We start from the raw sequence: 144,179 nt of genomic DNA, 5'->3' as shown, positions 1-144,179 counted from the left end.
GCTGGGGGGGGGGGAAATCTGATTGTTAAGATATGTGAATTGGAATCGTTTCCGATTCCAAGTCACATCGCTAATTTTTTTTTTAGGGAGGCCCGCGCCGCTAAAAAAAACAACACCCGACCCTTTAAATCGACACCCCCCCCTGCCGACCCCCCCCAAAACCTTTTAAAATTACCTGGTGGTCCAGGGGGTCTCGGGGAGAGATCCAGGGGGGCCTCGGGGAAAGATTTCCCATTCCCAGGCATCAGCTGTTCTAAAAAAAAAATGGCGCCGATGCCCCTTTACCCTTACCATGTGACAGGGTATCCGTGCATTTGGCCGGCCCCTGTCACATGGTAGGAGCACTGGATGGCCGGCGCCATCTTTAAAGATGGCGCTGGCCATCTTTACTCATCAGCCCCTAGGGGGGGGGTCAATTTAAAGGGTCGGGTGGGTTGTTTTTTTTGGGCGGCGCGGGCCTCCCTAAAAAAAAGGGTCGGGAGGGTTTTTTTTTTTATCGGGTCATCGGCGCCATTTTAATTAGTGGCAGCCAAAATGGCGCCGATGGCCCGAGAGCGGGAGATCGCGCCGGGACCCCCCCCCCCCCCCACTGGACCACCAGGTAACTTAACATTTTGGGGGGGTTCGGGAGGCTGGGGGAGGGTAAGGAATTGGTTTTAAAGAGTCGGGTGGGTTTAGGGATGAACCTACTCCAAACAATGCACAACGTTTATGTGGTAACGGAAGCACATTTGAAATTCAAAAGCTATGTTCATAATTGCTGACTCTGCCCCCTCCCCCCCCCCCCAACTCAGCTCCATTCCTGAAACATCTCTGCTGGGTGTATATAATATTGTTTTCATGCACTCAGGCTCCTGATTTTCAAAAGTGGATTTACCCCGTAAAATCTACAGATCCACACATGTCCATTTTGATTGGGTGCAGTGGGTGTGGCCCATTTTTGAATGCAGTAATGGTTCTAGTATATCTTGTGCTTGGAGATGCTCGACTCCACCTCAGTCTTAAACCAGGGTGCAAAAGGCACATTCCTGGATTTAAGGTAAATGGGTGCAATAGCTGGATGACACTGCCAATCCATTATAAGCTCCCAGCTCCTCAGAGAATATCTTAAGGAAATGTATCAATGATCTTCTGGAGATGCCCGTCAGTGATTATATGGACCCATTGGACAGTGATTCCTAAAGGTATGAACCAGTTACTACTATTACTTATCTGTTCCATAGTGCAACTCGTCTTACAGTACATATAAGAGAGTGTCACTATTCAGTAGAGCTTACTGTCTAATCAAGACAAACATACAGGGCAAAAGAGGTATTGGGCATTTCATTTCATCTTTTAAGAAAATGGGTTTTTAGACTGGATTAGAATAAGGCAAGAGAGGGAGCCTGGCACACCAATTCATGAAATCTATTGCAAGCATATGATGCAACCCGGTGGAATGTACAGTCAGGATTGGAGGAGGGAGTAGAGGAGAAAGACATAGATAGGAGGGACTTGCCTGATGAACGGACTTCATGAGGAGGGGCATAAGGAAAGATAAGAGGACAGGTAGTGAGGAGCTGCAAAGTAAAGGAGTTTGAACTGTATGTGGAAATGGATAGGGGGGTCAATGCAATGACTTGAGAAGAGAGATATTATGGGTGTAGTAATGTGGAAAAAGATAAATACGTGCAGTTCGATTTTGGAGAGATTATAGAGGAGAGAGATGGTTTACGAGCTGCAGCTGAGGGTGGGCCTGCTTTCTTAACTCTTTCTTTAGTGTATGCAGGCTTGGAAGGAGCAGAAAAGGTTCAGAATAAAGGCAGAAACACTCTGCCTGCCCAGGACTGGAAATTCCTGCAAGCCTCAAATCTTTTTCCTCCATAAAGAGGAAAATCTCCCAACTGATTACATCACTGCAGCTGCTGAAAATGGAGGGAAATCCTGGCTGGCTTTCTGATCAGGTAAGAGATTCTCTTAAAGCTCCACGGTCAGTGAATTTGTCTAGCAGAGTTTAGAATTTAGCTGGACAAACCGCAAAGTGTTAAAATTGTGGGCCAAAGAATGGTCAACTTACCTGGATAAAACAGAAGTTCTTCGTGTGGGGTAGCCCTGATATTGAGTGTATCCTGGCTACCCTGAGCTGGGGAAGTCTGTTAGCAGTGGAAGTAGCCCTGAAGTTAGCTACATAAACTTACTCCACTGTCTTTGGGTCTATCCAGCAGAAACTCACCCTGGGTAAATCCAGTTAACTTCCCACCGCTGCAAGGACCTCTTAGTTTATAGATATGAATGAATAAACAGGAATTTCATAATTGTTATGCAGTGATTTCACATTGTTATGCAGTGATTTCTCAGACACGAGGAGTCTCTCAGAGTTCAGGGAACTATCTGCCCTCCATATTTATTCCAGGACCTTGGAGAAATGGGGAAGAAGAAGGTTTTTTTCCCCCCTTTCCCCACCCTCCTTCAGAGGCTTGCTTCCATTTTATCTCCTGACTCCCAACCCTACTCAGGACAAGATGCTTCTTTCCCCTCATCTTCTTACTCCATATCTACCCAGGGTATTCTCAGGCTTCTCAGACCAAACCCAGGACTACATCACTGTGGCCACTCCTAGAGAAATGAACCATAGCAAATGGTTTAATCCATTCGCTACACTAAACTATGCCCTCCTCTGGGAGGAGCTTAGACCTTAGAAAAGGGATTATGGGCCCTTTACCCAAGAAACGTCAAAACAGTAAATATGTGACAATTGAGGAATCACTAAATAGCAATCAAATGTTTATTTATTAGCACAATCTGTGGTTAGAAGACCTCCTCACTGATTGAGATGCTGGTTGATGCTCCAGCTCTGACTGACTCAAAAACCCTGAAAGAATTGTGCGTCACTTGGTGCAGGACCCTGCTGACACCTGGCTCTCAATTCACTTACCTGAGTCACTAATCATTCACAGAAACTGTGCTTAATAAATTAAAGTTTAATATTATATATAAGTAGAGGACTTACAGTTAACTCAAAAGGCTTGAAAACCTGGAAACAGCAAAGAGGGAAAAAGAAAAGGAATTTACAAAGTAACACTAACTGCTGGGACTTAACAATTTGTCTGCAGAGTGAACTGCTGCATCCTTCCAAATCAGATATTAGGGTCCTGCGCAACCTTTTCCTGTCAATCCACAGCTGTACTTGCCACCTGAAACAGGTTTCTCTCTCTCAGTTATTTGCAATTATTATTCTCTCAGACAGTTCTATCTAACACTCTAATAGATCCTTAGCAGCAGCTCGATGTCATAGAAACATAGAAATGACAGCAGAAAAAGACCAAACGGCCCATCTAGTCTGCCCAGCAAGCTCCCACACTTAGTTTCCCATACTTATCTGTTTCATCAACCACCATGTTCAGGGTCCTACTTGGACTCTGTTTGATACAAATTTCCTGCCATCCCCGGTCCTTGATGCAGAGAGTAATGTTGGAGTTGCATCAAAGGTGAGCATGAGGCTTAATGGTCAAGGGAAGCAACCGCCGTATGAAGCAAGTTACCCTGATGCTTGTTTACCCAGACTGGACAGATCAATGCCTTGTTGTCTGAATGTAAATCCTGTTTTCCACATTTCCCCCTGCTGTAGAACCAGAGAACAACGCTGTACATGCATTTAAAATGATGTATCAGGCTTAATTGGTTTAGGGTAGTAACCGCCGTAATAAGCAAGCTACAATCACGCTTATTTGTTTACCCAGATTGTGAAGTTCAGTCCTTGTTGGTTGTTATCTGAATGCAAACCCTCTTTTCCACATTCTCCCTTGCTGTTGAAGCAGAGAGCAATGTTGGAGTTGCATTAATCATGTGAAGGCCTATCGAGTAAGGGTAGTAATCAACAGGTACTAGCCTCCACTCCAGTAATCCACACCCATGGCTCTTCTCTTCATTCCTATCCTCTCGCCTTTTTGGATCCTCAGTGTTTATCCCATGCCCCTTTGAAATCCTTCACACCTTTAGTCTTCAACACTTCCAGGCATCCAGTTTGTCTTTACCATTCCAGGCATCCACCACTCTCTCCGTGAAGAAATACTTCCTGACATTGGTTCTGAGTCTTCCTCCCTGGAGCTTCAAATCGTAGCCCATAGTTCTACTGATTTTTTCCAACATAAAAGTTTTGTTGTTGACCATGGATCATTAAAACCTTTCAAGTATCTGAAAGTCTGTATCATATCACCCCTGCTCCTCCTCAACTCTTCAATCTCTCCTCATAAGTCATTTTATGTAGACTATCCACCTTTTGGTCGCCCTTCTCTGGACCGCCTCCATCCTGTCTCTGTCCCTTTGGAGATACGGTCTCCAGAACTGAACACAGTACTTCAGGTGGGGCCTCACCAAGGTCCTGAACAAGGGGTTCATCATTTCCTTTCTCTTACTAGTTATTCCTCTCTCTATGCAGCCCAGCATTCTTCTGGCTTTAGCTATTCCCTTCTCACATTGTTTTGCCGAATTTAGATCGTTAGACACTATCACCCCAAGGTCTCTCTCCTGCTCTGTGCACATCAGCCCTTCACCCCCCATTAAATATAGTTCTTTCGGATTTCCACACCCAGTATGCATGACTATAACTTCTTGGCATTGAATCTCAGCTGACATATCTTCGACCACTCTTCCAGCTTCCTTAAATCCCATCTCATTCTCTCCACTCCTTCTGGCGTGTCCACTCTTTTGCAGATCTTAATATCATCTGCAAAAAGACAAACATTACATTCTATCCTGTCCGCAATGTCACTCACAAAGATATTGAACACCGATCCTTGCGGCACTCAGCTTAACACCATTTTCTCTTCAGAGTAAGTTCCATTTACCATCACACATTGTCTTCTGTCCGTCAACCGGTTTGCAATCCAGGCCACCACCGTGGCACTCATTCCTAAGCTTCTCATTTTATTCACAAGCCTCCTGTGCGAGACCATATCAAAAGCTTTGCTGAAATCCAAGTAAATGATATCGAGCGCTCTTTCTCGATCTAATCCCTAGTCACCCAGTCAAAAAATTCAATCAGATTTGTCTGACAGGACCTTCCCCCGGGGAATCCATGCTGCCTCTGGTCCAGCAATTCTGAGTGTAGATAGTTCACTATTCTTTCTTTCAGTAGCGACTCCATTACTTTTCCCACCACCGAGGTGAGGCTAACCGGCCTGTAGTTTCCAGCCCCCTCTCTGCTCCCACTCTTGTGAAGCAGCATTTTTCTCTCTCACTTTTAAATAGTCTTTCTCTCTCTCTCTCTCTTAGAGCCTCAGCAGCAGAATGATGACATCAATTCATTCTTACACTTGGATTCACTCCATCAGCTCCATCTGCTGGTACAAGAGGAGCCCTGTTCTTATATTGCTGCCTGCTGACCAGCTGATAATCAATCGAATAAAAAAAAACCATTCTCTCAATATACCAGACAAATAATGCTAACATTAAAACTCCTGCTCATTACCAAGAGTAGTTTTCCAAGTGCATTGAGGAAATGTCTTCCTGTACATTGTACACACAGACTATTCTGAGGATTTTCAAAGGGATTTATATGCACAAATTTGCTTTCAAAATCATTGAGTAATGATTAGCAGAACAGGTATATGAATTGCCTTACATAAAGACGAACCTACTCCAAACAATGTGCAACTTTTGTGTGGTAATGGAAGCACATTTGAAATTCAATAGCTATGTTCATAATTGTTGCTTCTGTCCCACTCCCACCCCCAACTCAGCTCCATCCCTGAAACACCTCTGCTCGGTGTCTGTAAAATTATTTTCATGCACTCAGGCTCCTGATTTTCAAAAGTGGATTTACCCTGTAAAATCTACAAATCCACACATGTCCATTTTGATTAAGAACTGGTGCAGTGGATGTGGCCCATTTTTGAATGCAATAATGGTTCTAGTATATCTTGTGCTTGGAGAAGCTCGACTCCACCTCAGTTTTAAGCCAGGGTGCAAAAGGCACATTCCTGGATTTCAGGTAAATGGGTGCAATAGCTGGCTCCAGGCAGAATGACACTGCCAATCCATTATAAGCTCCCAGCTCCTCAGAGAAAATCTTAAGGCTATTTATCCATGATGTTCTGGAGATGCCCTTAGTGATGATATGGACCATTGGACAGTGATTCCTAAAGGTATGAACCAATTACTACTACTACTTATCTGTTCCATAGTGCAACTCGACATACAGTACATATAAGATATAGTACCTATTCAGTAGAGCTTACAGTCTAATCAAGACAAACATACAGGGCAAATGAGGTATTGGGCATTTCATTTCATCTTTTAAGAAAAAGGGTTTTTAGACTGGATTAGAATAAGGCAATAGAGGGAGCCTGGCACACCAATTCAGGAAATCTATTGCAAGCATGTGATGCAATTCGGTGGAATGTACAGAGTTGGGATTGGGGGAGGGGGTAGAGGAGAAAGACATAGATAGGAGGGACTTGCCTGATGAATGGACTTCATGAGGAGGTGCATAAGGAAAGATAAGAGGACAGGTAGTGGGGTGCTGCAAAGTAAAGGAGTTTGAACTGTATGTGGAAATGGATAGGGGGGTCAATGCAATGACTTGAGAAGAGGCATTATATGGGTGAAGTAATGTGGAAAAAGATAAATTCGTGCAGCTCGATTTTGGAGAGATTATAGAGGAGAGAGATGGTTTACGAGCTGCAGATGGGGGTGGGCCTGCTTTCTTAACTCTTTCTCTAGTGTATGCCCAGGACTGGAAATTCCTGAAAGCCTCAAATCTGTTTCCTCCATAAAGAGGGAAATCTCCCAACTGATTACATCACTGCAGCTGATGAAAATGGAGGGAAATCATAGCCGGGTTTCTGATCAGGTAAGAGATTCTTTTAAAAGTCCACAGTCAGTGAATTTGTCTAGCAGAGTTTAGAATTTAGATGGACAAACCGCAAAGTGTTAAAATTGTGGGCCAAAGAATGGTCAACTTACCTGGATAAAACAGAAGTTTTTGGTGTGGGTTAGTCCTGATACTGAGTGTATCCTGGCTATCCTGAGCTGGGGAAGTCTGTTAGCAGTGGAAGTAGCCCTGAATTTAGCTTCATAAACTTACTCCACTGTCTTTGGGGCTATCCAGCAGGAACTCACCCTGGGTAAATTCAGTTATCTTCCCACCGCTGCATGGACCTCTTAGTTTATAGATATGAATGAATAAACAGGGATTTCACAATGCTAACCAGTAATCATTTGATTGTTATTCAGGGAACTATCTGCCCTCCATATTTACTCCAGGACCTTGGAGAAATGGGGCAAAAAGACGGTTTTTTTGCTCCTTCCCCCACCTTCCTTTAGAGGCTTGCTTCCATTTTACCTCGACTCCCAACCCTTCTCAGGACAAGATGCTTGCTTTCCCCTCAACTTCTTACTTCATATCTACCCAGGGTATTCTCAGGCTTCTCAGGCCAAACCCAAGGCTGCATCACTGTGGCCACTACTAGAGAAATGAACCATAGCAAATGGTTTAATCCATTCACTACACTAAACTATGCCCTCCTCTGGGAGGAGCTTAGACCTTAGAAAAGGGATTATGGGCCCTTTACCCAAGAAAAGTCAAAACAGTATATATGTGACAATTGAGGACTCACTAAATAGCAATCAAATGTTTATTTTTTAGTACAAACTGTGGTTAGAAGACCTCCTCACTGATTGAGATGCTGGTTGATTGCTCCAGCTCTAATTGATGCAAAAACCCTGAATGAATTGTGTATGACTTGGTGCAGGACCCTGCTGACACCTGGCCCTCAATTCACTTACCTGAGTCACTAATCATTCACAGAAACAGTGCTAATACATTAAAGTTTAATATTATATATAAGAATAGGACTTACAGTTAATTCAAAAGGCTTGAAAACCTGGAAACAGCAAAGAGGGAAAAAGAAAAGGAATTTTCACAGTAACACTAACTGCTGGTATTTAATTTCTCTGTAGAGTGAACTGCTGTATTCTTTCCAGTCAGAAATGAGAGTCCTGTGCAACCTTTTTATCTCAACCCACAGCTGTACTTGCCAGCTGAAACAGTTCTCTCTCTCTCAGCTATTTCCAACAAAAATTCTCTCAGACAGTTCTATCTAACACTCTAACAGATCCTTAGCAGCAGCTGCATGTCATGTGCTGAAATGGGCATTTCTCTCTCAGTTTTAAACAGTCTCACTTTCAGAGCATCAGCAGCAGAATGATGCCATCACCTCATTCTTACCCTTGGATTCACCTCGTCAGCTTCAGCTGCTGGTGCTAGAGGAGCACTGTTCATTTAAACACCTCCGCTCAGTGTATATAATATTATATTCACGCGCCCAGGCTCCTGGTTTTGAAAAGTGGATTTACCACGTAAAATCTACAGATCCACACATGTCCATTTTGCTTAAGTACTAGTGCATTGAGTGTGGGCCATTTTTTAATACAGTAATGGTTCTAGTATATCTTGTGCTTATAGTTGCTCGACTTCACCTCAATCTTAAACCAGGGTGCAAAAGGCACATTCCTGGATTTCAGGTAAATGGGTGCAATAGCTGGCTCCAGGCAGGATGACTCTGCCAATCCATTATAAGCTCCCAGCTCCTCACAGAAAACCTTAAGGCTATTTATCCATGATGTTCTGGAGATGACCTTAGTGATGATATGGACCCATTGGACAATGATTCCTAAAGGTATGAACCAGTTATTACTACTACTACTTATCTGTTCCATAGTGCAACTCGACATACAGTACATATAAGATATAATCCCTATTCAGTAGAGCTTACAGTCTAATCAAGCAAACATACAAGGTAAAATAGGTATTGGGCATTTCATTTCATCTTTTAAGAAAATGGTTTTTTAGACTGGATTAGAAAAAGGCAAGAGAGAGCCTGGCACACCAATTCAGGAAATCTATTGCAAGCATGTGATGCAACCCGGTGGAATGCACAGAGTCGGGATTGGGGGAGGGGGATAGAGGAGAAAGACATAGATAGGAGGGACTTGCCTGATGAACGGACTTCATGAGGAGGTGCATAAGGAAAGATAAGAGGACAGGTAGTGGGGTGCTGCAAAGTAAAGGAGTTTGAACTGTATGTGGAAATGGATAGGGGGGTCAATGCAATGACTTGAGAAGATAGATATTATGGGTGTAGTAATGTGGCAAAAGATAAATACGTGCAGCTCAATTTTGGAGAGATTATAGAGGAGAGAGATGGTTTACGAGCTGCAGCTGGGGGTTGGCCTACTTTCTTAACTCTTTCTCTAGTGTATGCAGGCTTGGAAGCAGCAGAAAAGGTTCAGAATAAAGGTAGAAACATTCTAACTCACCAGGACTGGAAATTCCTGCAAGCCTCAAATCTGTTTCCTCCAGTAAGAGGGAAATCTCCCAACTGAATCTATAACTGCAGCTGCTGAAAACGGAAGGAAATGTTGGCCTGGGCTTCTGATCAGGTAAGAGATTGATCTCTGTCCTCTTGTACACAAGGCACCAACACTCAAAGGAAAGTTTATCCCAGCACAGTTCAAAGATCTTTGTATACCTGGAAGGTTTGAGATCTGGTCAAAAGAATATAACTGGTTACATGGAAATGTAATCTTAAGAAAAAGGTATCTTATGGGCCTAATGTCCCAAATGATATCCTGCCATCCCCATCATACACACTGTAGCTGTAACCATTCCCCCTATTGGGTCAAGTGGCCTCACCTCCCAAATCCCTCCTAAAAGGATTTAAAAATTAAAAATGGAAGGAGTCAGGGCCAGCCTCCCCCTATCTGCCTGCTCCCCATTGCAACTTAATAGTGCCACAAATAGCCCTCCTCTAACTCCCTCCCACCCTCCCAGTACCTTTGCCAGTCTCATTATGGTAAGCTTCTACAATGATCCCAGCTGGCGCTCTCTGCATTGCTCACACAGCAACAAATAAAGCACTAGCCAGGATTATGGTAACAGCATGTCACAATCCTAGCAGAAGACTGACCTAACCCTTTTCTGAGGGACTTTACTGTTTCCGGAGGGTACACAAAAGAATTTATAGCTAGACCTACTTCTTCCATCTCTTTCGCATTTCCCCTTATCCCAAGGCAAGCATTCTTTTCTCGTGGAGGAAAGGATAACCTTTTAGGCACAGGCAGTGAAACGGAACAAGTATGGTTCTCTGTTATTGTCCTATTTAGTGTTACTACAGCTGCAGGAAGAGGCACTAGTGAGATCTGTTCTCCATGCCGATAGATTGAAATGCGCTGAAATGCACTAGCAATTCAGGAGTTTGCCTGCCACTCCATCGATATACTGGGACCCACTCTGACACCTTGAAGCAGTGGGCCTTTACAATAGCAACAGTGCATGAAAATGTGTTCAGGGCATTGGTTGGCCCAGCAGTCTGGACACATTACCACCAGTACAGTCCCTGTTCCTGCAAAGAGCATCTACAAACCTTCTCGGTATTATATGGGTGATGCCACTGTCATCAGGCCTAAAACATGCCCTGCCCCAGAACAGGCACCACCATATCACTCACCCATTGACCTCTCAGCTTTTGCACAGCATACGACTACTCATGAGCCATTTCCAACAGCCTACACTCACGGGAAAGGGGTGGTTCAGCTCTGGCTTTATTGGCCATGATGTTCTGGTCAAGCTTCACTGTACCATTACAGATGAGACATTCAAAGATTTTATCAATAAGATGTAGTTTGATATTTGGACATGACTTGCTAAACTAGCCCCTACCCCTCAAAGTGATGGATCAATCCCTGGTGGTTCTCAGTCCTTTGCGAAAAGATAACAATCTGTACAAGGTCTCCCATGGACAGAGGATTGTGGAGAACAAAGTACAAGGGATTTTTGGACTTCAGACCCCCTACATGCCAGTCTACATAATGAATTACTGAGAATCCTAGCAGAGCATGTTGATCAAACAATGGTCAAAGATTCCACAAACTCAAGAAAAGTAGAGGGAGAGATCCAAGATGGCTGCCTGAGAGATGCTGCTCTGATTCCTGGATTTCTTTTTTGGAATAAAAGTTGCCTTTTCAATTGTATTATGCCTCATAAAAGGAAGGGGAAGATTCAAATCTTTCCTCCAGAGTCAGACATCCCGTCAGGTCAGCCGTTTATATAGGAATTTGCTGTTCCTAACCCAGAAAATAAGGTGTCAAGCTCTGCTGGTGATTTGGCAAGAGGAGTGCCATTTTCACCTGGGGAATTGTCTCCAAGCCTGCCGGATCCTCGGACACCGCTGCGAGCTTCTCCCCTGCATGTCATCGATGGGGCTGGGTCACTGGCAGACTCAAACGGGAGGACACGTCGGTGTTGGTTCAGTTGGGGAAATGGCTCCCTTCCAGGCTGTGGGCCCCAAAGCCCAGGAGAGTGGAGGACTGGGCGAGGGAGTTGGCCCTCCAAGACCATTGGAGGAGGATGGAAGCACAACGGAGTTGGGAGCCTAACATTTTTGCCCCCATGGAGATAAGAAAACCGGTGGTGGTTACCCTGGAGTCCCTATGGGATCTTGTTGCAGGTATTGCTCTAAAATTTAATGAACAATCCCAATCCTTAGAAACAGTGTCTCATAGGTTACATTCAATTGAGAGTGATCATCAGCATTTACTTCAAGAGCATACTGTTGAGAAGTTAACGAAAGATATTCAAGATTTACAGGATTTAAATGCTGTTTGGACAGGACCTGATTTCTTCATCAAGAAGATTGGAATGAGTGGAGAACTATTTGCAGCACCTAAATATGAGACTCCTGAATTTTCCAAGATATTGGGGGAATTACCCTTATTGACCTTTAAGACGTATATGCAAGAGGTTCTCAAGATTCCTGTGGAGATGGCACCAACAGTTAAAAGAAAAAGAATTTGAATGATTCTTACCATGGAGGTTTAGTGCGTATTTACTCAGATCTTTCGAGAACAACACAGATGCGCAAGAAAGCTTTTCTTTCTATGCGGTCGGAATTACTAGCTTTAGGGGCTAGTTTTTTATTATGTTTCCCCTGTAAATGTGTAATTATGCTATCTGGAAATACATACATTTTCTTTAGTCCTGAACAATTACGGGAGTTCATAAATGGCAGAATGCAATAACCTGGCATATAAGGGAGGGATGATCCACAGAGTAAACTGAGGTATCATGCAGTCTAGCTGAAATGTTTGTTTTGATTTCTTGTATGATCTCCTCTGATTTTCCTATGAAAATATAAGAGAGAATTACTTTTATATGTTAATGTTTCATGGATCATATTGTACCATGATTTGAAAGTCTCAAGTTTTTCCTTGCAAAGATGTTCTTTGTAAAATTTTGAAAAATTCTGATAAATAAAAAAAAAAGATTCCACAAACCCTCAAGGCTTAAAGGGAGCACCCTGAGTACAGGAGGGCCCTCGACTGCAAGATAGCAGTAATGCGACTGCAAAGGAAAATCTACAAACATACAGTAGTTTACCATCTGCGAATTGAAGAGCACAGGCCTCATTCCATTAATTGCCTCTTTTCCAAAAGGAATTACAACTAAAGAAAACAAAGAACAGTCCTGATGATTAAGATCTGGCAAATTCCATCAAAAAGGATGAAGGAGATGCAGAGATCTTGATTTCCTTACAATTTGAGATGAAGAATGGACTGTTCCTGATTATTCAGAAGGGACTTAATCTGTTTTCTCTCTTATGTCTAAGTTGATTGTGTTTTCTTACAGACCCTGTTTCCAGTTTGCCTTTGGGCTGAAGTTCAAAAAGACTTTTGCTGTCCCTCTTAGGGAGGGTGGACTGCACTCTGTGTGAGGACTCTTCTATCAAGAAGACCTGGTGGCCTGCACCAGAGGCCACGAAGAACTGAAGATCCTCAGAGTTTCTAGATATTTCTACCCATATGGGAAGGGTGCATTAATTATCCTCATCAGGGGTTAAATGTTGACTTTGGGGGAATAACATTTCCTTATATGACATTTTATGTTTGAAAATATTCCTTAAAACAGTTTATAAAAAGTTCAAAACTTTATAAAAGTGGTGTTCTTGATTTATTTATTGTATTATTAATTCATTAATCAATTTTCTTATAGGTGAAATCTTCTCCAAAAATTCATTATTTATTTGCTGTGAGATCCACACTTAGGAAAGCAGTTACTGTGCTCCTGGTCCTTAATAATGAGCATTTCCTTTCACAGGCTATGTGTAAGAATGGTCAAAGAAGAAGGTATAATGGGAAGGATTTCCATCTGAGAATAATGAAATGTATAATGTGAACTATGGTTGCTGGGTTAAATGTATTCAGTATTACCCTGCCGGAAGTACCATGGAGTGGATAAGAAAGAGATTTTTGGCTATTATTCCTCACCTGGGACGGACCAAGGAACTTGGGTGCATAATGTACTGTGGTGAAGGTTATGTTTCATGGATGGTGAGAGCATCACCTTCATGCTAGGGTTGTGAGGGGACCCGCTGACTGCCAGTAGTGACAGTACTAGCCACTTACCGTGTTTCTCCAAAAATAAGACAGGTCTTATATTATTTTTTCGCTCCAAAAAAATGATTAGGGCCTATTTTCAGGGGATGTCTTAATTTTTTTCCATGATTGGTGAATGAGGACAAGGCTAAGCCCACCTCCTCTTTCATTCACCAATCAGATTCAATTTTCGGCTGAAGCTTTTGTTTTGGCCTTCGCTATCGGTCCGCCACAGGAAATTTCGTTTTCCAGCGGTTTGGGCCGATTTTATTTCGACTGCCCCCCCCCTTGAAATGATGCCCAAAACCCGGGGGGGGGGGGGGGGTTGTAAAAAAGAAAACCCAAACCCAATCCAACCCTTCAAATTTAATTCATTGCAACCCCTCCCGACCCCCTCAAGACTTACCGAAAGTCCCTGGGGGGGAGGCCCGAAACCCGGGAGGGGACAGACAGGGGGGTGCAAAAAAAAAAAAATGCAAACCCACCCCAACCATTCAAATTTAATTCATTGCAACCCCTCCCCACCCTCCCGACCCCTCCCCCCCTCCCCAAATCTTGACAAAATTCTCTGGTGGTCCAGCAGGGGGCCCGGGAGCGATCTCCCGCTCTCAGGCCGTCGGCTGTCTAATCAAAATCTAATCTTAATTTCCTGGGTTCCCTTATAGACTTATCCTGTTTGCCATTGCAAAAAGTACCTGATGGTCTTAAATATTTAGGAGTTCGATTCTATATGGATATCTCCACCACTGTCGGCCATTGTGAATCAACTAAACTTACCCAAATTCATAACTCTGTGCTTAAATGGTCTCCCCTGCACCTTTCCTGGTGGGGACGCTTAGATACTATAAAGATGGTTCTAGCTCCCAGGATAACTTATTCCCTAGCCAAGATCCCTACCTTTTTTTCTAAGGATTTCTATAAGCATGTAGATTACTTACTGACACGATTTTTATGGCATAATAAACCTCCTCGCATAGCTTTATCAAAATTGAAAAGGACTAAGCAGCAAGGAGGGGTGAATTTTCCAGATTTTTATTCCTATCACCGAGCATATATGCTACATCAAGGCTATTTCTATTTTGCCCCCCTCCCCCCTACCCTGACATTGACCCTCCCAGATGGCAAGCTATTGAACGTCATTTATTACACCCGGTCCCAGTTCATTTTTTTCCCGGGGGCTCCCTTACACTGGCGGTCAGCTCTCAATCCTATAATACGCTCACTCCATCGTGCACTTCTGGAGTTGGATGCCATTCGCCCACCCAGGAAACCTCCCTGGCGACTATCTATATATGCTCCTTTATGGCACAATCCTCTCCTACAGATTAATGGTCGCTCCCTTAATTGGCCAATTTGGCAACAACATGGTATTTGGTACCTGAGTTCAGTAGTGCAGGATAACATACTTTTATCCTTTGAGCGTCTCAAAGAGCGGTATGCATTTCCAACTTCCCAATTTCTTGCTTGGCTACAATTACGTAGTTTATTCCACATTCTATGCATTTCAGATTTATCTAACTCTGAGGAACCATATGTGACATCCATTTATAATACCTATGGTACTCAAGGACATTTAGCCTCCCGCTTTTATAAACTCTTTAAGCAATCTATGTCCTCTAATTCCATTGCTGCACTTCATGCTCTTTGGTCCGCGGATTTACATGTACCTTCCGATTCTATCAATTGGACATGCCTATGGTCTGTGTCAGTTCGCATATCACTCTCTTCTAAACTCAGTCGTCCCTCTTTGTTTTACATAGGGCCGTCTGGACCCCTTGGAAACTGCATTGTGCTGGCTTACAAGCCTCTCATGAATGTTGGTCCTGTCATACTAACAAGGGCACCTTATCGCATATGCTGTTCTACTGCCCATTTGTATCCTTATTTTGGAGCCAAATCTGGGATACCATCTCTACAATCTTAGGACTATCCCAGTCTATTACATACTCCATTGTAATCTTGAGAGGCGCTGATCCAACAATACATCTCCCCAGTGCCTCCCGGAAACTATTTGATTTTCTTTTGTTGGTAGCGTTACATAACATTCTAGCCAACTGGAAGCAAAGTGATATGCTCTCTGCACATCTATGGTGGAACTCAATTTGTTTGTTTGGTAAGTATGAGAAAGCAATGGCAATTAAATTGAATAGATTATCCTCCTGGTGTCAGGTGTGGAGGCCGCTTGACGACTATGTAACTTCGTTGACTCACTGATTGGGATGGTTACCTATTTATGCCTCACTGCCTCTACATTGCATTATTTCATTGCTTTCACCTAAATGCACAGCGTGCATTCTCTTACTCCTCTGGCTGCATCTCTCCCCTCTTCCCTTTTCTCCTTTCCTTTCTCTTTCTTTTTCTGGTCTCCTTTCCTTCCCTTTCTCCTCCTTCCTGCCTATCTTCTCTTTCTCTTATCCTTGGTTTCTTTCTTTCCTCTTCCTTATTTCCTTTTTTCTCTTTCAAATAGAGGTATTTGCATACTGCTGATTAGCATGTATTTTCATTTTACTTGACAGTTGTTATATTGCCTTTTTTTCTGTATGTTCATTATACCTCTTAATAAACAAATTTAAACATAAAAAATATATAATTCAATGCTATATTTGTAAACCATTGTGATCTACCGATGGAACAACAGTTTACAAAAAGCATAAATCAATCAATCAATCGCCCAAGCACCCAAAAGAGAAACATCAAATACAAACACAGTAGCCTTGTCAAAAAACATACCTTCTCTCCTATCTGTGTCACATCCATAGGGTGCATCTACCCCATCCACAACTTCAGGGTGCAGAGTGAACAGGATGAGTTCCTCTAGAGGGTCAAAACAATAATGCATTCAGGACCACCCTTAGTCCTGTGCTGTGACGCCTCTATTTTTGCCACCTTCTCCTTTACCTCCCTGTGGGTGTCACGCCAAAGGTGCTGTATTTGTTTGACATCACGTGTCTTCACTGCAAGGGAGCTGACATCAACAGCAATCTGCAACCAAATTCTTTTCTTAGTTCACGTGGGAGCCTTAGATGGAAAGAACACAGTATAGTGCTCACACACGCACCGGCACAGCAGGCGCGTGTGTGATCCTTCTCTGCATCAGAGGAGAGCACATCTCGCCAACTTTTTTTCCTCCGGGTCTTTTCTCATGCTCCTTCTGCACCCTCTCTAGCATCTCCTTTCCAGTACCATTTGCATGGTCTTCCACCATCTCCATTTTGATGCCTGGTGCAGCTCGTCGGAACTGGGATGGGAAAAACTAAACATTGCATACCTCAGAATTTCAGTTGAAAACCAACTTAGAGATTCATCCAGACACTATTAAGTAATTCCCACTAATGATTTCAAAAACCTTAACTACAAACAATTCTGACAAACCTACTACTAACAACTGGCAAAAAAAAAGTGGAGTGGATACACGACCAGCACTCACCTGCAGCGCTTAGGAATGGCCGCATGAACAGAAAAAAACACAGTTACTGGAAGGACAGGAGAGAGAGCACAGAACACTATGTACCTGGGTCAAGCCACATGGTAACATGAACAGATGGAAATACAAGCAGAGACTGGGAGGACAGAGAGAAAGAGAGCTGGAAGAACAAACAAGGAAAAGAAAAGAAAAGAAAGCTACAACAAAATTACTGAACCAAACAACTATCAAAAAAAAGCTGTGATAGTGAAGGCAATTGCTAACCCAACCAATGAATAATAAATTAAAACAAAGAAAAATCTAAAACAAATGTAAGTAAATACCAGCAACCTTCAAATAAATTTGTGAATTAAAAGGTAATTGCAAGTACTGTAAACTTAACAATTTACAACCGCCCACCCCCAAAAAAAACCAACAAATTTAAAAATGAAAACATTTATCAAGCAGTGCCAATTGGAAAAATGAACAAAAATTAAATAATCAATTACCTTACTCGTGGAAAATCCAGCAATGTGGAACTCTAGAAACTCCAGGAATGTAGAATACCAGGAAACAAAGCACCAGTCCACACCAGCCAGCATAGAGCACAGGACCAGTCTGCAGCTATTTATGTACCCTTCAGGCTTATGACTTCAATTTATGACGTCAGGTTAAGAGTGCACCTTTGATTTTCAAAATAATAATTTTCAATATAAATTTCTGTATTCCATTGACAGAATGGATGCGTGTCCATAACGCATGTACATTGTGGACATCCGATGCAAAACGGACGCCCAATGCAATAAACTGTGGAGCACTACAGATGCACTTTTTTCAACAACGAGTGCATTTTTGGCACCCTTTTCATTTCAGTTTGATTTGAATACTGCATCAGGTGCTCAAGGGAAATGGTGGCACGCGCGTTAAAAAACTGGGCATCCATTCTTAACACATGTTTTAACACTCGATTTACTGCATCGGCCTCATTGCCTTTTTGGTTTTAACCATTTTCTTAATAAATGAAATATTCATAGTCTTTTTTGACTTGATTATATTTTAAGTGTGATAGAGCAGGTACTGTCTCTTATGTGTATTTGCTGCATACATCGAGTAGCACAATAGAAGTGATTAGTAATAGTAGAGTTAAGCCGTCAGGGCTTTACCGCACATTTATTTTTAGATTTTTTTTATATTCTACTTTTTAGCACATCAAAGCAATTACATTCAGGTACTGTAGGTATTTCTCTATCCCCAGAGGGCTTACAATCTAACTGGTAGATTTTAAAACCCCTATGTGTGTCAAATTTGGGAGATACATACGTGACTCGGCACGGCGGGTGCCACACGTATTTTAAAACCTATGCGGGTATGCTTGTATATCCCACTACATGCACAAATCATAAAAAGCAAAAATGGGGCAGGGCGTGGATGGGGTCTGGGTGGAGCATGGGCGGGCAAAGTCTGTAGAATGAAGTCATCGCATATGCAGTTATGTGCACAAGTGCTCGCCAGGGTTCTCTACCATGGAATGTTATCTCTGCTATGGACAGTGTGTAAGTCATGTAACAAAAAATAGGCTAATCAGTGGAGTTTTAAGAGTCGGGGGTAATAGGGTAAAAGGGAGGCTAGTTAGCTAGGTGGATTAGGAAATCCTCTCCTATACTGGGGTGAACTGGGAGTGGTCTGGGAAAAAGGGCTATTGCGTCATTGCACGTGGATACTAAAATTCCCTCCATTTACGTGTGAGGTGGCATTTGCGCACATATATGTGCATCAATATAAAATTGTGTGCACATGTACATGCATATAGCTGATTTTATAACACGTGCGCGTACACGCCACATTTACACATGTATGTTAAAGACCTGCGCGCCCAGCAAACGCACGCACATGTGCGCCTGCGCGCAGGTCTTTAAAATTTACCTTTAAGTTTGTACCTGAGGCAATGGATGGTAAAGTGACTTGCCCTAGATCACAAGGAGGGAATTGGGGTAATAATAGCTAATGCTAATTACTACCAACCTCATCACTACCCACTGTCTGATTCAAACATACCAATACACTTCCCGCATCTACCCGCCTCCGCATCACCCTCTTCCTACTTCCCTGTCCCCATCGGCCCACCCTACCTCTCCGCCACCCCCTTCATCCCCAAACCTTTACTGTTTACCTTATTTTCCCATGTTATCAATCAACTTTGACTCCATCCTCCCTTGTATATAGTTATTTATCAGTCTATTGTATATAGTTACAATCAGAGAATAACCTATTGTAAAGCCTGTTACTATATCATTTTATAGTGTGAACCATTATTTATATTCATTGTAAAGCTAGTTGCTAAGTTATGTTACACTGTGAACCGAGGTGATGTTTTTGTTACGTGCCCCGGTATATAAAAAAAATTCTTTAAATAAATAAAATAAATTAAATAAATAAATAAATGCTGTCATTAACATGGAGATCGATATTCAAAGCCATTTACCTGGCTAAATTGCAAGTTTATCCAGCTAAATGGCAACTTTCCATCTAACTTTTAGCTGGATAAATAATGAGGTTTCCGGGGCATTCTGAGTGGGGATGAGTTAGCTGGAAACTTATCCAGCTCCAATATTAGAAGTTAGTCAAATAAGTTTTTCAGCTAACTATAGCTGTGTCCTGGAGCAGGTCGAAAGTTATCTGGTCTTATTTGGCTGGAAACTTACTACTTAACTGGATATGTTCAAAAGACATCCAAATAAGTATCACTGTTAAAAAAAAAAAAAAAAAGGTAAACTGTGGGCCTGGGTCCTGATTTCCCTTCCTTCCTAATATTAAATAAATAGCCCTGCTGGGCTGAGACCCTCCCACCCACTCCAATGTACCTAAAATCTCTGACGTGTGGGCCCAACTGTATTATGCAATGCAACAATGGAAAAACAGAAGCATCATCATTCCTCCCAAAACATCAAGCAATAAAATCAAGACATAAACATTCATAATATTAAAATAAAAATAATAATAAAAAACTAATAATAAAGAATAAATTTTAAAACAGCCAATAACCATCCAATAATTTTAAAAATCTTGTTATAAATTTCCCAAAACACCAATAAAATATTTCAAAACAGCAGAAACAACCACCAACCAATAATTAAAAGAAAAAGGATTTTTAAAACTCCTGCTCTCCATACCTGGGATATTTTGATTTCCAGTCATCCAGAGATTGTTGTGACTTGGGGAAGGAGGGCCACACAAACCTTATCTTCTCTCTCTTACACATAACACACAATAATACATTCATTCTCATACACACTCGCTCTTTCTCACATACATAAGCTCTCTCCCTCACAGACACATTATGGCTGTGAGCACTGAGTGATTGTATGTGACACATAAACTTTCACAGGCACGCACACTCACACAACCACATAAACACATGCTCTCATACAGGCACACAAACAAGCAGCTCCTAATCTCTCTCTCTTTCTTTCTTTCTCATAGGCACACACATATAGGCTCTCACACAAGCAGGCTCCCAATCTCTCTCTCTCACCCACACAGGCACATACATAAGCAGGTTCCCAATTTCTCTTCACAGGCACACATACAAGTAGGCTCCCAGTCTCTCTCTCTCTCAGGCACACACATACACAAGCAGGCTCCCAATTTTTCTCTCTCTCTCTCACAGGCACATACACACAAGCAGGCTCCCAATCTCTCTCTCTCTCTCTCTCTCACAGGCACATACACACAAGCAGGCTCCCACCTCTCTCTCTCTCTCACAGGCATACACCTACAAGAAGGCTTCAAATCTCTCTCACAGGCACACACACAAGCAGGCTCCCAATCTCTCTCTTTAACACAGGCACATACACACAAACAGGCTCCCAATCTCTCTCTCTCTCTCTCACAGGCACATACACACAAGCAGGCTCCCAATCTCTCTCTCTCTCTCTCACAGGCACATACACACAAACAGGCTCCCAATCTCTCTCTCTCTCTCTTTCACAGGCACACACACAAACAACTTTCCAAGGACCGCTGGGTCTTTTTTCTTCTTTGGCCTCGAGTGTGATGGGTTCTGTTCACAGTCTCTCTGAGTCTTTTTCTTTCTCTTAGGCCATGAGCGGGATGTGCTCTGCTCATGACCCCACCAGTCTTTTTCTTCTTCTTTGACCACAAGTGAGTGGGCTCTGCTTGTGGCCTCTCCGGACTTTTTTCTTTGGCCTTGAATGGGTGAGTTCTGCTTCCAGCGCTGCCGGGTCTTTTTTTTTTCTCCTTTGGCTGTGAGCTGGATTAACTCTGCTCATGGCTCCTGCAGGCCTTTTTCTTCTTTGGCCGTGAGCGGGATGGGCTCCGCCTGAGGCCTCTCTGGACCTTTTCTTCGGCCTTGAGCAGGTGGACTCCACTTGCGGTGCAGCCATGCCTTTTTCTTCTTCTTCGGCTGTGAATGTGATGGATCCACTCACAGCCCTGCCGGTGTGTGAGAAGGATGACAGCAGGAGTCGCATTTAGCCAAATGTCATCTCCTATTGCTGCCAGACTTGTCTCATGATAAGAGCTGTGTGACTGGCCCCACGGTAGCAGGAGATGACGTTTGGTTAAATGCGACTCCTGCTGCTGGGGGATGGGGATTAGGATAGGGAGGTGTGTAACCACTGATCAGTGTTGTGTTTTTGACATGGAGTTGTGGACCCCTGGTCACTGCAAGAGATGGGACCTCCCACAAGGCGGAACTTGTGGGGCCTTGCAGAGATAGGCTGGTTCACAGTAGTAAAGAGTACAGCGGATTGTAAATCTTTATTGTACAGCAGTGATGGGCAAGCCGGGGCATGGGTCATGATCCAGGCCAGAGGAGAGAGACTCTGATGGTCTGTATACTGCAGTCTGTAGTCCAGTCTGTATACTGCAGAGAAATGGGTCCGGTAGTGGTCCGCAGAGCAGGGTAGGCCGAGAACCTGGGTACTCACTCAGGGCTGAAGATGCTGTAGAGAAGGGCCCCTGAGAGCGGCGGTCCGGGATGGCAAGGTCCCCGAGGAGCGGGTATCTAGGAGTCCTGGCTAGAAGCTGGTACCCCGAAGGGTAGGCAGGCAGAAGCGAGGCAAGGCCATTGAGGACTGGGTACCTTAAGAGTCCTTGCTGGATATAGAAGGCCCCGAAGTGTAGGCAGGAGCGAGGCAAGGCCCCCGAGGAGTGGGTATCTATCTAAGTCGTTCTGGAGTGAGAGTACACAGAGCGGAGACATCTGGTAGCAGGCAGAGATCAGGGAGAATCCTTGCTAACTCGTAGCTGGAATGGAGAACAGAGCTTACATACCCGGAGGTAGTGACGTCATGCTGTGGGGGGCGCCCCCGAGGTTCCCACCATGACATATTCAAAAGGAGAGGAGACGCACGTGCGCGTGCCCTAGGTGACCTCAGAGGGAAAATGACGAACGCAATCACCCATGCCGGACCTGGGACACCGGAGAGGTTGGCGAGGAGAGGCGGGGGCAGCCATCTTGCCCAGAGGAGAGGAAAAAGAGAGGTGAGACAGGTCGGTCGCAGCCGTCTGCGATCGACGGGCACAACAATCAGATCGAGCAGGGGTTTGGTTTATCCTTGCTGAATTTGATGTTTATAGTTGGGGTGGCCCTTGCCACCCTCTAGCGACGTCTATGGGCTGGGGATTCACTGAATCCCTTGAAGGCCCTGACCGTACGCACTGAAAGCAAAGTAGCAACACTACAATGGTAAAAAGGAGGGGGAAGGGAGACCACCACGGCACAGTAGGGATCTTGCCTCGGCTCACCAGTGTGCCACAGCACAGTTGAGAATCTCTGCCTTAAACCATGAGATCAGATCAGGTTAGGTTACAAGTAAGGGAAAGTTAAGATGGCTGCACAGGAAACTGCATGTCCCAGGTACTCCTGTCTAGTATTTAGCAGGAGTTGGTGGCATCTCTAGCACCTCACTGATAGCATATCCAGATATATAAGAGAGACTTCTGCAGTAGGATGGGGATACATTTTGGGGAGTCAGCTGGGCAGACCGCCATGGGAGCAAAATGGTGATGAGGAGGAACCTGAAGCAGCCTTTTCTCTCAGCCACTAAGATAAGTGAATTTTTCTAGATTTGTAAAAAAGAATCTCTGGACTGCTAATTTTGAGTGAATGGAAATAAAAAGTTTTGCAGAGGTGTTTAAGAAAAACTCACAAGTGAGAGAGATGAAAAGGAAATTAGTAGGGCTACACAGTGTTGGAGTTTGATGTGTTTCGTACCACTCAGAACTGCACAATTAGTGCTGCTACACCAATACTCTAAATTAAACAGAAAGAAATAGAAGGGAAACATCTAACTGCAGCCATGTAAATTTACTTGTGATTAGCCAGCTAATCTCTGAACTTTCACTGTTTATTTTAACCAGCAATAAAGAAATCTTGAGGTTTACAGAGCAGGAAGCTTAGATAAAGTAGCTAACAATATTGTGGAATTAAAAAAAGGTTGGCTTGGCTTGATAAATCCCTACCCTAAATTGTATAGAGGGGAAGTTTGTCATCCAATGGCAAAATATTTGAGGCAATATTCAAACAAAGAGAGGAAACAATTCATTTGTTGTCAACCAGTGTTTGGAACGCTACAGTAGGAGCTAAGTATTTTTATTTAAAAAATATTCAGTTTAATAAAAATAAAAAAATTTTTGGTATGAGAAAATTGGGTCTGGTGAAACAGGTAAATGGGTGGTTAAAAATGAGGTACAATGTCAAGGGATTACATTACAGTGCTAATAAACGGCCGATGCTGTTTGCGGCCCATTGCGTGGCGAGAGACAGTGGATTAAAAAATTGCTGCACTAAGGTCTGATGACGTTGTTCTCTATGTTAAAAAATTATTATAAAGACGGTTGACAACAAATGAATTGTTTCCTCTCTTTGTTTGAATATTGTTAGTAGTGAGGGGATTTTGGCTTCTGTACCGTGATAAAATATTTGAGGCTATAGGTCCAGTGTAGACCATGCAAGCCCCTAAATAGGAGCTGTATTTGAATAGACGGAAATTACCTGGGAGCAATGCTAGAAAAATCAGAGGTGCTGTCTGGCTGTATCATTACAGATGTTCTGAACATGTTACGCCCACTCTTGTACAGCTACATTGGTTACCACTGTGACAAAGTATTGCACATAAAATTGGAATAATTGTGTTCAAACTCATTAATTTAGAATCCTGTCCATGGCTTAATGCATTTTTTAAATTGTATCAGCCTTCACTTCAGTTAAGATCTTCACAATGAGACTGCATCTCTAAAAAGTGCTTGCTTATGCTTTATAAGGGAATCTGCTTTCTCTATTACAGCTCCAGTTCTATGGAATTCCTTTTCCATGGAACTAAGACTGCGTTTGTTTAAAAACATTCAGAAGTCTGTTAAAAACCTTCCTGTTTAAAAAAGCTTATTACTGAATGGGGTTAGGTTTATTTTTTAAAGCTTCCTCACTATCACAGGATTGTTCAGTAAGCTACCTTTCTTATGTCTTTGTTTATGTTTGGTTTTCATTATATGTTTGGATTTTATGAATGTTATTCTGTACGTCGCCTAGGCCTTTATTGTGTTAGGCGAGTAGTAAATGTAATCTGAGAAGCTGCAATGTTTTGGTTTTTTTTTTTAATTGGAGTCCCAGAGTTTGGACTGTAATTGTTTTACTGAAGAATTATTTTATTTTGTTACATGCAGTTTAAAGTTGCCCTACACTCTGGATGAAAGTGCACATGTGCATTTGTGCCTGGAGTAAAAGATCCACCAACCCTGGCCAACTGAAGTTAGCCAGCACATAGAGCAAGGATTAAGAGACTGTTATCCTGACAAATGTATGTATGTATGTATGTATGTATTTATTTATTTATTTATTTATTAATTAGCTTTTATATATCGACATTCGTGGGTACATCATGCCGGTTTACAATATAACTGAAGGAGGAAATTACAAAAAACCAGGGTGGGGGAGAGGGAGCAGACAGGAAGAGAGAAGGGGCGAGAGAAGAGAGGGAAAAACAGGAAGAGGAGAAAAAGAACAGTACCTGATGGAAAACAACAGAAGAACATAATAAGTAGCATTGCAAATGATACACTCAGTAAGGGACTGTGTATAACCTTATACACTGTGGATAATCTTATATAAATTATACCCTCCAAAAAGTATTATGTACAATAATAACAAAAAGTATTATATACAATAATATACAGTATCTTTAACTAGTACATACAGGAGACACTATATATGACATTACAAATTATGCGTTCAGAAAGGCAACTATATATAGACTAGCAGGGTTGCTATAGGTAAAAATAAGGCTTAAAAGATAGCAGAGGGGGTAAATAAAAGGGGTATAAAAGGGTTACAAAAATGAAAAAGGTAGGGTTTAATGACAGGGAAGGGGGAAAGGGGTAGAAATGGCGGTATATAAGGAGGTGCAGAGAAATGGGAGACAAAACAGAGAATAAAGGAGAAGGCTATGAGTACGTTAATGACAAGGGCTCTTTCTCTGAAGGAGTAGAGGGAGCAGGGCGACTACTTAGGATCTGGATCAGGGTAGGCCATTTTAAAGAGCCATGTTTTAACCCCTGTTTTGAATTTCCGAATGCATGGTTCTAGTCGGAGCTCAAGGGGCATAGGGTTTCCAGAGGGAGGGGCCTGTTACAGGCCCCTCCCTCTGGAAGGTTACAATTACAGTCCAAACTCTGGGACTCTGGTGGAAGTGTGGTCCCTCTGGAGGGTTACAATTACAGTCCAAACTCTGGGACTCTGGTGGAAGTGTGGTGAGCACATTTAAGGGAAGGGGTGTAGAGGGTTCCTGAAAGTGCGGTTCTAATAGGAGGACTGAGGAGCGGAATCGAAGAGCATCCTCAAGCCAGGAGTGATTGTGGTTGTGCAGGGAGTTGTGAATAATGGTGAGGGTTTTGAATCTGATACGGGAGGAGATGGGAAGCCAATGGAGTTCCTTAAGAATAGGGGTGATGTGGTCGGCTTTGCGTGTATTTGTAAGGATTCTTACCATAGCATTCTGTAATATTTGCAGGGGTCTAATAGTAGAGTAGGGAAGGCCTAGAAGTAAGGAATTGCAGTAATCCATTTTTGATAACAATGTCGCTTGCAGGACTGTGCGGAAGTCTTGCGAATGGAGTAGTGGGTTTAAGTTTTTTGAGGATATGGAGCTTGAAAAATCCTCCCTTTATGATTGTGTTAATGTGGTTTTTGAAGTTTAGTTGGTGGTCTAGGGAGACACGGAGATTTCGCACGAAGTAGGGAAAAGCATTTGAGGGAAGGGTGAGGTCACAAGCAGATGATGGCGTCTGGTCAGGGTGATTTGAAATGATGAGGAGTTCAGTTTTGGAGGAGTTTAAAGCAAGGTGGAGGTTAGAGAGTAGGGAGTTAATGGAGGCAAGGCAAGTTTCCCAAAACAAGAGATTTGGTGAGGGATTCTTGGAAAGGGATAAGGATTTGGACATCGTCTGCATATAAGAAAAACTTAAGACCAAGGTCGGAGAGGAGGTGGCAGAGTGGTAACAGGTATATATTAAAGAGCGTGGAGGATAGTGAAGAGCCCTGTGGGACGCCTTGGGTAAGGGGGATGTGTGATGATTCGGAATTTGCAATTTTTACAGCGTAGCCTCTATTATTGAGGTAGGAAGAGAACCAGTGGATGGCTGTGCCTGAGATGCCAATCTCAGTTAGGCGGGTGAGGAGGATTTTGTGACTGATAGTGTCAAAGGCAGATGAAATGGCTGGGAGGTCAATGCCATAGGCACAGACTGATTTTAAGGGGTGGTTTATGAGTATTGGAATTTTGTTATGGGATACTGCTGAGGCTAACATAAGGGAAACCACCTGGTGTTAGAGGGTGGCGGATCAGCTCCCAGCCAAAAGGGGGTTCTACAAATATTGGATAAGACATCGCTTGATGTGCCTTCTGCTTTGAGGAGAATTGTCCTGTGCCACACTGACCCTGTAAGCCCTCTGGTTTGTTAGATTACCTTGTTACAGATTGGCCTGCACCCAAACCAATGACAGTCACAAGCCACAGCCCAGTGTACCTGAATGCCTTGTACCTTTTACTGGAATTATTTTGTAATGTATTCCCTCCCTTTTATTTTAATCATTCTGTATATTGGCAACACATGTTAAATCATCATGCCAATAAAGTTATCGGAATCTAGTGCTGATGTGAAAGAGGGTTAAATGTTGGGGATGGATAAGAAGGGGACTTGAATGCTGGGGAGGGGGAGGGAATAGAATATTAATAAAGCTGGACTGGATTGGTTGAAAGGGGCAGATTTGTCCAGGAGGGAGAGTGCTGAAATTTAGTTTGAGTAGAGGGACAGTGGGAAGAACAGTATGCTGGGGTCAGGTTTGGGGAGGGGAGAATGTGCCGGGGTCATCTTCCTGGAGTGGGTGGTGGTGGCCTGAAGAGAGAAAGATAACATAGACATCATTGTTCCCTCTCCTCTTCCCTGCTAATCCACTACAGGGGTCACAGCTGTGGTCTGGGGCTGTTTCTGCTCCATCCTCCCCTCTCTCCCTCATGTCCTGAAGTGACAAGATAGCAGGGGCTGGTATATGAAACAGAGTGGTAATAAGGACCACTGGGACACTCCTTGATATTGTACTTTGGGTAATTTATAGCATTATTTTAGCTATTTGGTAATCTTTTATTTTTCTTCTAGTTATTATCTGTATTATTTTGGCAACAGCTAAAATTGCCATGCCAATAAAGTGCTCCATCTTCTCTCTCCCCCCCCCCCCCCCAACTTTCCCTGAGTGACAGCAGGGGAGGAGCTGGATTACAGAGTTCAGTGGTGTTTTCTGTTTTTTCTCTTCTCTGTCTGCTCCAGTCACACCTTCTCCCGCCCACCCTGCTCTCTGTACCCTGCCCACGAGGGGAGGAGCTGAACCAGGAACCAGAGCGATGAGAGAGCGTGCAGCATCCAATAGACTTCTGCCTGTCCCTGTCCCTGCCTTGCTGTAGTTTAGCTCTCGGCTACCGAGGGGTGAGAGAGCACAGTAGAGGACACTGGAGGTGCGGAAGCACCCGTAGAGCTGACCCCCCCCCCCCCTCCCTATGCCCGCAGCCTTCTTCTGGGGTGACTGCGAGCGCAGCGGAGGGCACGGGCGCAGCATGGTGGGCTCAGCGATCGTAACCGCGCTGGTGCTGCTGAGCTCCCAGTGGCTCTACAGCGGCGTCAGCGCCCGGGAGCTCAACACCAGACCCATCGTAGGTAAGAGGGGGACCTGGGGCGGCGGGAGCGAGTCGGCTGTCATATGATGTCCACGGCTCCGGGTGTGTTATGGCTACTGCGTGCATATGAGAGGCTCTGTTTATAACAGGTGCATGTGTCTTAATGGATCTTGGGTAGGTTTGACAGTTTCTGTTGGAGGTAGTAGGTGCAGTCCGTTTTACGCATATGACAGGTGCTACAGCTACATACGAGGGCCAGTGTGGAATGTACCCAAAACATTGTTTCCCTGTAATAGATATAGTGTGGGTGGAATAGTAATGCATGTCTAGAATACGTGGTTTATAATAGGTACAGTTTAACTAAAATAAATTCTGTTTCGAGCTGGGGCAATGTGTTTTAATAGGTGCCGGGCAGTGGGATTATAACGTCCAGTAGTTTGCTTCACTCTCTCCTGGATTGCAGGTTCCAGTGAGGGTTGAAACAACAACAAAAAAAGGCAGCAGCAACGAGAACACGAGCAGTGATTTAGGAAAGGCAGGCAGTTGCCTTTTCCTGGTTTTCCTTTTTTTTTTTTTTTTAAGAGATCTGAGCCCGACCTGATGCAATCGGTGGGTAATTTTATTGCAGGTTCATTTCGGAGGGTGTTGGAAAAGGATGGCGCAGCGTCTCCTCCGTAAAGATAGTCCAGTCAGTGAAGTCTTTTTTTTTTTTTGGGGGGGGGGGGGGGGGGGCTGGAAGGCCGCAGAAGAACAGCAGAGCCGTTCTACCAGGCACCTGAATCCGGCTCCGCATCACGGGCCAATCGGGCTGCCGGGATTTGCATAACCTGAAGGAGCTGTGGCGGAGGGGAAGAGCAGGAAATCCAGGCGGAAATGGAGAGCCTCAGCGTCTTTTATTTTGGGTTTTAACTATATTTCGAAAGGTTTTGTCTCATTTTCTCGGTAGCAGAGCACAGCTTTCACTGCAGAGGGAGGCTGCTCTGTTTTCCGTCCTTCTAAGGCAGAAAGACCTCCTCCTGCCTGCAGCAGGAAGGCAAAGCAAGGCGAGAAAAACCTCTTCCTCCCTGCTCCTTTCTTTTCAGTTGTTTTTCTTCCCATTTCTAGTTTTGGTTCAAGTTGCCTTACTCCTTTTATGTTTGCTTCCCAGCCCAACTTTAAGTAGCTGGAGAGGCTGCTTTCTTTTTTCCCCTTTCTTCTCTACACTCCTTCATACAGAGGCAAGTGGAACACCCCCCCCCCCTTTTTTTTCTCCCGTTCCCCGGGAGAAGTAAATTTTTTGAATGGCTGCAAAATTAGCCCAGCTGAGGCCTCCATTATGGAGAATTTCATCGCCAACCAAGACTGCTCCTTCTCCCCCACGGTGAGAGGGACAAAAAAAAAAAGCCATCTCTGGCTGGAGCTGTTGTAGAACAGGGCCCCCTGACCATGCTGCCCCACCCCCAATACTGGAAGGGGCAGCTCCCCCGCCCTGCGTGACGGCCACCGCCTGCCGGGAAGAGGAAAAGGAAGTGAAACTCCTCTCCTCAGGGACCACGATGGTCCCTTCCACCCCCTTCCTTTTCATGCCCCCTACCAGGGACACCACTACTGAAAGAGTGTCATCATCACCTTCCCTCCCCTTCCGCAGAGGAAGGGGCCTGTGAGGCCGCTGGGGGTGCCACCACTGTGGACACCTCTACAGGTGGCACTGCTACCAACATCCGCTGCTGCCGCTGTCCCTACCGCATCTACCAGCACCACCACAGTCATCATTGGGGTCCTCACTCCCCTTGCCACTTCCCCTTTCGTCCTCGCCGCCAGGCCGTAACATGCGGACGGGGTTGGAGCTTGAAAGGGACACGCGTCGTCATTGGGTCTCTATTTGTTGGCAGCAGGGTCCTCCAGCCTCAACCTGAAGCACTGGCTGCGCTGCCACATGCTGGCCTCGCCCATCCCCTTTCCACTACAGCGCCGCCCCGGCCAAACTGGTCAGGCCTAAACAGGACTTAGCAGTGGGGAGTTTGAGCAACAAGGTCGTAATGTTGTTTGTCTGGTTCCTCCAGGCAGTCAGTAAGGCCATCAAGGAAGGACTGGTAGTGGAGGGTGTATTCCACCAGGTGGAGCCCATTGTAGGGCAAGGGACCTGGGTGGTTTTTTAGCAATATCCCACCTCACCTCCCGGATGCCCTGATTTGACGCCACCTCAGTGACCTAGGGACCTTTATGACCCCCATCAAGGCTATCCTGGCTCAGTCACCAAAAGATGGAGCTGCGGCACATGGATACGCCTGCCCGAGGATGGAGGAGAGCCCCAAGAGTGGAGGATGATACCCTTCCAGGCGGGATTATTTTGGATCTGTTGGTCAATAGAGGAGGCTTGATGCTTCTTCTACCACAGACTGGGGCACTCCCACTGACTCCAGCCTCCTCTCCCAGTCCATCCAGCAGAGGGCAGTAAACCTCCTCCAGACAGGACCTGGCCCCTCCACCCTGACCACAGGGCTTGCGGCGACTCCCTTGTCCCAAAACAATATACAAGACATTTAGGTCATGGGGAGTGGCCTCATTCCTGGATTTTATTAAATCAGGTGCCAGAAAAATTGACAAACAGGCAGCTTGCGCCCATAATACATCTTCAGTTTCTGACCTTTATACCATTCTTTTTCTTGAATTCATTTGTAATCTTTCTGGCGAGCCCTGGGTAAGAAAAAAAATATTCCAGCTGCTGCAAACCAAAATTCAGATACTAGAGAATTGAATATTCTTTACATAAATGCCACATTTTGGTGCCAGACCCTGATGATGGTCTTGTTTTGGAAAACAAAAGCCTACAAATTGCATTCAATGTGCTGAGCAGGGGAGTCCCGTTATGTAATATCAGAAGTCGTTTACGAGCTCCTGTATTAAACTGAGGTTAAAGACAGCGATCTTCACCTCACGTCCGGATTCAGGGCCCTTGATTTCAGCGCTCAGGAAGGTGCACGGCTCTTGGTTGAGGACTATCACTATACTGACCAGGTTAGGTACATTGGTGTGGACTGGGGTGCAAGGGTGTTTATAAAATAGAGGAAAAATTGCCCGGTATATATGCATGTGTGAATCTATTTATTTATAAACTATTTAGAAAGCACCATCAAAAATTTGTGGCAGTTTACAAACAGAAACAAACATAATAAAAACAAAATGTATAAACGATAAAAAAAAATGTAATAAAATTACCTCTTCCACTTTATCCAGCTCGCAACTTGAAAGCTCCTACAGTCAAGAGGGAAAGGAATCTCTTTTGACGAACCTGACGTTTTGCCCTAGTATTTCTCAGAGATCATATACCTCTAAGTAACTAAATAAGCCTTCAGGTTTTTCCTGCAGGTGGGAGCCCAACAGAACTAGGAAACTACTGGGGGGGGGGGGGGGGGGGTGGGAGGAAGTCTGTGGCCCTTGTCTACAGCTTGCAGTAATTCTTCCGTACGCTTTCAATAGAGGGAGTAGGGAACACAATGAACTGTCCACGCTCGCGTATCCTTAACTCAGCCTCTGTTGGGCTAAAGCAACCATGAACCTTCATTTACAAGTAATTGGGGCTCCTTGCCTCGTCCCTGGCTTTCAACTCAGCACAGCCATTGAAGCGACGGTCAAGGGCCAAGCACCTGTTTGATAAGAATACAGTTTTAAGGTATTGATTTTAGTTTTCCGTGCATTGCATAACATTGGCCCGGATTATCTAAGCTCTCACCTAATAAGATGAGCTATGTGCCAGACTGTAGTTTACGTTCAGGAACTGAGGGCTCACTTGAAATTCCCGCCTGTGAAGTTGGTCTGCTTGTCTAGGAATAGAAAACACGGTTTCTTAGTTAGGGGACCAACTTTGTAGAATGCATTTCCTAGGAAACTGTGGTCTGTGACTACGCTTAAGTCAATTTAAGAAAAAATTAAAACTTGGTTTTTGCAAGATTTTCCTGCTTAGTTTTAATAGGGAGAAATAGGGTGATGATATTTTTATGACCAATAGATTTTAAGGGGCGGGAGGGGGGGGGTTAAGTTGATTTGCTTTTAAATTGAATTGTTTAATTGGGTTTCTAATTAAGATATAATGTTATGGAGGGTGGGTGCTTTGGGGAAATGTTTTATTATTTGTAAAACATTTTGTTTTGCTGTAAGTCGCCTTGGGTGTAATCATGGTAAGGTGGTTGATAAATGATGATGATAATGATGAATCGCCAAGTTTCCCTGTGGAACCCTGCAGTCATGAGCCCAAAGTCTGGCCATTAGGAATGTATTAACTGAGTTCATATTTTTGGCACTATAGGTGTATTGGCACAGGAGACTCACTTTCACAAACTCTCACAGCTGGGAAAATCCTACATTGCTGCTTCTTATGTGAAGAATCTGGAAGCTGCTGGGGCAAGAGTGGTGCCCATAAGGTGACCTCTAATTCCTTTTATTTTGTATGTCTTAGTAGCAGAGCTCCAGTGGAAATGCCCAGGTGTGTATCCATGCCCTTCATAATTAGCTGGACAAGTCCATGTTATGTGTTAAAGTGCACAAAAAAGTAGTCCCCACAACTCAACCAAAGTGAGTGGATAACAAGTGTTGTAAGGATATACTCCTCCTCAGTTTAAGGTGAAAAGGCCCCAAATTAATTTGCTTTCTTCTGTGCATGTACCACAGAAATGTGGAAGAAATATCACTGGGAGCGGTATAAAAGGGATCATTACTTTGGTAATTAATCCAAGGAGTGGAAGAAATTTTAGTACTAGAGATGGACAGCAAAAGCAAGATGCAGGATCTTAGTCCAGCCCCAGCCTGTGCTAACATAGGGACACATGTAATTGCCATACTGGGTCAGACCAAGTGTCCATCAAGCCCAGCATCCTGTTTCCAACAGTGGCCAATCCAGGCTACAAGTACCTGGCAAGTACCCAATCACGAAGTAGGTGCCATGCTATTGATGTCAGTACTAGCAGTGGCTATTCCCTAAGTTAGCTTATCAATAGCAGTTAATGGACTTCTCCAAGAACTTCTCCAAACCTTTTTTAAACTCAGTTACACTAACTGCACTAACCACATCCTCTGGCAACAAATTCCAGACCTTAATTGTGCATTGAGTGTGAGAATTTTCTCCAATTAGTTTTAAAGGTGCTACATGGTAACTTCATGGAGTGCCCCCTAGCCCTTCTATTATCTGAAAGAGTAAATAACTGATGCACATTTACCTGTTCTAGACCTCTCATGATTTTAAAGACCTCTATCATATCCCCTCTCAGCCTTCTCTTCTCCAAGCTGAACAGCCCTAACTTATTTAGCCTTTCCTCATAGGGGAGCTGTTCCATCCTCTTTATCATTTTGGTTGCCCTTCTCCGTAACTTCTCCAGTGCAACTGTATATTTTTTGAGATGTGCGACGACCAGAATTGTACACAGTACTGGAGGTGCCGTCTCACCATGGAGTGTTACAGAAGCATGATGAAATTTTCTGTTTTATTCATCATTCCTTTCCTAATAATATACTATGACACCTAGATCTTTTTCCTTGGTGGCAGCTCCTAATATTGGCACCTAATATCCTGTAAACAGCATTGGTTATTTTTTCCTATATGCATCATCTTGCACTTGTCCACATTAAATTTCATCTGCCATTTGGAATCCAGTCTTCCAATCTCGCAAGGTCCTCCTGGAATTTATCACAATTCGCTTGTGATTTAACTACTCTGACTAATTTTATATCATCTGCAAATTTGATTACCTCACTCATTATATTCCTTTCTAGATCATCTATAAATATAATGAAAAGCACTGGTCCAAGTACAGATCTCTGAGGCACTCCACTGTTTACCCATTTCCACTGAGAAAAATTGACCATTTAATCCTACTCTCTGTTTCCTGTTTTTTAACCAATTTGTAATCCACGAAAGGACATCGCTTCCTATCCCATGACTTTTTAGTTTTCTTAGAAGCCTCTCATTAGGGACTTTGTCAAACGCCTTCTGAAAATCCAATTACACTGCATCTACCAGTTCACCTTTATCCACATTTATTAACGCCTTCAAAAAAATGAATCAGATTTGTGAGGCAAGACTTGGGTAAATCCATGCTGACTGTTCCATTAAACCATGTCTTTCAATATTCTCTGTGATTTTGATCTTTAGAATAGTTTCCACTACTTTTTCTGGCACTGAAGGACTGACTCGTCTATAGTTTCCCGGATCGTCCCTGGAGCACTTTTTAAATATTGGGGTTATATTGGCCACTCTCCAGTCTTCAGGTACCATGGATGATTTCAATGATAGGTTACAAATTTTAACTGATAGATCTGAAATTTCATTTTTTAGTTCCTTCAGAACTCTGGGGTGCATACCTTCTAGTCCAGGTGATTTGGTACTCCTTAGTTTGTCAGTCTGGCCTACTACATCTTCCAGGTTCACAGTGATTTGGTTCAGTTCCTCTGAATCATTACCCTTGAAAACCATCTCTGGAACCAATATCTCCCCAAAATCCTTATTAGTAAAGATGTCATTTAGTCTTTCTGCAATGGCCTTATATTCCCATCTGTCATCTAATGGTCCAACCGACTCCCTCATAGGTTTTTGCATCGGATATATTTTAAAAAGTTTTTATTATGAGTTTTTGCCTCTACGGATAACTTCATTTCAAATTCTCAGTTAGCCTGCCTTATCAATGTTTTACACTTAACTTGTCAGTGCTTATGCTTTTTCCTGTTTTCTTTAGATGGATCCTTCTTCCAAGTTTTGAAGGATGTTTTTTGGCTAAAATAGCCTCTTTCACTTCACTTTTTAACCATGTCAGTAATTGTTTTGCCTTCCTTCCACCTTTCTTCATGCGTAGATTACATCTGGACTGTGCTTCTAAGATTGTATTTTTAAATCATGTCCATGCTTGTTGTACACTTAACTTTTGCAGCTGCACTTTTCAATTTTTTCTAAATATTTTCCTCATTTTATCAAAGTTTCTCTTTTGAAAATGTAATGTTAGAGCTGTAGATTTATATATTGTACCCCTTCGGTCATCAGTTCAAATTTGATCATGTTATGATCACTGTTGCCAAGTGGCCTCAGCACAGTTACCTCTCTCACCAAATCCTGTTTTCCACTAAGAATTAAATCTAACATCCCTCTCTTTTTTGTTTCCTGAACCAATTGCTCCATGCAGCAGTCGTTTATTCTATCCAGGAACTTTGTCTCTAGCATGTCCTGATATTACATTTACCCAGTCAATATTGCAGTAATTGAAATCTCCCATTATTACTGCACTGCCAAATTGGTTAACTTCCCTGATTTCCCTCAGCATTTCTTCATCTGTCTGATCATTTTGGCCAGGTGGACGGTAGTGTACTCTTATCACTATACTCTTACCCAACACACAAGGAATTTCTACCCATATAGATTCTACGTCATTTTATCATCTTTATCCTGTTGGAACCTATACCCTCCCGGACATAAAGTGCTACACCCCCACCATGTTGATCCTCCCTATCAATGCAGTATAATTTGTACCCTGATATAGCACTGTCTCATTGATTATCCTCCTTCCACCAGGTCTCTGAGATGCCAATTATGTCTATCTCATCATTCACTGCTATACACTCTAATTCTTCCATCTTCTTAGACTTCTGGCATTGGCATTCAGACATTTCAAAGTGTGTTTTTTGTTTGTATTAACAACCTGCTTTTCAATTGATAGGGATAATTCGTAATTCTTTAGCTCAGGTGATTCATTACTTATAGGCACTTGGACAACTTTTGCTTTTATTGGAACCATGAACTGCTGAGAGACTGTCAGCTTCCCCCCTTGTTCTAGTTGTTCTAATTGTTACATATTTGTCCCTTTGTCTTTTGTTAGCACCAGCCACTAGATGGAAGGCAAATTTATTCTAGCTAATAGGGCAAAGGCTGGGCACAGCTGGCCAGCGCTATTTTGAAAAATGGCTGCTGCTGGGCCCAAAGTCTTGGTGGTGCTCTGGGCCCCTATTGGACCACTGTGACTAGAATTGTAAGTAAGGGGGGGATTTGGAAGGAGGAGTAGGGTAGACGTTGGGGTCCTTGGCTTTGGGGACTAGATTTTTTTTTTATTTTTATTGAAGAGTTTAGGGATGGGGCTTGCGCTGGGCTGTAATATTGCCCAAAATGTATTTTTATATTTTCAGCTGCCTCCACGGGTGGTGACAGGGGTCTCTCTGCAAATCCCTGGGGATTTCTCATTATTTTGGGGCTGGTTGACTTGCAGCCCCTTTAGGACAAGGCCCCAGGACAATTAGGATGTGTGTTAACATCCCGTTCCCTGTAGGTACCCGAATCAGTCCAGACCATGGGTTATATCCCCATTCCAGCAGATGGAGACAGAAGAAAAACTTGTGAGGCGCTCGGAATTACCCATGAGCACCCTCTGCGTCCCATCAGTATTCTTCTGTCTCCAGCAGATGAAGGCAGTTTGAACCTGCGGTTCTCACTTAAATTTTCAAATCTTTAAGGAAAATTTGTAGAATATTTTTTGTTTATTCCCTTTCCTCTCATAGTGTTTTTTTTCTTTGAATGGATCAAGTTTAAAAAAAAAATAAAATTGTAAGTTTTTAGTCTGTCAGGAAACTGAGAAGAGGGTCTTAAGTTTGCCTGCCTTGCAGCTTGCATGTATTGCTGCCTTGAGAATAAGCTTGTATTCTTTCTAAGGTAGGTTTTTGTTTTCTTTTAAGGTTATTTTTTCCTTCATTCCTGGCTCTAGAGGTGTAAGCTGGTGGTCCAGCCACTTCCCCTACCCTAAGGCTGACTGACCTGAGAGGCGCCATTCCTCGGGGTTCTGTGTGCTAAGAGGCGCCATTCCTCAGCCCTATGTAAAAAAAAAAAAGAAACTGAGCCAGGGCTTTTGTGTCTGGCGGCTTCTCACATAGCGGGACTAGACAATGTTCAAGCGGATTTCTTAAGCTGGCAGACGGATCCCGGAGAGTGGGAACTATCCGGAGAAGCAATGTCACTTCTAATCGGGAGGTGGGGGTCTCCCCACCTCGACTTGATGGCCACTCTAAGGAATGCAAAGGCACCCCGCGTTTTCAGTCGCAGACGGGAACACGGAGCAGAAGGGGTGGATGCTCTGGTACTGTCCTGGCCTCACTACGTTCTGCTGTACGTGTTTCCCCCATGGTCTCTGGTGGGAAAGGTTCTACGGAGAATAGAAGTTCACTGCGGAGAGTTGATTCTGGTGGCCAAGAAGGCCGTGGTTTGCAGATCTGGTGAATCTAGTGGTGGACGGTCCTCTTCGTCTGGGACATCTTCCTCGTCTCCTTCATCAGGGTCCCATATTTTTCGACCAGACATTGCTTCTGTTTTGCGGCCTAGCTTTTGAGAGGAGAAGGCTGAAAAAAAAGAGACTATCCAGAGGAAGTCATATTCACGCTTTTGCAGGCCAGGAAGACTTCCACCTCCATTTCTTATATACGAATATGGAAGGTTTTTGATTCCTGGTGTGTCTCCAGGGCAATTGCTCCTCATTGTGCGTCTGTGGCTCAGATTCTCTCTTTCCTGCAGAGTTGGCTCGGCAAGGGTTTGGCCTACAATACTCTTCGGGTTCAGGTAGCAGCCCTTGGTTCACTCATTGGGCGTTTCAATGGAATACCTCTAGCATCACATCCGGACATTGCCTGCTTTTTGAAAGGTGTCAAACACCTGAGACCTCCTGTCCGTGCCCTGTGTCCTTTGTGGAATTTGAATTTGGTACTACGGGCTTTGGGTGGTCCACCTTTTGAGCCGCTGAAGCATTCTACGCTCAAGGATTTAACTCTGAAGACTGTGTTCCTCGTGTCCATTTCTTCAGCTCACAGAATATCGGAACTGAAAGCTTTGTCTTGTAGGGAACCCTATCTGTGCTTCACAGATTCGGGTGTCACTCTGACCACAGTCCCATCTTTCCTCCCGAAGGTGGTATCCTCGTTTCACCTCAGTCAGTCGGTGGAGCTTCCAACCTTTCAAGAGGAGGACTCCAGGGAACTGCGGCGGCTCGATGTTAAGTGAGCGCTCCTTCGTTACCTGGATGTCACTAACGATTTCCGTCTTTCAGGCCATTTGTTTGTTCTCTGGAGTGGCCCCAAGAAAGGTCAACAGGCCTCAGACTACTATTGCTCACTGGTTGAAGGAAGCCATTGTTGCCTCGTATATCGGATCAGGTAATCCCCCCTCCAGATGGTATTAAAGCGCATTCTCTCCTTCTCAGGCGACTTCTTGGGCGGAATGTCAGTCAGTATCTCCTCAAGAAATTTGCAGTGCGGCTACATGGAAGTCACTACATACTTTTGCGTGTCATTATCTTAATCTAAGACCTCCGGGGTTGGGTTCGTTTGGTGACCAAGTCATTCGAGCAGGGCTATCGAGGACCCACCCTATGTAGGGAAGCTTTGGTACATCCCATGGTCTGGACTGATCCAGGTACGTACAGGGAAAAGAAAATTATTCATTACCTGCTAATTTTCGTTCCTGTAGTACCACGGATCAGTCCAGACACCCACCCACGCTCTTCGATAGCACATTTCTGTCCAATATCTTGCTTTTCCTCAGCACAGTTAGCCTGCTCTTTGGTGGTATATAGAGGTTGCAAGATTTTTCTCGAAGGCTTCGAGATTTGCATTTGCAAGTTTTGGGCTACAGACACTATATGCCTTATCGGCAACTTGTATATAGTTCCCTATTTGGTTGGGAGTTTTTTGCTTGATCTATTCATCAGTTAGTTCTGAGTTTTTTGTTCTGCTTTGATATTCTTAATACTGATGGGACGCAGAAGGTGCTCATGGGTAATTCCGAGCGCCTCACAAGTTTTTCTTATGTCTCCATCTGCTGGAATGGGGATATAACCCATGGTCTGCACTGATCCGTGGTTCTACAGGAACGAAAATTAGCAGGTAAGGAATAATTTTCTTATGCTCCTGGGGGAAGATAGCTACAGCTCTTGAGTTGTAGCTAACTTCAAATCAAGTAACAGTTTGCAATTTTTTCGGCTGGCTGCATTATTTGATTTTCATTGTTTAGGAGCTATTGGCATGTATTTGCATGCTAATAATCTCATTTAAATATGGTTGGTATTTGGGGCCAGATTAACACATATTTGAACTATCTCACATTATCCCCACATTAAGCTGTTTGGTATGTGGTAAATGGCCTGAAGCGGCTTTGCGAATGAACCACTAACATTGACAGGGGACAGGGAAATACCTATAGTACCTGAATACACTACGCTTTGAAGTGTCTGAATGGGGGAATATGAATTAAAATACTAAATTAGCAAGAAAGGATACATTGGAATAAATACTGGATGGTTTTAGTTGCCACTATTATTCTTTGTTCTTTGCAGCACACAGTGATACTTGCTATCAATAAAACATTTGGTCCTTTAACTCCAAAAGATAATTGTATTATCTCTGTAGCTCACAGCCTCTGTGCCACAAAGTAAGCATTTCACGTGTATGTTTCATGGATGCAGTCTTTTTGCATTTTATTTTTCAGATTAAACCTTCCTGATGAGGAGTATGAAAAGACTTTCTATTCCATTAATGGGTAAGTTTTTGGGCACACAGTACTTACATTGTCTGAACTTTCTATTACTGACCTAATACCCGTGGTATCTTCTGATCAGTTTTTGCACCTTTTTGCATTTGTCTGGAACCCAGCTTCCCAGGGCAGTTTTTAATGTGAGTGGTGCTAAACCTGTTGGTCTCAGGTTTTTTGCAGGTAGGTGACGAGTTGTTGAAGCCTGCTGCAAAAAAAGAAAAAAAATCCCCCAATTAAATATGGCCTAGCTTGGCCCTGGAGTGTAGAGGTTTCACAAACTTATGGAACTCAAATAGTTTTAAAGATCTAAAAGTGAAAGAGTTTTGCAATATTTCCAGCATACCCAGCCCTGGCTTCCCAAGGAACATCAGCCAGGCTTGGGAATTGAATCCCCCGTCCTGGGTGGCAGAATTTCAGTACAGCCACTGATCTGTTGAGTCAGCTGAGTTTGAGGTGCTTTTTTTTTTTTTTTTTAGGAGGTTCCAAGCCCAGATTTGTAAAGTTTATACAAATGCCAGAAACATTAAAAGGCAAAGCAAATGTTTTTGGTATGGGTGAGCCCGTTGCCTTTTCTTGAGCAAGAAGCAATCTTTTTGTTAGTATCTTTTTATTTGTGAGGTGGTGATGCCTTTTTCATGTGGTGATCTCAGGAACAGTGTCCATGAAGTTCCAGCTGCCTGCATTTTGATTAAAGTCCACGAGCACGTTTCTGCCTGCGGCCTTTCTCTCAAAATTGTCACGGGAACAAAGTGTCTGCAGACCTTTGTGTCTGCTTCCTCTCAGGATACATTTTGCATGGAAATAACACACACAAATTTGAAAATGCGATCTCCGTGCATAATTTTCCGCCCCCCCAATGTGGCTAAAGATGTGCATGTTGTGGAACCCCAGGCGTGCTTGGAGCTGATGACTGGCATTTCCATAAAATCCTAGAAATGTCTGGAGTGCAGGATACCGATGATTCCGGCTTTGCTTTTAGAGCCTTGGCATGAAGCAGATATGAAACATGTGTCAGGTTTTGTAGCTCTTTGATGGCCGAATGCTTGGTCTGGCGCCTTGAACCCCCCTCCCCCCTTCATTTTTCTTGTTGAAGCCTCCATAAAGATGTAGTTTTTGTCCTCTACTGCCCACAGTGTTCCTGGCAGTGGTCTTCCTGGCTTTCTCTTCATTGCAGCTGAATGAATCTGTTGCACTCTTTTTAAAAGGTTTATCTCCAGGGCTTCTTTGCAAAATGGAAGTTCCTTTGAAATTCATCAATTTGAACTCACTTTTTGGCAAGGACAGCCAGCATAGGGAAGGATTTTTTTTTATTTTTCTTTTTATGAAATCAACAGCCCTCTAAAATGTTGATATATGAGACTGTCTCAGCTATGATGCCAGCGGCATGAAACTGCCACAGTTTGTTTGGCCCATGGTTTTGCTATGAATTGTCATACCTGCTATGACTCCTTTTCAGGAGGAGCAAATTGCATGTTCCTTCTTTGCAGAGGGATTTTATACGTAGATGGGAGATTGAAATTATTGACACTTCTGTACGGATAAAGAAGAAACTATAGGGATAGTAGAAGTATTTTGTCTAAAGAAGGTGTAATTTTCTGCATTTAAGGCTGCATGCTGAATGGCCCAGATCTGTGCCCATAGATCTCCTTTAAAATCTGGTCTAAAGTCATCTGTAGGATATGAGGTCTCTGCAGACTTTAGACCTACGGAGGCTGTTGGAAAATGAGCCACTGTATTGTTAGGATGCACTTTATGGGGGCACGTTTTTCAAAACTGTGTAAACAGGTTAAAAGTCTGCCAATACTCTTACCACAGGTTTTGCACCTTTTCTCCAAGACGGTTTTATGTGCCTGCTTTCCCTTTGAAAATTGGCTGGGGGGAGGGGGAGAAGCATCCACAGAAATTTGTGCCTACCTTTTTGTGCAGATACTTTTTTTTTCTGGCCAAACCTACGTGCCTGGTTGTGAAATTCTGAACTATATGCATAGTTTTCTCTCCCTTAGCGCACCCCCCCCCCCCCCCGCCCTAACCCTGCCCCGGAAATGCCTCCACTACAATGTTGATAAAAAGAGGTGCATGGTGGCATTACTTGTGTACTTTCACCTGTATACAAGTTGGGCAGGTTTCAAAAAGACCTTTTATCCAGGTAAATGGCTTTTGAAGACGGCCTCCTATATTGTAAGGATATGACTGTGTAAGCCTGTTACAATACTGTAAGTGCATCTATTCATTCACCTCATATGACCTTCCTTTGTGTAAAAAGCTGGCTGAGTTTCCTAAAACCACCTACACTCAGGCTCACAATTTCCACTTATTGCTCAGCACCTCCCTTTCCTTGCAAGTTGCTTGGGATCATCCAGTTGTGTTGGTCTCTCACTGGACATCATCTGTCCCATGTGACTGCTGGTTTCATGAACTCAACATGCCAGTGACAGGTTTTGTTGGTATTTAACTGAAATTCTAGCTAAGATAGTTTGCGCTATCGGGGCTTTACAATTAATATTACAATACTTCTGAATAGTTCTATAGACTATAGGTGGGTTTTTGTTTTTTTTTATACTCTCCCCATCATCCCAATGTTTCGGGCTTTTCTGTTACCCTATGATGCCTGTTTATTACCCTAATGTTTTGCAAGAGAAGCAGTTAGTAATCATGTTATGTTTCATTAATATCTAACTATTCCTTGCATAAGTTACCATGTTAAAATCAGATGCAATAAATGTCTCCAGCCATCAGGAGGTTTAAGTTAAAGAAACATTCATTTATTTTAAATCAAGATTTCTTAGCATTCATACAGGTTAATCCACAATCAGTGGGTTATGTACTCTACAAGCAGATGGAAATGGAGCAAAGCTGATGTCAAGGTATATATACTCCCACTCTGACATCAGCTGTTCAGTATTCTCCGTCTCCAGCAAATAGTGGACATGCATCTCCTTACTGGGGTTTCCTTGTTTAACAATAAATAAATAAATAAATAAATAAATAAATAAATAAAGGAAAAAGAGAGAGAAGGAAAAAAGAATGAGATTAATCACGCACTGCTTCTCTGAGGTGATACCTTATAGTTCCGCCCTCAGTTCAGTTCTCCTGAGGTGATAATCTCATGATCCCTCCCTCAGTCGAGTTCTTTGGTCCAGTAGCCGTTTTTTTGGCATGGACTTAGCTGCCAGGAAAGAATCGGCTGAGAAGCTAGAGGGTGCAGGAAGCCAAACCCGGTGGAGAAGGCATTAATCCTCTCTTGTCCCCCTCCCCCCTGTAGCCGGAGACCAACTCTGTACTCAGCGGCTGGAATGGGCTGAGCTCAGCTAAGGGGATATTAAAAATAATAATAATAATAAATAGTATTTTCATAAGTGAAAGGGATGGTCTGGTCTCTGAGCCTCGGTGTGTCAATCTGACATTTGTTCCTGCCTCTGTGAGAGGCTTGGGATTTGCGGCAGTTTTGGTGGGTTGAGCAGTCTTTTGGCTAGACCCTGCTGTCGGACAGTTCTGAGATGCCTCGTGGTAGGCCATGGCGGCATTCGTGTACCTGCTTATGCGTAGGTCTGCCACAAAACAGTGACTGTTTGCGCCAGCACATCTAGGTTGGGCATCCTTCTGGACCGCTTGGTTTGGGTATCCACATTTTGAGCATCCGTAGTTCGTGTGTTCCTTGGATCCTAGCAGCTAAGCTCTTCTTTACTAGAGATGTATGCGCTTAAGGATCATCCTACCTTAAATATAGGCGTCCCAAACTTGGGCGCCTTAAGTTTTTGGGCGACCTTTTTTGGACGTCCTGTCCAGGCTTGCCTAATACAGGATGCACAGTTGGACACACATTTATCAGACATTTTATAAGTGTACTACTAGTGGACGTCTTATCCTTGGCACCGGTAGCAAGAATCCTAAGCGCCTTGTGATTTGCACTGCTTGCCATATTCAGGCATAGTAGGGTGTCCCCTCTAATCTTATCAGCGCTGCTTGAAGGTTCAGGGAGAGCTGTCTCCCACAAATTTGACTGAGCCATGACCTTCCCAGCAGGATGCAGCATACAGGGGAAGATTTCTCAGTGGATGCCTCTCCGATACCCCCTGGTTTTGGAAGTTTTTCAAAGGCTGCAGTCCCTCTTAATGTTTGGTGGAACCGGCTAAACCTAGAAGTCTGGTGCCGCAGATAAGCATCAGAGTATGTCCTGGCCTGCTGCAGGTTCCACTGATGGAGACTCCTCTGGTCCTGATGACAAGGGTGACCCTTACTCCCTGGAAGATAGAGAACTTCTTCTAGGTTTGGAGTTATATAGATGGGTCACTGTTTATTACATGTCTGAGCCAAAGAAGATTCCTGTTTTAGTGCCTTGATTGGCCTTGAATGGGGCACTCTGGAAACTAATGTGAAAGGGGGATGAGCCTTGGTAGGAATTACCCTCTGGATCTGGCAGTGAGAGAGAGCTTTTGTGTCTTCCAAAAGTGGATGCATGGGGGTGTGCAGTCTCCCAAGTGGATGATCTTCCTGCAGAACGGGGAGCAGCATCAGAGATGTGCAGGATAGGAGAGTTGAGGCTATCCTTATGCAGGCCTTGAGGCAGCGGCGATGAATTGCAGTTAGCCTCTTGCTGCTCCTGTTTGGTGGTGGCTCGCGCTTGTTTGCTTCTATCTCAGGAAGTCGATGAGATTGGTTAGAATACCAGGGCAGTGATAGAACCGGCTGCTGCCTTTTTGCCGGATGCGGGCTGCGCCTTGGTCTCTGTCTCTCTGCCAGAGAGGTAGCTTTGATGTTAGTGGCCACATGTCAGCTGTGGCTGATTGGTTGGCTGCTACAATTTCAAAGTATAATCGTATGAAATTGTCCTTAAAGGATCACTCTTTGTTCTGGGAGTGAGTTAGATTAAATGCCATTAGGCAGGGTGAGGCCACAGTTCCTCGTTTACCAGAGGATTTAAAGCAGGCGCTGTGCTCTTTCGGTGCGAGGGGTCATGCTAGTGGTTTCTAACATTTTCGAACCTATAAAGAAATACCTTCTTAAAGAGTAAACATGTCAGCTGTACGGCACATGCTTCCAGATGATTGATGTTCCAGAGAGAGTAGGGCTCGACTTCTGAATAGGTCTCCTTTCAGCTCAGGTAGCCCAGACGGAGCATAGGCTAGGGTGAAGATGCTTCCTTACCTTCTCAATGAAGGTGTGCCGACCCACCTCCTAAAACTGGAGATAGAGGTTTGCCAGTCTTCTCTTATCGGGGGTGGGTCAAGATCACATCAGACCAGTGGGTTCTGCAGGTGATAAGGAAAATCCATTCTCTGGAGTTCTGCGTCTCGGGATGACTTCATGGCGTCTCCCTGAGACCCTTCGTAAAGGAGGCTGGCAGTGGAGGTCACATTGTCGAAGTCCCTCAGCTGGGCGGCGTGGTTCCAGTGCTTAAGTCACAAGAAAGTTCGGGCTGTTATTTAATTTATTTCATTGTGCTCAAGAAGGAGGTTTCCTTGCTCGTTTACACATGGAAACCTTATGCTCAGTGATAATGGCAATACAGTCTGGGGAGTTTCTTGTATCTCTGGCTTATCAGAGGTATATCTACATATTTCCATTTGGCTGGAGCATAATCGCCTTGGCAGTTCGATGTTTTGGGGTGACATTATCAGTGGTCGAGCGCTACCTTTAGGATGGGCCTCCGCACTCAGGACTTTCTCCAAGGTCCTGGTGGTGGTAGCAACAGTGTCGAGACAAGATAGTATTCTGGTCACCCCTACCTAGATATTTGGATAATTTTGGCCAAGGGCATGGAGAGAGTCTTCAAGCCGTGCAAGAGGTGGTTTCCTTGCTGCAATTTCTAGGTTGTGTGGTGAACTTGACCAAGAGCAAGTTACAGCCATCTCAGATGCTGGAGTGTCTTGGTATTCGTTTCGACATGAAGCTAGGCAAGGTGTTCCTGCCTGAGGCCACATTCAGAAATGGATAGTGCAGGTGCGGCTATTGACAGAAGCAATTCGCCTGGCGGTATGGTCTTACCTGCAGGTGTTCAGTTGATGCTAACCATCCTAGAAGTGGTTCCGGGTGCTAGGGTGCATATGCGTCCTCTTCAGCATACACTGCTGGCATGATGGAGTCCACAGTCAGGATTTCTCGATGTGGCTTCAGTTACTGGTGAAGACTAGCATCTAAATTGTGATAGTGGATGAAAGCAAATGATCTAAGGAAGTACATTTCCCTACAAACATCAGAATGACTGGTACTCATGATGGATGTTAGCTTCCAGTGATGGGAGACTCACTGTTAGGAGTTGATGGCGCAGAGGTGCTGGACTGCAGAGAAGTCTCTCTGGAGTATCAATCATCTGGAAGCATGTGCTGTACAGTTGGCATGCTTGTGATTCATTGACTTCTGGCAGGGTCAAGCGCTCTGAGGAATGTAATAAGCTGCAATGATAGTGGCATGCATCAATAGCCAAGAAGGCACCAGGAGCCAGTAAGTATCGCAGGAAATAGTCCATCTTTTGAAATGGGCGGAAGTACATCTTCAGGAAAATTATGCCTCCCATCACACCCTGCTACTGCCACCTTCCCTCCCCACAGGAAACCCCTGCCGGAGAACCTCTTCCCAGCAGGGCTGCTCCTGATTGGTCCTTTTCATTGATAGCCTTCTGAAAAGGGACTGTCCGTTCATTGACAGGGGAGGGACCAATCAGCAGTAACCGAAGGAGTGAATCAATATTAAATGTTGGTAAAAAAAAAAGACCAATTGGGAATAGCCCTGTTGGGAGAAGTTCTCCAGCAGGGATTCCCCATGGGGAGGGAGGGGTTTTGCAAGCTTGGGAAGATAAAGGCAATGGCACGTAAAACCTGCAGTAAGCTTAGCCCTGCTTATTACAACAGCCTGTGAGCTCTACTCACAGACACTACGAGAAGAAGCTACCAGCATGATTCAGAGATCTGAGATCTACAGATGCATATAGACAGAAACCAAGACCGGCAGTGGGGCTCTACAGAGCATGGAAAAGAAAACTTACTGGCTAGAACAAAATGTGCTTGTGGGGGTACTTCAGGATGTGTGTGTACATATGTGTGTGATTGTGTTTTTATTGGAGAGAGATTTAATGTGCAAAACATTTTTGGAAGATATGTTGTACATTTTTATATGAATACATATGAAAAAATTTTATACTATGATATATGCTTGTTAGCCTGTATTGGCGTCTTATACATGTGTTTTTAGCTTTTGAATACATCTTTATTCTAAGTGGTAAGACTTAATTGAAATTTATCATGTGCTCCACAGAGCATCACAGACCTCCAACACAGAAAAATTCTTGTTCTTAGTAAGTTTAGATTTGAAAGTAATGTATTAGAAAATATTGCTCTCTCGTTAGCACATTTTCCCTAAACGATTCTGAAGGAGAAGTTGCAAGTATTTAAGTAGTAAAAGTGTTCCTCTTATATAAAAAAAACTGTGATACTTAAAATTGTTAATGTGGTTGTTGCAGCAATTATCATTGCTAATGGAACAGTTAACAATAAATCTTCTAGAAATAAAATGAGAAATTACTACTTACCTGGTAATTTCCTTTTCTCTAATGAAGACAAGTTAATCCACAACCAGTGGTTATGCATCTCTACCAGCAGATGGAGACGGAACAAAGCTGATGACATGGAATATATACCGCTGCTCTGACATCAGCCCGCCAGTACTCTCTGCAAAAGCCAACTGTGGACAAACTAACAATACTTGATTATAAGCATTAACAGCTACTCAGGCACTTAGCAACAGGAAACACTGAGCTTAGCTAGGGACTAAAACTGACAATTATACATAGAAACATAGAAGTGACAGCAGAAAAGGAAATCATGGCCCATCCAGTCTGCCCAGCAAGCTCTCAGACAGGCCGATTCAGTACGGTGCGCTCAGGCCGAGCACACCATTAGCTCCCGTTTGGCCGCGCGTTTTCCACACGCTATTATTACCGTAATAGCGTGTGGAAAACGTGTGTCCACCCCCCCCCCCCCCCCGAAACTAATAGCTCCCTCAAATTGCAAATGCATGTTGATGAGCCTATTAGTTAGTCCCGCGCGATACAGAAAGTAAAATGTGCTGCCAAGCTTCAGATTTTACTCTCAGAAATTAACGCCTGCTCAAAGGCAGGAGTTAATTTCGGCTGGCACTGGGCAAGTGTACAGAAAAGCAGAAAAAACTGCTTTTCTCTACACCTTCTGACTTAATATCATAGCGATATTAAGTCGGAGGCCCCCCCGCAAAAAAAAAAAATCTTAAAAAAAAAAAAAAAAAAAATCTGCCCGCAGGTTGGTGTTATGGTTAAGCGGTGTTTGGGTGGATCCTTGGTTACTGTGGCAGATGACCACGCCCACAGGGAGGAGCCCCGTGAGGAGCCACAGTACTAGGCTAGACTCAGAACGTACAAACACAGTTCTTTATTATACAGCTTGAAGTATACCACCAGAGGTGGCAGTAGTGAGGCAGTCTGGTAGTAGCAATCTCAGGAACCTTGGCAGAGGGAGCCCTTCTCACCCCATTGGTATAGGAAGGTTCCAAAGCAGGTTTCCCAGCAAGGTAGTACTGTGGATGAGATAGACTGAGAGAGTACTCACTAGGTGTTTGCTGTAGGCATGCGATTCCACCAGGTTGAAGAAGATAGTGCAGGCACCGAGGCAGGGAGAGCAGGCCCTCGAGGAGTGAGTACCTGTTACCTGTAAGGCACCTGAAATAAAGCAGAGGGCCCCCGAGGAGCGGGTACCCAGGTTAGCAGTTACCCCGAAGGGCAGAGAGAGAGAGCTTCCAGTAGCAGCACAGAAGCGGCAGAGTAGGGTAGACAGGAACAGATACGAGTCCTTGCTAACTCAACGAGCTAGCAAATTAGAATAGGTTATATACCTGAATGATGTGACATCAGCAAGGGGGAATGCCCCCGAGGTTCGCGCCAAGGTTGGAATAAAGACGTGGGTGACATGGGTACCTGGGAGGAGCATGGCGGGAGGCTGCACCATAGCCGTTATGGGGACGTCGGAGAGGTCGGCTTGTAGACGTGGCAGTAGCCATCTTTCCTAGGTAAGCGGGAGGAGCCGTGAACAAGGTGAGGCAAACAGGGCGAAGCTGTCTAGCACCGACGGACACAAGAGTTGGAAGATGGACGCTCAATTTTGCCGGCTCCGTTTTCCGAACCCATTGGCTATCAGCGGGTTCGACAACCAACGCCGGTAAAATTAAGCATCGGCTATCAAACCCGCTGACAGCTGTTGCTTCTGCCAATAAGGAGGCACTAGGGATGCGTTAGTGTTCCTAGCGCCTCCTTTTTACCGCAGGCCCTCATTTGCATAGAGAATTGCGCGCCCCGGAGAGTGGCCTGGGCATGCGTCGGGAGAGCAGGCGCTTGCCTCAGAGCATCGGCTCTCCTGCACATTTTACTGAATCGGCCCGATAGTTACCAGTTTTCCATACTTATCAGTTACTCAGTCCGCCAGTTCCCCCCCCCCCCCCCCCCCCCCCCCCCCCGCCGTTGATGGAGAGAGCAATGTTGGAGTTGCATCAGAAGGGTAGTATCAGGCTCTTTAGTTAAGGTTAGTAACTGCTACAGCAAGCAAGTTACCCCATGCTTATTTGTTTTCCCAGACTGTACAGTTCAATGTCCTTGTTGGTTGTTGACTGATTCCAATTCCTATTTTCTCCTGCCATTGAAGCAGCAAGCAGTGATGGAGTAGCATCACAGTATGAAGGCTTATTTGTTAAGAGTAGTATCCGCTACACCAGCAAATTACTCCCAGGCCTCTTTACCAGTTATCTCCGGAACGAGGCTACTTAGGAAGACAATAGAACCATAAACTGGCAGCCAAGGGCAGGAAGGTGGATTAACATGTCTTCATTAGAGAAAAGGAAATTATCAGGTAAGTAATAATTTCTCATTTCTCAGCATTCAGACAGGTTAATCCACAACCTGTGGGATGTACCAAAAGAAGTAAGATGGGAGAATTAGAATGTATAGCAGTGAATGATGACATAGACTTAATTGGCATCTCAGAGACATGGTGGAAAGAGGATAACCAATGGGACAGTGCTATACCGGGGTACAAATTATATCGCAATGACAGAGAGGAGCACCCGGGAGGAGATGTGGCGCTTTATGTCCGGGATGGCATAGAGTCCAACAGGATAAACATCCTGCATGAGACTAAATACAAAATTGAATCTTTATGGGTAGAAATCCATTGTGTGTCGGGGAAGACTATAGTGATAGGGTATACTACCGTCCACCTGGTCAAGATGGTGAGACGGACAGTGAAATGCTAAGAGAAATTAGGGAAGCTAACCAAATTGGTAGTGCAGTAATAATGGGAGACTTCAATTACCCCAATATTGACTGGGTAAATGTATCATCAGGACACGCTAGAGAGAGAACGTTCCTGGATGGAATAAATGATAGCTTTATGGAGCAATTGGTTCAGGAACTGATGAGAGAGGGAGCAATTTTAGATCTAATTCTCAGAGGAGCACAGGACTTGGTGAGAGAGGTAATGGTGGTGGGGCCGCTTGGCAATAGTGATCATAATATGATCAAATTTGATTTAATGACTGGAAGAGGAACAGTGTGCAAATCCAAGGCTCTCGTGCTAAACTTTCAAAAGGGAAACTTTGATAAAATGACAAAAATTGTTAGAAAAAAACTGAAAGGAGCAGCTACAAAAGTAAAAAATGTCCAAGAGGCGTGGTCATTGTTAAAAAATACCATTCTAGAAGCACAGTCTAGATGTATTCCACATATTAAGAAAGGTGGAAAGAAGGCAAAACGATTGCTGGCATGATTAAAAGGGGAGGTGAAAGAAGCTATTTTAGCCAAAAGATCTTCATTCAAAAATTGGAAGAAGGATCCAACAGAAGAAAATAGGATAAAGCATAAACGTTGGCAAGCTAAATGTAAGACATTGATAAGACAGGCTAAGAGAGAATTTGAAAAGAAGTTGGCTGTAGAGACAAAAACTAACAGTAAAAAGTTTTTGAAATATATCCGAAGCAGAAAGCCTGTGAGGGAGTCAGTTGGACCGTTAGATCGAGGGGTTAAAGGGGCCATCGCAGAAAGATTAAATGATTTCTTTGCTTCGTTGTTTACTGAAGAGGATGTTGGGGAGGTACCCGTAATGGAGAAGGTTTTCATGGGTAATGATTCAGATGGACTGAATCAAATCACAGTGAACCTAGAAGATGTGGTAGGCCTGATTGACAAACTGAAGAGTAGTAAATCACCTGGACCGGATGGTATACACCCCAGAGTTCTGAAGGAACTAAAAAATGAAATTTCAGACCTATTAGTAAAAATTTGTAACCTATCATTAAAATCATCCATTATACCTGAAGGCTGGAGGATAGCAAATGTAACCCCAATATTTCAAAAGGGCTCCAGGGGCGATCCGGGAAACTACAGACCGGTTAGCCTGACTTCAGTGCCAGGAAAAATAGTGGAAAGTGTTCTAAATATCAAAATCACAGAACATATAGAAAGACATGGTTTAATGGAACAAAGTCAGCATGGCTTTACCCAGGGCAAGTCTTGCCTCACAAATCTGCTTCACCTTTTTGAAGGAGTTAATAAACACGTGGATAAAGGTGAACCGGTAGATGTAGTATACTTGGATTTTCAGAAGGCTTCATGAGGAAGACAAAGTTCCTCATGAGAGGCTTCTAGGAAAAGTAAAAAGTCATGGGATAGGTGGCGATGTCCTTTCGTGGATTGCAAACTGGCTAAAAGACAGGAAACAGAGAGTAGGATTAAATGGACAATTTTCTCAGTGGAAGGGAGTGGACAGTGGAGTGCCTCAGGGATCTGTATTGGGACCCTTACTTTTCAATATATTTATAAATGATCTGGAAAGAAATACGACGAGTGAGATAATCAAATTTGCAGATGACACAAAACTGTTCAGAGTAGTTAAATCACAAGCAAATAAGACAGTTGTTAAAAAGAAAAGAAAAAAATAATGTTAATGAGGATAAAAGCAGACAATCTGGGCTAAGATTTAAAAGCAGCCTCAAAAAAGGTGGGTCTTTAGATGGGATTTAAAGATGGTGAGGGAGGGAGCTTGACACACCAGTGCAGGAAGTCTATTCTAAGTACACAGCAGAGCCAGGTGGAGATGTTTGTTTGTTTGTTTATTTAAAAACAATTTCATGTTTGCATATCTCCAGTAGTTCATAGTAGATTACAGTTGCACATACATATTAAAAACAGGAAATATCTTTAATAAGATTTCATGCTTCTTACAGAAGCAGTGGTTTGTCATTAAAAATGTGGCTCTGAGCATGCAAGGACTAGCCGTTAAGCCCGTTAAAAAGGGGTGAGATTCCATCGGTCAGACCGGCACGTTTAGACCTGCTCTGTTCTCCACAACTTCCCTTTTCCTTCCATCCCCTCTCATCTTTCCTTTCCTTCCCCTCTCACCTCATCTACAACCCCTTCCCTCTCCCAGCCCTCCTCCACTCTTTTCTCTCTGCTCCAGAACTTCTTACCCTTCTCACTTGTTCAGTCATATCCTCTTCCCTCCCCTCTCACCTTCCCTTTCCTTCCCCTTCTCCCTCAGCCCTCCTCCACTCTCTCTTTTTCTCTACTCCACTTTACCCTCCCCACTTACTCACATCCTCTTCCTTCCCCTCCCACCTCCTCCACAACCCCGTCCCTCTCCCCTCAGCCCTCCTCCACTCCTTCTTCTTCTCTTATCCGGGACGCGCGTCTCACCACCGGGGGTCTCTCGCGCGCGCCTCTCCACCGGGCTCGTTGCTGGCCCACCCGATGCTCAGTGATGAGGTGCGTGCGCGCACGCGCGAGAGAGATACTCACTCATTTTCAATTGATGTTTGTGAAGCAGATGCATCTCAACAAAGCATCACTGACAAAACTGCTTGCTATTCTGTTTCAGGGTTTTTTTACCTGGAGGAGGAGTTGATCTGAGGACATCACAGTATGCCAGGATAGCCAGGATATTTTACAAACTGGCACTGCAGGTAAGTCTGGCTGCAGGTTGGATGTTCCTTCTCTTCAGGGCTGTCCTCAAAGGGTGCAAATAGAGGTGACTGCCCAGGGCCCTGTGCTGCCATGATAGTCCCAACTGAGAACTAAAATTTCCTGCCTGCTTGGAGGTGGAGCCATGCTCATCAGCATTCTGGGGCTAGGCTGAAGATATTCTATCAAGGGGAATATAAGTTCTTCACTTTGGCCCAGGAGAGAAAAGCATTTTTGGACTCTCTGACAGATTAGTGTGTGGATTCCTTCTACCATGCTTGTTTTCATACCTCAGTGATTCTGAGGGTCTGCCTCTGTAGGTGCACTCCTACTTTTGGCCTACACATGGAGGGAGGCTCGCCTCACCTTCTGTTGTTCTATTTGTGTTCACAGCTTTTTTATTAGCAAGAGATACAGGCAGTCTAGAGTCATTTGCATCTGTGTACTCTTCCATCTGGGCTACTTCAGCCTCAGCTACAGCCTCTTTACTAGGATATTCTTTGTTTTGTGAAAATCCTTGGAAGATAACTCCTCTGAATCATGTGCTTCTGAGTGACTATCTGCTTTCCTTTATGGCCACGTGCCCAAGAGAGATGTTAGGACTGTTATAGTAGGTGATTCAATCATTAGGAATGTAGATAGCTGAGTGGCTAATGGGCATGAGGATCATTTGGTAACTTGCCTGCCTGATGTGAATGTAGTAGTCCTCATGCGTCACCTAGATATGATTTTAGAGAATGCTGGGGAGGAGCTGACTGTTGTGGTACCAATAATATAGTAAGGTGCAGGAGGGAGGTCCTGGAGGATAAATTTCAGCTTTTAGATAGGAAATTGAAATCCAGAACTTCCATGGTTACATTCTCAGAAATGCTTCCCATTTATGCACAGGATCCAGAGGCCGGCTGAACTCCAGAGTCTCAGTGCATGGATGCTACAGGGAAGAGGGCTTTTGATTTGCTTTGATCTAAGAAACATTCTAGGGAAGGGGAAGCCTTTTCTGATGGGATGGGCTCCATCTTAACCAGGATGGAACACTGCTGCTGGCACCAGCAGTGTTCCATCCTGGAGATAGTGTAACTTTTAAAGTAGTCTCAGGACTTCAACTACATGTTCCAGTGTATCAAGTGGTGCTATCCTTTGATGTTTCCACCAGATGGGGGTGAGGGAGGGAGTGTGCTTTGTGAACCCAAGGATGCGTTCCTAAAGGAAGAGTAACCTGCATATCAACATTCTGGAGCTGTGGGCCATCTAGTAAGTGTTAAAAGCTTTTTCCCACCAGCTAGTGGTTAAGAGAATCTTGGACTAGATGGATAATCAGGTGGAGACATGGGTTCTTAAATTCTCTGTGAAGAGGCCTTGCAGAACTGGTCATGGGCCTCTCATTGCAACTCTTGCTTGCAGTTGACCTGTCTTAAAATACACTGGCAGACCGGCTCAGCAGAATCCTGCAGCCTTATTTATTTATTTATCTGTTTTTATATACCGGCGTTCACCTATGGGTATCACATCTGTTTACATTATAGCTTTTTTGATAATGTGACAGTGGTCATATTATCAATACATTGTAATATTGTAGCATTGTAAGATTACATTACATCTATGGGTTGCTTTAACAGTTATAGCATTATGACATTGAATAATATATGCTATTTACATTATCGTTAAAATAGCTAATGTTAAAGAGGTCTTATGTATTTTGTTGGAGATGTTATGAGTTCTCTTGGTGTGGTAATAGTGCTGGTTGTTTGGTACTGGATCCCAGTGGGGTGGGTTAATTGTTGTCCGGATAGGCTTTTCGGAAAAGCCAGGTTTTTAGAGCTTTCTTGAAATTTTGTGATGAGGGGTCCGTTCGGAATTCTGTTGGTAGTTTGTTCCACAGTGTGGGGCCTGCTATTGAAATTGCGCGTTCTCGTGTTGAGGTGAGGTGGGCCTGTTTGATGGAGGGGATTGTAAATAGTCCAGTGTTTTTAGAAAGCAGGTTTCTTTGAGAGGTGTAAGGATGAAGGGTGTCCTTTAGCCAGTCAGCCTTTTCATTGTTGATGGATTTGTGCATGAGGGTAATGGCTTTATATTGAATTCTGTGGGATATGGGGAGCCAGTGGAGTTCTTTCAGTATTGGGGTGATGTGTGTGGAGCGCTTGCTGTTTGTGAGGGATCTAGCTGTCGCATTTTGCAGTAGCTGGAGTGGCTTGAGGGTATAGGCTGGGAGTCCGAGGAGCATGGAGTTGCAATAGTCGAGTTCAGATAGGATGAGGGCCTGGAGTATTGAGCAATAGTCTTGAGTGAGTAGCAGGGGTTTGATTTTTTTTGAGAACTTGAAGTTTGAAATAGCCCTCTTTTATGAAGGTTTTCAGATTGAGCTCGGAGTCTAGTGTGATGCCTAGGTCTCTTACAGTTGCAAAAATGTGGCTTTTGTTTTGAGTGGAAGAATGGTCTTGGATATTCCATGTGGGGGGATTATTAGAGATGTGTAGGATTTCAGTTTTCGAGTGGTTGAGGGTGAGTGATATTTGTGATAGGAGTTTTTCTATTCGAGCCAGGGTGGAGTTCCATTGTAGGGGGGTGTTCTGTAAGCCTTATGAGTGGTCCCTAGATCAGAGCATCATGGATGACCTATTCCTCCATTGGGAGCCCCAACAATGGACCTGTTCATGTGAGAGTGACAACTGGAATGTCACTCTGTTCTATTTCATGAGATTGAATAGCTACAGATCATTTTCTGATGCTTGCACATTAAATTGGAGTGTCTGTCTGCTCTACATATACCCTCCAATTCCACTTAACACCAAGGTTATCTAAAAGATTCTACAGGACAAGTTATTCTCACAGCCCCAGCTGGGCCACATCAAGTGTGGTATCCTTATCTCCTCTGTCTGTTGGTTCAGCCACCAATTCACTTGGTGGTATCTCATATTCTTACCTAGGAAGGTGGAAAACTTTACCACCCAAATCTTTCGTCCTAGGCCTTCACAGCATGGCCATTGCACACACTGTAGTATTCTTGTTCCATCCCAGGGTTGTGAAGGACCTTCTCATCTCGGCTAGAAAACCTTCCACCAGGAAGTCCTACAACTTCAAATGGAAGAGGTTATCTTCATGTTATTGCACTCATCTCTGCCCCTTCTCTTATGGTCCAAGAGACTTCCTTCAATATCTCCTCTTCTTCTCATCATAAGGCCTCAATACTTCTTCAGTCAAGGTATACCTCTGTGCCATTGCAGCTTATCACCGATGAGTGAACAAAGTTCCTATCTCTCGCCACCTTGCAGTGTCAAAATTCATAAAGGGACTGTTGTGTACCAAGCCTCCAGTGAGTAAAAAACACCAGTGCTGTGGAACCTAATTGTGATCCTGACTTAACTCATGAAATCTCCTTTCAGCCTTTTGAGTCAGGAGACCTGAAGTTTCTAACCTCGAAGGTGTTCCTTGTGGCTGTCACTTCCGCATGCAGAGTGAGTGAACTACGGGTTCTGGTCTCTTATTTTCAATACATTCAACTCTTTCATAGAGTTGTTCTATGCACTCATCTTAAGTTTTCTTCTGAAAGTGGTATCTGTATTTCACATCAACCAAACAATTGTGCTGCCTTGGTTCTTTCGGAAATCTCATATACACCTAGGAGAACAGACTCTTCGCTCCTTGAACTGTAAAAGAGCCCTAACGTATTACTTACTTAGGACTCAACCTTACTGTCAAATTTCTCAGCAATTAGTGTCCATCAATTCTCAGCAATTAGTGGGAGTCCAGATTGTCTGTCTATTTCTTGCTCCGCAAGGCAACCCACAGCTTGGTACCCCCCACTGGCTCCAGTGAGTATGGCTGATCTAATCCTGTTTGTCAATGGACAAAGCAAAGTTGCTTACCTATAACTAGAGTTCTCCATAGCCAACAGGGTAAGTCAGCCATGTGTTTATTACCTGCCCACTTTCTGAGCTCTGAGAAATGGGTCCATGTTAGTACCGTTGGATGATGTCACCCACTTTGTTATGGCCGATTATATCCTACTGTCTACAGAGGACCCTGGTTACAGATAAGCACTTTTGCTTTATAGAGCTAATGAGTCAGGATGATTGGATACAAATGTGGGAGGAGGGGAAGAGGTTTTAGTGCCATCTATTGATGTGAAGCAGAAGAAAGTTCATCCAAGAAAAGTCTGTCCATGTTAAAAAGGCTCACCTGTACAATGCTGGCCTGATATAAACAAACAACAAATTCTGTATGGAAAAAATGAATGTTTTAAATTTGTAAATCAGATGGGATAATGTGATAAAACATGCTAGATGTTTTAATGTCTTAGCCACAACTGTAATCACAGCCACATCTAAGCTTAGCTGTAATCACAGCTAAGACAGCCACAGCCATGACAATGAAACAGTGACCGATGATTAAACTAGCCATAGTGCTTTAAAGCTTGATTAATAAGCCATCAGCACCCAGAGACACCAGGTTCTCGGGCTCTAAAGGCTTTATCAAATAAGTCTAGTAGCACCAGAGACACTATATGATGGTCACTTTAAATCTTTATTAAATGATATGACAAGAGCCGTTTTCACAGCAGAATATATATTTTAATGCGATATTTTCAGAAGGCATAGAATTAAAAATTAGTGTTCTTTAGATATTTGTATTGTTGTGTAATTTCTTTGCAATGCAGTTGAATTTTATGCCCTTAATTGCATATTAATCAACATTCTTGCATTAGAACGTTCTCAGGTATTTTGGTGAGTAAAATCGTGCTCTAGATTGATTTGCCATACAAGTTTCTGTGTGGGGTGTGTACATAGAGGATCTCAGGCGGTATGGGTGTATGCTGTTTATCTCTGACCTATTGTTGACCCAATTAAATAAAAGAATGTTGGCTTAGTGAGGCAGAGAAACTAGTACATTATAAACTCTTTCAATGACGAGAAGTAGTAAATCCTGTTTTCTTTATTAGCCTGTGTGATATTGTCTATATATAATGCAAGCTAGTATCAGAGCTAGAAATACTGAGTAAAAAATGATGATGCTGATGCAGGCTGTGCACAGAAAGTATTCTGACTGATAAATCAGTTGTAGGAACAGGAAAAAGTAGACTATGATTGCCAGGTGAAGTGGTTAATTTTTCTTCTCCGAGGACAAACAGGATGACAGTACTTACATATAGGTGACATCATCCAATGGAATCTGGCCTGGAACTTTTTTTTTATGTTTAAGTTTCTAGAACCTTGTGTCTCACTGGGCAGGCTAAGTATGCCACTGTATTATCCATCCACACAGGGGCCCCTTCAATCTCGTCTTTTCCTTGGAACCTACCAGTCACAGTTTCTCACTCTCTTGTTCCTTGTGTCTTTTCATGAAGTTAATCATTGTAGGATCGTTCATCGTGGGATTCCACAGTCTTGTTTCATCTCTCTTCTAGTTTCCTAGGTATATTTTTAAAATGGAAACTTAGAAAGATGATCTATCTTCCATACCCAGTCAGTACCTGGCAGGCATTAATTGCTTCCCAGCTATCAAATTTGATTTTCTTTTCCTTGTTTTCATGCTGGCCATGGATAAGCAGACCAACGGCTTCCAACAGTGCCCTTAATGTGCCAGAGTTATGTCTATTATGGATCCCTATGATAGATGTATCCTGTGCGTGGTGGTATCTCATGACGTCCAAAAGTGTCAACTTGTGCTCGACCATCTCAAAAGGACAATGGTCCCAGCTGGAACTGATGAAGAAGCACTTCAGGTGCTGAAAGACCGATCCATCAGCATCAATGGACCCAGGAGCTGGATCAGACAGTGGTGATGCCTCAGCATCGAGGAGGCATTCCACTCCTTTGACATCGGGCATCAGTAGGGTCCAGAGAGTCAAGCCATTGCTTGCCTCTTCCCATTCAAAGAAAACCACTTCTTCGATACCAGCATTAAAGAGTTTTGATGCCAGTTACTGAGGAAAGGCAAAGAAGCACCAGCATCAGTTTCCATCTGAGTGCATCCCCAGGAGTGGGGATGATCTGGTGGTGACTGATTCCTTCAAAACGGTCCCATGGAGCAGAGAGCTCATTTTCATCGGTCCACAAATTGTACCAGGATCCAGGGGTGTCAGCCACCAATATAACTCTAGATTCTCAGGAAGATTTGGCCACTGCTTCTGCCTCTCACTCCACGTTGACATCAACTATTTTTGAGAAGGAGCTGGACAAAAATATATAGCAGGTCTTGGTTAAGGCACCATGAAGCCTCAGTATTCTGGCATTGAGGGCATCAGGACCAGCACGAGCCAAAGTCGAGCCGCTGCCTGGTGGCCTTGAAACAGTACTGGTTTTTCTAGGGGAATCTGCGTCGAAGGTGGCCACCCCAGTGGGGGATCTCCAGTTCATTGAGGGAGAAAGCTTCCCGCGGGTTCCAGGTCTAAGTTAATTAGTGCATCCTTCTCTTCCAAATGGGCACACTCTAGGTCTTCACTATCAGCCTACAAGTTAGGGTCTGATTCTGAACTTTCTTGGGGGTTTGACTATATATCTGGTGATGACTTTGATGAAGAAGGATTGATGGGTCTTTTTATCTGACCATTCTCCTCCCCCCAGAGTGAAAAAAGTCCCCTCCTGAGTATCTCCTTCACTGATTTCATTAAACAAATGGTGGAGGCCATTCCCTTTACTTTGCTAACAGAGGATGAAATCAGAAATAAGATGCTAGATATCCTCCAGTTCATGGAATCCCCTAAGGAGGTCAATCCCAATTCACAAAATTATTCAGGAGGTGCAGATGAGGATGTGGGAAAACCTTTTCTCCTGTCACATGGTTGGGGCAAGGTCAGGTCGATGTGCACCTGACCATGAAATGGGATTTGTGCACCTGGCCATGAAATGGGATCTGTTTTAAGGTACAGGAGGTGGGGCCCGGGACCTTTTTTTTTTTTTTTTTAAATCGAAGGGGCTGTGAATGTCACTTGGGGGAGTGGAAGAGAGGGCTTGTCAGTATCACATGGGGGGGGGGATGGAAAGGGGTAGGGGGCCAGAGTCTTTATTTTATTGGTGGGGTGGGGGGTGGTAATTTTTTTTGGCTTTCTTGAGACAATTTTAGTGGTCGACCATCTCCAAATTCCATAAAACCTTGTTGGGAGTCTTGCCCCCATGTCCTTTGAACCCAGCTTTCGCTTTGACTTAATTTTTCGGCAATCCACTTTTTCGTAATACAGGTTGCTTTAGCATAGCACACCTCATGAAACGCAATATACTTAATATGGTCAATCTAATGCTATTTTTTTGCTATCGTACATACTGGCTATAAATAATAAATTTAAGTAATGTGTAAGGTACTGTTAAATTCCAAATTGAATGGCCTACAAAATAGTTACATATATAGAAACACAGAAAATTATGGCAGAAAAGGACCAAACAGTCCATCCAGTCTGCCCAACAAGCTTATGGTAGTATCTGCTACGCCATATAAATCACCCCCTTACCTATTATCCCAAGCCGTCAAAGTCAGGGCCCTTGTTAGTTGCTGTCTGAATCTAATTCCCCTTTTACTCTTTTCCCCCTGCCGTTAAAGCAGAGAGCAATGATGGAGTTGCATCAACAGTATGGTTGAGGGTAGTGACCGCCACACCAGCAAGTTACACCCTTGCATTCTTTTCTTCATTTTCATCTTCTAGCCTTTAGGGATCCACAGATTATTTTAGTGGGATGATCCAGTGGGGCACAAGTTGGGGAGGCAAAGGTTATGCAACACCTGGTACACACAAACATTATTGCTATGTGGGCTGTTATGAAATTATTCTCCTTCAGCATTATTTCCCAGTCTACTCCTTTGAGCCTGCATTAGCATTGAAAGTATCTGTGATTAGGATAAAAATTTCCCTCTGACAGGTACACATTTTCTCTCCTTGTTCATAGTAGCAACAGTTGTTCAGCCTCGCTTCCTCTCCAGTTTTGCTTAGTTCTTTTTATATAGCAGTTTTTTTGCTTCTGCCAAAGCAGCAGTTTGGGGTATTTTAAAAAGCTGTATGTGTTTTTTGCTCTTGTTTTTAGTTTTTGTAGATGTGCACATAAGTTGTCACAAATTTCTTCCCCTATTCACCCTCCATCAAAGGGGGGGAAAAAAAAACAGGAGTAAAACCAGCAAAAAGCAGAATAGATCAAAGATGTAGTTTGGACGGTGTTATGAGGGCGATAGGTGTGTCAGTTCATTCAAAAGCTGAAAATCCTTGCTGTGCTTGCAGATCCATGCACCTTATGTGAATCCACATAATTACCCAGGATTCCCAGAGCACCTCTGGCTAATTAGTGGGCTATACTGTGATTTTTTAAAGAAGATTTAGTTGCTACTGGAATAAACTGTCTAGTAAACACCTGTTTAAACTTCAGTTCTTTGCCCCAACTTTGTACAGTCCAGTTAATTGTTTGTTCTGTTTTCTTTATTTTTTAGGCCAATGATGGAGGTGACTACTTCCCTGTGTGGGGGACATGTCTTGGATTTGAACAGCTCTCAGTTCTTACCAGTGATGAGCTGCTCCTGACTGTGACTAATACAGAAGATATTGCTCTTCCTTTGAACTTCACTACACGTGAGTGCTCATGTGCATTTATAATCCATTTGCAACAGTTGGTTTCTGGAACAAAAAAAACCAGAATGCTAGTCTTCTGGAGAACAATAATGAGGTTTGGGAGAGATGGTCTCCTATGGAGGTAATAATAGAGCAGAGAGATATTCTGGAGAATTATTACATAATAATGTAGAGGGCAATAGTAGACCAGTTGGTCCATCTAGTCCACCCTGTTATTCCTATCAACAATTCAATCTCAAAGTGATATAAATACATGATATAGATATTGTTTTCATCTCTAAAACAAATTTTATTTGTGAAACAGTCTATCATTTTGATATTGTTCCTGTTAGTCCTTCTGTATCATCATTTTTTGAACATTTTTTTGAGGTTTCTAACTTGTATTCCCTTGGCAGATAAAGATAAAAAAAATATATTGATAATTTGAGTAGATATTATGTTTGGTTAATATAAACACTTCCTCAAGCTACAAAAAAAACCATCAGAAAAACAGTACTTCCCCTAGTAGTCTCTCATCCTTCCCCTTGCCATTTTACTTATTTATTTTATTGGATTTATATTCCACTTTTTGGCACTTCAAAACAGATTAAATTCAGGTACTGTAGATATTTTATTATCCTCAGAGGATTTACAATCTAACTGCCTGATTCACTAAGACTTTTCTCCCATTATGTTTCTGTGGGAAAATACCTTAATGAATCAGTCACTAAGGGGCGGATTTTAAGAGCCCTGCTCGCCTAAATCCGCCCAAATCCGGGCGGATTTAGGCGAGCAGGGCCCTGCGCGCCGGTGAGCCTATTTTACATAGGCTCACGGCGCGTGCAGACCCCAGGACTCGCGTAAGTCCCGGGGTTCTCCGAGGGGGGCGTGTCGGGGGCGGGCCCAAACCGCGCGGCGTTTAGGGGGCGTGCCGGGAGCGTTTCGGGGGCGGACCCGGAGGCGTGGTTGCGGCCCGGGGGCGTGGCCGCGCCCTCCGGACCTGCCCCCAGGTCGCGTCCCGGCGCGCAGGAGGCCTGCTGACGCACGGGGATTTACGCCTCCCTCTGGGAGGCGTAAATCCCCCGACAAAGGTAAGGGGGGGGCTTAGACAGGGCCGGGTGGGTGGGTTAGGTAGGGGAAGGGAGGGGAAGGTGAGGGGAGGGCAAAAGGAAGTTCCCTCCGAGGCCGCTCCGATTTCGGAGCGGCCTTGGAGGGAACAGGGAAAGGCTGCGTGGCTTGGCGCGCGCCGGCTATACAGAATTGATAGCCTTGCGCGCGCCAATCCAGGATTTTAGTGGATACACGCGGCTCCGCGCGTATCCACTAAAATCCAGCGTACTTTTGCTTGCGCCTGATGCGCCAGCAAAAGTAGGCCTATTCGCATAGTTTGAAAATCTACCCCTAAGTTTGTACTGGAGGAAACAGAGGGTAAGGGGACTTGCCCAAGATCACAGGAGTAGCAGTGGGATTTGAACCCTGATTTCCCTGGTTCATAGCCCACCGATCTACCTGAAGACCGGATCATGGCCAACGTATCCCCAATACTTTAAAAGGGCTCCAGGGCCAATCCAGAAACTATAGATCAGTGAGCCTGACTTCAGTGCCGGGAAAAATAGTGGAAACTAATCTAAAGATCAAAATCACAGAGCATATAGAAAGACATGGTTTAATGGAACACAGTCAACATGGATTTATCCAAGGGGGAAGTCTTGCCTCACAAATCTAATTCATTTTTTTGGTGGGGTTAATAAACGTGGATAAAGGTGAACCGGTAAATGTAGTGTATTTGGATTTTCAGATGGCGTTTGACAAAGTCCCTCATGAGAGGCTTCTAAGATAACTAAAAAGTCATGGGATAGGAAGCGGTGTCTTTTCGTGGATTACAAAGACAAGAAACAGTAGGATTAAATGGTCAATTTTCTCAGTGGAAAAGGGTAAACAGTGGAGTGCCTCAGAGATCTGTACTTGGACAGGTGCTTTTCAATATATTTATAAATGATCTGAAGAGGAATATGATGAGTGAGGTAATCAAATTTGCAGATGATCAAAATTATTCAGAGTAGTTAAATCACAAGCGGATTGTGATAAATTGCTGGAGGACCTTGCGAGACAGGAAGATTGGGCATTCAAATGGCAGATGAAATTTAATGTGGACAAGTGCAAGGTGATGCATATAGGGAAAATTAACCCATGCTATTGTTACACGATGTTAGGTTCTATGTTAGGAGCTACCACCCAGGAAAGAGATCTAGGTGTCATAGTGGATAATACATTGAAATCGTTGGCTCAGTGTGCTACGGTAGTCAAAAAAGCAAACAGAGTGTTAGGAATTATTAGAAAGGGAATGGTGAATAAAACAGAAAATGTCATAATGCCTCTGTATCGCTCCATGGTGAAACTGCACCTTGAGTACTGTGTACAATTCTGGTCGCCGCATCTCAAAAAAGATATAGTTGCAATGGAGAAGGTACAGAGAAGGGCGACCAAAATGATAAAGAGGATGGAATAGCTCCCCTATGAGGAAAGGCTGAAGAGGTTAGGGTTGTTCAGTTTGGAGAAGAGACGGCAGAGAGGGGAATATGCTAGAGGTCTTTAAGATCATGAGAGGTCTAGAATGGGTAAACGTGAATCAGCTATTTCACTCAAAACACAATTAAGCTCTGGAATTTGTTGCCAGAGGGTGTGATTAGTGCAGTTAGTGTAGCTGGGTTTAAAAAAAGTTTGGATAAGTTCTTGGAGGAGAAGTCCATTAGCTGCTATTAATGAAGCTGATTTACAGAATAGCCACTGCTATTACTGGCATCAGTAGCATGGGATCTACTTAGTGTTTGGGTACTTGCCAGATACTTGTAGCCTGATTTGGCCTCTGTTGGAAAAGGATGCTGGGCTTGATGGACCTTTTGTCTGACCAAGTATGGCAATTTCTTATGTTCTTATGCTGTAACCATTAGGATACTCCTGCACTCCTTTATTCTGTTTTTGTGCCTTTTTTTGCACTGACTCCTCAACTGCACAAATGTATATATTTAATTCAGTCAGAAAAGATACCCAGCAATAGTACGATTCTGTGCAATTTGTATAGTTGATTTTGATTTATTTATAGGCTTTGATTATATGTTTCAAGCTTATGAACTGCCACCATTGTGAGTGTGTGGAATAAATACATTTTAAATTAATACCTGCGCTACAAAAGCATTGTTAAGACAGTGATTTGTTTTGTCAAAGAACTCCTAATTAGCTGAAAAATAAACACCTGAATTTACAATGTATAAACACCTATGAATTGAAGCCCTAAATATGTTTTAAACATTTCATATTTCGGAAAACTACATCTTCGTATACCTCAAATAGGACGCAGAAGCCAGTGGTTCCCAACCTGGGGTCCAAAAGACCATCCCAGGGGGTTCTCCAGAAGGGATGCAAGAAAGTTTAGCTACGGAGAAAATGAAGAGGTTGCTGCTACCCATGATTAGCTGAGCTTTTGCCACAGGCCAGGAGAGTAAGAGAAGGGCCGGTACAAGAATATTAGGCGCCCTTGGTGAATGTTTGATAATGCAACCCCACCCCCACCTCGCCTGTTAGCGGCAACTCCAGCACAGCGCTCCCTTTTTTTTATTTTTTTAGCAGTATTGCTTATCTCCCTGTCAACCGTAAGGCAGATGCCACCTACTTAGTTCAGTCAGCCCCTGGCTTCCAGAGAACTCATTTAAATTATCACTCAGTGGTTGTGGAGTCAGCCCGGAAGAGGGCACAACGCTCCAAACCTCATTCTTCCTTTCCTCCAGGAAAGGAACAAAAATTCCTGGATGCGTTTGGAAGACGTGTATTCCATGGCTCAATGCTGATCTCTTGCATTACTTTCTATCAGTTGTACATGTCATGAAGATTCAGGAATTTGCTGAAGCCTTACCTCTGCAATTCCAGGACCAGCTTCATGCCCTAGCACAAAAAGGCCTAGATGCTGGCAGACATGAAGGTCGGTCTGCATATGACATCTTCGACACCGCCTCCAGAGTTTCTGCGGCAGGAATTAGTGCGAGGAGATGGGCCTGGCTAAAGTCTTCAGACCTCAGACCAGAAGTACAGGACAGGTTAGCTGACTTGCCCTGTGCTGGGGATAATCTTTTTGGAGAAAAGATTCAAGAAGCAGTGGCGCAACTCAAGGACCACCAAGAGACTCTGCACCAGCTCTCCTTACTACCTTCTGATCTCTCTTCCTCTTCCAAAAGATCCTTTAGGAGAGACTCCAAGAGACAAGTCTACTAGCAAAGGAGATACTAACCCCGGTATACAAGGGGTCAGCCTTCTAAGCCTTACCAAAAAGGCCAATCCAGGCAACCTCGACTACAGAAGTCACAGCCAGCCCCCTAGCCAGGTCCAGCGACTGGCTTTTGGATCCTTCCTAGAGAGCAGTACCCAGCTTTCACTTCCGGCTATTCCTGTCGGAGGCCGGTTGTGCCACTTCTCCATATCTTGGCACACAGTCACCACAGATCAGTAGGTACTCTCTGTAGCAACTCAAGGTTTTCACCTCAACTTTCACTCTGTTCCACCGGATTCCCCACCTCGGCTGATGTGGGGAACATCCGACCACTCATCACTTCTGGAGCAGGAGGTCTCCCTCCTCCTCCAGTTCCGAGCAATAGAGCCAGTGCCCCTCTTCCAATAGGGGCAAGAGTTCTATTCCCGGTATTTCCTGATACCAAAAAAGTCAGATGGTGTTCGCCCACTACTAGATCTTCGCACCTTAAACAAATACCTACAAAGAGAAAAGTTCAAGATGGTGACCTTGGGTTCTCTTCTTCCCTTCTCCAAAGGGAAGACTGGTTCTGCTCTCTAGACCTCCAGGATGCCTACACACACATTTCAATTAGTCCGTCACATTGCAGATTCCTGCAGTTCCTAGAAGGCCCAAAACACTTCCAATATCGAGTGTTACCATTCGGCCTAGCATCTGCCCCACGAGTCTTCACCAATTGCCTCGTAATGGTAGCTGCCTTTCTCAGGAGTCAAAGTGTCCACGTCTACCCCTATCTCGACGATTGGTTGATCAGGGCTCCCACTCAGCAAACTGCACTGACGTCCCTACGTCTCACTTTGCATACCCTGATCTCCCTAGGGTTCCTCATAAACTATCCAAAATCCAGGCTAGTTCCTTCTCAAACCCTGTCGTTCATAGGGGCCAACTTGGACACTCCGAAAGCTAAAGCCTTCCTACCTCGGGATCGAGCTTTCACTCTCGCTTCTCTGGCCCATCGACTTCAGTCTCGACAACATTCAACTGCACGTCATTTTCGGGTCTTACTGGGTCATGTGGCCTCCTCGGTGCATGTCACTCCCATGGCTCACCTTGCCATGAGAGTAATGCAGTGGACTCTAAAATCACAGTGAATTCAGTCTTCTCAGCCAATGTCCACTATTGTCCACATCACCAAACAGCTCCGCTTATCACTGGCCTGGTGGGCAGACCAATTCAATTTGCTACAAGGCCTTCCATTTCAGGTTCCAGAACCTCAAATAACCTTGATAACAGATGCTTCCAGCCTCGGCTGGGGTGCACATGTTGGAAACCTGCAAACTCAGGGCATTTGGTCTTCAGAGGAAGCCAAACACCAAATCAATTTCCTGGAGCTTCGTGCAATAAGATATGCTCTCATGGCTTTTCAGGATCACCTTTCCAACCAGGTCATCCTGATTCAAACAGACAACCAGGTGGCCATGTGGTACATCAACAAGCAAGGGTGAACTGACTCCTACCTTCTGTGTCAGGAAGCTGCACAGATATTGGCGGAAGCCCTTTCCCACTCGATGTACCTCAGGGCCACCTACTTGCCGGGAGTGGACAATGCATTGGCAGACGAGCTGAGTCGCACTTTTCAACCGCACGAGTGGTCCCTCAACCCCACTGTAGCGGACTCAATATTCCAGCGTTGGGGTTACCCTCACATAGACCTTTTTGTGTCAATTCACAACCGCAAAATAGGGAACTTCTGCTCTCTCACTCGCAGCCAACACCCACAGCCAAGAGATGCTTTCTCTCTCTCGTGGGCCAGCGGTCTCCTTTATGAGTACCCTCCACTTCCACTCATTTCAAAGATCTCATGAAGTTGCGAAGGGACAAGGGGCTGATGATTCTGATAGCCCCTCATTGGCCATGCCAGGTCTGGTTTCCAATTCTCCACGACTTATCAGTACACCGGCACATTTCTCTAGGGAAGGATCCGCTTCTGATCACTCAGAACAATGGCTGCCTTCGTCACCCCAACCTCCAGGCCCTCTCCCTGATTGCCTAGATGTTGAAAGGCTAATACTTTAACCTCTTAACTTTTCAGAGCTGGTTTCCTGTGTCCTAGTAGCTTCACGAAAGCCTTCCACAAGGCAGTCTTATCTTTACAAGTGGAACAGGTTTACAGTATGGTGTAGTTCCATGTCCATCGATCCCTTCACTTGTTCCACACCGATGTTTCTGGACTATCTCTGGCACCTGTCAGTCAGGCCTCAAAACTTCGTCTGTCAGGGTACATGTCAGTGTGGTAGCCGCCTTCCATAAAGGTGTCGGGAATGTACCTATTTCAGTACAACCCCTTGTAACACACTTTTTGAAGGACTTGCTCCACCTTAAACCTCCACTGCACCCTCCGGCCCCTTCCTGGGACCTCAACGTGGTGTTGAGGTGGCTCATGAAACCACCGTTTGAGACTCTCCAATCCTGTGATCTCCACTATCTCACTTGGAAAGTGATTTTTCTTTTGGCGATCACATCCGCTCGCAGTTAGTGAGTTACAAGCCTTAGTCACCTACCTGCCTTACACTAAACTTCTGCATGATAAGTTAGTTCTCCACACTCACCCTAAGTTTTTGCCTAAGGTAGTATCGGAGTTTCATATCAATCAATCCATTATACTACCTACCTTCTTTCCCAGGCCCCATTCAAATCCATGAGAACGGGCTCTGCATATCCTTGACTGTAAACGTGCCCTAGCATTCTATCTAGCCACATTCTATTCCTGGCCACAGGAAATCCATTCAATTGTTTGTTTCCTTCGATTCCATCAAATTGGCTAAACCTGTGAGTAAGCAGACTCTCTCTTCCTGGTTAGCGGACTGCATTTCCTTTTGCTATCAGCAGGCAGGCATTCCGCTTCAAGACCGTGTCAAGGCACACTATCAGGGCCATGGCAACATCGGTAGCGCACCTACGCTCTGTGCTGCTTGCTGACACCTGTAAGGCTGCTACCTGGAGCTCTCTCCACACCTTCGCAGCCCATTATTGTTTAGATAAGGCTGGCAGACAAGATTCCATCTTCAGCCAGTCTGTGCTGCGCAACCTATTTGCGAACTGAGGTACCAACATCTTTCCGCCAACCCGTTAGGGTTCAGGATGCCCTCTACCAAATTCCACCCCAGTTGTTGTGCCTGTTGCACGTCTTTGCTTTCTTTTGGTGCATTGCTCGGGCATCCTCAGCTTGGTACTCACCCATATGTGAGGACTACCATCCTGCTTGTCCTGTGAGAAAGCAGAGTTGCTTACCTGTAACAGGTGTTCTCACAGGTCAACAGGATGTTAGTCCTCACAAAACCCGCCCGCCACCCCGCAGTGTTGGGTTCATTTACGTTTTCTTATTTTATTTTCGCATGTACTTTTTACCGTAAGACGAGACTGAAGGGGGGCCCCTGCTGGATGCAGGGTTGGTGCTTTGCTGGGCATGCCCAGTAGGTGCCAGTCAAAGTTCTAGAAACTTTGACAAAAGTGTTCCTTGATTGGGCTCCATCCCGATGATGTCACCCATATGTGAGGACTAACATCCTGCTGTCCTGTGAGAACACCTGTTACAGGTAAGCAACTCTGCTTTCCCTTTTCCTTTAGCACATCCATTACTGCAGCTAGCCCCTAGCATATTGATATTTTGGCTTAACTAGTGCTGGAAACTGCTCCACCTCCGAGGTGGAGTAAAATTTCCAGGGTTAAAAACAGAGTTAAGCCATTATACCTCCTTGCATCGGGGAATACGGGTTAATGCCCTCATTGCATGGGATTTCTATGCGAGGGCATGAAGACAAACACACATTATGTGAGCGCAAAACTCCATCCTGCATTGGCAGTAAGTTTTATATGCACAAAGTGTGCATTCAGCAGAACACACAGTTTTTCCTATGCTTGAACATACCTTATTACATCAGCCTGAGAGAGAGGAGAGCTGCACCATGAAAGTAAGAAGAATGGCTTAAAGGAAGAAAGGGGGAAATGGGATGGGGTTGACAGTATGAAGGGAAAGACAGAGGGAAGAAGGAATGAGATAGGATGAAAAGATGGAGGATAAAGAGGGTGACAGGAGTCCATTATTGATCTGCTTAAGGGGAGTGAAAGTGGTTGGCAGCCTATCAGGGGAGTGCAATAGAGGACCCCCAGGAATCATGCTGGATAGAGGTAGAGAGGAAGGGAAAATAAGAAATTGCTATACTGGATCAGACCAAGGGTCCATCAAGCCCAGCATCCTGTGTCCAATAGTGGCCATTCGAGGCTACAAGTACCTGGCAAGTACCCTAACACTAAGTACTGATGTCAGTAATAGCAGTGGCTATTCCCTAAGTCAGCTTGATTAATAGCAGTTAATGGACTTCTCCTCTATAACTTATCCAAACCTTTTTTTAAACCCAGCTACACTAACTGCACTAACCACATCCTCTGGCAACAAATTCCAAGCTTAATTGTGCGTTGAGTGAAAAAAAATGTATCCGATTCGTTTTAAATGTGCTACTTGGTAACTTCATGGACTGACCCCTAGTATTTCTGTTATCCAAAAGAGTAAAAAAACAATTCACATCTACCCGTTATAGACCTCTCATGATTTTAAAGACCTCTATCATATAAGAACATGCCATACTGGGTCAGACCATCAAGCCCAGCATCCTGTTTCCAACAGTGGTCAATCCAGGCCATAAGAACCTGGCAAGTGTTATTCACCGCATTTATTTTTGCCAGAGGGAGAGGTAATTTGCCTTAGCAATCCCTGAGATGGAACTGAACCCTGGCTTCCCTGGTTCAGGGCCCATAGCTCTGAACACTAGGTTACGACTCCACTCCAGTATACTTGGCACATAGGTCAGGGTTCAAATCCCAGAGCTCCCATTGATATTCATTGGGCAAGTCTTTCCATTCTCTCGGGTTCAAACTGAGGGGTTTATTTACTAAGTGGAGGTATTTTTTCCCGTTTTAGACAAGATTACCAATTATGTATGTGACTTTAGACACAAAATTATTGTTCTTAGAAAAAAAGGGAGGAATATGGGACCACGATGGTTCTGGAAGAAAGAGGGGAAAGATGACCGGCAGGGGTCAAGGAGGAGGGGAGGACAAGACAACAGCTTGGTTTGGATATGACAACATTTTATTTAGGGGGCACACAAAGACAAGGAGTCTTTTTTTTCCCTCCCCCCTTGAAAAGCAGGCTATTTTGCTTTTTTGTAAAATATAAATTATTTTGTGACTATCATTTTCTGTGTTTGTAAGAATAATAAAGTATAAAACACAAGCAGGCTAAAAAAGAAGTCTGTTTTCAGGGAGGGTAATTTTCAAAACTTTTTATGTGGATAAGCACCTGTTTACCCACTTAAAAAGGTCCTTTGAAAATTACTGTTCATCACCACTGAGGTGTGTGAACAGCTTACAAACTTTTACCTGCAGGGCAAAAATGGAGCAGGGCTAGGATGGGGGAGGAAACGTCCATGCAGAGTACTGGTTTACCCACCGGCCCAAATTTTCTAAAGAAAATTCCACTGACTGTTTTCGGCGGGTACCAGTGCTGATTTTGTGTCAGGCTATACCAAGTTGCCAACCTGGAACATTTTTGAGCTTGCTTCCTTTTCCCCATTGCACCCAGATTGGAAGATAGAATGTCCTCAGTCTTCAATTATGAGGGCAGTTTTTAAATAGCCTTGGAAGTTGTCCTCCCTACGTGTTCAGTTTAGATCAAAGTTTTATACATTATGAATGATTCTGGAGTGCATATCATTTGTTTTGGCATGCAAAAACTAAAGAGAGGTATGTGGGAGTCTGTGAGTCTTTTTGAAGCTGAAAAAGGGTTCACGTTCCCTGCTGTATATGTATATCCATCATTTCCTCTAATTATCAGGATTGTCTAGAATAGCGAACTCACTTCCAGCCCTCAAGAGCTGCCAACAGGTTAGGCTTTCAGGATATCCCTAATGAAAAAGGGGGAACTATTATATCAAAGTTATATTACCTTCCTCCACTGAAGAAAGCCATTAGGGGAAACAGCAATGAGAATATTCTGACGCAGGAATTACAACCACCACAGGCATCGAGTATAAATGTAACCGCTATATTAGAAGATTCTGAGAGTAATTTGATGAAACCATCAACATTGCTGGTGACTTTTATGTTAGAGTCTGATAAAGACTGAGTATTCAGAAAGTATTTCCTAAATAGATCAGAGGAATTTTTGGGCTGCAAAGTTCAGATGTTTCCGGATTTGTCCAGGCAATCCCAAAAACGTAGAAGACAATTTTTATTGTTAAAACCTCAAATAGTCCAGTTAGGGATGTTTTTCATATTGAAATTTCCATGTAAATGTTTAGTAAAGTAAAGCATGGAGGTAATACATATATATTTACTCAACCATCTCAGTTAACAGAATTCTTAATAAGTAAAAGTAGACCATTAGCTTTTCTCCAGGTCCTGAATAATGCATTCTAATGGTGGGAATTAGATCTCTCAAGAAAAAGTAAACTATCCTATAGTTAAATTACTTGAATATTATATTTCCTGAAGTTGTATAATCTTGGATCGTAATGGAGGGCTTGTTAGACAGGTATGACAAATAAGTTTTTTTTTTCCTGTAATATTGCTGTCAAAAATGTCTTTTCTTTGTATTGCCTGTATTTCTACTCAAGTAATGTTTTGCTTGATGAATGCTTGTAAATGTATAAACAGATAATTAAAAAAAAATATATATATTACTACCCTTAACATAAGGCTTGGGGGTATGCCGCATGGAGCAGCAGTTTCTACCATAAGAAACTTGCTGGGTAGATTGGATGAACCATTTGGTATTTTCCTACTATCATTACTATGTTACTATGAGCTAGATTTTCTTGCACGAAAATTGCCTCCAGTCTCCTGCATGTTCATTAGAGAGATCCTGAAAATCTGACCTGTTGGCAGTCCTTGAGGTCTGGGAGTGAATACCACTGATCTAGAAGGTCCTTCAGGCAAGGTGAAGTTAATTCATTGCAATTAACTTCACCTTACTGGCCATACTGGCCATGGCAAGTATAGTTTCTATATATCTCATCTGTCTTCAGTCTCCTATTCTCTTGGGGATCTCTCCAACTCTCATCACACAGAAAGGCAGCAGACTCTGCCATCCCAGTCTTCCATTTTTCGTTCTTAAGGCATAGATGTTGAATGGGCATTAGTCTGCTTCTTGCTTCTTCTAATGGAAATGGAGGATGTGCTGATTTCAGCTAGAAAGCCCTCAACCAGAAGATTCTACAGTTTCACATGGAAGAAGTTTTCGACTTGATGTGGGACCAGTTATCAGGATCCCTTCTCTCGTGGCCTGAGGGACTTGCTTCAGTACCTATTCTTCCTCTCGTCTTCAGATCTCTTCAATCAAGGTTCATCTCAGCATCATTGCGGCATATCACCAGTATTTATTTATTTATTTATTTAACATTTTTCTATACCGAACTTCATGACAAGCTTCATATCAGGCCGGTTTACATCAGGCTCCAATCTCTCTCCACCTTTTGGTATCCAATTCATGAAAGGGCTGTGATATTCCAGACTGCCAGTCAGTGAACTTCTAGTGCCTTGGGATCTCATTGTAGACCTAATTCACACCTCCTTTTGAACTGCTTGAGTCGGTGGTCTTGACGTTTCTCACTTGGAAAGTGTTGTTTTTTATGGCCAACATGTTGGTACGAAGAGGATATGAACTGTAGACTCTAGTTTTATATTCACTTCACTTTCAGATTTTTCATAATAAAGTGATTCAAGTTTCTTCCAAAACTGGTAGCTATATTCCACATCAAGTTATGTGCTCCCTACATTCTTCCCAAGATCACATTCACACAGAGGGGAGAACAGGCTCTTAATACCTTGGACTGTAAAGGAGCCTTGGAGTATTACCTAAGGAGGACTTGGCCTCACTGTCAAGCTTTTCAACTATTGGTGTTTTTTGATCCCATAGATTGGGAAAGGCTGTTGCCAAATGAACTTTGTCCAGTTGACTAGTGGACTGTATAGCACACTGTTATGTGGTGGCTGGCTTGCAGATTACAGATTCAGTTAAGGCTCATCTAATGAGAACAATGGCAACTTCAGTGGTTCATTTCAGGGCCATTTCTATGGAAGACATTTGCAAGGCTGCTACTAGGTCTTCTGTTCCCACCTTCATATCCCAGTACTGTCTGGGCAGCATGTCCTGAGGAGATAGTAATTTTGGATAAGCAGTTCTGCTCAGTTCATTCACCCTGTAGTCCATTGCCACCTGGTGGGGCAGGCTGTCTTAAGTAAGTGCTTCCACGGTGCAACCCTCAGCTTGGGACCCCGCACGCATAATGACTAATTTGTGCCTGCTTATTGATGGATAAAGCAAGTTTGCTTACTTGCAAATGGGGTTCTTCATAGACGACAGGATGATTTTAACCATCCTTTACATGCTATTGTCCCTGGAGAGTGGACTACTTGGCTAAAACTTAAGCTCTGTAAGTGACTGAGCAACACGAGATGCAGTGAATTCTGTCCTCGAAAGCTTGTGCTTCAATAAATTGGTTAGTCACCCAACTCCTGTCATTTTTTGCTACACCAGACTAACATGGATAGCTCTCTGAAGAAGAATCGATAACAGTAACATAAGCGCACAAGCTGATCCCCTGTAGCGTGCTCACCCTGCTTAGCTCAGACAGGACTTCGTTACTGTGGTTTGGGGTGGGCAGGGATGGGGGTGGGGGGCATTGCTTGAAAATGTAATTCATTGGTGGTTCTTACTTTTGAAGCTTTTGGATTTCATTATTGCTAACAGCTAACTTTACTTGTCTAATGGGAATTTATTTCATAGCATCCACATTCACTTATTCTTCAACTAAAGATCTGACAACTTCTTTGGATGAACTGTTGATCACTAGTGAACTGACCATGAAAGTATTTTGTTAACCATACATTTTGTCTGTTATGAATCATTTATGTGATAGTTGTCGATTCTTTATTTTTAATATTGGTAGATTTATGTGCAAACATATTTGTTGCTCTTCTTTCCTACTTTCATTGAGAGGATTTCATGATTAATGTTCCCTTATTCTGTCAGCGAGTGAAGTGTATAAGATGAATATTTTCTCATTTTTCCATATGTAACCCTTCCTTAGTGTATGAATTGGGTATGGAGGTGGTCATAGTTGTTTTATGTTCTTCAGGGCAGGGACCCTGGCTAGCTTTTTCTTCTCTTCCCATACCAAGGTGTAGGACTTTTGGACTAGGGGTGGAAAAGAGTTTTCTCCAGTCCCTCTATCCGGTGGCGCGAGTATTTAGCTGATTTTTCCCTCATTGTACTGTGAGCTGTGTGTTTGGGTGCCAAACAAACCACACTCGGACCACGTAGGCAGTGTCGAAAATAAATCTTTACTGATATGATTTTGTTGAATGGCAAACCACACACTACAGTTTCTGCTGTACTTTTTCCAATTACAGCTCTTTTATCCTCTATCTGTTCATTAGTCTTTTTTAAGCCAGGAATCCATCCACACTTCTAGATCAGACTGTTCAGTGGTCCCTTTGGGCATGGCTGGAATTGAAACCCCTCCCGATGGCACAAAAATCTATCTTGGCACATAATGTAATGTCTCTACCCCTCAGGGCTCTGGTAGATGCCGGATGGGTGTCCTCCCTTGAATGTGGATCTTTTACTCACAGTTAGTAGATTAATCTTCTGGTGGGATCCCAGGTGGGAGGAATCCTTGGCAGATTGCAGGGTTTGCCAGTCTCCTTGATGGGCAGGAAGAGGGGCAGAAAACCACTTCCTCCCAGATGTTAGAAAACAAATCTTCTTTCCTCAGCTTAGATAATCAGGAAATCCTCTGCAGCAGGTCACCACCTTTGTTTGGCAGATCTTTCCTAAACACCGGGCATGTTCAGTTCAGGGTCCCTAGTCCCTGGCTTTGGATGCAGGGCTCCTCTAAATAAATGTTCACAATCCCAAAATAGTCCCAAAACAGCCACTCTGCACCTCGTGAGGAAAGTACAGCAGCGGAGCCCTTTGGCCTGTCCTGGAGGGGTCTCAGTGTTTCTGAAGCTCCAGGTAGGCCTAAATCCAACTTAGGGAAAATTACAACCTCTTTCTCTCTGACTTCCAAATAATACTGCCCCCAGATCCTATGTCAGAGCTCTGCTATAAAACCTCAGGACCAAGAGTATCCATTACAGCTCTGCCAGTGGGAGGGCTGTCCATGAATGGATGCTCCCCTAATTAGCTCTCTGACTGCATTAGGTTTATAGGACCTATTAGTAACCTGAAAAGTGGTCTGGGTTACACATATATAACCCCTAGGATGAAAAACTTCCCCAGATTATATCTCTTTAATTCAGGTTCTGATCCTATTTATTTGCTTATATGTCAGGTCAAAAACATAGAGCGTATACTTACATTTGGAAAACATATCGTTCACAGAATCTGTTTTATCAATTTTATTTCTACATGCAGTAGGGCCATACATGAGATTAAATTCTCTTTTCCGGTATTTTTTTTGAATTCATACAAATATCCATATACAATTAGTAAAACAGAAAAAATAACTCATCTAGAAGGGTACTTCTACCAAACTCTACAACACAGTTTATCTAATGGAACAGGAATAAAGTTTGAAATTACAGTACCTGGGATACATAATTATCAATAATTTTCATGATTTCCATACATTTTCCAGGTCTTTTATATCTTTATATTGTGACATTTTTATCTTTTCATGTCAAACATTCTGTATCGAACCAAGTATGTGTCTCTAGGAAAGAACTGTAATTGTTAAGGATGGGTTTAAAAGCCAAGTTTTGAATTTTAAAGAATGTTTGTTTTTGCAGTGTTTTCTCCATGTTCAGGATTTAACAACTGTGCTGTGACTTCCTTTTGAAAATAATCTATTATTTTCCAGCGGAGGTATCTTTTTGTCATTAAAGGACAACCAGTGTGCACAGTGAGATTCGTTTCTCCAGCAGTTCGGTCGCAGTTTACACATGGGACATGTTTGTAGTTTTTATCAGGAGTCCTTGTTAAAGAGGAGAGAAATTTGAATTAAGTCCCTATGTCAATAAATGCTGACTTGTTTTCTCAGTAACATAAAAATAAGGTGCACATTTTGTCTTTCTTTCTTTCTCCTGATCAGCGCCAGAGGAAAGCAAGATATTCAGAAATTTCCCTAAAGATCTGTTGCATGCACTTACACTGGAGCCCTTGACTTCAAACTTTCACACCTGGAGTCTTTCCATGCAGGTACCTGGCTTGTTATAACCCCTGAAATGAATGGATAAGTAGCTAAAGCCACTCATAGGGTACATTTAGAGGATTCAGATGCACACCCTGTGGTTTCAGCAAGGTCTAGGTCAGGGCATCCCAATCTCTTCCTGGTGAAAATGAGGGAAAGGCAGAGGGTGGGAGAGGTGAGGGGAGTGACTGAGAGGTTTTAGAAGATCCACAAGGAACATGCACGAGCCAAACTTGCATACACCGGGTCTCCAATGTATTCAGACATAGCTGATGCGTATTCACCTTGATAACGAGAGTGAAAAAGCCCATCCTAAAGAATAAATCAAAGGGTGGGGGGGACAAAAAAGTGTAGAAATACTTTTACCACAAATTACACAAAGAAATCTCAATTTATGCAGAGGTGTCAGCAAGTCAATCAGCAAGGGGTATAATATGACCCAAACCCGGTCCTCTCTATCATTTGCCTCAATCCTTCTTTTTTTTTTTTTTTTTTTTAGAAATTGCCCTAAAAATACTCAAATAGAAAAAGTGTCCATAGTAACATCTAATCTGAAACACATCCCTGACATCAGCTGAGCTTTTGTTCCCACTGCTTCAAGGGGACTAGTGAAACAGATCACTTATCTGGACATTTGTGCTCTCCGTCGGACTGCACCTGAGGCCTCACAGAAGTATGGCTGGAACTGTGGGGAGTCACCAGGATAAAGTTGGGGAAACATTGGCCTAGGCTAAAGCAAATAATTCTGCAGTCCTGGCAAGGGATATGTCAAAAGACACTAATACACAGCATGAGGTGTGTCATTGAATTCATAAATTGTCCTGATATTTTAAAACATATAGATTTAAGTTTTTTTATTTTAAAATAATTTTTCTTTCTGTACTGGGGAAGCTGTAGAGGTTAATGAATATAGCTTGATTAGAATGCTCTTGTATTGATCCTTAATTGTTTCACTTTCTTTCATGTAAAGCATGATTAGAGTAGAAAGATGACTCAGGGGAAAGAGATTTTTTATTTTTGTAAATTGGGAGTGGAAGGATGACCTAAAAAGATACCTGCTGTTTTATTTAAAAAAAAAAAAAAAAGTTTAAAAATATTATAAATTAGTAGACTAGACAGAATGGAAACCTAAGAATGTAAGTAGAACTGAGAGCAATAGAGCCAGGTAATGGGCAAATTGTATTCTGTGCAAGTTAAGTAGCACCAGTTTTGTTTTTTGTTGGGTTTTGTTTTTTTTTAAGATAAAAATCAAAAGTTAAAATGAGTTGAAAAATGGTTTTGGTAGAACTTCAGCAAAGAAAAGAAGGTAAGGAAGCTAGAACACAGTTTCTTCTCAAAAAAGGAAGGTCTTAATGGGGGAGGATGGGGAAGGGAAGCTTTGGCAGGTTTATGAATAGGTAAAATAGGCAAGGGGGTTGGAGGCTGCCCTTTCTTTCTGCTGCTGTTTGACCAGTATTGATGTTTGAGGTTAATGTACCAGGACAGGAGTGGTTCTTTAATGAGGTAGGGTGAAACGGCCACCTCAGGTGGCAAAATTTTGGAGGCGGCATAAAATAGCCCACCAAAATACCCCCATGGCAGCCATCTCACCCTGGCCAGCAAGAAGACCTGCGCTGCGCTGGCAAGGTTCCTACCCCTGCCAGCGAGATGAAGTCTCACGTAGCGCCGCCTTCTGATGCACTGACAGGGTTCCCACCCCCCACCTGCAAGATGAGGCTTCAAGCAGCGGCACCCTATGATGATGCACTAGCGGGGATCAAAACCCTAGCCACCGAATTGAGGCCCCGCATTGATACGCCCTGTGATGATGAGGTGGTGGGTCTCCTACCCCCTGCCGGCGAGATGAGTCCCTGTGCAGTGACGCTTTCTGAGGACATACTGGATGGGGGTTCCCATCCTCCGCCAGCCAGATGAGGCCCAGTATGGCAGCAAGAACCTGGGGGGGAGGAGTTATATGGCAGGTTGAGACTGAATTGGAAAGGTGGGGGTGGTGAGTGGGAAGGGAAGGGGATGAGCAAGAGAGTGGTGAGTGACAGGATGGAAGGGAGTGGGAGGGCGGGTGTGAGTGAGGGACAGGTAAGGCAAGGAAGTGAGGGGATGATTGACAGAGTAAAGGAAGGGGGTGAGTGGAGGTGAGTGTCTAGGAGGGGAGAGGGTGAGTGGAGGTGAGTGACAGGGAAGGCAAGGAAGTGAGGGTGAATGAGAATAAGGGGTTGAGGATGAGTGGAGGTGAGTAACCGAGGAGGGAAAAGGGTGACTGGAGATGAGTGATAGGAGGGGAGAGTTGCGGACTTATGGAGACTCCTGGTGGAGGACAGTCTTCATGTTCTGCTGCAAATGGATCTGTTGCAGCAGGGGCCGATTATTCACCAGGATCCAACTCTGTTCTGTCTTATGGTTTGGTCCTTGAGAGGGCTCACCTGTTGAAGCGTAGATACTCTTCTGCGGTAATTGCTAATTGCCCTGTGCTTGGAAGTTCTCCACTTCTCTAACGCATGTGCGGGTCTGGAGAGTGTTTGAGGCCTGGTGCGAGGACCTTGGAGTTCTTCCTCGGTCTGTTAAGATCCCGCTTATTTTGGAATTTTTGCAGGATGAATTGACTAAAGGATTGGCCCTTAATTCCTTGAAGGTTCAGGTTGTGGCTCTTACATGTTTCAGAGCCCCGGTGAATGGTGTCTCCTTGTCGTCCCATCCTGATGTGGCCCTTTTCATGGAAGGGGTAAAGCACTTTTGGCCTCCCTTGCGGTTGCCGGTTCCATTGTGGAGTCTTAACCTGGTGCTGGATTTTTTAGCGGGCCCTGCGTTTCAACCATTGTTCAGTCTTTCCTTGCAGTTATAAGAACATAAGAACATAAGAAATTGCCATGCTGGGTCAGACCAAGGGTCCATCAAGCCCAGCATCCTGTTTCCAACAGAGGCCAAACCAGGCCACAAGAACCTGGCAATTACCCAAACACCTAGAAGATCCCATGCTACTGATGCAATTAATAGCAGTGACTATTCCCTAAGTAAACTTGATTAATAGCAGTTAATGGACTTCTCTTCCAAGAACTTATCCAAACCTTTTTTGAACCCAGCTACACTAACTGCACTAACCACATCCTCTGGCAACAAATTCCAGAGATTTATTGTGCGTTGAGTGAAAAAGAATTTTCTCCGATTAGTCTTAAATGTGCTACTTGCTAACTTCATGGAATGCCCCCTAGTCCTTCTATTATTCGAAAGTGTAAATAACCGAGTCACATCTACTCGTTCAAGACCTCTCATGATCTTAAAGACCTCTATGATATCCCCCCTCAGCCGTCTCTTCTCCAAGCTGAACAGCCCTAACCTCTTCAGCCTTTCCTCATAGGGGAGCTGTTCCATCCCCTTTATCATTTTGGTTGCCCTTCTCTGTACCTTCTCCATTGCAACTATATCTTTTTTGAGATACGGCGACCAGAATTGTACACAGTATTCAAGGTGTGGTCTCACCATGGAGCGATATAGAGGCATTATGACATTTTCCGTTTTATTAACCATTCCCTTCCTAATAATTCCTAACATTTTATTTGCTTTTTTGACTGCTGCAGCACACTGAGCTGACGATTTCAATGTATTATCTACTATGACACCTAGATCTCTTTCTTGGGTGGTAGCTCCTAATATGGAACCTAACATCGTGTAACTACAGCTAGGTAGACAGTGTTCCTGGTGGCTATATGTTCTTCATGTCTTGTTTCTGAGTTGCAGGCGTGGTCTTGCCGGAGCCTTTCCTTCGGGTGACTCCAGGGGCATTGCAGCTGTGTACTGTTCCATCCTTCTTGCCTATGGTGGTTTTGGAATTTCATCTGAATCAGTCCATTTCCTTGCCATCTCTGAATAAGGTCGGGGACGAGGAGGAGTATCGCCTTCTGCGTTCCTTGGATATTAACGCACAAGAAGCCTCTTATCTGGAGGTTTCTGAGCCTTTTCGGAGGTCTGATTGCCTGTTTGTCCTTCATGGTGAAAAGAAGCAGGGTGAACCAGCTTTGCGGGCTATGATAGCTCGCTGGATTAAGGAGATGGTCACGGCCGTGTATGTGGATGCTGAGAAGCCATTGCCTGTTCAGGTTAAGGCTCATTCCACTAGGACTCAGGCAGTGTCATGGGCGGAGGTTCATTTGTTGTCTCCCGTCGAGATCTGATGAGCTGCGACATGCTCCTCCTTGCATACCTTTTCCAGGTTTTTATCGTCTGGATGTGCAGGTCTGGGCGGACGCAGCCTTTTGCTCATGCGGTGTTGATTGGACCGTGGGCAGCCTCCCACCCTGTTTGGGAGTAACTTTGGTACATCCCACTGGTCCTGAGCCCATCTGTCTACACGCTAGGAAAAGGAGAAATTACTTACCTGATAATTTCGTTTTCCTTAGTGTAGACAGATAGACTCAGCTTCCCACCCTTGGCTGCCAACTGCTTGTGTTCATGGTCCTGTGGGGATATGGATTCCAAGGGATTGCTGATAAGTGTTCATCAAGTCCCTAGAATGGGTACCTATGTTCTTACTCAAGTTCAGTGTTTTTTGTTGGTTGACTGTTTTTAATCAAGTTTTTTTGCTAGTCTGTCCACAGTTGCTTTTGAAGAGAATACTGGCAGGCTGGGGTCACTGCAGGAGTTTATATACTGTGATGTCAGCTTGCTCTGTCTCCATCTGCTGGCAGGTCCTGAGTCCATCTTTCTACACTAAGGAAAACAAAATTATCAGGAAAGTAATTTCTCCATTGCGTGTGTGTGTGGAGGGCTGGGGGAAGGGGGGTGGCACAAGGTTGCAAGATTTGTCTAAGGCACCTAATACCCTTGCACGGGCCCTGAGAGAGTACGCCACACACAGACTCCCACCATTCACCCAGATGTCCAGAGGGAAGATGTTGGAGAACTGTGAAACTGTGGGCGGCGGATGATAGGATTCTCAGGAGTGTGGCAGGATTGCCAGCTCCTTAGACATATTATCACTGATAATGCTGTGTGCCACTCCTCTGGGAATCCTGACCCTACCTTCCCTAGTATATCAAATCACTGAAAGGGCCAGGCACTAAAGGGGACCCCCTCCAGTAATTGGACCTGTGCTGTGCCTTTTGAGTGGAGGGGGAGGAGGGGGGCGCTGTCTCATCCTTCGCCTCAGGCAGCCCCTGTCTTGAGTCACCCCTGTATCAGGAACTCTGCCAAACCGTTTTATTATGCGTCCCATCTAGGGTTCAGTAAAGCATAAAGAAAATATGTTTTTCAGTGGGGTTCGCTCCTTTGCCCTCTAACTGATCTGAACCAGCCTGACAGTTTGGTGGATGCTAGGCAACAGCTTCTCAGCAGCTGGTTTCCATGGCACCTGGTTTTAGCACTTTTTTATTTTTAGTCTAGTTCATTTCAGGGTGAAAACCAGACTGAAACTTTATGTCAAAGTTAGATATTAACCTCTGGGGTAAAAAAAAAAAAAAGAAAAGTAAATTCAAGGGAGGGGGAACGCACGCATTCAGGCCCTTAGCCTTTGGCATTTATCTTTTTCCTCACATTTTACCCCTCTGACCTATAATTTTCCATACTCCTACCCTAATCTGTGTGTTTATATACATGCATACTTTGTTTTCATTATCTTATGCAGAATTTCACAGAGAATAAGAAACTGAAGAATTTCTACAAGGTTTTGACAACCAATAGAGATGGACAGCTAGAATTTATATCAACCATGGAAGGTAGGTATTGCATTCTTTTGTAACACTGAAGCTAATTTTGGGGCTAGCAGTACAGCATTCTAAATAAAGAAACTAGGCCTGTTTCAGCAATGGTGCCTTTCCATTTGCTGGTTTTCAGGGAAGCCTAAGGGGTCAAAGTTTTAAATCTTTTCTGTTAGGTCTACTTAAAAATGTAAAAAAAAACAAAACCCCAAACAAAAAAAAATTACCTCTTCAAAGCTTAAGAGCAGATTAAAAAGAATTTTATAGGTATTTTAATTTGAGAATACTGGGCAGCAGATCTTGATGTCTCTTAGCCCCTTTCCGTCAGACCTGCCCCAGACAAACCTGCTGCTAGGTTTGCTGATGACAAATAGTCAAGGAGTAGCAGAGAGGGCCTGAGTGATGCCACTGCCTACCTCTTGACTTTTTCCTTATATGGTAAATAAATGCTTTTCAAAATATGGGTGTACTTAAGCTTTGTAAGGTCTGTATTTTGGGGTAGACAGTGTTCAACTTTATTGAAATGAATTATCCAGTGGTGTGTCTAAAACATGCAGAGTCTCGCTTATATGAATGTTTTTCTTAAATCCGTGAGACTACAGACTTTTCTGGCCAAATGATATGCTACAGGAAAAGCCACGTAATAGGGATATCTTAATGGTTAGTGGATCTTCCCTCTTATTCAGCTTGTTGCTATGGCTGTTTAGTCAGAAAGCCCAGTGTGGTAGTGGTTGGAATCTGTTTGGGTGTGGGGGGGATTTCACTTTGTCCTGCTCCCCCCTTTGCATTCTTCACCTTCTTCCCCTATCCCTTTTGTCCTGTGTGGGATGGAGGCGGTAGAATGGGGAATGTGAGCATGTGTGTGTTTGGTGGGGCCACTATTTCCCTCTTGTACTTTTATTTTGTCCCTACCAATCTCATCACCCCCCCTAATTGTGTGAGGGCAGCTTATACAGGGGAGAGGAGCATTCTTGCTCCCTTGAGCTCTCCACTTTGTCTCCTGATAGCCTCATATTCTTGCATGTCGTCGTATTATAAGTACAGTTTTTTTGTATTGATTGAATATTGTGAAGTGTATATACGGTGTGTGTGTGTGTATATATATATATATATATATATATATATAGATAATAAACTTTGCTTGCAACACATTTTTGGCATCTGTTGTAGCATTCAAGTACCCTATTTATGGCATCCAGTGGCATCCAGAGAAGAATTCTTTGGAGTGGAAGAATAATTCTAATATACCACATTCTCCACAGGCTGTGAGAACAGCATTTTACATGGCTGATTTTTTTGTCAATGAAGGTGAGAGGCAAATTTACAAATGTCTTTCTGGACGTGCATTTTTCCCCAGTTCCTTAATAACCACTACAAGAAAATCTTTTGAAGAACTAAGAGACACATACAATATTGTTTCTGTATTGACTATGACATGAGGAATGATGATGAAAAAGCAACAGAGAAAAAGAACAGAATTAAAATCTTTCCCCTTCCCTCCTTTCATAACTGTCAGCACCATCAATAAAAGTAGCAACACTGGCAAGGAGATTGCTAAGTGGCATAACACAGAACAGACCCTAGTTACAAAGAGCTAATCAAAGAGCAGGAATAACCAGGCCTTGATATGTTTCTGAAAGACAGCTATTTTATAGTTGAACCTCTCATGCAGTATTTCCCTACCCTCTCACAGAGTCACACCTATCCAGTTAGGTTTTCAGCATTGCCATAATGAATTTGCATGAGTTAGATTTGCATACCCTGGAGATCCAGGGTATGTAATTCCCTGTACATACCCAGATCAGTCCAGACTGTGGGCTGACCCTCCTTTCCAGCAGATTTTTATTTATTTATTTATTTAGGGTTTTTATATACCGGCATTCGAGAACGCAGTCCCATCATTCTGGTTTTTTTTGAGAAAAACTCAAAAGGTATCCTATATCAGGACAGTGCTCCCCCTGTGTCCCTTCAGTATTTCTCTGTCTCCAGCAGATGCAGATAGCAGAACCTGTGGTTCCCTTTCTTTGTAGCAGTTTTTGGTTTGCGGAAGTTCTTCTTCCTCCTTCTCTAGTTATAAAGGATCAAGCAAAAAAAAAAAAAAAAAAAAGGGCGGTTTTATTGTTATTAAACGTCTCCATCCAATAAAGACATTGAAAAGGACATTCTTCAGGCATCTACTTCCTTACGCTTGCCATAGGGTATCTACAGACCAGGGGCCTAAGCTCCCAGTTTCCCAGGGGACTAATCAGGTTCGGACCATATAAGGGGCGCAAAACCCACCGGATCCTCTTATCCCACCTCCTTAGTTCCCGGATCCTGATCCAGATGCAGATCCTTTAACTCAGAATCCACCGGTCGAAGGGGACAACCACGAGTCTTACTGCTTGTTCCAATGGGAGGACCTGGACCCACTCATCCCTTTTGTTCTAGCCAAGTTGGGCATAGGTACCCCGATTTCCAGTAACGTGAACCCTGTCCTGGCAGGACTGAAAGCCCCTCCACGTACCTTCCCTTTTCATCCTATGCTAATGCAGTTACTTCTCCGGGAATGGGAAGCTCCGGAGTCCGGCTTACGAGTGGGCAGAGCAATGGACAAGCTCTATCCCCTCCTGGACCACTGCCTAGAGATGCTCAAGGTCCCTAAGGTGGATGCTTCAATTTCCGCTGTCACAAAGAGAACCACCATCCCGGTGGTTGGAGCAACGTCTTTGAAGGACCTTCAGGATCGGAAGTTGAAGGTACATCTCAAAAGGACCTTTGAAGTTCTAGCGCTCGGTGTTCGGGCAACAGTCTGTAGCAGTCTCATGCAGCGGGCAAGTCTCAGGTGGGTTCAACAACTACTCAGCACCCAGGACCTCCCGTCTGCAGAGGCGGAACAGGCGGAGCAGCTGGAGGCCACAGTTGCATATAGGGCTGATTCCCTCTGTAATCTCCTCAGGGTGCAGGCCAGAGCCATGGTTTCAGTGGTGTCAGCCAGATGCCTCCTCTGGCTGCGAAATTGGGCAGCAGACTCCTCTTCTTTTGAGGTTACAGGTTTTACTTGCTTGATCTTTTTCTGGTTAAGATTATAGTTTACATTTTTTTCCTGCTTTGATAACGATTATACTGAAGGGACACAGGGGGAGCACTGTCCTGATATAGGATACCTTTTGAGTTTTTCTCTGTCTCCATCTGTTGGAAAGGAGGCTCAACCCACTGTCTGGACTGATCCGTGGTACTAAAGGAACAAAAATTAGCAGATAAGAACCAATTTTCCTATATCTCTGTCATGCATATTCCTTATGGATGTCCTGAAAACCTGCCTCCAGGAGAGGGCTGGGAAACACTGCTCTAATGAAAGCAAATTCCACAGGGTAAGGGCAGTGTAGCTAAATGCTAGCTGGTGAGTCAAAGATAATTGAGTGCATAGCCAGTAGTTTCTATTGCGAGGATCCGAGGTTCCTAGCAGGCTGATAGCCCTGCAATAAATTACTCAAATGTACTAATACTATTTATCACTTCTGTAGCACTACTCAGTGTATATGGGCTGGACAAAAACACATGAAAGACAGTTCCTTCAAAGTAGAGCTTACAATCTAATAAAGACAAGCATATGGCAAAAGAGACTTTGGAAATTTCATTTATTAAGAAAATAGTTAAAATCAATAAGGCTGTAAGCAGGATACTCGGAGAGTAGGATTTAAAAGCAGCTTCAAAAAGGTGGGTTTTTAGACTGGATTTAAATAAGGCAAAAGAAGGAGCATGGTGCACCAAATCAGGAAGATTATTCCAAGTATATGTGTCCAGGAGAGGGTTGGGATACACTCGTCTAAGTGGGAGGTGATGAGAGAGGGTAAAATCTTACCCATTACAGGTGACATAGTGGAATCGTGCCTATCTCACCTACTGATCCACAACCATTCTGATTTAATCAGATAAAGTACTTATTCATATTGAGTGAAAGTTTATTGTTCCACAACCAACAAGCAACTGTGACCCCTTGCAGCCTACTGAGGGTGCCAATATTTATAAGAACATATGTGCATTAAAATTAAAATGTAGCTATTTAGTACATTTCCTAAACCCAGGACAGAAGAGGCCTCAGGCTTTGCATTGCAGCATGTTCATAATTTTCTTAGACGTCTCTGGTTTGGCAGCTTTTTCTAAAGGACAGAGTGAGTTTGGGAGGTATTTGGGTCATGGCACTATTCCTTTGTCTAGGATAGCAAAAATCTGGGGATGGTAGAGCTGGATCTTGGACTACCAATACTGCACCTGTCCAGACCATCAATCAATTGCTACCAAACCCCATCTCAATGGATCTCTGATACTATTAAACACACCCCTGCCTTGCAGAAATCCTAGTCTTTCCACCCCTTGTCCAGTCCCCCTTCCTACCCCCCTGCAGGCACCCCATGTAGGCATCAGGGCTTGAGTGGTATTGTATTCAAAGGGCAGTCAATACTGGGACTGAGTCAGTGCACACTCTCAAGCCCCACAGTGGCCCTGCCACCTCTGGGCTTGTGTGCAGGAAGTGGGGGTCTGTAAGCACAGTTTGACTCAGTTCCTGCCTTTTGCTTACAGTGCCACTGGAACTTTGATATCCATGGGGGATGGCAGCGAGAGGATCAGAGGTCCACTGGGGGTAGAGGTGATGGGATCAGAAGTCTGCCAGCAGGAGGGAGGCAATGAGGGTGGTTAGGTGATAGGATCAGAGGTTCATGGGGTGAGGGGTTTAAGGGATCAGATCCAGGGGGAGTTTGCAGTTCAAGCATCTGCAAAGGCTGGCAAAGGGGATGGCAAAAGAAGGAGCATGATGCACCAAAGGGGATGGCAAAGGCTGTTCTTCGAGGATATGCAGGATGGTAGTCCTCACTCATGGGTGACATAATCAGATGGAGCCCTGATGTAGAAAACTTATGTCAAAGTTTCTAGAACACAGTGTGCCTAGTCAGTTTCTAGAACTTTGACTAGGCACACTGAGCATGCCCAGCATGCCTTATACCATGTGGGATCCCGCTCCAGTCTTTTTCTGCAGAGGTGTATGCCTCACAGTGTGAGTGAGCTAACTTTTGGCTATTTTTGGCCTTGAGGAAAACTTTCCTGTTCTCGCATTTTTTGCGGGTTTTTTCATGTTATTCTGTTGCCAGGTCCCTCTCAGTGACTTCTCATAGAGTTCCTAGTCAAGGTTTTCAACAGTTCTGGTAAGTTTCCTTTCGCAGTCGATTTCCTCTGGTGGTGGTACTTTGGTGCCCGCCGGCTATTAACGCCCGCCGCCATAATTTTTGGTTTGCTCCCTTTTGTTTCGTCCAACATGGCCACGTCCGGTTTTCAGCGATGTGCCCGAGGAGCATGTCCATCACTGATCCACAAGAGATAAGTGTCCTCTGCCTGGGTGCATTGCATGACGTCCAGGGTTGCCGCTTCTGCACCCAGATGACCTGAAGGGACGTCTGCTTCTACTCAACAAGATGGAACAGCTCTTTGGGTCGAAGACATCCAAGCCATTGGCATCGAAGGAACACTAGCCGCACCGATGGACACTGAGCCATCTACATTTGCAGGACTGTCTGTTCCATTGCTGTCATCGGATAACTGCACTGGAGACCGATTACTGTCATTCTTCTCCAGGCTGAGGATGTTGGATTCCTCATCATCAGCCTCGGCACCGAGGAAAGGCCGAGCATCAAGGGAAGCCTAAGAAGCATCTGCACTGGTCTCCATCGATGCACAGGGACGCACCAGCTCATTCTGCGATGCCCCCGATACGACCCCGTGGAGAGGAGTACCAGTTCTACATTGGTGCCGGGGGTCCGTGATGGTTTCACTGGTCCTGATGCCAGTCACTGATCCACCTCGTGGGTTCAAAGAAGGTTTGGCCACCCCCCTTCCTCCCAGTTGGTGTTGGCATAGACAACATTTGAGGAGGAGCTGGAGTACTAGGTTGGCAGTGAAATGGGTACTACAGGGCTTCGTTCCTGTGCCACCTACGGCACAGGACCTGGTGCTTCTTGTCCTCGTACCGCTACTGGTGAAGATCAGCCGGGTCATCGGTGCATTGCTGACCCAGCTGCCGTCAGTTACTAGGACAGCATCTGTGCCCAGCAGGGCACAGAGGCCTTCCCCTATCGATACGGTGGTCATTGCCAGTTCCTTCTCCAAGGAAGCTCCACCAGGACCGGCAGAGATGCCAAGGCCTGCAGTCCCCTGTCCAGTTTCACCGGTGCCTGCACCTCTGGACAAAGGCCGAGCACATAGGGCCCCATCCCCTGTAGCTTACAGTGAGAATGAGGACCCCTATATCCCCTGGGGGGGTAATGCTTCGGACTCCTCTTCCAAGGGGCTCCCATCAGATCCTTTTCCTCCATAGGAGCGAAGGAAGTCTCTGAGAACTTGATTTCCACAGGGTTTGAGAGGGTAATGGCAGAAGCCATCTGATTTCAGTTGTTAATGGAGGAGGATGCCAGGCACAAAATGCTTCAGATCCTCTGGTTCATGGAGCCTCCTAAGGAGATCGTGACAGTCCTGGTGCATGAGATCCTTAAGGAGCTGCTGCTGAGGATATGGGAACATGCCCTCACAGTGCATCCCGTTAATAAGAAGATGGACAGGGTCTACTTTGTCCATGAGCTGCCAGATTTGATAACCATTAGATGCCCCACCAGTTGGTGGTGGTCAAATCCACCCTCAAAAGAGCCACATGCTCTTGGACTCATTCATCGGTGCCTCCAGGAGGAAGGTGTTACAAGGAGTCATGCTCATTGCCTGCGTTACTGCCTATCTGAGCCAGTACTTGTGAGAATTCTAGAAGCAGGTGCAGGAGGTGGCCAAGTAGCTGCCTCATCAACAGCAGGATATGTTGCTGGTGCCTAAGGGCCTGGAGTGTGGAAAACGCAAGGTCCAAGCAACCTACAATGTTTTCGAGATGGCATTGAGAGTCTCTGTAGCGGGAATTGGTGCTAGCAGAATGGCATGGATGCGGGCCTCAGATCTCTGACCAGAGGTACAGGAACAACTCGCTGACGTGGCATATACTGGGGAGAATCTCTTCAGAGATAGGATGAGGGATGCTGTGACCCATCTTCGGGACCACTATGGAACCCTCCACCAACTCTCCACCAGCACGTCGGACCTGTCGTCCTCTTTTAGGAGGCCATTGAGACAGGGACAGAGGACATCTTTCTTTTGCCAAAGAAAGTACTATCCTCCGCCTCATCACTCCCGTCAGCACCATCAGGGCTTCTGCAGCTGTCCCAGGTAGCAGAGCACCCCCAAACCCCAGCTGGCACCTCAGTCAACTCCAGGGATGGAGTTTTGACTGAGTCGTAGGGACCTTAGGCCAGGGATGGTGGACCTTCTGGTGGGGAACAGGCTGTGGTTTTTTGCAAACCAATGGCTCAGTATAACCTTGGACCAGTGGGTTCTTTCCATCGTCTGTCAAGGGTATCAGTTGAGCCTATTGAGACGACTGAGGCGGGATATGATAGAGGTCTTTAAAATCATGAGAGGTCTTGAACGAGTAGATGTGAATCGGTTATTTACATTTTTGGTTAATAGAAGGACTAGGGGGCACTCCATGAAGTTAGCAAGTAGCCCATTTAAGACTAATCGGAGACAATTCTTTTTCACTCAACACACAATTAAGCTCTGGAATTTGTTGCCAGAGGATGTGATTAGTGCAGTTAGAGTAGCTGGATTTAAAATAGGTATGGATAAGTTCTTGGAGGAGAAGTACATTAATTGCTATTAATCAAGTTGACTTAGGGAATGGCCTCTGGTATTACTGGCATCAGTAGCATGGGATCTTCTTAGTGTTTGGGTACTTGCCAAGTTCTTGTGGCCTGGTTTGGCCTCTGTTGGAAACAGGATGCTGAACTTGATGAACCCTTGGTCTGATCTAGCATGGCAATTTCTTATGTTCTTATGGTGTTCCTCCAAAATGCAATCCGTGTTCATTTTGGGGGCCAGTAGTGCATGAGGAGGTGCTTCTAGCAGAGCTGTCCTCCTCTTAACAGCCAGGGCAGTCAAGCCCATACCACCAGGGCAAAGGACGGCAGGGATTCTATTTCCCGATTCCAAAGAGAACAGGACTCTGTCCCATCCTAGACCTAAAGGCCTTGAACAAGTTTCTAAGAAAAGAAATGTTGATGGTTTCCTGGGCACCTTGATTCCCCGTTTAACAAAAAGGTGACTGGCTATGCTCCCTCAATCTAAAGGATGCATATATGCATATTGAGATCTTCTCCAGACACAGGAAGTATCTCCGATTTATGGTGAAAAAATACCACCTCCAGAACTGGGTGTTGCCGTACGGGCTAGCATCAGCCTCACGAGTCTTCACAAAATGCCTGGTTGTGGTGGCAGCACACCTCACCAGACTGGGAATGCATGTTTTCCCTTATCTGAACGATTGGCTGGTCAAGAGCTCAACTCGGGCAGGGACTGCCAGGTCCATGCACTTGACCATCTGGGTGTTGAAGTCACTAGGGTTCATGATCAACTGCTCGAAGTTCTACCTTAGCCCATCACTTCATTTTGACTTCATAAGAGCTCGGACGTAAATCTGTTCATGTTCCCCTGAACAGATCAGATGGCAAACTAGCCTCGGATGCCCTTTCCCATCATTGGGGCAAGGGTATTCTGTTCGCGTATTCTCAGATTCCCTTAATGGTGAAGACTCTTGAAGCTTTGCGAGGACAAGGAGACTATGATCCTCATAGTCCCTCATTGGCCGAGACAGGTCTGGTTGTTCATCCAGAGACCTATTAATCTGGGGACTTCCCCAGATCTCATCATTCAAGATCGAGGCAGGTTACTGCATCCCAACCTCCAGGCCCTGTCACTCACAGCCTGGAAGTTAAGAAGTTAATCCTGCAACCCCTCGATCTCTCAGAGGATGTGTCTCGGGTCTTGGTGGCTTCTAGAAAGCCCAAAGTCCTATGAACTGAACTGGAGGAGGTTTTCCATGTTTTGTGAGCAGAAGGCTCTAGATCTGTCATCCTGCCCACACAAAAACTGCTTGATTGCCTTCTACACCTATCAAAAGCCTGCTTAAAAAACAACTGTGTTAGAGTTAATCTCAGTGCAATTGCCGCATACCACCAAGGTGTAGATGGTATGCCCATCTCTACACAGCCTATAGTTGTACGAATCATACAGGGCCTGCTTCAATTGAAGTCTCCCTTATGGCCTCCTGCTGTGTCTTGGGACATCATCATGGTGTTAGCTCAGCTGATGGAAGCTCCTTTTGAGCTACTGCGCTCCTGTGACCTGAAGTACCTGACCTGGAAGATCATATTTTTGGTGCCAGTCACCTCAGCGCACAGAGTCAGCCAGCTCCAGGCTTTAGTGACTTATCCACCTTACACTAAGTTTTATCATGACAGGGTGGTCTTGCATACAAACCCTAAGTTTCTGCCTAAGGTCATGACTGACTTCCACTTAACCAGTCAGTAATCCTGCCAACATTCTTTTCCAGGCCCCATTTGCACCAAAGCAAATGAGCACTGCACAGTTTGGACTGCAAGCGAGCCTTAGCCATCTATCTGGAGAGACAGAAGCCCATAGACAGTCCATCCAACTTTCTATTTCTTATCATAAGAATAGGATGGGTGTTGCTGTTACCAATCAGACACTATCCAATTGGCTAGCAGAAGGCTTGGGGGTCATGTCAAGGCTCATTCTGTCAGAGCCATGCCAGCATCAGTGGCCCACTTGTGAGCAGGTCCCGTAGAGCAGATTTGCAAGGCTGCAACATGAAGCTCTCTCCACACATTCACATCTCATTATTGCCTGGATAGGGATGCCCCTATCCAGACTGGAGAGGGACCCCTCATGGATGCATGGTATAGGGCATGCTAGGCATGCTCAGTGTGCCTAGTCAAAGTTCTAGAAACTTTGAAATAAGTTTTTCACATTGGGCTCCATCTGATGATGTCGCACATGTGTGAAGACTTCCATCCTGCTGTCCTCGGAGAGCACCTGTTACAGGTAAGCAACTCTGCAAAATCTGTTTCTGGAACTAGGTTGACTCACAACATTGGCACAGGAATAAATAGTCTTTTGAAGTGATGTGCTGCCATCTTCTTATCAGGGAGCTTTCACCAGATCTGATGAGATGTTGTGTCTGTTTTATAAAATAATTTGACATGGAGCTTTCAGGATATCTTTCAGCATACCACTGGCCTTTTGCATGAAGGTTATCTATTTGAGGACCTGATTTACTAACATAGACTGGGGGAAAAAGCCTTAACATGCCCTAAATCAGGATTTTAATGACTAAAAGCTATTGCCATTTTAAAGCCCATATAGTGTGAGGAGTTACATAGTAAATGATGGCAGGTAAAGACCAATTGATCCATCAGGTCTGCCCAGTTGCAGTGGCTCCTCACATTTTCTTTTACCATGGGCAGATAAGCATACAAATTCCCATACACAAACCAATATCAACTCACCCATCCACATGTCTTTCACGTGACTTCTCAAGGCCCCCTCACTTCCATCACTACTTTCCACATCTGTCCCAAGAATGTCTAAAATCTGCCATAGTGCTGATCTCCACTGATGGACCATTTCAGGCCTTGTCATCTTCCTCTTTGATTTTTATAGGACTTATACTTGATCCAATACCCATGTCCTTTTCATTGTCTTCTTACCAATAATCCTAAAAGCCATCAAAATTAGGGAGGCCATTGTCCAAAGCATTTGGCCTCCCCATGCTCATTTATGTTTGAGTTTTAATCCTGCTCACTCTGTGCTGGTTACCTGATCTGTGTTTGAAGCCCAATGCAGCATAACACTGCTGTTTAAGGCTGTAAGTGCTGTTCCATGCAGGTTACCCTAGTGCCTTCTTGGAAGCCTGATGCAGTCATTTTGCTGCTGTTTAGGGTTAGTGGTCTCAGTCCAGTTCTCAGTGAACATGGGAGCACATCTCTTAAAAACTACCATCACATTTTGGAACTAATTGGCATCATAGTTGGAAGTCTCAAGAGAGAGGCCCAAAATTATATGGGGTATTGAGACTGAATTGCCCTTTCACCTTTAGAGGTGGACCCTTCAGAACAGAGAATAAGGCACAGATGGGTATTCATTAAAAGGCAGTAACCTGTGCCCCATTATTTTTGATGGGCCAGGTTATTTATTTTTATATACTGATGTTCGATTTGGAATATCACATCGGTTTACAGTGCAACAGTGGTTCTAATAAGACATAGGATTCTTATTAGTTATTACAATATAACATCTTAAAATTTCAACAATATAACTTCTTATTGTTTTTAACAATATAACTTAGGAAGAAACAAGAGACAACATTATTTCTAACAGTGAGGCTTGGTTATTCTATATGTAGAAAAGGAGACGGCATTAACGGCGTTAATGTTGCATTCAGATTAGATGTTATGTACAGATTTATATTCAAAGAGTATCAAGTGGAACTGTAGGGAGCTTAGTCTTGGTGGGCTTTTTACATGTTGAATAAATTGTGATAATGGGAAAGGTAAAGGTCGGCAGGGGAGGGAGAGGAGGATTATTGGGAAATCAGTGGAAGTCAAGATGATCTTCTTAGTGCTAGTGGTAGGTGGTCGTTAGATGCTGTAGGAAAGGCTTTTAGGAAGAGCCATGTTTTGAGGCTTTTTTTGAAGGCTTGAGTCGAGGGATCCAGTCTTAGTTGTGTTGGAAGGTTGTTCCAGAGCGAGGGTCCTGCTACTGTCAGAGCATGTTCTCGTATGATAGTTAGGAGGAGCAATTTCGGGGGGGATTGGAAAGAACCCGGTGTTAGAGGAGCGTAGATTCCTTTGGGGGGGGTGGAAATGGAGTGGGGGTATGGAAATGGGGGCGTTCAGCCAGTTAAATTTATTATTGTAGAGAGCTTTGTGAGTGAGAGTTAGGACTTTATATTGTATTCTGAATGGAATGGGTAGCCAGTGGAGGTTTTTGAGAATCAGGGAGATATGATCAGATCTTTTGCTGTTTGTGAGAGATCTTGCTGCTGCATTCTGTAATATCTGCAACAGTCTGAGGGAGGCTGTCAGGAGGCCCAGTAGGAGGGAGTTGCAGTAGTCGAGTTTTGAAAATATTAGTGCCTGGAGGACTGTTCGATAGTCTTGGGTGTAAAGGAGCGGTTTGATTTTTTTTTTTTAGGACCTGAAGTTTGAAGAATCCATTTTTTATTATTGTATTGATGTGTGGGGACGATTTGATTTTTTATGTGGGGAGCTGTGCAGCTGTGGCTAAGTGCAGTGGTGGATTTGTTTGTTATGTATAAAATCTCGTTTTTGTTATTGTTGAGGGAGAGAGACATTTGAGATAGTAGCTGAGTTATCTCCTGTAGATGGGTGTCCCAGAGTTTTAGGGTGTTCTCAAGGGTTTCTTTAAGGGGGAGTAGAATTTAGACATCATCTGCATAGACAAAGTAGGATAGGCCTAATTCAGATAGGAGTGTGCAAAGGGGGAGCATGTATATGTTGAAGAGGGTGGAAGAAAGGGATGAGCCTTGGGGGACACTGTGAGGAAGGGGAATTTGTTTGGATTCTGATGAACATAGTCTAATTTTGTAGGATCTGCCTGATAGTTATGATTTAAATCATTTGAGCGTAGAATTGCATAGTCCAATTTCATTTAGTCTGTTTAACAGTGTTTTGTGGTTGATGGTGTCGAATGCGACAGAGAGGTCTAGAAGGATCAATAGGTACGAGTGTCCGCTGTCGAGTCCTCTTAGGATTGAGTCGGTGACGGTGAGAAGTAGCATTTCAGTGCTGAAATACTTCCTGAAGCCGTTGAGCCGGGGATAGTATATTCTGATTTTCCAAATGTTCAGTGAGTTGGTGGTTAATAATTTTTTCGAGGATCTTGGCTATAAAAGGAAGATTGGAGATAGGTCTGTAGTTTGAAAGGTCGGATTTGTCAAGTTGAGGTTTTTTGAGAGTTGGTTTGATGACAGCACATTTGAGTCTGTCTGGGAAGATGCCTTGTTCAGGTGAAAGGTTAACTATGTTGGCTATCGCTCTGGCTGGAGATTTGCTTTAGGGATTTTATAGGGATGGGGTCGAGAGGGTGTGTGGCAGGATTTGTTTTTTTGGATGATTGTTTCGACCTCGGTGGCGGCAACGGTCTCGAATTGTGTCCATGTGGATGAGGGTATGTTTGTCGGTTTTGTTGTTTTCTTGGTCCCAGGAGGGTTCGTTGTGATTATTTTTTATATTTTGTCATTAAAAAATTGGGCTAGTTCATCGCAGGTTTTTGTTGGGTTATCTTATGGAGATAAGTTGTGAATTGGTCGTATCAAGTCTGTGACATATGCAAATAGGGTTTTGGGGTTGAATTGATAGTTATGAATCTTTTTTGCATAGAAATCACACTTGGATTTTTCAGTAAGTTACTAAGCTTTAGTGAATATTCTTCATAGGCAGAAAAGCATGGAAATGACCATACTGCACCTTGTCTGTAGAAAAATGTATATTTCAGTTTACAGTGCTTTTAGCCTGGTGCCATTTTCACAGATGAAAAATATTAACTTTGTTAAAAACAAGAGGCCCATTTATATGGCAAAAAGAGACCAAAAAAGCAGAATTCTCGGGAAATATTACATTATATTATTTTTACAGCTGTGCACTATTTTCACAATAAGATATATTTTAAGGAATCATTTTAAATTTTAGAATAATTTTAATTAAAATATTTGTTAAAAGTTGTAATTGCAGTCATGTGATAAACCTTATATATTGTGGGGTATTGCCGCTTGTTGGATAGATGAAGGCATCCGGGTTGTGATGCTATCCCACGATATAATACCTTTCTTGCATTAATTCTTAAATAACAAATTTTATTAGCACAAACTGCCTCTTGCTTTGATATAACCCAATGTGTTCTTATATCTTTTGCAGCCAGGAAAAACTTCCATAAATTCCCAAGTTCTGAGGAAGAGTTGAAGGCACTGATTTATAACTACAACCCAGTTTACACTGGGATGTTTTCTACATTTGAGCAAATGTATTTCTTTGATTAAATGTGCATTCCAAGGTATATTATATCATAACATGGTTTTTTGTGCCACATATTTCACAATTAAATAGCTGTTCTGCTCTGCAGAAGCCAGGATTGTCTTGTGTTTGTATGTGATGAAATGGGTAACCCCAAAAAGTGACTTAAATTATATAATTGCCTTGAGTAGCATTTTGATACAAAACATTGGAATAGAGGGCATTTTTGCATATGTTAAAACCAATGGATTAAATTGGCGTGTGACAACAGATAAAGGCCAAAGTAACCAACGGTCATTAGTTAATATAAACTCAGCAATTTGGGACTGATTCAACTGTTTGCACCACTATCCTCTAAATGTTAAAATTGCCAAATAGTTCAGTCCGATTGGTCTGTTTGATGGTTTTCTAGCAAGTCTTAAATATGTGTAGCTAATTGGCGGCAGAGTCATTTTTCTTTTATAGCAGCATTCCTCTCCCATTTGTGTCCAAAGCAGGCAAAGCAATCTTCAAAACATGGACCAGAACAGGAAAGAGGTGCCTCTTCCCCTCATGCTTTTCCTAATGGGTAAAATGAGACAAGTAAAGCAAAAATTGAAATATCCATAAGGGTTACTGCATAAGCACTTCTCTGCAGTATTTTAGGTAGCTTTGCAGAAAAATCCACTCATATGTTCCAGGAAGAAATGGGAAAAAAATCCATTAGCACAACCCTAGTATTTCCCAAACCTCTACTGGAGGCACACCCAACCAGTCTGGTTTTCAATATATCCAGATCTATGTAGTCAAATCTATCTCATGCATCTTCATTATGGTAATCCTGAAAACCTGTTGCGGCTGAAGTCTAGCAACAGAGGGCTTTTTCCAAGAGAAGATTATTTATTTTTCCATGAGCACAGAATGGGAAAAGGGCCCAGAAATTTGCTATTTTGTATCTCTCACTATTAGCCTTGTTGCTGCTTTCATTGACTTCCATAGTGGTAGCATATTTTATCTTTGTGTTTCTCTACTTTCTACTTCTCGGATTTGTCCTCCTGTTGAGATTTCCATTTATTACCAGTGATTCCTTGATGTAGAGTGCATAGAAACTGTGGGGGGCCATATTCAGCTGCTGTGCTTCTTAGCCAGTTATACCTAACTAGCAGTGCTTATTCAGCGGTGTCCAGAGTCAGCTGGTTAAGTTAACAGGCTAACTCCAAATATCAGAGTTAGCTGTAAACTTATATGTAACTGAGCTTGCCACCTGCAGTCCCTCAGTATTGAACTGTACCTAAGTCAAGATAATCACCTGGTCACAATAATTTAGCTACCTGTTCTAAGGTGAGCAAGAACCAGGTTGTACTCCCTGAACTGGAGCCTTCACATCCAATAAGGAAATTTGAAAACCTTCAACTAAAAGAAGATAAACCACATAAGACCAAAATCTACACTATCTACATTCAGATACATTCCTCTCTTTCGGAGATATGGGGACGGGATTCTGGACTGTTCTGTGGTATTTCAGGAACGAAAATTAGCAGATGATAACCAATTTTCCTTTCCTGTTCATACCCCAGATCAGTCCAGATTAGTGGAATATACCCAAGCTCCCCTACACTGGTAATAGACCAGTTCGCAACACACTTTCCCCAAATCGTAGCCGTCTCCGGGGCCCACATCTCCAATCAGTAATGCCGGGTAAAAGTGTGACGAGACCATGTCAGTGCCTGACAACATATCTCCAGTGGAGATACCCACTGATACTCTGCCCCAGAAACTACCTGCACTCCAATAGAATGTGCACGCAACCCTTCCGGAACTGTTCGATCCTTACATATAAACGCTGAACGGATTGCCTCATTATCCACCAATATACTGAAGGCTTAGAGGTTTTAAAGCCTTTCTTTTGCCTGGCTAAACAAGACAAAAAATGATCAGATTGCCAAAACCCATTAGTGACCTTAAGATAATGCAACAGAGTCCAACGAACCTCCAACAGGTACAGACAGTTCCCTTGCATGTGGTGTCTCCACTGTCAAATTACAAAAAGTGGAAAGCTCTACTGTCTGGTTCAGAAGAAAGGAGGAAACAACCTCCAGCAAGAAAAAGCAAGGCATCATATGCAAAGAGATGTCATCCAAAATACACAGGAAAAAAATCCCACATGACAGAGCCTGCCGAACAGAATGACACCAAGAACACTGCTTTCAGAGTGAGATCCCTCAAGGAGGCTTGCCTCAGAGGCTCGAAAGGGAGGACCACAAAGAAGTCTTAGCAGCAAATTAAGGTTTCAAGATGAACACTCCCGCCGTACTGGAAGACGCACATGTCTCACCCCCTTTAGAAAAACAAATCACGTCTGGGTTCGACGCCAATGGCCTTCCCTGAAGTCTTCCTCAAAAACATCCCAAAGCTGCTACCTGCACACGAAGCAAAATGTATGTCAACCCCTTGCACAAAACATGCCTGCAAGAAGGCTAAGATCTGAGATACCTCCACCTGTAGAGGATTGAGACCTTTCTCCAATCACCATGACTCAAACACTTTCCAGACACAGGCATAAGCTAAAGACATGGAAGGCCTTATGGCCTGCAGCATCATAGCAATAACTGCTTCAGAGTGTCTTTTCCAAGCACAATCATTGCCTCTCAAAGGCCAAGCAACAAGACAAAGGTGATCTGCCGGATCTGAGAAGATGGGCATTTGATGAAATAATCCTTGCAGATGCCTTAATCTGATGGGTCTGTCCCCTGCGAGATGTATCTGATCAGCAAACTGTGGATGACATGGCAACTCCAGTGCTACCGGCATTACCCTTCTCAGATGTTGCTATATTGTTATAGATCTGCTCCTCCAGAGGGGAGGAGTTAGCAATCTGTTATGGATCTTGCTAGGGAGCTAGCAATCTGTAGTAGATCTACTCCTCCAGAGGGGAGGAGTTAGCAATCTGTTGTGGAGCACCCCGCCAGGGAGGCGGAGTTAGCAATCTGTTAGCGATCACGCCGCCAGAGGGGCGGAGTTAGCAATTTGTTCAGGATCAGATGCTAGGAGTTAGCTATCTGTTCAATGCTGTTCCCCCAGGGGGATGAGATAACAATAAGTAATACTCCTGAGACGGAGTTGATGATCTGTTGTGGGTTGGCTCCCACAGAGTGGCAGTCTGTATGATACCGCTCTAGAAGTGTAAGGAATAAACACTTTATGGAAATTGGTGAATCCCTGGGCCAATGGCAGATGACAGCGCCCCCAGGAGGATATCCTGAGAGGGACCACCAGCTAGGCTGGAGTATGGAGACAAGCACAGATAGTTCTTTATTAGACAGGAAGTAGAACCACCAGAGGTGGCAGTAGTGAGCTGATGTGCCCGGCAGGGCTGAAGTCCTTCAGATACTGGAACTGTGATTTCTGGGTTGTTGAGCTGTAGAGAGAGACTATAGGTAGTGAGTACACAGGGTATGCTGGATACATAACCAGTAGTAGATGGTACACTCACAATTGTGGATATCTGTAATGGCTTCTTATGCAACAGAGAGTCGTCAGTATATTCAGGAACAGGAGCCGTAGGCGAGTACTGATTCCTATATGCAGTCTGGAATAAGAACTCACAATATCTGTGTATGAGATGGCTTCTGGAAGAGAAGAGAATCTGTGAAGGCTTTTAGGAACATGGGCCCTCATGGAACGAGTACTGGTTCCTATCTGCAATCTGCAATAGTAATGTACCAGATATAGGCATGCGATAGCTTCTGAGATAGAAGAGAGTTTTTGAAGGGTTTTAGGAACATGGGCCCTCGTGGAGCGAGTACTGGTTCCTATCTGCAATCTGAAATAATAACTCATGATCTCTGTACCTGTGATAACGTCTTAGACAGAAGGGAGTCTTCAGGGATTAGGAACATCTGCCCTCATGGAGCGAGTACCGGTTCCTATCTGTAATAGAACTCAGTGTTTATGTCTGCGATCACTTCAAGGCAGTAAGGAGTCTTCTGAGCATTCAGGGACGTAGGCCCTCGAGGAGCAAGTACCGGATCCCGTCAGCAATCTGAAATCAAGAAGAGAGAGCGAGACCCCTGAGGAGCGGGTACCCCTAGGTAAGTTTGTGGAGGCAGAGCAGCAGAGAAAGAATTCCCCTTGCTAACTCGGTTCGTAGTTGTAAGCAAAGACCTTTTAAGTTGGAAGAGGATGACTTCACTACGGGGAGACGCCCCCGAGGTTCGCGCCCTTGCCGGTACAAACTCTGAAGCGTGCGCACGCGCCCTTGCGTTATCAGGAACATGGCAAATCCGCAGCATCAGGCCAGCCCGGGGTTTCCGGGGAGAAGCGGCGAGGAGAAGCCGAGGCAGCATCCTGAAGGGAGTTGCCACAAAGGTAGAGAGGGTGGAGCGAGGGCGAGAACAGGCACGAACACAACATATATGCACTTCGAGACTTGGCCTACGAGTGGCCATGGAGGAAACATATAGAAGGATGTCTGCTGGCCACAGATGAACCAATGCATTAACCCTTTTGGAACTGACCTTTCTCCTCTGATTGAAGAACTGATTTGCCTTGACATTGAGTCGCGAAGCCATCAGATCCAACTGGGACCATCCCCAGCTGTCCCAAAAGAGATTCATAGTCTTTGCGGACAAATTCTCATAACCCCAGATCTAAGCTGGCTACTGAGAAAGTCCATCTGCACAATGTCCACTCCGGCCACATGTAATGCTGCCAACCCCATCAGGTACTGTTCCACCCAGACAAGCAATTCCTGGGCCTTCTGAGCCACTCTACGACTCTTCGTCACCATTGTTGTATTGTCTGAAAAGACTCTCACTGCCCAGCCTGTACCTGCGGAAGAAATGAAAGCAACGCCCTGTGCACCGCACTTGTTTCCAAGTGATTGATAGACCAGGATGCTTCCCATATTGACCACTGACCTTGAGCCGTTCGTCCTTGAAAAACTGCTCTTCAATCCTTGAGGCTGACATCTGAGGTAACTACCACCAAGTCTAGATTCTCCATCTCCACCTATCTCTCCAGATTGGAACACGACAGCCATCAAGAGAGACAGGACTTGGAACTCCAACTCCCAAGTGGCAAAGTGAGGTAAAGCTCCTTGACTGCAAATTCCATTGAGACAAAAGGGCCCCTGCAGAGTCTGCATGTGAGGAAAATGCCCATGGTACTAATTGCAGTGTAGATGTCTTAGAACCCAGGACCTGCAAATAATCCCAAACCCTGGCTACCAGAAGTCGAATTGGCTATCGCACCTGTGACTACAGCTTGGTTACCTCACCGAGGAAAGCAACAACATTGCTTACTCTAATATTGATAAATGCCCTCAGATACTCCAGCGACTGGGAAGGAACCAGGTTTGTTACCTAGCCCAGAGACCTCAACAGACTCCTGACTCTGAATCGAGCGATGACACTCCAACTCTGACTTTGCCCGAATGAGCTAATCATCCAAGGATGGGTGAACCAGAATGTCTTCCCTTCTGAGTGCTATGGCCCACACTACCATCACCTTTGTGAATGTCCGCGTCGCCAAGCCGACCGGTGGAGCTCATCCTGATGATGCTGCCCCTGCACCATAAATTGCAGAAAACTTCTGACGGTGTGGACATATGGGGATGTATAGATATGCTTCTGTTAAATCTAATAACACCTGATACTCCCCTTTGCAAAGTTGCTATAACTGTCCGCCACTTCTCCATGTGAAAACACGGCACTCGCAAAGCTGCCTTGGCCTTCTTTTTTTTTTTTTTTCAATCCAGAATGGGGCTGTAAGGTTACCCTCCTTCTTTGGAATCACGAACTAAACCGAATACCTTCCGGGAACCGGTACTATGGTGCCTAGACTGCACAATTGCTGCATTGTCTCTCATACTGCCCCCCCCCACCTGAAGCGGGATGGGCCTTGAGAAACTACATATGCCTTTCGGACTGGACGTGCAAATTTTAAGGCATAGCTGTCTCATCTCCTCCAGAACGCTTTGATCTTTTGTGATCCTGGTCCACTCCTCGTAAAGCAGGACTAAGCTTCCTCCAACGGCATTGACAGAAAAGAGTACCAGCCTGGCTTCCATATGAGGCCCTATCTCCTCTAGCTCTTAGTCTGGAATTATCCCAAGAAGGTCTACATGCTCCTCGAAAGGTCTGCTGCCTTCCCATACTTTGTCATTGTGATGGTCAAAGAGCTCCCATTGGAACAAAATCTCCTCGCATCTCGATAATGAGAGCGAGGCGGGAAAGTCTTCTTGCTGGACTTTTTATCTTCTGGTAACTCTCCACAAACAACAGCTTTCCCTTGAAAGGAAGGTTGCACAGCTGCGACTTGGACCAGACATCAGCCGACCAATTACACAGACACATGAGTTTCCACTTCACCACCTCAGACATCATGTTACTGGCGGACGTCCTGTACAACTTGTCCAGTGCATCCGACCCATAGGTCATCCCCACTTCTAAATGAGCTGCCTGTTTGGCCTTGGATGAAGATCTCGACTCCTTCACTTGTGTCTTCTACACCCAGTGCAGACAGACCCGCTGCATGAGGCTACTACAAATGGCCGCTCGCAGACTCAAAGCTGAGACCAACTGACTCTCCAATTTCCGATCTTGAGCATCCTTCAAGGCGGCCGACCCCTGCCACTGGAATGGTCATCTTCTCGGTTACCGCTGAGACCAAAGATTCCACAAGAGCTCCAGCGTCTCCTAAGGCAATGGATACAACTTTGCAATTGTCCTACTGACCTTAAGACCTAATTCCGGAGGGACCCTGTCCAGGATCACCAGCTTCTTTACCTTCTTAGCAAAGGAAAGGGTTTTGGGGGACTCTAGAGCCTATCCAGGACCAGGTTCACGCCTTCATTATCCGATTCCTCTTGAGAGAACTTAATCCCCACTCCTCAGAAGCTGAGGAATACTCCGTCACTGATAACTCATCGGGATCCCACTGACACCTCCCAGCATCAGGAACAGGAGCCATTGGATCATCTTCAGGATCCTCTGCAGTATCTCCTCCAGCAGTCCCTTGAGGATCCCCCCCTTGTCTGAATTTATAGGAAAACTCCTCGACCAGAACCATCTCCAAGGCCCAGGAGACGGAAGGCCTCCCCCCACCCTCCCCAGACTTCCTTCCTGCCTCTTAGGCAGTGCGAAGATTTCCGAGGCAGCTGCCACTTTCCTCCTGCCCTCGGTTTGGCTAAATGACTTGTGGAGTCAAAGTCAGCTGAAAAGGCTTCTATATGATTGGCATCCCCGCTGACCACTTCTTCAGCAGGCTCCCCCAGTGTCTTGATGCCCAGGCAATCGCTGCCCCGTCAGCAGCAGTGGGGGAGGCAAATCTCTGTCCTGTCTGGAAGCTGCCTGCTTATGATCACATGGTGTCAAAATGGCTGCCGCTCTCTTGGAGTCCTCCGAGGCCTGCATAGCAACCCCTGATGACCTGCTGGGATGGAGCTTCCATGGAGATTCTCTCACCTCAGGGAATACATCATTCACACAGGATCGTCTCTCCGCAGGCCCGGCAAAACCTCTCACGGTTGGCAGCTTGCGCCTTGCTGCCTTGTATCTCCCACCCATGCAGCATAGTTAAAACGGCCCCTACGTTCTCGACCTTCCCCCTCCTCAAGCAGGCAATAGAGTGTGCTCGTTTCTTCACCCTCCTGCTATGGCTCTCGCAGCCTAGACACCAGCTCTAACTCTGTCACCTCACGCTGCTCTTTTCCTAGCTCATGGCTGAACTTTTTTTTTTTTTTTTTTTTAAAGATACAGCGCCCAAGGAAAAGAGAAAACAAAAAGGGATACTTCCCTGTGTCCACTGGCAGGCACCGGTGAGGGGACCACAGAAAGGCTGAGGGAACCAGGGTCTGTGGTTTTCAACCCTCTGGATCCTTGGGGTCGAGACCTCTAGCGATAACTAATCCCCCGCTCACCCAGCTCCACAAAGACACCTAACACCTGGAGGAGCCAAAACTCTTCAAATCCTTCTTCTCCTTTTCTTTCTTTTTTTTTGTTTTTGTAACTGCAGGGTTTTGCACCTCTACCATCTGCTGGAGACAGAGAATTACTGAGGGACTGCAGGTGGCACTGTTATGTAGCAGTGTCTCTCAGTTTTTTTCTCTGCTTCCATCTGCTGGTAGGGATGCAAAACCCACTTATCTGGACTGATTTGGGGGATGAACAGGAACTTGCATTTACCTAAGAACATAAGATATGCCATACTGGGTCAGATCAAGGGTCCATCAAGCTCAGTATCCTGTTTCCCACAGAGCCAGTCCAAGTCACAGGTAACTGGCAAGAACCCAAACATTAGATAGATCACAAGCTACTATTGCTTATTAATTACCGTCATAGCAGTTTATGGATTTATCATCTAGGAACTTATCCAAACCTTTTTTAAACCCAGATACATTAACAGCTGTAACCACATCCTCTGGCAATGAATTCCAGAGCTTAACTATGCGCTGAATGAAAAAGAATATTATTGTTGCTCTTAGGGATCTAAACTGCTTAATGTTCTTCAATTATTTTCTCTTAAATTGTCACAAATTCCACCTGCTCATTAATGTATCTTTCCAAATCCTTCTCAACTTTGGTGTCTTGAGATTTTTAGATTTATTTTGTTGCAATATCTTTCTTGAAAGTGTAAAAAATCTTTATTATAGAAATGTTCTTTATAAATGCTTCCTTTTTTGCATTTTATTTGAAGATGCCTTGTATATAAATATTGTTAAAGAAAGACAGGTTTGTTTTATGAAAGGGAGTAAAAAAAAAAAAAGGTGAATTTAAGCACGATATTAAAACAGCTTAAATTTGCCTTATTTATTGACCACCTTGTATAAATATGTTCACCCATGTATGTCTGTATAGTTATCTGTACATAAACACATACACATATATCCACAATTGTACACATACATATGGTTTTAATGGGGTTTTTAATCTCTTTTCTGTGTTTTGACACTATTCTGCCACCATTTTTCTTTGGACTACAAGTCATCAAACCAAATATAAAATTAAATAAATAAATTGTATGTGTATGTATGTGTCCTATCATCTTGTTGTTTAGTATTTATACTATACCCATCACACTATTGTGCTATGTGCCCACTCTAATCAACCGCAATATACTCGTTGCAAATCTAACTTACTATAACGTGCTTTGAACTTTCTGATTGAAGAAGCGTGACATAAACGATGATGATGATGTGTAGTGAAGAAATTATAGCTCTGCTTTGTCTTTTCATAATTTTTTTTCACTTTCTGACTAACCTTTGAGTTACTTAAAAAAAACAAACAACTCTTCCATATTGTTCTGCTCAAAAGTTAGAAAGCAGCAGGTAAAGAAACAATACAGAACAAAATAGGCACCCACGGGTGAAACTGCAGAAGCTACCGCCATCCACCTTCCCCATGCTGAAGATGCGCAGATTTTCTGGGAACAGTCCACTTTGGAACTGAAAAGGAAAGCATGTGGATAAAATAATATGTTGCTGTTCTTAATATCTGGTTCTTTCCTTTTATGTTTACCTCTTGCGTTTACTCAGGTCATTAACGATGGAAAAAATAATTTTTTTTCGGCAGCCATCATTATATTCTCTAGCAGGAAAACCTACAGGACCACTACAAAACAAGTCAGGGGGTTAAATGGTAAAGTGTCTTAAGTCCTCTGTTATCCTCCATGCTTTATTTGATTCAGCTCATAGAGTGCCTGGCTTTAAATTGACATGTTTCAATAAAAAGTTGAGGAAAACTCTGATGTGTAACTTTTGCTCTTTCTTTGAGGACTAGTTCATGTATTTGATAAAATCTTTCTATATTTTATTAATGTAAATGTATTGCCACACAGTGAATGACGGTGGGCTAATGTTTGAAGGAGAAATAGAGACAATTGTTTGTTTTGTTGAAGGGAAGATTCAGTGTTAGTCAACATGTGATAAAGGAGCATCATATGGGGTGTGGGGGGCGGCAGTGTTATAGCCCATTGTAGCCCTGTGGAAATGAATGTTGCAGAGTAATTGTTTGAATTTTTGTAAGTCGATTAGTTTGTTTTATTTACCCTTGCCTTGGATTCTGTCATGTTTTGCTAATTTATTTAGAGAACCAAATAAAGTATCTGTTCAGTGTTGTGCAAAGTGGGACCTTGTTCATTGGTTGTTTCACATCATAATGATCTACATCATAATGCAGGTAAACTTAAGTGCATATTGCCCGGTTCGTGCATAAGTTTATCCGAATGAGCAGACACATTTCCGAGGGTGGGGTGGAGGAGGGGTTTACACTTATGCACATACTTTTCCATTTTCAAAAAGTGTGTGCATGGGTGAATTTGATGGGATGATTTTCTTAACTCTGCTTTGAAATTGGTGGAACTTGAGTGTCTTTTTGCCATCTAATTTAGGCGAGCTGTTTGAAAATGACCCTCATAATCTGTAAACTGAGGCACAGCAGCCTAGAAATGCATCCAGTGCTTTTATGGTTAAAGGAAGATTTGCTTGTGCATCATTGGGTATTATCTTGCTGCTAAGGACTTATTTATTTATTTATTTATTTAACAACTTTTCTATACCGACATTAAAATACACATCATATCGGTTTACATTGTAACAAAAGGTAGAAAATACAAATAACAGGGGGTGGGGTGGGGGGAAAACTAAGAACGTGGGGTCAGAGGGGAGACCCCAAACTAAGAAAGGGAAGGGGAGAAGGCGATAGGAACAGTAACATGTTAATTAAATGCAAAGGAGCACAAGATATACTATAAATAATATACATAATATACAAATGGAGCCAGGAATCAAAAGGGTGGAGGCAGTTATACGATTAAATGAGAATACACATATGCAATTATACAAGGGGGGTGGGGAGGGGGTTACCGGGGGTCTGTGGGGGTGAGAATGTTAATCTGGGAAGGCTTGATGAAAGAGCCATGTTTTTAACTGTTTTCTAAATTTGAAGGGGCAGGATTCCATACGGAGGTTGGGCGGTAGGTCATTCCAGAGCTTAGGGCCGGCAATGGAGAAGGCGCGATTCCTGGTGGTCGAGAGGCGGGCTTTCTTGAGAGAGGGAACTAGGAGAGTACATTTATGAATTGTTCTGGTCGGGCGTGAGGGTTGTGTGGGTTGGAGGGGTTCATTAAGCCAGGAGGAGTTGTGGTTGTAAATGGCTTTGTGTGTAATGGTGATGGCTTTGAACAAGATGCGGTAGGGGATAGGGAGCCAGTGAAGGTTTTTGAGGATAGGGGTAATATGATCTGATTTGCGTGAATTGCTGATGATCCTTGCAGTGGCATTTTGCAGTACCTGGAGGGGTCTGATAGAGGAGGAGGGAAGGCCCAGATACAGGGAGTTGCAGTAGTCTAACTTAGCTGTTAAGGTGGCTTGTATGACAGTTTTGAGGTCATGGGTGTGGAGAAGGGGCTTGAGTTTTTTTAGGATCATGAGTTTGTAGAAACCTCCCTTGATAACCGATGTGATGTGGTTTTTGAGGTTCAGATAGGGGTCGAGTAGGACACCTAAATTCCTTACGGGGGGTTGTGAGAGGAGAGAAGTAGTCAGGGGGTCAGTGGGGGTGTTAAGCATAAAGGTTTGATGGTTATGTATGAGGAGTAGCTCGGTTTTGGCAGAGTTAAGGGCGAGTTGCATGGATGTGAGAAGGTTGTTGATGGAGGAGAGGCATTTCTCCCAGAAGCTTAGTGTGGTAGCTATTGTGTTGTGGATGGGGATGATGATTTGGACGTCATCGGCGTATATGTAGAATTTGAGTCCTAGGTCAGTAAGGTGATGACAGAGTGGGAGGAGGTATATGTTAAATAGCGTGGAGGAGAGGGAGGAGCCTTGTGGTACACCTTGGGAGAGGGGGAAACGGGAGGATTCTGATTGGCCAAATTTGACAGAGAAACATCTGTTATTGAGATAGGATTTGAACCATAGGAGTGCAGTGCCAGAGATACCGATGTCGGTAAGGCGGGCAATGAGGAGGTCGTGGCTTATCGTGTCGAAGGCAGCGGATATGTCGAGGAAGGCGATGAGGAAGTTTTGGCCTTGGTCAAGGCCAATGAGGAGAGAGTCTGTAAGGGATATGAGTAGGGTTTCAGTGCTTAAGTTTTTACGAAAGCCAAACTGTGCTGTGTGGAGTATGTTGAAGTCCTCAAGGTATGCCATGAGCTGTGTATTAACTACCTTCTCCATGATCTTAGAGATGAAAGGGAGATTGGAGATGGGGCGGTAGTTAGTTGGGTCTTTGGGGTCCAAAGAGGGCTTCTTGAGGAGGGGTTTGACTATGGCATGCTTAAGGGGGTCAGGGATGGAGCCTTCACTTATTGTGAAGGAGAATTGGAAAATGTTAAAACACCAACACTATTCACAATCTTAATATTGTGTATAACATTGGTTCCCAAACCTGTACTTGGAGACCTCTAGCTTGACAGATTTTCAGGATATTGACAATGAATATGCATGAGACAGTGCATGCAAATATGTCTCCTGCATATTCATTATGAATGTCCTGAATACCTGATGAGCCTGAGGGGGTCCCTGATGACAAGTTTGGAAACAACTAGTATATAGCATTGACAATGCTCATATGGTACTATAAAAGGTAAATGTAAGCAGGTCTAAGATTTGGATGCATAATTTTAGTTGATTCTATATTCTGCTTTTCAGGCACTTCATAGTGGGTTTATATCAAGTACCATAGGTTTTCCCCTAGCCCCAAAAGGCTTAAAATCTGAATTTGTACCCGAGGCAATGGCGGGAGACAGAGAACTAAGCTCTGAATTTGGAGATCCTAGTTTAATAAGAAGAAAATAAGGGGTGGATAAATGAGACAGCAGGCCAGAGGGTAGCAGGTGCCAGCAGATGATAGCTCCCCACAAACCAACTGGCTTGGTATTGTCTAGCAGGGTGATAAGAGATGCACAACCTAGCAACACCACAAGCCATAATGTATTGAGGTTAGTACCAACAGTCTACAATTCCCCAGAAACCAAGTGGGTCTCTGCCGGCAGGTTCATAGTGGCAGGATATCATCCAGCAAGACCACGGAGCCGCATGTTCAGTAACAACCTCATTGATTTTGGAAGCTCTTTTATGTTATTACACAGTTTAGCAAGTTGTAGGCGTTGGTTGTTTGTTTGATTAAGCACGGGAACTTGTATACTCATCTACTCAGCATGGTAGAGAACCAAAGAGGAAGGCAATAAAATCTGACTTGGATAAGGCGGGAAATCCTACAGTCGGTCAAGCTTGCACAGCTGTCACCTGGGATATATCCTTTATAGTGGGGACAGGAACAGCTGGGCAGACTGGATGGATCAGTTGGCCTCTTTCGGCCACTATCTACTATGTTATGATTCCCTTATCTATTACCACCATGTGACTTGGAGCCAGTTTTTAAACCTGTCTATACTGGAACAAAGACTGCATGTACTCTTTGCACTAGTTTTCAAAGCAAAAGTACACATGTATTTTCCCTGTGAAACTTACCACAGGAACAAAGTGCATGCAGTTATGAGGGTAGATTTTTGTTGGAAGATTTGAACTTTCCTCTTCATCCAAACAGACCCATCTGGACAAGTGGTTATGTATGAGGTTAGATAGAGATAGAGAACAACAGGCTTGCTGGTTGTACTCCTTATATACCTCTTGCTAATACCAACCTGTCAGTATTCTAGAGATGTGCATTCATCTGGGATGAATTAGACAATTTCAACAAAATTGACTAATTTTTCCTGTTGCGGCAACCCCGAAAAACGAAGCAAATTTTCTGAAAATCTCAGGAAAATTCATTTTTCGGGGTTTATGCACGCTAACATTGAAATGATAGCGCGCGCGCACTAACAGGGAGTTAGCATGCACTAACCCGAAATTCGGGGCGGCCAAAAAAAAAAGGCCTGAACTGCAGAAAACCGAAATTTCCTGCGGCGGGCTGATATCGAAGGCCAAATCACATCTCTACAGTATTCTATATCTCCAGCAGATGATGGACAGCTTCCTGTGCTGGAAGCAAAGGCCTGGTTAGGCCAGGACAAAAAAAGTCTTGCGCACAGCTCCTGAGGTGATGGATGAATTCTTCCTTCCTCAGTTGAGCCTGCCTCCAAACGACGAAGATGTCTGTGGTTGGCAGCTCCTGAGGTGACAGCTTCAGGCTCCTTCCCTCAGTGAAGCACTGCTGGAGGCCAGAGGGTATAAATACTTGGTTCTCTTTCTCTCCTCCCTGCCCCTCCTCCTCTCGAGTATTCAGAGCCAATTCAATTCCAAAGCCTTGTGCTTTTACCGTCAATGGTGTACTTCAGGACCAAGAGGGTGCAGGGGGACTGATAAACGTTTTTCCACTTTTCCTCCTCTTCCTGTCTCAGGATATGCTTGCTACTTCCCTTTTAAAATCTTGAACCTGTTTCTGACTTCAGCAGTAAAGTTTACGTTAAAAAAAAAAAAAAAAAACACACGAGGGGGATTGCTGGCTATTCAGTGGCCAGCAGTTTGTGGCAACGAGAGCAGGGGTGCCCTCTGGGCAGTAAATGAAGCCTGTGAGTGTATCTGGTTTGGGCACTTTGGACTGTGGGCAGCGGGGCAGTGATGTAGCGGGGGGATGCAAAACCGGGAGGATGGAACAGTGCAGGTAAGTCAACATTTCATCAGGAGTTCCGCAACAGACAGCACTTTTTTTTTTTTTTTTACCAGGCTGCAAATAATTGTTGGGGGACACCAATGGCCATTTTGAAATTCTGTGACAGCGGCAGATGCTGCTCAGCATTTTCGTGCTGTCTGAGGTATCCCTCTATTTGTTGGGGGCTGCATGTCATTCAGTGGCGAGCATGATGGAGGCACAAGCAGAACGCAGAACAGAACCACACTCTGCATCTAGGTTGAGGAAAGCAGTAGATATTGCCAAGATTGCTGCAAAGCTCTTGACTGCCACTGTGTCTGCAGGGTGATCACCAGCTGAGATTGCATTCGGGCGATACTTTCACACCAGTGCTCAGATTTCAGAGGGGGCTTCGGTGTCCATTTCATTGCAATAGAGCACCAATGGGGGGGGAGTATGGTCTTGAGCTGAAAGAGGCACATTTTTTAAATACCACAGTGGTTCCTAAACCCGCCATGTTTTCCTGAGCCCAGAGAGGCACATGTTTGGATTTTGTGGTGCTGTTACAATAGGGCAGCCTCATTCCACACTGGATGCTTCTTCCTGGCCCTGGGCAACAGTTTTGCAGGAAATTGCCAGCGTCTGCAAACTTTTACAGGGCAGGGTGCAGTTGCAGGACCTGCCTTTTGATCCTTAATACCGTGGATTTGAATGGGGCCCAGGGTAAGATATAAGCCAGCATAGAGAAGGAAAGGAGTTTTCAGTTTCAGATACGTTTTTTCAATAAGCTCTCTCCCTTAGCCCTGAAGGGATATTGTGGATTCCGCAGTTGCTTTGGAGTCACTGTGGCTGCTACAATGATGGGGAGTTTGGCCCTTCTCCCATTGTCCTGAGGGGCTGGTTTGGTTTTTTTTTGTTTGTTTTTGGTTTTTTGTGGTTTCCCTATTGGCCAGCACAGCTTTCGCAGTACTGGAGTGTTTGTTCCTCCATTCCTTGACGTAGAGGGACATGTTTACAATCCTGCAGTCCCTTTTAGGGTGCCATAGCGGCAATGACAGGAGTGTTGGATTCTTCTCTGAAGGATAATTCCTCCTGGCTCTACGCTGTTTTTCAAAAGTTTCTTATTGCCAGTCTACAAGAATTGTATAAGGGGTGGGGTATAGTTTTAAGGACTTTGTAATTTCCCAGTATCATTGCCACCCTGAGCTCCAATTGAGAGCAAAGGCTAAGCACAATGGCACAGGTATTTTCAGGGGATTCCATTAAGGGCATTGACAAGGGATTAGTGAAAAGGGTCCCGAGAAGGAAGAGGGCCCTCCTGAGGATGAGTAGAAGGTCTCTTCAGTAGATGAGAGCTGGCCTTCTCCATTCCTGGTCCTTGAATTATTTCAATGTTGCAGAGAAATGCAAGGCAGAATCTCCAGCACCACAGATGTCTTTGTCAGTCGTTCCAGTTGCTAAAAGGGACAGTAAAAGCGGTCCCTGATCTGCACGGCTTCCCTTGCATAATGCATAACATGCAATTCCTAGTTCTGGGTTAATTGCATCCCTGGCAGATTCCCAGAGTAGGAAAGGATGTTCCCAGAAAGGGGTGGATATTGCATTTCTTCCATGTGAAAAGCTTGTGTCTTTATTTTTCAGCAGTTGCATGCTTGCAGGCTGATACAGTACAGTGCGCTCCGGTAGTTTAAAAAAATTTGAAATCGGCTCATGGGTTGAAAATCGGACGCTCAATTTTGCCGGCGTCCGGTTTTCGAACCCGTGGCGGTCAGCAGGTTTGAGAACAGATGCCGGCAAAATTGAGCATCGGCTGTCAAACCCGCTGATAGCCGCCGCTCCTATCAAAAAAGAGCCGCGGGCCCTCATTTGAATACAGAATCGCGCGCACAGGAGAGTGGCCTGTGCGCGCGCCGGGTCCGGGACTTTTCCTGTATCGGCCCATTGGTTAGGTCTGCTAGCAGGAGGCAGAACCTCCCTTGTTCCTGGTCGACTGCATTAAGTTTGTGAAGGACCTGCTTAGATCCATGGGAGAATGAGAAATGTCATTTTCCTATGATTGATGTCTTGGTGGCTCTTAATGTCATAAAAAAAATACACAAGCCTTAGGGCTGTTTACATTGTTTTCAGAATGCAGCATGTGCATTTGTTGTGGTAGATCTGAACTACATCTGAAGCTGAATGCCCAGGAACACTTGAGGCAGTATTTCCCAAGATTAGAGCCAGGGACTGTGTGACTAGCTGAGATTGGATACACTCTGGTGTGCTCCTCAGCCAGAGCTGTATTATCCATGAAGATGATGGTTCAAAGGTTTATTTGGAGGTGTCTTTTATCAAGCCTCTATCTCTATGACTTATTTATCTTATTAAAAAATTATCTTTATTAAAATTTGTTAATCACTTACCTAGAATGTACTAAGCAATATGCAAAAACTAACAAAAAATTCACAATAAAAACCCGACAAGAGTTCAAGTAGAATGATAAAGCCGTACAAAGACAGACAAATAAAATCTTGCTGTATGCAATGCTTTTATTTCTCAATTTTTCTAAAGCTTCTGCCTAGCATAACTATGCCTGTCTGAATAAATAAGTCTAAGTAATGACTTTAGCTCACAAAATCAGATTGTCAAATTGCACAGTCTCGTGTTTCGGTCAGATGGGCATGCTTTATAGCGAGGACATTTAATATTCCTGTCTGGGAGCATGCATAGGCTGCTGATACAGATGCAGTAGGGCATTTGACCAAGGAGATCTGTTAATAAGCTTGAAGACAGGATAATTTTGTACTGAATTCTATATGCTACAGGAAGCGAGTGCAAATCCATCAATGCTGGTGTAATGCGATTTCTACGCTTTCTGCCAGTAATTGTGCAGCCAAGTTCTGGATCAATTGCAATGGTTTGATGGTTACTGCTTTAGGACTGGATTTATTAACACCACACACCACTCATAAAGGTGGGCATGCGTTAGATCTCATTTTTGTAAACTTAAAACTAACTAAAAATATCAAAACCTGCATCAGTCTTGTGCCATGGTCTGACCATTTCTTACTCTGCTCAAATTTAATATTTACCAGTCATTTCTCAAACAAAACAAAAAAAACCACTGACTTTTAAATATAGAAAATCATATAAATCATAATTATTTCAGAAAGAATTGTCTGAACACTTACTTAATACACAGACTAGATCACACATAGATACACTAACTACTTCAACTGTAGATGCAACTGAGAATTGGTACAAAATAACCCAAGAAATAGCTGATAGGATAAACCCACTTAGATTGAAATCATTGAAAAAGACAAAACAGCAAAATCCTTGATATAATAATGAATTAAGACAAACTAAACTTATTTTACGTAAAAAAGAAAGAGTATGGAAAAAACCAAAATCTATATTAGCACTAACTAATTATCATATCTTCCTTGCTTACTACCGAAAAAAGATCAATAATGCAAAAAAGAATTACTTTGATTCTAAGATTCAAAGGTTCTCTAACAATCCCAAAACCATATTTGAGATTGTATCAAAGTTAACTAGTGATCCATCAAAAAATGAATCTTTATCAGATGCTTGTGTCCACTCCATCCCAAACAATAAACATGCCTAAGAGAGACATACCAGCATGGTCAGATTTTGAGATTATATCGAAGATAGAAATAGAAACTGATTAAAAAATTGAATCCAGCTAATCATCCACTAGAAGTGATTAATACGGCAGCTGTAAAACTATGTACGGAAATTATTAGCCCTTATTTAGTAACAGTAGTCAATCAGTCCTTAACAGAAGGTAGAATTCATTCGATGTTAAAAAATGCCATAGTCAAACCTATTTTGAAGCAGAAAGAACTGGATCCTTCCAATCTTAAGAACTATAGACCTATTTCACACTTGCCTTTTTTGGCTAAATTAATTGAAAAAGTAGCAAATAAACAAGTGATCACCTTGAAAATAACGAGATACTATATCTTTCACAGCATGGTTTTCGAAAATTACATAGTACTGAGACATTATTACTCTCCCTTTCAGACACCCTACTGAGAGGATTTGATCGAGGCCAAAGTTACTTGTAATGATAGACCTTTCTGCCACTTTTGATACAATAGACCATAAGATTCTCCTTATGAGATTACAGGAAATAGGCCTAACTAACAATACCTTGAAATGGTTTACATCATTTTTAGACAATAGGACATTTACAGTAAAAATTAAAGACAGCATCTCAGACAAAGTAAAACTAGCGACGGGAGTGCCTCAGGGTTCTGCCCTCTCAGCTACTCTTTTTAATATTTATTTGCTGCCCTTGTGTCATCTTTTAGCTCATCTTAGTCTAATTTATTTTGTGTACGCCGATGACATTCAGATCTTATTTCCAATTGAACATAGTCTAGAAGATACTTTTAAAAGTGTTGAGATGTATTTAAAAATAATTGGTCAACTCTTAGTCCAAATGAAACTCATTTTAAATTTGGATAAGTCTGTTTTTATGATGTTAGATAGAAAAAATATAAAACTTGAATGGAAAGTAATTATACTGAATAATGAAACCAGTTTTAAATTAGTAGATGTAGCAAGGAACTTAGGCCTATTCATAGATTTTGAGTTAAATTTGAAGATCCATATTACAAAAAAAGTTAATGAAGGCTTCTGTAAACTAAGGATGCTAAAACATTTGAAACCATTACTCTCTTCTGACAATTTTAGAAATGTACCTCAGGTCATGTTGTTCACAGGAATTGATTATTGTAATTCTACCTTGCTAGGCCTCCCCAAAACAACTATTCAGCCTGTGCAAGTATTACAGAATGCCGCAGCCCGGGTTTTAACGAACACCAGAAAAAGAGAGCACATTACGCCAGTCTTGCAAAGCCTTCACTGATTACCGATAGAATTTAGAATAAAACATAAAATGTTATGTATTATATACAAAATTCTATACGGCGAAAAAAACGACTGGTTAAATTTGACCATCAGACTTCACATTCCTCAACATGAGTTAAGATCTGCTAACAAAGGCTTGCTTACAATTCCTACGGTAAGATCCGCACATCTTAGCGAGGTCAGAGACCGTGCGATATCAATCGCAGGACCAAAACTATGGAATGCTTTGCCACAAAATTTGAGACTTCAATCCAATCTGAGAACATTTAAAAAGGACTTAAAAACCTGGTGTTTTCAGCAAGCTTTTGGGATTAATTCACAAGGCGCAGGTTAAATATCAGACTGAGAGTTAATAATAATGACTTTGCTTTTATTGTTTCATTTACTGTTTCTATTTAAATAATGAATTTAGATACCTTTAGCTAGATTTTATTTGTATTGATTGCTTTTATGTAATTTTTATTCTAATCTATCTTTTATCTTCTATTTTTTTTTATTGTTTTTATATTATTAATATGTAAACCGTAGAGATAGAGACATGGTCTTCTGTATAACGGTATAGAAAAGTTGTATAAATAAATAAATACTGCTGGAAGACCAATATAGATTGCATTGCAATAATTCAAAAGTGGGACCTACTATTTGATAGGGATGGAAAGAAGTAAAAATTGTTTTTCATTTTCTTTTGGGGGGTTCCCCACAAATTTTGTTTTGTTTAATGTTAATTTAATTTATTTAGTTTTAAAAAATTAAATAAACATTAAAAAGAAACCCCAAAAACAGAAAGAAAAAAAAAAGAAATGGGGCCTCACGAAGCCTCCCGTCTCCACCACCCACACCCAAAAAAAAGGCCAGGGCTAGTATCTGTCTCGGCCACCACTTACTTGGTCCTCGGGAGATTCGATGATGAAACCTAGGCCCAGGCCGAAGCCTCAGCCTTCATAGGCCTAAGACTTGGTAGGTCACGTAACCTTGGCCTAGGCCCTACACAAAGCTAAGGCTTCTCGACGTTGGCTTAGGCCTGATGCTGGGGCCTAGAATCAACATCGGGACTTTGGATTCAACCTAGAATAAGGCTGGGACCCAGTCCTGAGGCTGGATCCTGACTCCTGGGACTCAGCCCGATGCCAGGGCACAGTCTAGAGGCCGAGTTCTGACATCTGGACCCTCAGCCTTATGTCATAACCCAGGCCGGAGGCCTTCGAGTGTTGTCCTCTTCTTTAAAATGAGGCCATTACGGGGGATGTGCTGGAGTTAACATCGGCGCCTCCCTCTACAGCGGAGGTTGCCAATTTGTTGTATGGTTCATTTAAACTGCCATACACCAAAATGGTGACCTCCACTGAAAAGGGAGGCACTGGAGTTATTTCTGGTGCTTTCCCAGGGTATGCTATCATTTTAAAGATGAAATAAGAGGATGTTAAGAGGCCTGGGCCTTCTTCATCCAGTTTAGGAAGGCTTGGTTACAAGAATTTAATATCGACACTGTTGCGCTGGAGGTGGACCCTTGGCCTGGCGCAGGATTGGTACGGCCCTCTGAGGGATCCCGGGGGCGCCTGCCACCAGGAGGTGGAGCACAGAAGGAGACAGAGGCAAGCTGGAGCTTCACCAATAACGGCCCGGAGGCTCCGTGGGTTGAGCCCTTCGATTCCTGGGCTGCCTGGGCTTAGGTGGGCCTCTGGGGGTCTCCCGGAGAGATGGTGGAGAGGTGTGCCCACAAGGAGTAGAGGTGCGCGGCTGACGGAGAACAGACGAGATAGACCGTAACAGAGAGTACCGGAGACCACGGGTACAAGGCAGGAACTGAAGGTCCTGCGGGCAGGGTAGGCAGCGCCTAGTGGTCTAGCTCAAGGAAGGCCGCAGACAGCGACAAGGCAGGTGGGCCTAGTGGTCTCAGGAGAAGCAAAGAAAGTGTCCAAATGGAGCGCAAGTGCAAAGCCAGGGTATCTGTCTGAGGATGGTGTTGTAAATCACCCCGCCAAAGGGGAGGAGTTAGCAATCTGTTATCAATCACCCCGCCAAAGGGTAGGAGTTAGCAATCTGTTGTAAATCACCCCTCCAAAGGGGAGGAGTTAGCAATCAGTTATGGATCTGCTCCCCCAGAGGGGCGGAGTTGGCAATCTGTTGTAATGCTGCTCCCCAGAGGGGAAGAGCTTGCAATTTGTAATACTCCGTAGGTGGAGTTAATGAGCTGTTGTGGGTTGGCTCCCACAGAGTGGCAGTCTGTATAATACCGCTCTAGTAGTGTAAGGAATGAACAGAATGTAAATTGGTGAATCCTTGGGCCGATGGCAGATGACAGCGCCACCAGGAGGATATCCTGAGAGGGACCACCAGCTAGGCTGGCGTATGGAGACAAACACAGATAGTTCTTTATTAGACAGGAAGTTGAACCACCAGAGGTGGCAGTAGTGAGCTGATGTGCCCGGCAGGGCTGAAGTCCCTCAGATACTGGAATTGCGATCTCTGGGTAGTTGAGCTGTAGAGAGAGACTATAGGTAGTGAGTAGACAGGGTATGCTGGATACATAACCAGTAGTAGATGATACACTCACAATTGTAGATATCTGTATTGGCTTCTATGCAACAGAGAGTCTTCAGCATATTCAGGAACAGGAGCCGTAGGCGAGTATTGGTTCCTATTTGCAGTCTGGAATAAGAACTCACAATATCTGTATATGAGATGGCTTCTGGAATAGAAGAGAGTCTTTGGAGGGTTTTAGGAACATAGGCCCTCGTGGAGCGAGTACCAGTTCCTATCTGCAATCTGTAATAGTAATTCACAAAATATAGATATGTGATAGCTTCTGATATAGAAGAGAGTCTGGGAAGGGTTTTAGGAACATGGGCTCTCGTGGAGCGAGTACTGGTTCCTATCTGCAATCTGTAATAAAGACTCACGATCTCCGTACCTGCAATAACGTTTTAGACAGAAGAGATTCTTCAGAGATTAGGAACATAGGCCCTTGTGGAGCGAGTATGGATTCCTATCTGTAATAGAACTCACAGTGTTCACGTCTGCGATCGCTTCCAGGCAGTAAGGAGTCTTCTGAGCATTCAGGGATGTAGGCCCTCGAGGAGCGAGTACCGGATCCCATCTTAGCAATCTGAAATCAAGAAGAGAGAGCGGGGCCCCCGAGGATTGGGTACCCCTAGGTAAGTTTGTAGAGGAAGAGCAGCAGAGAAAGAATTCCCCATGCTAACTCGATTTGTAGTTGCAATCAAGGACCTTTTAAGTTGGAAGCGGATGACATCACTACGGGGGGACACCCCCGAGGTTCACACCCTTGCCGGTACAAACTCTGGAGCACGTGCGCGCCCTTATGTCATCAGGAACATGGCGGATCCGCAGCGTCAGGCCAGCCTGGGGAGAAGGGGCGAGGGGAAGCCGTGGTAGCATCTGTCCGTCAGAACCGAAGTGAGTCGCCACAAAGGTAGAGAGGGTGGAGCGAGGGAGAGAACAGGCACGAACGCAACAGCTGGTCAGCCAAAGCAAGGGTCAGTTCCAGGTATCAGTCCAAGCATGGTCAGAGGCAAGTGGAGGTCAGTTCCAGGTATCGGTCCAAGCGTGGTCAGAGTCAAGCAGAGGACAGTACCGGGTATCGGTCCAAGCGTGGTCAGAGGTAAGCAGAGGATAGTACCAGGTATCGGTCCAAGCGTGGTCAGAGGCAAGCTGAGGTCCGTTCCAGGTATCGGTCTAAGCGTGGTCAGGGGCAAGCAGAGGTCAGTACCATGTATCTGTCCAAGCGTGGTCAGAGGCAAGCCGAGGTCCGTTCCAGGTATCGGTCTAAGCGTGGTCAGGGGCAAGCAGAGGTCAGTACCATGTATCTGTCCAAGCGTGGTCAGAGGCAAGCCAAGGTCAGTAACAAGTATCAGTCCGAGAAGGTACAACCTGGGTTGAAGAACGTGGAACAAACTCAGAAACAAAGGAACACAGGAGCAGGCGCTGGAACACAGGAAAGACCACGAGAACACAGGAACAATGCAGGAACACTGGAATGAGAACAGGAACACAGGAACAGACAAGGGAACATTGGAACAAGCACAGGAACATGGGAACACTGGTAATTCCTGTGCTTGTTCAGCACAGGAACTTAGGAATGAGGACGGCAACTAGCTCACACAATGTGACAACCCATTTGTCAAGGCAAGGAATGGAGGGCTGAGCCCTGTCTTTTATGCAGGGCTCAGGTGACGTCATCACTGGGCGCCGTGGAGCGGTTTCCCGCCGCGGCGCCTTTTTTTTTTTTTTTTTAATCCTTTATTTATAACTTTTCAAATAATAGATACAATCATATTATTTGTATACAGAAAAACATGGTCTTTATACCAATCATTAAATTTATCAAATATTTCATATTAGGAAATAAACCATTAGTATCAATCAATATGGAGGGTTTTTTTTCCCTTGATTATTATCTTTTTATAGGGGAATTATAAGAAATACTTCAAAATCAAGATTGATTCATGCTATAACTATACCCAATATTTATCATTACATGGGTAGTGGGGATGAGGTAGGCATCCTACTCTGATTTAAGAAATTCTTTAGTTGATCTGGAACGAAAAATAAATATGTAACTTCCTGCTTTTTTATAATACATTTACAAGGAAAACGAAGGGTAAAGGAAAAACCTAATGAAAGAACTTCTTGGCGATAGTTCAAAAAGGCTTTGCGCCTTTGTTGGGTGGTCACAGCCAGGTCAGGAAAGATTTTAACATCCTTATCATGGAATTTAACTGGGTATTTGCTAAAGTATTTCTTCATAACAGAATTAACATCAAAAAAGGAATAAAAGGTTACTAGCAATGTACCCCAGTTAATTACTTCCAAGGAAGAATCCTCTAGAAAATTAGACAAATTACCTTGAAATAATTCTGATCTAACCACAAGTTTTGGAAAACCAAGAGAAGAAAAACTCAGAAATTAGACAAGCTTTAATAAAAGATAAAGAATATTTATCTCGTAGAGTTGAAATGTTAGAAAATAATTCTAAAAGATTTAATTTAAGAATCCTAAATTTTCCTCGTAAAGTAGGAGAAGAACCCTTGATTACTTTTAAAAAATTTCTTGTTGGGCAACTCGGTTTTTCTGAGGATAAAGCTCCAACTATAAATAATTGCAGTTTTCTCCCTCCTACAAGGAATGTGGTTAGATCAGAATTATTTCAAGGTAATTCGCCGCGGCGCCTTTAAAAATCAGCCCTATGCGCCTAGGGGCCCACTGCAGGAAGGCGTGGCGCCGAGCACCGGAGCAAGAGGGAACCGGGTCCGGAGTTGAGGAGGCCGAGGAGCTAGGAGCGCGAGGGCACAGATAGCTAGCTACGACCGCGGGAGAGACCGGGGGAGCAGTGGAGGCTGGGTCTGGAAGGTGAGCAGGGCCGGTCGCAGCCCTAGCGCAGCCGGGGCGTGCAACAGACACCAGGGAATATATAAAAAAATATTATTTCCAAACCTTTTTTGACAGGTTTACAATAGCTTATCTTTGTGTTCTCAATTTTTGAGTTGCTGTTTGCTTTTTAAAAGGAACACATTTTTCTAACATTTACTGCCATTTTCGTTGTATATACAGTATGTGCAGTATTATCTATTTAGACAATTAAACCACACTCTTACTTATCAACTATTTCTTTATTTAATCATATGCTATTTCAGTATCTTAATGTAGCAAAAAACCCCTAAAAATCCTGATTACCTCAGAACAACCTCCATCACTCTCGCACTTCATTCATCCTACAAACATACATTCTCGCCATAAAACCCACACTTCTATTTTCTTGAAACTAAACATTATAAATATACAATAATGGCAGCTGTATATTTATGGGACTGTTAAAGTGCTACAGTTGTTTTTACAGCTTTAAACATTTCACAGGCATATTTAGAACCTTTCCACAAAAATCCTGGAGGGATACAAAGATGTATTCAAAGTTACCAGACCTCAGATAGTTCATAGTAACTCTTCCAATGAAGGAAGCAGAGATCTTTCTTTGCAAGAATCAGAAAGTCATGTAAGCATTTACAATGTTTATTTACTTTCAAGAAAATAGAAGTGTGGGTTTTATGGCGAGAATGTATGTTTGTAGGACAAATGAGGTGTGAGAGTGATGGAGGTTGTTCTGAGGTAATCAGGATTTTTAAGGGGCTTTTGGTACATAAAGATATTGAAGTAGTATTTGATTGAATAAAGAAATAGTTGAATAAGTAAGAGATTGGGGTTTAATTGTTTGTATTTTGGCATATATTGTTATGGGTATGATCCCCTCCGTTTATGTGCAATAAATGCCATTGAGGTTTCAGACATTTTTTTTACTATATCTGTCTATCTATCTATGTGTATATATATATATATATATATATATATATATATACACAAACAACATGGAAAATCCTCATTAAACTGCCTATTTTATCACTGTCATGAGCCAGTAGTTCATATTACTATACTGTGAGCACTAGATGGCATGATAGAACCAGATAATTTATCTTAGAATATGCATAGATTTTATGTTCTATGATTATTTTAATGCACATTTAAACAATTCTTTTGGGATGCATAGCCCAAAGGCTCAAATCTTGACCAGTTTTATGGGATTATAATAGTAGGTTACTATAAATTAAAATTCATATCATGCAGTAAACCATTTTTTTAGTCCATTAGACATTATGGGTCTGATCCAATCACAAATCTTGGGTTGCAAGGAGGTCTCTGTGCACCAGAAAATCCTTAATCATCCAATCTGACTGTCATTTTCAAGGTTTATGAGCTTGTAAAGCTCCCTGTGCAGTCCCAAGGCTCAAGTCTGCACCAGGTCGCATGTATTTTTTATAATGCTTACATTAAAATATTTCTTTAGGAAGTAATTTCACAGGCCTTTTTTATTTGTCATAATGTCCACAGATGAAGCATAAAATGGGAAGGTCTTATGCAGGTTATATGCATCTCAGGATCAGCAAAATCAGTGTTGAAAGATTTTTTTTTCTGCCTGATCATTTGTTTATTTCAATTCAAACACCCCTATTTAGTTAGGTTTACTGTGGACTTCCTCTCTCATGGTGACCAGAAAAGCAAAGAATGGTGTTACTCAAATTCTAATGATTTTACTTTTCCCAGTAGCCCCTTATGCAGCTTATTGTCTGCATATATGTGTTGTTCCTATCACTTTCCCACAGCACCACCTGTTGTGTTAAAAATTGAACAATATGATATCACCTGCACAACTAAAGGTTTTCCCAGAGGCTGGGAAGAAAGATGGAATTTATAGACTCAGATTGGTTAAGGCTAGGATTTTCTAACAAGCAATTAGCTTTAAAATGTTTACAAATCATTTATTAAATTGATTTCAAACCAACCTGTCTGTTTAATGATAGGAAACTCGTCCCGCAGCAAACACCCACAATTATCAAGGACACACTTCCTTATTCCACACTTCCTTCCACACTTCCTTCCACACTTCCTTATGCCACACTTCCTTATTCCAACAAAATTATGTTGGAATAAGGAAGTGTGTCCTTGATAATTGTGGGTACAAATCATTTATAACATTACTATGAATACATACAACACCTTTAAAAATACATATTTTCCATTTTTGCATGTATGCATCAAAGAAATGTCCTCAGTTGAAATAATGTTCAGACAAAACACCGACTGCTAAGTAATTTCTCTTCTTAGTCTAATAACAATGAACTTCCACAAGTTCTTTTTTTCTTTTACAGATTCATCTGGATCATTGTTAAGCATTTTCTCTTCTAATTTGAGCAAAGTGCACCAAATTACTTGCATCTTTTACTTGAAATTCAAATTTTAAAAGTCTGAAAAAAAAAGAGCCCAATTAAATATTTTAAAGATAAATAATTCAGCACATGCTAAGACTGTAACTTTCAAACCGGTGTGTGGACGCACGTTGATGCGTGTGCGTTAGCATGTGCTCAGGAACGTGGCAATTTTATCACTTGCACACTCACATGCACGCATGTGATACAGTGCACTGGGCATTCGCACATGTGCTCCTACTTTTATGTAGGCACGTGCCTAGCCACACAAATCCCGATTCCACCACACAAATCTGGAAATTTTAAAAGGGGCATGCATCCATGCCATTGCCTCTTTCATCAATTCATCCACCAGTTCATCCAGTTAACAGCTAGGTCCTCCAAACCTCCCGGCTTGAAAGTCTGCAGCAGACGTGTAGCGAGGGTGTCTGGGGGCTAATGCATTTGTGTTGCCTCCCTGGTGCCCCTCCCCCTCAAATCCTCCTTGTAGAAATGCTTAAGGGCAAGCAAGTTACACTAGAAGAAACCCCAGAAAAGAAATTAACCTAAGATCATAAGTTGCCATACTGGGTCAGACTGAGGGAGGTCCATCAAGCCCAGCATCCTGTTTCCAACAGTGGCCAATCCAGGATACAATGACCTGGCAAGTACCCAAACATTGAGGTCCATATTCAAAAGCATTTAGCCGGCTAACTTGGAAGTTAGCCAGCTATAAGAAAATTTGGACACATCTGGCTAAATTCTAGCCAGCTTTTAAGTTAGGAGGCTAGAATTAAGCCAGATAAGTAAGGAGTGTTCCGGGGACATAACTAGGAGAAGTTGAGTTAGCCAGTTTAGTTAACCAGCTTACTCCAATATGCAGTTAGCCGGATGACTTAGCTGGGTAAGTCTTGGGTGAAATTGCTCTCCTAAAGTTAGCTGGCTATAGTTAGCCGGTTAACCAGTTGAGATAGCCGGCTAGATTCAATAATTGTGGCTATCCAGAGTTAGACGGATAGGTTTATCCAGCTAACTTCACTATCCAGACTGTTTGCTTTTTTGACTGCCGCAGCACACTGAGCCAACGATTTCAATGTATCAACCACTATGATGCCTAGATCTTTTTCCTGGGTGGTAACTCCTAACATGAAACCTAACATCGTGTAACTACAGTACGTTTTATATTTTCCCCTTTATGCTTCTCCTTGCACTTGTCCACATTAAATTTCATGAACCATTTAGATTCCAGTCTCACAAGGTCCTCCTGTGATTTATCTTTATCCACCTGTGACTTACCTACTCTGAATAATTTTATATCATCTGCAAATTTGATATTCTCACTTGTCTTTCCCCTTTCAAAATCATTTATAAATACATTAAAAGCACCAGTCTCTGAAGCACTCCACTGTTTAGCTCTCTCCACTGAGAAAAGTGACCATTGCATCCTACTCTCTGTTTCCTGTCTTTAACCAGTTTGCAATGGTGAATTGCCTCCTTTCCCATGACTTTTTAATTTGTTTAGAAGCCTCTCATGGGGCCCTTTGTCAAACTGACAGACTGTTGTGAACAGTCCATGGGGCAAAAGCTTCCCTGCCAGCAGAGAGGCTGCCAACATTGCTCCTCCCCCTCCCCGCCCCCCCCCAAACAATGGTATTGCAAGCAAACAAAAACATTCTCTGATAAGACCAAGAGTCAAGGACTGTGATGTTAAATTTAGAAATTCTTCCACTTTTCCAGTTTTTCCACTTCTGACCATTAGGAAAAGAAAAAAGGAAAACCATTTCAAATTTGTCCTTTTTTTCAGGCCTGCGTTCATCACTGCAGCCTCATTTCAGCATGCTGCCTGCCCCCTCACCAAATACAGAATAACTGGCCACAAATTAGAAAGAGAAACATGGAGACAAAAGCTAAACTGAAAACCCCAAATAGCCAGATTCTACCTGCAGAATAACACCAGAGAAATATTAAGATGCACATTTCCAAAAAATGGCACACGGAAAATCAAATTCTCCCACTTCCCATCTCAGAGAAAAAGAAGCAATAGCAACCTCAGTCTCCTACCCTCCTAGGCCCCAGCAGTCTTGCTCCCCAGCTTCCTTTCCTCTCCTAGTTCCTGGTACTCTTGCTCCCCCCCAGTCTCCCCCCAGTCCCCAGCAGTTGTGCTCCCCAGCCTCTCTCCCCTCTGAAACCTTCCAGCCAGACTCATATGCTGTATAATAATGCAAAAAACAGAAACATCACCATTCCTCATAAAACAAAATCAAGAAATATAAATGCATCATAATAGAAACCATACTAATAAAAAACAATCTTTCAAAAACAGATGATGAATAGGGCATCTAATAAATAATAAGATTAAAACCAACTTTAAATATTTCCAAAAAAGCAATCAAATATTTGTAACGCCCCCTTGACCACTTACCTCAAGGGGTGTTCCTGGGACTGGGACCAACCTGGCGTGAGCTCCCCCTTAGGGCAGACTCTGGAGATCTTCTAGAATAGATCCTGCTCAATGACAGATGACTCTATGTCCTTGGGGACACCATTCATCAATATAGCCCATGACAAGATAACCCTTTCACCTCCACACCAATTTTTCAACAATACATCCTTAGCATCCATTTTTCCCCAAACTGTCAGTACTGTACATAGTAAGAAAAATCAAAATTAATCAAATTGATCCTAGTGGTGCACTCTAAAAATTTATGTTATGCCCGCTTGACCGCTTACCCCCTGGGCATTCCTGGGTCTGAGACCAACTTTGCAGGGGCCCCCCTGAGCTCCGACTCCATTGGTCCTCATGCTTTTGTTGCCTGGTGCTTCCACCTAGGGAAGAAGATGTTAGTGGGATTTCCCTCCCTACACCCCAGGAAAACAAATGGGGCTGTGAACAAGGCCGGCAGTATGTACAAATATATACAGGTTTATTAGACTATATAAATATATACATTTGTATATGACTATGTACAAAGCTAATAGGACGTTAAACAGGACACTTATTTACATGTGGTTTGTAGTCTTAGGTCATGAAACTATATATATTTCTACAAGATAGCAAGTACATTTAATATTTGGCAATTTGAGATTGTTGGCCCCAACAGTATACCACCATATAGAATAGAAGGGACCTCTGTGTTCCCACTTTATCAAGTATTATTATTAACATCCCCATTTTTTTTTCCAATTCTCAACCATGTGAAAAGATGCAACTAGGCTGGTGGGCAGTATTGGCCTGGGGATCCATTGTATCTAAACTGCTGCCATCTCCTCAGTGCCACTTCTGCTCTGCTGAAAGGTCTTTGTCAACAATGGGATACACACCCTCCTGGGGAACTGCCTCTGCCTCCTGGGCTATCGCTAGGTTCCACAGTGTCCTGGGGACCCAACTCCGCCTTGTGGAATGCTGCTGGGGTCCATGCCTTCCTGAAGGACCCAACTGCACCCCTGGACCTGCCGCTGGGGTCCCCTACTTCCTGGGGGACCACTCGATCTGCCGCTTAGATCCTTGTCCTCCTGGGGTCTGCTCAATCTGCCGCTGAGGTCCGTGCCCTCCCAGGGGAATGCTTGATCTGCTGCTGGGGTCTCCTTACACAAGAAGGACCCAAGGTCACCTCCAAGTCTTCTTCTGGGGTCCATACATTTCTGGGGAACCACTCAATCTGCCGATGGGGTCCCCTTGCTCAAGGGGGACCCAGGGTCACCTACCTTGGTAGGAGACTTTTTTCTTTGCTTGGGTTTACAGCTCTACTAGGCCCATGGCTTGTTTAGCATTCAGTGATTCAGGCCCTCTACTTCAGCTTTCAGTGATTTTAGCTCTGCTAAACTCATGGCTAGTCATTAGATGTTACTCAGCCTCTATGGGTCATCTTCTCTCAGCCATAAGGCCAGGACCCAGGCAGGACCATGGAAAGAGATTATCTTTACACCCTTCCATCCTGTTCAATGCTGCTCCCCCAAGGAGAGGAGCTAGCAATTTGTAATACTCCATAGGCGGAGTTAATGATCTGTTGTGGGTTGGCTCCCACAGAGTGGCAGTGTAAGGAATGAACACTTAATGTAAATTGGTGAATCCCTGGGCTGATGGCAGATGACAGCGCCCCCAGGAGGATATCCTGAGAGGGACCACCAGCTAGGCTGGAGACAAACACAGATAGTTTTTATTAGACTGGAAGTTGAACCACCAGAGGTGGCAGTAATGAGCTGATGTGCCCGGCAGGGCTGAAGTCGCTCAGATACTGGGATTGCGACCTCTAGGTTGCTGAGCTGTAGAGAGAGACTAAAGTTAGTGAGTAGACAGGGTATGCTGGATACATAACCAGTAGTAGATGAATCACTCACAGTTGTAGATATCTGTAATGGCGTCTTATGCAACAGAGAGTCTTCAGTATATTCAAGAACAGGAGCCATGGGCGAGTACTGGTTCCTATAGGCAGTCTGAAATAAGAACTCACAAAATCTGTGCATGAGATGGCTTCTGGAATAGAAGAGAGTCTTTGGAGGGTTGTAGGAACATAGGTCCTCGTGGAGTGAGTACTGGTTCCTATCTGCAATCTATAATAGTAACTCACGATCTCCCTACCTGCGATAACGTCTTAGACAGAAGGGAGTCTTCGGAGATTAGGAACATAGGCCGACGTGGAGCGAGTACCGGTTCCTATCTGTAATAGAACTCACAAAGTTCACGTCTGCGATCGCTTCCAGGCAGTAAGGAGTCTTCTGAGCATTCAGGGACATAGGCCCTCAAGGAGCGAGTACCGGATCCCGTCGTAGCAATCTGAAATCAAGAAGAGAGAGCGGAGTCCCCGAGGAGTGGGTACCCTTGGTAAGTACAAGAAGGCAGAGTAGCTTGGATGAATCGTAACCAAGGGAAGTATGATTCGAGTCCTTGCTAATTCGATTTGTAGATGCAAGCAAAGTCCTTTTAAGTTGGAAGAGGCTAACGTCACTATTGGGGAACAAGAACAGGAGCCATGGGCGAGTACTGGTTCCTATAGGCAGTCTGAAATAAGAACTCACAATATCTGTGCATGAGATGGCTTCTGGAATAGAAGAGATTTGGTCTGTACTGTCTATATCTACTGACATTGTCTGTATAACCACTTATTGCTGACATTGCCTGAATAACTACTGTCTGCTGACATTGCCTGTATAACCACTGTAACTAGCCTGTATAATCAATGCAACTAGCCTCCTATCCCTCTACACTATCTTTTCTCACCCAGAATCCAAGTATCACTCCTCCTTATCTGCCCCACCCCATCTCCTGCAAACTACCCACATACTCCTCTCTCCCCACCATTACCCCACCACCATGGATCGTCATCCCATCCCCCGCATTCACTTCCCTCTCAACAGACATCCACGCTCATCCCCCCACCCTATACCTCCCTCCCACAAATCCCTCCTTCCCATCCTCACTACCCCACTTACCCAATTTCTTGGACTCACAACCCTCTCCATCATTCTTTTCAACGCCCAGTCCCTCTCCAAAAAAACCCCCATCCTGGATGACCTCCTCTCCGACTGCCAACCAGACATCTGCGCTGTGACTGAAACCTGGCTTAGAGAAACCGACATAGTCCTCCTTAACCAATTACCTACCCAGTCCTATGAAATTCTCTCTATCCCCCGACCAAAAAAAAAAGGAGGAGGCATTCTCCTTGCCTTCAAAAAACACCTCAACCTCAAACCAGTGCACATCACTTCACCTCCTAAATTAGAAATTGGCCTTTTCAAATCCTCTACGCTACAGATCTGCCTTATCTACGCTCCCCCCGGCTCCATTGAGCGTGATCCCTCCCCCTTAATTGAATTCATTGCCTCTAATATCAACACTGAAATTCCATCCATTATTCTAGGGGATTTCAACCTTCATATAGACTCCATCCCCCTCACTACTGCTTGCGAAACCTTTCTCACCTCCCTCCACGCCATAGGACTTAAACAGATCATCTCTTCACCAACCCATCGAGCAGGACACTCCCTTGACCTTATCTTCATAAACCAGAGGTTTCTCCCCCCACACCCCCCCTCCTGCTCCCCAGTCCCCTGGTCAGACCATTTCCTAATCGAAGCATCACTTACTCTCAACATACCTCCCTCACCCAAGCCAGCACATAACACAACCGTTGTCTCCAGAAAACCCTGCTCTAGCGAGGAACTGTCCCAAGCCATCTCTAATGAATTACCAAACCTTGACTGCTCCAACCCTGAAGTCGCCCTCTCATCCTGGAACAAAATCACTCTTGATATTGCTGATAAACTATGTCCAATATCCAGACGCGAACTGAAACAATCGACCACAAACCGCCAGCCTTGGTACACACCTGAGCTGAAAACCCTAAAACACAAGCTTAGGCACTTGGAAAGAATCTGGCGCAAGGCCCCATCCCCCCATAACGCCTCCACCTACAAATCCGCCCTTCATCTATACAGAACCTCCACCCTTATCACCAAACGCAACTTCTATGCCTCCAAAATCCATGAATACATGTATAACCCAAAGGCGCTGTTCACCTATGTCTCCAACCTTACAAAGTCACCCCAAGCTGCATCCCTCGACAGCGACGCCTTCGCCAAATGTGAAGAAATTGCCCAATTCTTTCTCAATAAAATCTCCAACATCCTTCTCAGATTCCAATACCCCACAACCACAACCCTCCCTATCTCCTCCCCCCACGCCAACCTCATCACCTCCACACTTGAAAGTCTGGAGCCCACCTCAGCTAAGGAAGTCGAAGCAGTTCTAAAAAAGCTCCGCCCAGCCTGTCACCCATCTGATACCATACCCACAAAAAGCCTCCTTTCCATCCCAAACTCCATCGCCAAACCAATTGCCGACATCATTAATTCATCCATCTCATCAGGATGCGTCCCCGACTCACTCAAACAAGCAATTGTCAAACCCCTACTCAAGAAACCCTCTCTAGACCCCAAAAATCCTTCTAACTTCCGTCCAATCTCTAACCTTCCTCTCATCTCCAAAGTCATGGAAAAAATTGTCAACGCACAACTCACAGAGCACCTAGAAAACCACAAAATACTGCACCCCACCCAATTTGGTTTCCGCAAACATTTCAACACGGAAACCCTCCTCCTCACCCTCTCAGATCACATCCTCAGAGGCATGGACCAAGGTAGAAGCTACCTCCTTGCCCTACTAGACATCTCCGCGGCCTTCGACACCATTGATCACAACAAACTTCTCACCCGACTGTCCGAAATTGGCATCTCAGGCACCGCCCTCCTATGGTTCAAATCCTACCTATCCAACAGGAAATTCTCCGTCAAAATTGGATGCGCTGAATCAGCACCCTACCCCCTGTCCCAAGGCGTCCCGCAAGGTTCCTCCCTCTCCTCCACCTTATTCAACATCTACCTCACCCCCCTATGTCACCTACTCACTGACCTCGGCCTCAAATTCTACCTCTACGCCGATGATGTGCAAATCATCATCCCTATTCAGAATTCCCTATCCAACACCCTAGCACACTGGAAATCTTGCCTCTCCTCCATAAATGACTTCCTCACACATATCCACCTCGCCCTCAACACCTCTAAAACTGAACTACTCCTCATATCCCCACACCAACCCCCCAAACCCCTAATCTCCAACGACCCTGCCTTTAAAGTCACGTCATCGCAAACACACGTAAGAGACCTTGGGGTTACCCTGGACCAGCAACTAAACCTAAAAAAACATATTAACTCCATCCTCAAAGAGGGATTTTTCAAGCTAAACATTCTAAAAAAGCTGAAACCCCTCCTCCACAACCAAGACTTCCGGACTGTCATTCAGGCCACCCTCTCTTCAAAACTTGACTACTGCAATGCCCTCCTCCTTGGACTCCCCTCCTCCTCCATCAAACCCCTACAAATGCTCCAGAATTCCATTGCTAGAGTCATCACTAACACCAAGAAATTTGAACATATCACCCCCATACTCAAAGACCTTCATTGGCTCCCCATCACATCCCGTACCCTCTTCAAAACCCTGTCCATTATCCACAAATCCCTTTACTCCCATAACTCTGACTGGCTTGATGACCCGCTCATCTTCACACGCTCTGACCGGCCCACCAGAACTGTCAATAAAGGTACCCTTACCATACCCTCCCTTAAAAAAGCCCACCTCTCTTCTACAAGGGATAGAGCAATCTCCATCGCAGGCCCCAGGCACTGGAACTCCCTTCCGACCCCCCTTAGACTCGAATCATGCTACGCAAAATTTAGAAAGAAACTAAAGACCTGGCTCTTCCGAATAGCCTACCTCGAATAGACCTCTCTTTCCCGCTCCACCCTGCCCCCCCTGTCCTCTTGACTAACACAATTGATCCACAGCCCTGTATATAATGTATTTATAATGTATTTATAGTTATACTCCATACTGTACATAGTTCATCACAGTTTACTGTCCGCTTCCTTGCCTTTATCTCCTCTGCAGCCTATGCTATGCCCCCTCCCAATACCCCTGTTCATTGTATTTCCTTTCCTCCTTTTTAGTTCCAATGTAAACCGGCATGATGTTTGCATACTAATGCCGGTATATAAAAACCTTAAATAAATAAATAAAAATAAGAGAGTCTTTGGAGGGTTGTAGGAACATAGGTCCTCGTGGAGTGAGTACTGGTTCCTATCTGCAATCTATAATAGTAACTCACGATCTCCCTACCTGCGATAACGTCTTAGACAGAAGGGAGTCTTCGGAGATTAGGAACATAGGCCGACGTGGAGCGAGTACCGGTTCCTATCTGTAATAGAACTCACAAAGTTCACGTCTGCGATCGCTTCCAGGCAGTAAGGAGTCTTCTGAGCATTCAGGGACATAGGCCCTCGAGGAGCGAGTACCGGATCCCGTCGTAGCAATCTGAAATCAAGAAGAGAGAGCGGAGTCCCCGAGGAGTGGGTACCCTTGGTAAGTACAAGAAGGCAGAGTAGCTTGGATGAATCGTAACCAAGGTTCGCGCCCTTGCCGCTATAAACTCTGGAGCATGCACGCGCACTCGCCCTTACGTCACCAGGAACATGGAAAATCTGCAGCGTCAGACCAACCCGGGGATTCCGGAGAGACGCAGAAGGGAGACGCTTCGGCAGCAGCTGTCCCTCAGACCCAGAGTGAGTCGTCACACAGGAAAGGGTGGAGCGAGGGCGGATAGCAGGCACGAACACATCACATCCTTCCTGGCTTTTTTTTCTGTTGTCTGAGAACTCTGTACTCAAGGGTCTGACTCCCCTTGTTAGTCAGGGTGAGAATCTGTTTGCTATCTGGGACTGTTTTTCAGTACATTTCTCTCATGAATCCCTCTCTCATTCAGAATTCTCCAATGTAGGACTTTTCCAGTCAAGGTTCTGTAATTTAGGATTTTGTTATCCTTTGATTTAAAGTGATATTTCACTGCAAGTTGACAACAGTGGCTATGGCATGCACATTCCCCTCTCTGAGTTTCTGACTCATGTATTCAATGGTCATTTAAGCACCTTCAAAGTAAGGGGTTTTGTAACATTTTCAATCTTATTCTGGGCTGGCGGCTCATGTTACATTTTTTTTCTGCTGCAGTTCACTTAAATGATAACATGCTTTTTAACCTCCGTCTCCCTTGGGAGGGGGTTTCACTCTCCCCCACTTAAGTTTCTATTGTCTGCAACAAGAAGCTACTCTCTTGCATGCACCTCCCCTTTAGACCACAGTCTCAAGGCATTCCTTCATTACTTTTGTTAAAAGGTAGTCAACTGTATGCTACTGTGAGGGGGACATTCACTGGGTTTCCAGGACTATCATAAGTGAACCTTATTGTGGGCTTCACAGTCCTATCTATCCTTCTGGGCCCTCAGGGTGGCAACAGAACCAATTCCTCATCCTCTGTAATTTTTTATTCTCTCCGGGGGTGAACTTCATTTGTGGCACCTCCTTTCCTTTCTTGTTCTAGGTTGTCCATCCCTCCCTTGCCATCTATTCTGTACCACCCTCAGTTCTATCATTAGTCTTGTAGGCTTCTTGGATTTCCTTTCCTAGGTTTCCATCCTCAGGAACTATCTTAAAAAGTCCCTATCATGTGCCTGTTGGTTAGGGGTACGGTCTTTGCAATGTGGCTCCCATGTGAACTTCATATGTTCTTCACCTAAATCTCCTTCTGAATCCTCACTATTATATTCATTATGTCTATCTTCCAGTGGAAACTCAGGGGTCTCTACCAGTTCCCAATGGGGATTCCTGACAAACTCCCAAAGAGGTTGGGTTTCACATCTAATTGTTCCACTTCTTCTTGTTAGAGGTGGAGGGGGTTCCTCTACAGGAAATACCAACTGCCAATGGGCAGGAGATGGTTTCTGTGTACTGTTTTTACTGGTCTTTAACCCCACTCTGGCCTTACCCAGTAAACAGGCAGGGTGTTCAGTTTTTCCTCAACAACATAGGGGGTAGACCTCCACCTATTAGCATTTTTGTGTCTCTCAGTCAGCCCCCAGTTCTCTAAGAGTACTCTGTCCCCTGTTCTCTAAGAGTACTCTGTCCCCTGTCATTAAATCATTCTGCTCACCGTCTGGTGATATTGATGCTTGTTTCTCTTGCTCAGTTTGTACGCAGACTCTGTAGCCAACTGTTCTTTACGACTTTTCACATAGCTTCCAACAGTCTGAGGCAATGACTCATCTACTGAAACCCCAAAACACAGATCAATTGGCACCTGGGCTTCTTACCCAAACATCAGAAAATAGGGTGAAAAACCACTGTTCAATCTTCTATTGAGGTCCACGCCCTCAGGGGGGAACCTCTCTGTATGCTGCTGGAGTCCCCTTTCTCCTGGAGGTCCACTTGATCTTCCGCTGGGGTCCACACCTTCCTGGGGGACCAGTTGATCTTCCACTGGGGTTCCCTTGCTCAAGGGGGACCCAGGGTCACCTCCCTTGGTAGGAGGGTTTTTTCTTGGCTCCAGTTTATAGCTCCACTAGGTCCATGGCTTGTTTAGCATTTATTGATTCAGGCTTTCCGCAGTCTCAGCTTTCAGTGAAATTAGCTCTCAGTGATATTAGCTCTGCTAAGCTCATGGCTAGTCATTCGTTGTTACGCATCCTGGATGGGTCACCTTATATCAGCCAAAAGGCCAAGACACAGGCAGGACCATGGAAAGAGAATATATGCCACCCTTCTATCCTGTCTAACCTTTTTTTTCTGTTGTCTGAGAACTGGGTACCCAAGGGTCTGACTCCCTTAGGGTGAGAATATGTTTTCTTCCTAGGTCTGGTTTTTCAGTACATTTCTCTCATGAATCCATCTCTCTTTCAGAATTCTCCAATGTAGAACTTTTCCAGTCATAGTTCTGTAATATAGGATTTTGTTATCCTTTGATTTAAAGTGATATTTCACTGCAAGTTTCCAATAGTAGTCCAGGGGGCTGTGGCATGCACATTCCCCTACCTGAGTCTCTCTCATCTCACTTCTATCCTAGTCATTCACCCCCCTTCTCTTCCCCTCAGTCATTCACCCCCTCCTGCTCTCTCACTCCCTTCCCTCCTCTTTGTCACTCAATTCCCTTCCCTCCCCTTTGTCACTCTCCATCCTCACCCCTTCTCTCTCATCCCTCATTCATACCTCTTCCCTTCCCTCTCAATCACAAACTGCCATATGACTCACCTGTCTCCCAGTGGTTCTAGTCTTCTTCCTATTGGCCAGGTGCAGGAAGCCCATCGGCAGGTCATTTGGGCCATCATAAGGCATCTAGTGCCTAACTTCCTCTCTCTCATGTGCCCATGCTGTCAAATATATAATCTCATCCCCTCCCATACACATACCCACATGTTCTCTCTCTCTCATATGCATAGGCTGTTACACACATGCACACTCTCTCTCATACACACATGCTCCCTCTCTCTTTGTTGTAAACTGTGAGATTTGGGTGGACCCTTGGACACTGTGGCAGCTGACCACACCCATGGGGGGAAGTCCCATGAGGGGCCTCAGGTCAGGCTTAGCTCAGGACACACAAACACAGAGTTTGATCTTTTATTAGGCTGTGCAAGGAAGCCACCAGAGGTGGAAGTAGTGAGCAGCTGGAATAGCCCGGCAGGGCTGGTATCCCTCAGGTGCTGGAACAGCGACTCCTCTGGTAGCAGTGCTGTAGTGGAAAGAACTGAGAGAATGAATACAGCAGAGAATATACAAGACCCCAGTATGGAGATCCCCAGGGTAGGGAGAGCAGACCCTCGAGGAGCGAGTATCTGAACCCTGAGAGCTGGGAGGCTTGCAGATGATGTACTCATGCAGCGGTTCCACAGAGATGGCACTGGGGCTGGAATGGAGGCAGGCCCTCGAGGAGCGAGTGCCTGGTTCCAGGGAACAGCTCTGAGGTGAAGATGGTAATACTCACTGAGGTTGAAGATTAGTGAATCCTTCCAGGCAGAAGAGAAGGTAGGAGAAGGCAGCTAGTCAGGGAACATGGGCCCTCGAGGAACGAGTACTGGTTTCCTGATAGCGACCTGGAAAGCAAGTGAGGCCCCTGAGGAGCGGGTACCCCGTTAGCGTTAGAGAGTCCAATAGAGATTGGAGAGGCAGAGTAGCTGTGTACGGAGAGTGAATCCCATCCGTAGGATTCCGTAGAATAACCCTTGCTAACTCAAAGGCTAGCAAACATTGTAGGCTTTAAATATTCGGGCATTATGACATCATCATGGGAGGACGCCCCGGAGGTTCACGCCAAGTAGGAGCAATGGAGGAGCACATGGTAGGAGCATAAGATGGTGCCGGCCATCCATTGCTCCTACCATGTGACAGGGGCTGACCAATGGCACCGATAGCCCCTGTGACATAGAAGGTCAAAGGCTATCGGTGCCATTTTGAATACCGGCAGCCGAGGGTGTGAGAGCAGGAGATGGCTCCCGGACCCCTGCTGGACCACCAGGGAGTTTTGGTAAGTCTTTGGGGGGTCAGGAGGGTGAGGGGTTGTACTTAATTTTAGCCGGGAAACAAATAAGAATTAACACATGTACATATCGGGGGCCCCCCTTGCCGAATACAACGTATCTGCCCCCCGACGAATACGAATCCCAAATACAAAGTATGGCATCCCTCTGCACATCCCTAACACACACCACTCACCCCATTCAGGCTTCCATTCACACACACACACACACACACACAGATACACATACCATCGGAAGCAGATGGAAGAAAAAATTCTGCTGCTCTTCTTTGTATGCCAGCTCCTGTGCTACTCAAATCTTTAAATCAGACAAAATCCGCAACTCCACTGACAGATCATTCCATAATTTCGGGCTGATTAATGATAAAGCACGGTTCCTTGTTGCCTACAGTCGAACTTTCTCCTTAGAAAGGACTACTAGCAGCTGTTGATTAGCAGACCACAGTGATCAACCAGATTGATAGAGTGTAAACAAGTCATTAAAAAAAGGGAAATGTGCAGTTTTTAAAGCTTAAAAAACTGTAATTAATAATTTAAATTTTATCCGATATAGAATTGGCAACCAATGGAGCTGATGCAGTTGGGGAGCAATATGTTCACGAAATGGACTTTTGCAACAACTGCAGCACACGCAGATGATTATGCAGTAGTCCAGCATACAATGAATTACAATAATCCATCACAGACAAAATAAAAGCTTGGACTACCATTCTAAAATCTCCTACATCCAAAATGGATCTTAGATGATGCAAAAGACAAAGTTTATAATAACCACAGGAAAGAAGAGAACACGACTCAATCTTAAAATTCAAGTTGGTATCAAAAATAATCCCTAGGTTTTTCACCTGATCCACATAAGGGACAATTTCCTCACCAACCACAATAGTTGGTAAAGTTTCCAGTCTAGGCCATCACAAAATTCATAAAGCTTTAGATCTGGTGAAATTCAAAACTAATCCATTTGAATGAATCCATTCCCCAACTGTTCTCAAACATTGAATGACCTGTCCAAGAAATTGATAACTATCACCTGAACTAGCAAAATACAGTAGAAGATCATCTACATAAACATCTAAAGAAAACATCAAAAGAACACAGCAGAGAACATCGAGAAAGCAAAAATGTATTAAAAAGTTTAGGCAACAATATTGATCCTTGAGGAACGCTTAGAATCCAAAAACAAATAAAACCACTGATATAACTTATTGCCAAAATCCATCTCCCTCAACCTATCCATTAACCTAGGGTGACTGAGTTGAAGGCTGAGGAAATATCTAGATATATTATATTTCAATTACATCTTCCCCTCAAGTAGATTATCTTTTACTGCAACCAAGGTAGTTTCACGACTTCAATACTGCCTAAATCCACACTGATTTTCATGAAGGATATGGATATTATTTGTATCCAAAAAGTCCTTCAGCTACTTGAAAACTACTTTTTCCAAGAACTGCCCAATTGAAATTAAATGTGAGATAGGCCTGTAATCACTACATTGATCTGACCCACAAATGCCCTTCTTAAACACTGGGCGAATCTCTGATATCTTGAGTCTACTTGGGACTACACCCTCTGACAAAGATATGTTTACCAAATCAACCAAAGGTCCAGTAAACTCCTCCTTCAATAGAGAAAAAACCCATGAAGGGCATGGGTCAATGGTACAAAACGAATTCTTAAGCTCAGCCACTATGGCCTCCACCTCTTTCCCTGACACTGACTGAAAAGTTTCTCACTTAGTCTCAGAAATACCTATTACCGCATAAGTATTCCTCATCTGTTGACCTTATACTTTGTGGGCCTCCTCATCTTCCCCTGTCTCACCCCCCCCCCCCCCCCCCCACTGAGTGTGCTGCCCTGTGCAATTGCACAGCATGCACACCCAGTAGTGCCAGGCCTGCCTGCATACAGTTTCATCCAGGCCTGCTTCTGCAGCAGGGCCTGGAGTTTCAGAAGTTCCTGGCGCTGAAAAGAAAAATACCAAAAAGGCTCCTGGGCGCCCCCTACAGCCCGGCATCTGGGGATCTTGGCCCCCTCCCCCTGCCCCCTCACTACACTGGTCTGCTGTCCACCCAGTTACCCTAGACCCTTTAAACCAGTGGTCCCCAACCCTGTCCTGGGTGGCAACTCAGTCTGGGTCTCTTGGTGATGCACTGCCTCCATAACATGCAAATTTTCTCTCATGCATATTCATTGTGGATATCCTGAAAACCTGACTGGCTGGTGGGCCTCCAGGACAGGGTTGGGGACCACTGCTTTAAACCAGTCAGAAATGGCTTTCTTTAATTTTTGAATTTACACCTCCTCCAAAGCAGACGTAAACTTATGCGACAGAGGACCTCGGTGCGTGCCAGGGCACATAAGTATTTACACGCACATCACTTGACCTGTGCCCATACCCATATCAGACCATGCTTGGGGCGTGCCCCTTTTGAAATCTGCATGCAGTGGGAGATACGTGCACCTGTAAGCGGCTTTTTTAATTCAATGGGCACGCGTGAGCCTGACTTGTGCGTATATCTCCTGATTTTGGTGCTTGCTGGGCTTTTAAAATTCGCCTTTATAATTTTAACATATATATTCTTTGACTGGAATTTATAAGCTCAGGTGACCAGTAACTGTAAGAAAAACTTTGAGCTGATCCATTGAGAATGAGGAGTGCTTGATGTCTGAATCTGAATGCAGAAGTGTGTCTCAAGGTAACTCTCCTGACATCCTTTTGCCTCTCATGGTCAAAGTCTTTGTTAACTGAGATACAGCTCGTTGAGACAGACTCTATCCTGAATCCTGAAGACAATTCTCTTAACAAAAAGGAAACACAACCCTTCCTGAACATCTCCTGTGGTAGGTTGCCTCACTAGGTGCATGTGCTAATCTCACATAGAGCTAAAATAAAGGAATTATTACATTCTCTAAAACTTAATTCTGTAGCCAGTTACATTCCAAACAATACCGTACTGATTCTTACAACTGCATTGTACAGGTCTGGATATGTTTTTAGAGGACAGGTACATTATTTAGCTGGATAGCCATAAGGAAGTACCTGTCAGATCCCAGCTGGGATCTGACAGGTACTTCCAAGAGACCCAGACTGAGTTGCCACCCAGGAAAACAATCTGGGTATCATAGTCGATATTACATTGAAATCGTCAGCTCAGTGTGCTGTGGCGGTCAAAAAAGCAAACAGAATGTTAGGAATTATTTGGAAAGGAATGACAAATAAAACGGAGGATGTCATAATGCCTTTATGTTGCTCAGTTGTTAGACTGCACCTTCAATACTGTGTGCAGTTCTGTTCACCGCATCTAAAAAAAGATATAGTTGTACTGGAGAAAGTACAGAGAAGGGCATCCAAAATGATAAAGGGCATGGAACAACTCCCCTATAAGAGAAGGCTAAAGGAGAAGAGACTTCTGAGGGGGTAGTCTACAAAATCATGAAGGACTTGAATGAGTAAATGTGAAAAACGTATTTACTCTTTTGGATAATACAAGGACTAGGAGGCACTCCATGAAATTAGCAATTACCACATTTAAAACAAATCAGAGAAAAAGCTCTGGAATTTGTTTCCAGAGGATGTGGTTAAGGCAGTTAGCATAGCTGGGTTTAAAAAAGGTTTGGATAAGTTCCTGGAGAAGTCCATAAACTATTAATCTATAGAGAATAGCTATTGTTGTTGCCGGCATTCATAGCATTGGATCTATTTATTGTTTGGTTATTTGCCAGGTACTTGTGACTTGGATTGGCCACTGTTTGAGAGAGGATACTGGGCTCGATGGACCATTGGTCTGACCCAACTTGCATGTCCTATATTCTAATAATTATTCTGATCTCCCTCTGCCCCCCCCCCCTCTAGAGCAGGTAACCTATATTATCCTAAGGTGGGCTTTTGTTAGTATTATGCTTTTTCATACATTATCCTGTAACAGTGAGGCTATGCTTACTAGACTCAGAAGCACATTTAGTAGTACAATACTGTCCCTGATTCTTCCCTATCATGGACTCTCCCATGGACTCTCTAAATGTTGCAGCTCTCATAGTCTGCTTAGATGAATGAAGTAATTAACTTTCTGAAATTCCTGTAATTACAGAATATGTGTAGAGCCTTACTAGGTCTCGATTAAGAAAGCTATTCTATCAGCATAGTTAAAGGGAAGTATGTTATCAAGACTATCAGCTCCCCCATGTGAGCTACTGCAGTGGTTGCTGCCGACTGCTATAAAAGCAGATCCCCTGTAGTAGGTGTGACATTTTAGTTAAACCTTTGAGGAGGCAAGGGTGCTTTGTTTCAGTTCCTGATTCTTTTTTTTTTTTTCTTTAAATTGAAACAGAAGAACCCTAAGATCCTATATTTTGTCCTGGGTTTAGAAGAGAGTAGAGACAACATTCTTCTTTTTTTGGGAATGAATATCAGTTCTGTTTTTGAGTTCTGTTGAAGGAAGTTTTAATCCACCTTTCTGTCTGTTTCGCTGGGATTTTGAGGCCTGGTCTTATTTTTGTTACCATCTGAATTTCATTTGCCAGAGGAATTTAGCCCCTTATCTGCAGATGTTTTAAGACGTCCTGAGGCGTAAGGGAGAAGTAAAAGAAAAGAAAAGTGGTACCCATCCAGTGTACATCCACTTAAAATATCACCGATATTCTGGAAAGGAGTTGGGAGATAGCATTTAGGTACCAAGAGGAATGGAAGAGGTTGGAGATCTCTTAACAAGATATCTTGACTAAGGTATAGCAAATTGGGAATTGAAGTATTTAGTTTAATCTTCCCAAGTATCACATCCAAGTTTTGGGAGTAGCTTTAACACTGCCTCTGAAATTGGAAAGGGATGTGGATGGGAAAATCATATAGTACCAGCAAAAAAGAGTCACAGATTTACCTAGAAAGTAGTGCTTAACGTAAAGCAATGCTTGAAGACTGGACTTGTCAAATATGTCAAACTATCCATCAGTAAAGTAATGTTGGAAAATCATCATGGCTTCCAGCATGATTTCTGTTAACCTGTTTAGAGACTGTGAGACGACACCCTGAGGCTTGGAGAGAAATCTTCCTCCTACCCCCTTCTCCTCTACAGGGAATCCTGTAGAAAGTTGGAGCTTATGAAGCAAGTGGTTTGTGAAGACAGCTTAAGCCCCCAGTATTTGTTGTGTGCCTTTGGACTCCTGCAAAGAATCCTAGCCCAGGGGCTTACATATGTTATCAGAACTTGTATAAGCTGGTGCTTCTAGGCAAGATTTTAGCTTTCTTTTTTAGTGATGACATTATGTGATTGGCAGATACTGGCTTCAATTAGTATAAAATATTTCAAATTCATTTTCACTTAAAATAATAGGAAAACACATCCATCTTACTTCAGAATAATTGCTTAGCTGTATTTTATTTTATTTTTATTTTTTGGTAGGGAAAGCCATACCAGAAACGTATTAACTTTGAAAACTATAACTAACATACAGTAACTTCCGTTTTCAGACATTTTTTAAAACTCAGTAAGCCCCGCACCTGGATAGTAATTTCCAAATTGGTTTTCTAACTTAAAATAAGAACAAAATCATCTCACAAACTGTCTCAGTAGGACAGTATATAACTTCAGGAACTTATCGCTTTAGCTAAAATCTCTCTCTACAGATTACTCTCAAAATATACCTCTCTATTAGCTTTTACCGACATTTTCTCCAAAGGAAAGCTGGTCAGAAAAATTTCACTCCACCAACTGACCCCTATGGCAACCATTACAAAGGAAGCTCTGACAACCATAAAAGATTTCAAACATCCATACATTATTTATAACACCTTTATCACAGGGGTCCTCCCTGTAACAAGCAAGGAATCACCTTCAGGACAGGACAAAACATGCTGCAAACATGGAATCAGAATTCTCCAATTGTGTGTGTGTGTGTGGGGGGGGGGGGGAATCTCTCCTGGGGCCATGGGGATCCTGCAGAGTCTCGCAAATGAAAGTTTTCACACAGATTGTTGTTCCTGAGACGCAAATTTGTTTTTCAAATCGAATAAAGACAAATACCAAAGTAGAGAAATATAAATTATTCAATGGAAACATAATGCTCATTAGAGAAAAATCACAAAAAGAAAATGTTTCCTGCAGCTCGAGTGGGATATGGATTCCTGCTGCCTCTTGCAGGTCCCATCCTCCACAGAATCTGGTCAGAACTCATTTTCTCCCTCTTGGCCAATAGTGTCACAAAAGCAGGTCGGTGAACACGGCCTTGGGGAAAAACCTCTATGTCCTTTGTCCAATAGCCCTCTGAAGTCCTCCTAGAGCCCACTCCAAACTTGAAACACCACAGATAGAAGAATACAGTGGTGATGTGCAAGATTTGCTGAATCATGCGAGAGATCTTTTTCAGTGGCTGACCCTGAGCAGTGGAACGCTTTACCAGGGGCCTTACATGTTTAAAAACTTAAAAAAAAAGATGGTGAAGTCTTTTCTTTTCCAACATTGCAATTCCTGACATAGCCTAAAATTGCATACTGCTTAAGGATGGCATTTGCACAGTCTTGCATACATTTTTGATTTGCTGCCAGTTTGGTGTTTTATGTTGCATTATATTAGGGATGTACCATTATGTAAGATGCTCAGAGCTTCTGTTATTGGGTGGCATAGCTATATTTTAAATAAATAAATAAACTACCATAGACCTCCCAAAGGGGAGAAGAGCCATTTTTTCTTCCATCTCCAAGAGCAAGGAGAGCAATGCACTTTGCTGCTGTGCTCTTGCTCCTCTCGTTAAATACCTCACTCCTTCTAGTGCTCACTGAACACTTACGGATTGTGCACAAAAGACCCACCCTCTGGCAGATGGACCATTAACAAGCACATACTCCCTTGGACACCCCCACTGATGGGAATGTTTTGGTAAAGGACTCTTAAGATTCACATCTTGGGGGGGACACATCTTGGGGGGGAAAGGAGAGAGGAGAGAGAACCCGGAGAGGAGCGCCAATTTGCCACTTACAGCACCTATTTCTTCAATCACTCGGCAGAGGGTGAGGATGTCATCCCGGCCTGACAGAGAGAGAAGTTCCTGCTGATGTCATCAAGGAGGGACCTGAGGATCTTAAAGCTGGCCCCTCCTGTGGCATTCCTTTGGGGGAAAGGAGAGAAGAGAGAAAACCCGGAGAGGAGAGCCAGTTTGCCACTTACTGCATCTATTTCTTAAATCTCTCGGTGGAGGGTGAGGACGCCATCCTGGCCCAACAGAGAGAGGAGTTCCCACTGACATCATCAAGGAGGGACCGGGGGGTCTTAAAGCCGGCCCCTCCTGTGGCATTCCTTTGGGGGAAAGGAGAGAGAACCCGGAGAGGAGCGCCAATTTGCCACTTACTGCATCTATTTCTTCAATCTCTCGGCAGAGGGTGAGGACACCATCCCGGCCCGACAGAGAGAGGCGTTCCCGCTGATATCATCAAGGAGGGACCGGAGGGTCTTAAAGCCGACCCGTCCTGCGGTGCGCAGCTGCCACCAGCGCGCTGCTGAAGCCGCACGCTCCTAAGGGGTGCACGGCTTTGTTTCAACGTCAGGGGATTAGGAACGATTTACTGCATAACACTGGAATTTCTGTAAGTACTCTTTTTCTTGTTGGACTCCCTCTCTCTAATTACCCCCATTAGGTAATTCCAATTGTATTGGTCTAAATAGACCTAGAGGTACAGGAAGCAGATCCTTGACATTACTTCAAAAACCTTTTTGTACCTATGCTACATTCCAAAAGGAAAGCAAGGATTAAGAACATAGGAACATAAGAAAATGCCATACTGGGTCAGACCAAGAGTCCATCAAGCCCAGCATCCTGTTTCCAACAGTGGCCAATCCAGGCCATAAGAACCTGGCAAGTACCCAAAAACTAAGTCTAGTCCATGTTACCATTGCTAATGGCAGTGGCTATTCTCTAAGTGAACTTA

General features: G+C 44.0%; 1 protein-coding gene across 2 annotated transcripts; it reads left to right on the top strand.

Annotated features, from left to right (window-relative positions):
- The first annotated feature begins 27,709 nt into the window (after window positions 1-27,709).
- Window positions 27,710-99,381, top strand: GGH (gamma-glutamyl hydrolase). Of its 2 annotated transcripts, XM_029591378.1 has the most exons (9): window positions 27,710-28,042; window positions 32,288-32,402; window positions 39,479-39,529; window positions 52,411-52,495; window positions 60,900-61,038; window positions 76,414-76,520; window positions 82,127-82,217; window positions 83,370-83,507; window positions 96,062-99,381. In XM_029591378.1, exons 1-9 carry the CDS (start codon window positions 27,886-27,888, stop codon window positions 96,181-96,183), a joined length of 1,005 nt encoding a protein of 334 aa, XP_029447238.1. In that variant the 5' UTR covers window positions 27,710-27,885; the 3' UTR covers window positions 96,184-99,381. The 2 variants fall into 2 exon arrangements, with proteins under 2 accessions (XP_029447238.1, XP_029447239.1); XM_029591379.1 differs by lacking the exon at window positions 83,370-83,507.
- The last annotated feature ends 44,798 nt before the right edge of the window (window positions 99,382-144,179 follow it).

The sequence above is a fragment of the Rhinatrema bivittatum genome, chromosome 2 (genome assembly GCF_901001135.1).
Source record: "Rhinatrema bivittatum chromosome 2, aRhiBiv1.1, whole genome shotgun sequence".
NCBI classification, from domain to species: Eukaryota; Metazoa; Chordata; class Amphibia; order Gymnophiona; family Rhinatrematidae; genus Rhinatrema; species Rhinatrema bivittatum.
The sequence above is the reverse complement of the archived record's forward strand: the minus strand, read 5'-3'. Positions and strand labels throughout refer to the sequence as shown.

Excerpts from the sequence above, each read along its gene's own strand:
- GGH (XM_029591378.1), top strand. The coding sequence starts at position 27,886 with ATGCCCGCAGCCTTCTTCTGGGGTGACTGCGAGCGCAGCGGAGGGCAC. Across the intron at positions 28,043-32,287 it reads CAACACCAGACCCATCGTAG|GTGTATTGGCACAGGAGACT; the intron begins GTAAGAGGGGGA and ends TTGGCACTATAG. Across the intron at positions 32,403-39,478 it reads GCAAGAGTGGTGCCCATAAG|ATTAAACCTTCCTGATGAGG; the intron begins GTGACCTCTAAT and ends TTTATTTTTCAG.